The sequence below is a fragment of the Ruditapes philippinarum genome, unplaced genomic scaffold (genome assembly GCF_026571515.1).
Source record: "Ruditapes philippinarum isolate M1 unplaced genomic scaffold, ASM2657151v2 ctg1276_1_1_1_1, whole genome shotgun sequence".
Classification (NCBI taxonomy): domain Eukaryota; kingdom Metazoa; phylum Mollusca; class Bivalvia; order Venerida; family Veneridae; genus Ruditapes; species Ruditapes philippinarum.
The window spans coordinates 1-128,812 of NW_026858480.1; the positions used below are offsets into that span (position 1 = coordinate 1).

At 33.1% G+C, this 128,812-nt stretch overlaps 1 protein-coding gene across 1 annotated transcript; it reads left to right on the forward strand.

The window, feature by feature from the left end:
- Window positions 1–44,722: 44,722 nt before the first annotated feature.
- LOC132753289 (neuropilin and tolloid-like protein 2) lies at window positions 44,723–109,228 on the forward strand. Its single transcript, XM_060743743.1, has 9 exons — window positions 44,723–45,261; window positions 73,333–73,389; window positions 77,951–78,115; window positions 86,537–86,791; window positions 95,950–95,979; window positions 100,437–100,582; window positions 102,044–102,290; window positions 105,242–105,361; window positions 106,376–109,228. Exons 1-9 carry the CDS (start codon window positions 45,237–45,239, stop codon window positions 107,197–107,199), a joined length of 1,869 nt encoding a protein of 622 aa, XP_060599726.1. The 5' UTR covers window positions 44,723–45,236; the 3' UTR covers window positions 107,200–109,228.
- Window positions 109,229–128,812: the final 19,584 nt, after the last annotated feature.

Genomic DNA, 128,812 nt, shown 5'->3' on the forward strand with positions numbered 1-128,812 from the left:
GCTAAACATTAAAATTTTTGGCCGCCAGGCCGCCAGGCCGCTAGGCCGCTAGGCCGCCAACTTCACGCCGCTAGGCCGCCAGGCTGCTAGGCCGCCAACTTCACGCCGCCAGGCCGTTAGGCCGCCAGGCCGCCAACTTCACGCCGCCAGGCCGCCAGGCCGCCAGGCCGCCAACTTCACACATCTTTTATACCAAGTCATGATGGAAATTATTCGCCAAAAGAAATAAAAAAGTTATTACAAAAAATTGTTGTATTTTCTTCTTGTATAAGACTGATTTGCGATGTACAATGGCCTCTCGGGTTCGAACCAGCAACCTTCATACAGAACACTCTTTATTATGCATTCATTGGAAAATAATATCAAAGTTTAATCATTCAAGATTAAACTCTTTTATTTTACATGAATGACACATGTCTTAATCTATTGATCAGTTGTACTGCGTATCAATACACATGCTCAGTCTGAGACCTATATTTAGAACACTATATAAGGAGCTGCGCGAGCCTGCTGCATCCTTTTCGTTCTGGATCTCTATGAGAAAGGTAGCTGCTGATCATATTTTAAAATTTTTGTTAAAATCTTAATCTAGGTTTTTAATTTCCCGACCTCCGCAACCCTTTTTCTGCTGTGCTTTGTTTTACATTTCAGGAGTCAGCTATCACAACGCACCGTCATGACTGGGACATATGTTTTATGCTGGGCGACGGAGTACCTAAATAACAGTCAATTGCTAATCGAATAGACATTAGTCAATTGCTTGATGCAACCGTTGTCGGTGCTCTTGCAACACTATGATATGATTCAAAGGACATCAAAAATGTCTGTGTAATTATCGGACATACATAACACGTGTAACCGTTGTCGGTGCATTTTAATTGTGTTAATTTTGCAAAATTTCATATTTGACTACTCCTCTCAGCTGAAATTTAACATAACGTTTTTCTATTTGCGACCGTTGTCGGAGCAAATATGATTTGTATTTAAAGTTCCTAAATTGCTTTTATACCCAGTCATGATGGAAATTATTCGCCAAAAGAAATAAAAAAGTTATTACAAAAAATTGTTGTATTTTCTTCTTGTATAAGACTGATTTGCGATGTACAATGGCCTCTCGGGTTCGAACCAGCAACCTTCGTCCAGAACACTCTTTACTATGCATTCATTGGAAAATAATTTAGTTTAGGTTGAACATCACAAAATAGATTTATGCTAAAGAGGCACATTTATTGAACATTTATTGAAATCGTCGTCTTCGTTATATTCTGTCGACTTCAAAACGGTATGACGGTAGGGATCCGGAATCGTATTAGATACATAATAAAGAAAACTAATAAAATATCTTTTTGTTAATATTTTATCGAACTGAAAGGAAATTAAACGTTAACTATATCGTATGTAACGACAGGAATATTGATTTCAACTAAATAATTCATTTTTTCGATAGCGCATAATAATATTGTGTATGCAGATACCACTTTTAGACAAGACTGATTTTAAGAAAATATGAATGCTGGAGGCATTTTATAGTACAAGTAATATCTTGAGTGTTTTAACCTAATACTGGTATGCTGAAGACGATGAGGGTGGATACCAAGAAAATAAACTTGACCTTGACCTTCAATAGGTCAATTCAAAATGGCTGCTTAAAAATACTATAATATGTCATTTAAACTATGATACAATATGATGCAATTAATTATTCTTGTAAAAATCAAATGATTATTCAATATGATCGGATTTTAATGAGATTGGCCACCAAATATAGCGATTATAAGTCTAATGGCTCAATTAACAGTATATACAGTACTGTTTTACTAGCGCGTTATAGTATAAGACTAAGATTGAAAAAAAAATCACTTTTAATGTTTTGGTTACTTGACTTATATTTAACAATAAACTTAGTTTATAAATATTACCAAAGAATAAATATTTCGTAATAACAAATTAATATTTCGTAATTACGAAATAATATTTCGTAATAACGAATTAATATACGTAATTACGGAATAATATTTCGTAATAACGAATCAATATTTCGTAATTAAGATTTTATTTTTCGTTAAAACGAAATAATATTTCTAATTGGGAATTATTATCTCGTAAAAACGAATTCAATTCAGGAAGAAAATGTCACTTCAGGTGATCCGTAATTTTCAACATTATTTGTAGCTATGATTTTTTTAAGTTGTTCATTTTGTTTTCATATATTTTGCACTTATTATGGTATTTATGGTTTAAAATGAATATTTAAAAATTATTTTGAAATGTTAAAAAATGTCATTTCAATGCCATAAACACAACACAAACCGACACAAAGAATGTTTTAAAAAATAAACTTTTTCGTGAACTTTAAAAACAGTATTCTCACTCGTGGCCACGCCACTCGTGGGAATACTGTTTTTAAAGCCCACTCGATGAAATAAAATTTCATCTTACACACAAACAAACAAATGTCCTCTATATACTCCATATTCGAAGTGTAATCTTATATTTCAATTAGTGCTGTAATGTATTTATAATTGACAGGTCAATGAAATAAGACTAAACAAAATAAGCAATGAGGCTGTGAATACAAACACATGAACTATTGTTGTTCCAACATGCAAAAGCGGGATTAAGTATGCGCAAAACCATTACAAAATCTTTTTTCAAGGCGACATGTGACACATTATAAAATTTATCTATAAAATAAAAGATACCACCTTTGTTAAGCCTTTTCTCCAGAAACTATTAACTAAAGACATAATAATTAAATAATTGCAAGTATTTAAAAAAAATTAAGGCAGTCAAAATTTTAAGAATTTAAGCTTAAGTTTATCCTACTTAAAACTCCTTTTGTAACCCAAATATCTACGACATCTTGGCTCTATCTCAATCTATGAAAGTTGTTTTCTGTCAATTTTCTGTACCTCAGGTTTATATATAAAAATGTGATAATTGAGTGTTGAGCAAACTAGGTTTAAAAAATATTCAACCTACTTTTTAAATAACATTTCTGTCCCATTCTTTTATAAAATGTGTCACTTGCTGAAATGTTGAAATTAATAAAGAGCCGTTTTTCAGCACATTGTGAACATTACACATGTATGCTGCATGTAGGTTTTTTGTGTGTTGTTTTGTTTGTATTTGTTGTTTTCTGCCAAAAATAATATCTGCATAATTCTTTTTTAGATTCAATTATATCTGCATTCAGGTATACGATGGATAATCGTTAATATTAAAAAGACATCTTAAACTTTATCACATTCTTAACAAAAATACAGAAAACAACAAATGTTTACCATTTTGTTTACAAATAAGTGACTATTTAATTTGAAATTTAAAGTTAAAGTTAGAAACAACAACAACAATAACAACACCATATTTTCATCGAGTCATAAAATGTCTGAAACCGGGATATTGCTACGTGTGCTTGCTATGCCATGGCAGCTCTCGAAAATTTTGGAATTCAGTCACGGTTTTGAGAAAATTCTACAAGAAGATTATACATTAGAATTCCGGGTACCCTCCAATAAATTTCCAGGATATCTTAAAGTAACAGCAAAGTTATCTATAAAAATACTACTTGTTAAAAAATGGAGTAATATTTTCTTTGACCATATATAAAAGTCACGTGGGTTGGCTACATAATAGAGGTGTTAAAATATAATTGTAATACACCCTTTGTTAGCCATTGTAATAGTATTTAATGTATAAAGGATTTTCAAAAATAGTTATTATTCAGAGCGGGCGCTATGGTGCAGTGGTAACACTGTCTGCCTACAAATCAAGGGGTCGTGAGTTCGATCCCCCGCTGCTCCACTGAACGAATAAATGACTACAAGACTGACAAAACCAGGACATAGACACAGGATGACGGCAACGATAGAAACAAGAAAAAACCTTAACGGAACATGAAACAAGTACCGAAAGTACAAGACCGACGACCGATAACAGAAGGAAGAACGGAGACAAGAATTGACAACAAGGGACCGATAACAGAAGAACTGACAACAAGCGAACAGACACGTCAACCGATAACAGAAAAACAGAGACGGGGATCGATAACAGAGTTGACAACAAGAAAACGGAGACCAGGACTGATTATAGAAGAGACGATAACCGATGACAGAAGTACGGAGGAAAACGAGGACAGGGACCGATAACAGAAGAACTGACAACAAGACAACGGAGACCAGGATTGATAACAGAAAAATAGACGAAGACCGATAACAGAATAACATAGTCGATAACTGAATACAGACGGATGAAGACGGGGAGCGATAACAGAGACGGGAACCGATGACAGAATTGACAACTAGAAAACGGAGACCAGGACTGATTACATAAGAAAAAAGACGAGAACCGATGACAGAAGAAAGGAGAAAAACGAGGACAGGGACCGATAACAGAAGAACTGACAACAAGACAGCGGAGACGAGGATTGATAACAGAAAAATAGAAGAGGACCGATAACAGAACATCTAACAACAAAAGAACTGAGACCAGGACCGATTACAGAAAATACTGACAACAAGAGAACTGCGACGAGGACCAAAAACTGAAAAACAAAAGTCACGACCAATAAGAGGCGAAGACAGCAGAGAAATGCGACGAGAACCGATAGCAGAAGAACGAAGACGACGACCGATAACAGAAAAACGTACACCAAAACTATTTAGAGTACTCAGAGAAAGGTGCATTTAATTAATGTATATTTTTCATGCACACGTTTTAACCCCTCACACATACGCACGCTCTGCAAACATAAGTAGGCATCTGAGTAGCCACTCTATATGCTTGCATAGAGTGCCAGATAAAATATATGAAAGCTCTATATCTAGCAGATAGGGCAGGAAAGAGTGTGGTGTTCGCTGCGTAAATGCCTTAAAGTTTTCAGTACTATCTTTAATATTACTTCTATATTACTATTATATTGGCCTATAGAAAAATGTCTGCCATCTTGGATTTTTCGGCCATATTGGATTGTTTTGTGTTTTTTTAATTCTGTTTTGGTGTCTTATTTGTTTTTAGCTAAACATGCTTTGTGACAAATTTCAGGCTTTTCCTTTCCTTAAAAGTTTTATTTGATATATCATCCATTTATGATAAAGAAATTTGGCGGCCATTTTAGTGGCCATTTTAAATGGTCAACATCAAGTTTTTCAATTTGGTATCCACCTTTATCGGATTCAGCATACCTATAATAGGTAAAATACACCGAGATACCACTTGTACTACAAAATGCCTCTAGCATCTTATAGGGAGCCAAATTATCAAAATCAGTCCTGTCTATTTTACGGTAGAATTGCATTGTTTCATGCAATAATTAAAACATATATATTTGAAATACTCGATGACCGTTAATTATTTGGCGGTAATTATCGGATTCTGAAGTATACAATACGGATTTCGATGTCTGGTATAACGGTATATGTATAAGGTAGAATTACAAGTAGAATTACAAGAATATCACTCGCCTTACAAAATTAATCAAAATTATGAAATATAAAAAATGCTAGAAATGAAACACGATTTATCAACTTATGTTTCTTACAGTTAAAAGAAATAATAAAAAAATAGTTTTATGAAAACTGCAAAAGGGATTTTCAAAGATTCGAACATGGCCTACTAGGTCACAACTTCGTCATACTTACCACCGCTAGGCGTATTAATTTATTTAATATCGAGATCTTTACTATCAATAAAATCTTCAGTAAGTATCTTATCTTATCTTCAGTTATAAGTTACGTAAACTAACAAAACACCTCCCGAAAATTAATAAGTCTCATGTCAATATTGCCAGACAATACTTGCTTATTTAATAATCATAGCAGTTCCTTGACAATATTGCTAAGCAAGTTTGCTTCATATATGATGTTTTATTGTGAATAACCAGTTACTCAACATATTGTTCCTCTTTTCTTTATACTTGAACCATTAATTAAACTGATATTTTCTTATATTTATGATAATACAATCATTTTCTATCCGGCAACTTGATACTTTAGCATCAAAATCTCTACTTGGTTGTATATTTAGCTTTATTTATCAGACTGTCCTGGGTTCATTTAGTTTGTGTATGTATTGTCCATACATGACCTGTATGACTTAGATTAGCGATTCTGCATTATTATTAATCTGTTCATGTTTACTTTTAGGCCCAAAATTTTACTATTTTACTATTTCATTGTCCTTCTGGGCCATAGCAATCTTCCCGTATACTAAATCAGACCTGTCATACTTGATATTCCAATTGAACATGATAATTATTCTTGTTGTGTTTGTAGTATCTTACTCCAAGTGGCAAATCTTTTATAATCACACATTGAATTATACAAACTAATAAAAAGGGGAATAACATCGTTCAGATACTTGAAGTAAATGACGTCGTAAACATTTTTAGCGTGCCTGTAAAACAAAGTATATTACACCAAATGTTGATACTGAAGTTTACTCAATAAACTTAATGAAAGTGAAATAAGAAAAGTTTTTTTTAAAGAGAAACAGTAAAATTGTATAATTAATAAATTATCACAATAAAATAGGTTTTTTCTAGAACATGGTACTTATACATATGGCTAACAACAACTGAACGTAAAAACATAGATATAAACTGTATACAGCAACAACTACTTGAAACTACTTGATTGAAGCGTTTCAGCAAATTATAGCCATTAGCGATATATGGCGTCCGCATCTTGTGAACATATTTGAGAGTGAAGTAACGGCAGAATAAGTTTAAATGTTTGAAATTTTCAACTTTTTAAACTTCTGTATTCTTAAATATTTTTCATTATTTGCAATATAAAAATCAACTTAACTGGCAGCTAGAAAATATTTTGGAATATACATGAAATTCAATCATTGCCATTTTATAAAAAATATGAATGATGCAGGGTGCAAATTTTTTTTGGTTTGTTTTATTAATTTATTTAATATATTCAGGTTAATAACTTATATTATTAACCTTATTACACATTGCAAAGATCATTATACATGTACAAATATGGTATACATTAAGCGGAGGGATACATTTAGTACTTCTTTTCTTAGAAAGTGTAGCACCGATCGATATTTATTCTTTTCCCATCTGAAAGCCAGCGAAGAAGGTAATTGTACTGACGCTATGTTTAAAAACTTAAAGTTTAAATCTTTTTACATAATCAAAATGCTTTTAACCCACCCTCCCACCTCAGATTGTTTTCGCTGTCCTTCAGAAAGATACTAGCTAACCATCGTCATAGTGAGCATATAGGCAGACAGACCAGTCCACGTGTGTAATGATATACATGTATATTCAAATGGACTACGAGAACATACATTTCTTGAAATTCTTTAAAAGTGTGCAAAGATTCTACAGTAACTACTACAGTAGCCTGGACAAACAGCTCTTTAAGTCAACCGCGTTTGCAGGTTGTTGTTATCGGTGTAACTCGTTCCATTTAAAATGCATAAATTTCAGATTTTGGCTGCCGTGTAACACCGCAAAACGTCCGTACCGCAAAACGTTCGCGTGTGGACGTTTTGCGTCGCATATCGTACACATGTGGACGTTTTGCGGTGCATATCGTACTTGGTACGTTTTGCGGCGAGTGTGTGTATTTGCGCCGCATATCGTCCACAATTTCTGTAGTAAAATATATTCACGAATACTTCAAGGATATTTATTCATCTTGAATTATAATTCTACTAGAGGTAGTCTACTATGGTTAGTCGGAAAGTCCGTCTCTTTACTAAAACCGTATTATTTTATCGCCTAAAGAACAAAACATTTCGCCTATAAGTTACATAGATAATATGTAAAGAGTATATAATAACAAACATTCTTCCGCATAGGAAATGATGAAAAAGAAGTTCAATGTGTTCTATTGATAAAAAATAAAGCATATTTTAAAATATCGTAATGTAAGCGTTTTGTTTGAATGCCATAATGTAATTTTTTAATTGAACAATGTAATTTTATAATTGAACAAAGCAAAAAGGTCATGGTGGCCTTATATCGCCCACCTGCCTATGACAAGGGTAGATGGCATTGAATATTACAAATAAAAAGCAAGTACATTTCATGTACTCAGAATCTGGGTAACTGATATCAGTACTCAATTCTACGTCTGAAATGGTCATCAATATCCAAATATCTGGTAATTTAAACAAAATTCAATAGTGACCTTGAGGTCAAGGTCATTTCAAGGTCAATATTATAGTTGAACTATTCAAGATGTCCGTCCTGTCATAAATGTATGAATGACATCTGATCATTGATAATAAAGAAATGGCAGTTTTATCACAATTCAATAATTTGACTTTAAAATATGTCTTTATTTTTATTATTCAAAGGCAAATTATACTTGAGATATTCAGTCGTTTTAGCTCATAAATGAACTTGATCGAGACCTTATTGTTATACATATTCTGTATAAAATACTTTAAGAATGGAGAAGAAACGAAAGCACTAACAAGGTGATATATAGTGCGTTTTTTATTGTTGTTTTATGTTAGATTTTGCCTATATTCTAACTTTGTTGAGATTTTATGGTCATAGATATTCTGTTGTAAATTGTCAAGATTAAAGAAGAAATGAAAGCGTTGGAGTGGTAACAATGTGAAATATAACAGATACTGTAATTCAAGGACAGATAACTCTTGACGTATTGCTTAGGGTATGTGGATGCTAGAGTGGTAACAAGCTAAATTTGGACGGACAGACAGACAGACAGGCGCATACTCAGGTGAGCTGAAATTAACACACAAAAACACCTGGTAATAACTGGTCAAAATTAACGAAAATTATATAAACTTTAAAATATGGACGTTATGCGGCAGGACCATGCCTTCTTGCCGCAAAATGTACGTCAGAAAAATGTGGACGATATGCGCCGCAAAACGTCCATATACGTACGTTTTGCGGTACGGACGTTTTGCGGTGTTACATTGCCGTCATCAGAGCGAAAACGCAGAATATACTACCATAAAGATAAATATTTAATTAGCATTTCAAATTTTCGTCTTAGAAAATGATACTCAGCCATAGCAATGTTTTCGAAAATAAATTTAATAAAATTTAATCGGTGTTGAGTCTTTGTCGATGGCTAATAATTATTTATTTTTTATTAGATAGAAATTACTTACTTTTTGTGCAAATCGTTTCCGCAAAAACAAATCTGAAATATGAAATTTTAAATTCCGTGGAAGCTTTTAACTTGATAGAAAACATTACACTTTCAACTCAACTTGTGGGAGGAACACAAATATTTGATAAAATAATATTTTCTCAAATTTTTATATGCTATGGCATTAGTTAAAAAGAACAGTTTTAGCATTAGTTAAAAAGAATACTTATTAGTTTGAATACATGAATAATTGTTATAAAGAAAGAGCGCTAGAATCGTTTTCGTGTTATCATATGTATGCATTTGTGATAAGTAAAGATAATAACTTAAGATATGATAAATTAGCAAGTTGAGACAGGAGTCAGATTGAAAGAAGTCGATACAACAAATGATACAACAAATAATAATTGTGAAGACAAAACAAGACAACCTTTATTGTTGTTACTTTATGACATTTGAGCCGCGTCACTGCGAGGATGCGCAGGCTGGTCTGCATCCATGCTGGTCGCAAACCCATTATGTTGGTTTTGTCGTGACGCGGCTCAAATGTTGCCTACAAGTAATTATAACAGTGATGGCATTCATAAATGAAATAATACAATAGATCATTTTACAGGAGTTTAAAAAATACATTGAGACATAACAGCACAGTTATCATGTATGATTTGCACGTTCGGCCAACCTTCAAAGATCAAAGTCACGTACATTAATATTTATTTTTTGAACAAAAATGTGCATTTTTACAAGGTTCGTGAGGAAAAGTTGGGGGAAAAGTCTGTAAAATATAATAAGTTGATAACAATATAATAAAAAACCTTTGCACATTAGAAGTATCAGAATCGACTCCGTATTTGCTACATGCATTATTTTGTATGTATATTATTATGGACTGATAATATAATTTTGATCATTTACCAAATAAAAACGGTATCATCAGTGTAGCATGTTTTTTTTTTACACTTTATTATCCCCTGTTAATGAACCGTAGGTGGATTCGTAAAATGTTAAGAAGTCGTTTAATACACGATCTACCTCCACCGATCTCGTCCAGTACTTCAAAAAGTATCAAAGTTGATACACCAGTAATCTATGTTCTGTAAAAATATTGAGTGGTTGATAATCCCCTTACAGAGAAATTAGATTTGCATGTGTTAATGTTTGAGTGCTGAAAGTTTCTTCCTCCAGCCACTTCTCCACGTATAGAATTACGCGCCTCTTAATTAATGTGTGTTAAACACATTTGATGTCCTAATGCCATTTTTTTTGGTAGATTGTACATTTCAAATTTGGTTGTGTGTCCGGACCATGTTTGTACTAGATATATTTTCAAATAGATAGGAACTGTATGTAGATTTATAATATCAGCTGTCACTTCAATTTATTTTTTCCCCTTTATTAGGATAATACACAAACGTTTTCCGCCCAAATGCAAATATAGATCTTTGTCTGTATTTCTTCATCGAAAGATTGTCCCTAGAGTTTCAAACGATACTTTTTCACTTGGATATTTACGTTTTGAAAAAGAGTATGTCAGACCTGTGATTAAGAGAAAACTTCAATGAAAAAGGGGTGTTACCATTAAAGGTATTTTGTAAAACATTTTGCAGGCTACCCCTATAAAACAAGATCATTTTTATGTGCAATGCATTTCATTCTCGTAGAAAAATCAAATAGTGCACAAAGGGGTATTTGAGGTCTAATTCCACCAGGACAACTGGAATGTCGCATTTAAAGTGTCAGTGTGACAAACCAAATTACATTTGTAATTCTAAACGGGTCCTTTACATTACCATAAAAGGAAGAACTCAGATTCATCGATAACAAAGTTTCCAATTGTATTAAACACACAAATACACGTAGGTGCATGTCAACATTCAAAAGTCACAATTGAAACAATCTAAAGTCAATTTTGAAAATTTATAAGTCGCGAGTCAGAGCAGTTAGTGCTTTTAGTGTCTAACTATTTCAGTTTTCTTGGAAAACGGAACAAAACATTATTCTTAAGCATCCAGCCAAAAATTTCAGAATATTTCAAGGTCATATTTAAATTTTTAGAAAAAAATGTAACGTTGAATACAATACTACCCTGCAGTTGCTTACCACTGCAATCTTTTGAATACAAATATATCCAAGCTTATTATAGACGACACCGCGCCAGAATCGTAAATGTTTTTCTCGATGAACAAGGAATCGAGCGGATGTATTGGCCAGCACGGTCTCCGGAGCTTAATCATTTGGAAAATGCATGCATGGGATATCTTGAAGAGGCGGATTAAAGCACAAATTTCACAACCGTCAACAAGGATTTTAAAGTTAATGAACATGACATTTAAATGACCAAAGAAAACTCTATCTGACGAGAGGTACTGAACTTTCACCCACGGTTTATTATTATCTTTGCATCTCCCTTTATATGCTGATAACACTTACTGATATAATTTACCGTCTGTTAGGAGAAATGCTCTCCCGGTGAGCTGCAATCAAAGTGATCTTAATCTAGTTATAAAAATAATTTTATTAGATAGACACACGAGCAATAATATTTTATTTGACTTTGCCAAAACTATATTCATTTTCATTTATTACTTCTTCATGGTCATTTACATGCACTTTAGTTCAGCTGAATTTGTAACTAAATAAAAGTAACATGCTAATATTCCGTCAAATAAATACATGTATATCTATTAGAAATCGTCATTGATTGTTAGAAGTCTTCATCTGATTTATTTTTGAATTTCATATATTATTTATCGTACTTTGATAAAAGGTATGCATGATTCAGATTCGGTGCTACTTCCAAATGGACCAGTTCAGAAGAAGATCATATTCTAATCTTTTATCTCTCATATGAGGTGTAACTAACATTAAAATAATGACCATAATGAATATACCATTTCAAGTAAATCATTAACTCGTTGAATATAGCCTACAGATTATATAAGTTTTTAATGATCTTTGTAAACATTGTATAATCATTACCTATTACAATTATTATATAATATATAATAAAGTGCAAAAAACTGACGAACAACAACTTCTTACAATATAAGTAGTTAGTAATTTTTAGAACGCACATTATAATAAAGAAAGAAAATCTGAAAAATGGGGGTACATGTATGATCACTAGGTATAGCACTGACACAACAACATGAACAATGCGGTGTGAAAATTGCAGACTCAGTTTGATCAAGTTTGTTCATGAGAGATACTGTAAAATTGCAAAAGTGTTTTTTTAAATTTACAAAAAGTTTAAAAAATACATTAAGAACTTGTTTCATCACACATTGCTATATTCTAGGAATAGCTGTCCTAAATCTGGAGTTTACCATGCATATATCAAGACGAACGCTGCTGTAAAGTCACGCTCCATTATACAATGACGTAGACAGATGATGTCTGTCATACTTTAATTATGTGATTAAGAACGACTTCTTTTACTTTAGAATTGAGGTTTTCCAGCGAGTGCAACAAGTTAAATGTTGATGCTGCACATCAAAGACGCCGCCAAATGATTTAATGTACAAAATCAGCCTTGACGATTGTTCAAAAAGATGTGTGAAGTTAGCGGCATAGCGGTCTGACGGCGTGAAGTTTGCGGCCTAGCGGCCCAGCGACCTGGCGGCGTGAAGTTGGTGGCCTGGCGGCCCAGCGGCGTGAACTTGACGGTTGTATTGTAATAAAAACAATAAAACGGCAATTCTTCTATAATACAGTTGAATATCCGAAGCACTAATAAATGTTTCTTCATGTTCTTGGTATGTGCTCGTTGTTTAATATTTTCCTAATGCATAGATTCAAAAAGTAATGCCATGTCTGAAATTCTGAAATGTTTGTCTGTTGCGACAATGATTGAAACGTCTGGCCGAAGTAAAATAAATTTGTTAAGAAGTAAAAATGAAATGACTGGTATTCTTAAAATAAATTCAAGACAAAGACAGAGGTAAAGAAAAATATCGACGTTGCGAGAATATGTCCATATGTCCATTTAAATATTGGTGCAAATTGCATAATGCTCGAATGAATTTGAGGATGAACTGTTCTGTTTTTCTACAAATAGCAAAAATATGTCTGTAACATCAAATAATAGTTATGAATAAATTGTTAAGTATAATCATTTCTTAGTTACGTATTGTTTACTTATTTATTAAAGATAAAAATACTTGATAAAACGCAAGATGGCCTATTTGCCTGGTATAGAACCGCTAAATGTAATAAACAAATGTTGGCAAAAGAGAACAATCGTCACAGAATCCTTCAAAAAAACCTATTGCCAATTTTTGTACTTTGTATTTTAATACAAACTTACATTTTTCATTCATTCAATCTGTTTTATTACTTAAATGTTAATTATTTTCATGAATAATCGTACGTTTTGCATGCTTTGCAAAAAAGCTTCCGTTGCGCCTGAAGCCCCCCCCCCCCCCCAAAAAAAAAAAAAAAAAAAAAAAAAACTCCGTTGCTTATTTCAGTCATATCCCTTGTTCCCTGTCCGAATTTGGTTCCCGTCATTAGAATATAGACTTGCTCATTGACACGTTATTTATTAGGTAAATTAAATTAGATAATGATAAAAAGAATATCATATTCAAGCATGGCTTTATCACTTCAGATAAGCGTTTATTTTAATTCCTTAAAGATCGATGAAGGTTGTACATGAGAAAAGCTTTTTTATTAGAAATTTGAAAACAGTGTGATTTTGTTAAAACAACAACAACAAAAGTAAACAAACAAAAGCAAGACTAAAATTTGCCCATTTGCTAAGTAGACGAATTCATATCGGCGTCTAATAATTTAATGTCAGACCAGCAATCTGATTTCAACATCCACAAAATCTCAAGTCTTTTTTTGCTGTTTTGCAATTCTAAGATCAACACAAAACCATTTTTTTAAAGTTTGCAACAAATTTTCAAGCTGCATTTATAGAAACATTAACTATAACTGTCCATTGTATGTGGCTAATTTATTTTGATAGACGGCATTGTCCATAAAACCCCTGGCCCCGAATCATTGATTTCAACATGCTCAGACCAATGTCAGTCTGATTTTAATAATGTTCAACATCACCTTTCTTTTGTCCACTAAAACGTCCAAGTATTCGTAATAAACTTGACTTAATTTATTCAGAACTTCATGACTTTTATATACTGGCCTTCTCCGAAACTTGGCTTGGTCAGAATATACCTACCGAAGATCTCGCTCTCACATCATTTTTCAGTCCAAAACGTAAAGATCGTGTACAAAATACATATGGAGGAGGAGTTATAGTATATATCGAAAATAACTTACACCAGAAGACGTGATCTTGAACTTAACTTTCTTGAAAATATCTGGATTGAACTTATTCTCGAAAACAACATCCTTTTTGGAGTTTTTTATCGAGCACCCAACTCAGATAAAATTTACAACGGTCTTATTGAAGGCTCAATTGCTCTCGCTGTAGATACTAATATTACAGATATAATAATAACAGGAGATTTTAACTATAATGCCTTGAAAAATATATCAAATAGAAAAATTTCAGCACTTACACAACAATTTAGTTTGGTTCAACTAATCAAAGAACCCACACATTTTACTGAAAATAGACTTGATATTTGTAACCAACAAAGAAAACATAGTCCATTCAGGGGTTAGTGAACATTTCTTAGATCAAGATTCGCGATATCACGTTCCTATTTATTGTTTTTGGTTTTCTTTTGAAATTTAAAAAATGCAAACAAAAATCTTTCGAAAGGTATATTTGGGAATATAAGCGTGGTGATTATGAAAAGTTAATAAATGATATACAGGCTACTAACTGGAACAATTGCTTTGATACTGGCATAAATATATATACTAACAAAATGGCAGATAAATTAATAGATATTGCCAAAGATTGTATTCCTAATAAGATGATATATGTTCGCTCTTCCGATGTTCCGTGGATGACAAGCACTATCCGAAGTCATAAACGAATACATAAACTATTATATAAAAAAGCTAAAGTAAAACAAACAACAAGTCATTGGCAAAAATTCAGACAATTTCGAAATAAACTAAGTTACAGCTCAGGGAAACAAAATCCATTCATTAATTGTAATATGACAAATAAACTTAAAGAACAATCATTATCATCTAAGGATTTGTGGAAAACTCTAAAAACATTTATTTCATCTTCAACCAGTCAAACAATACCCCCGTTTAAGAGCAACACATACAAGTTACATTTTTCTGACGAAGAGAAAGAAAATCTCCTAAATAAATACTTTCTACAGCAAACACAAGTCGACAACTCAGTCAAAGCTGTCCCTTATCTTGGTCCTCCATTGAATGACAATATACTATCTGAATTGGTTCTTACTCCAAACGAAACACAACAAGTCCTTTAATCACTTAAAACCGACAAAGCATCTGGGCCTGATGGAATCAGTAATAACATTCTTAAAGAATCTTCTCAAGAACTTTCTGTTCCCTTATGTAACTCATTTAACTACTCTCTCCAAAGTTGCATCATACCTTCTTCTTGGAAAGAAGCTAATGTAACTGTAATTTTCAAAAAAGGTGATCCATACTTAACTAGTAACTATCGTCCTACTTCACTTCTAACACCATGAAGAAAGTATTTGAAAGACGTATATTCAAACATCTCTTTAACCATTTGCAGGAGAACAACTTCCTTACTCAAGTTCAATCAGGATTTATCAGAATATTTAACAGTCAATCAATTAGTGTCCATTTACGATACTCCTTTCAAAGCCCTTGATAACGGGCAAGAAGTACGAGTTATTTTCTTTGACATTAGTAAAGCTTCCGACAAAGTTTGGCATAAGGGTTTACTCACTAAATTGAAACATGCTGGAATATCTGGAAAGTTCTATACTTGGTTGCTCGATTATTTAAGAGATACACAACAACGTGTTGTCCTTTCTAACTATTAATCGTAGTTTGGTTATCTGTCAGCTGGTGTTCCCCAATGTTCAATTCTTGGTCCTCTTCTGTTTAATATTTATTAACGATATTGTTAAAGATATAAAATCTTGTATCAATTTATTCGCCGATGATACTAGTCTTTATCTTGTTGTTGAAAATCAACCACATTACAGTCGTATATAGACAGAATTTCATTATGGGCAGATACATGACTAGTTTCATTTAATCCTCTTTGTTAGTCTCCAGAAAGAGATATCCAAATCAACAACCAGAACTACAAATGAATAATCAGACTATTACTGAAGTTTCTGATCACAAACATCTTGGAGTTTTAATTTCAAATAACTGTTCATGGCACTCACATATAGATTATATAACAAATAAAGCATGGACTAGGGAAATTGTTATGAGAAAACTTAAATTTTGCCTAGAAAATCACTAGAGACAATTTGCACTTTTTTCATTCGTCCATTACTTGAATGTGATGATGTTATATTGGGAAATGCTACAAATTGTGTATTAGAAGAATTAAACAAAATTCAAAACGAATGCGCTCGTTTTACTTCCGGATGTACAAGAATGTTTCACTCGAAAATCTTTCAAATGAAATAAACTTGGAATCTCTCGACGAAAGATAGAATGATCTTACTTTTTAAAATTCAAAACGGACTAGCTCCAGATTATCTTTCATCAATTCTTCGAACAACAACTAATGACAGGTACAACCTAAGAAATATGGACAACATTTCAGGTATATAAACCAGAACAACTCTTTATTTTAACTCATTTTTCCGATTGCAATAAGGGCATGGAATAATTTTCCACACGATGTCCGCAACCTTCCAACTCTATCATCATTCAAACACAATTTTAAGAAAAACAAACGACACGCGCCTATCATTTTTCTGGTGAAAGAAAACTTAAAAATCTTCATACAAGACTTCGAACAAGCTACCATTTGTTTTCGAAGAACATAACTGCATCACCTTTATGTTTTTGCGGCCAAATAGAAAATAACTTTCATTTCTTCTTCGAGTGTACATAATTTGAAACAGCTCGACAAAAGTTACTTCTCAATTTGAATAATGTTGACATTGATTTAAATGTTCTACTTCTAGGCAACCCAGACCTTTCTGACTCAACTAATGACATAATTTTCTCACACGTACACACTTACATCCAAAAGGATGAAAAACGTTTCATTTAACACTCAAACACTTAATCATTTTATTTCTATACTTGAGACACCTCATTATTAATCTTTCCCTTCCTTCAATACCTTTTCATCATTTTGTGTTGTTCTCAAATACCATTTTGTATGTTTATATCAATATAACTGTTAATTCGAATCAATAATATAATTATTCCTTATGTATTCGATAGAACATTTACTATGTTTTTGAAGCATTTAAATACATATCTGATTCTGTGTTTTCTTATATAAACTCATGATTTTGTTCTTTATTATATTCGTCTCAGATTATTAAATATGTAATGATTTAAGCGCCTATAATATGTCAGTTACTCACTAAGGAGAAGAATTTCATAAGACATGTTGTCTTTCATTCTAATCCTGTTTTTTAAGAATATTTGAATTGCTCTCTGTATATTGTAAATTGTAACATGCATATATATTCTGAGAAATAAAATGTGTTTAAACTAAGCTACACAGTGCACACTATAAACATAAATGTGATGTAACTATGTTTAGATTTTTCTGAATTTCATATAATTTCTGTATTTCATCTAATTCATTATTATAATAGTCATCATAATTTACTCAGCATAACACAATGTGAGCTGATAGAAAGATAGAGTACACCTGATGTACCATAACCGAAGACAAAATCATGTTTTATTTTTGATAAAATTATGAAAATACGACCCAAAACAAATCAATCTTTGAACATTAGAAAAAATAAAATAAATGAAAAAAAACAACCTTTATTTCGGAATACGATATGGTATTCAAAAACAGATTCCATTTGTGTACATTAGAGTATATCCACAGATCATTTTTTCATACCCATAACATGTAAAACTGCTGTCATATATTTCAAGATTTGTCAGAATTCTTATGGAGTTAAAACATCTTGTACAACATGAAATGAAATACAAAACAAGACAAGAGTGACGAGGGTCGATAAAACATAAGATATTCATGAATTTTTCGCGATGGCAAAAGAGTGCCAAATTTTCATTGTAACACATTATTTGAATTACTCTTATCAATAACCAGTTATCAAATACAATTTTGAAACATATCTTTGATTCAAAAAAATATTCAAAAGATAGATCTTTGTATGTAGTCAGGGGATTTCTCTGTAAGTATAATATTCATTCAAGGTTCTATCCGATAAAGGATCTTTATGATGTGTTAAAGGTGTATTCAATTTATGCATTTAAAGATCATTTTTGTAATAAAGGTGACTACGCTTAAAATATTGTTTCATTAACGCGACACCACAAGAGCATAAGTAACATTACAAATATAATCCTTGGTCGCATACATGTCACTGAAGTGTAGTAGGTAACACTAAAGAGAATCGAGTCTTCGCACACTAAAAAAAATAATATCAACATATAGAAATATATATCATATATATAATATTTATACGTACAACATACACTATCATTATTCTTCACGTTTAATAATATTGAAAGAAATGGATGTACCTGACATCTTGTTGAATTGACAACGATGTGCTTTTTATGTGTGCTAATTGACATCCTTGCAAAAATTGAAACGATTTTACAAATGGTCGGCAACAATTCACGGATCTTGCGCCGGTGAATGGACTCTGCAAGCTGTATGGAAGCATCTTACGCTTAACTCGAAAATTCCATTGCAGGTGCCAATAGCCTACCGAAGCTGTGAGCAACCTGAAGGTAAATATCTTTTACTACTGTCCATGCGCATTTCTTTACAATTCACACTGTTTTATTTCATAAAAGTAATGTTTAGAACATTTTTGAAAATGTAAGTATTGTTATAAATAGAAATATCATTAACTGACTGTCTGGCCGTACAACCAAATCTCGGCACCTTGTCCTTGGTAATTAATACTATCCATTTAAAGTTTTAAATCTAAATTGTGTTTGTTTTTTTCGGCCGGAATGCCAAATAAAAATACTGAATATTTAATTCAATTACTACTTATTATTGACATAATGTTCCGCGTGCAAAATATAAGAATAGTACACAATCCTCTAACCCGTACCTAACCGAATGTCACGCTTAATGATTCAGTGATATGTTTAAAATATGTCTACATTATAATCCCTTATTTCGAGTCAATACACTGAACAATGTTCGAGAAATCAGAATTTAAAAAGTGTCGAGTTATTAATGGAACCATGTGAATATATTAACGACTGGCAGAGAATTATTAAATCGTTTTATAGACTCACACGATCTTTCCACATCTGTGGAATGTAAAATCAAAGCACAGAAGGCGCTGAATTTGTTTGGGTCTCAGAATGTAAGAAAGGTGCAGGTTGTGAGATTACATGTTTAGTGCCACCAATGCTTTCCAGCGTTTTAATTGTAGTAAATTGGCTATTAGACTAATTGCAACACTGATATTCAATCCAATGTTTATTTGACTTTAACAATTTAAAAAAATGAGTAACCTTTACTGGGATTTGAACTCCAGACCTCTCGCTTCCTAAGCGAGCCCGAAAACCCTTCAGCCACGGTGAATTTATATGTGAACGGCCTGAAGAAAACCATATTATTCTAAATTAGGGCTTGTAACGACTTTAACTGTTGTTTAACACAGATGTAAATAATCCTGGAGCTTACTATAAGCATGTATATTTATAAAGAATCAAACGGCTGCAAGTTCTGTGGTATTTTCTGATCTTTGCAATCGTACTGTATATCTGTATGCATTTTCCTGTATAAGTTTATTTTTATGTATTATAATTCCTTTTGTAAGGCACCAGAGTTTGATACATCCGTAATTCTGCATAACTAGAGTTGCATCAAAAAATCATTTATGTCCTTTTTTTACGACAGCCACACTTTATCTTTGTATATCATGGCTACTTCCTTAACAAAAACACTTAAAAAAAAGAATTTAACCAAAAAAAAAGTTTTCTCGACTTGGATACGAACTCGAAACCTCTCACTCACGAGGCGAGCGCGTTACCCTTGTACCACGGAAAAGTTATACACAGTGTGTCTGAATAATATCAAATCATTCTAAATTTGGAACTTCCATTGCAGTTCGGGTTTGTAATCCTTGTTAATTTCGAGGTATTTTGTTTAGGCTAAACCTGTTGTTAATAATTGAAGTAGATATTTTAGCAAAAATCCTCTCGCCCAAACGGTCCGGCATGTAGAATCTATATATTCCACTACTCGGTTTGTGTAGTATTCGGTAATCAACATGGCTAAAAATAGTATTTTCATTGATAAAATCATATTCATCCGCGTAATTTGTGATTGTGCATTTATTGACAATTCTATAAGCCAACGCTATTGTTTAACTTTAAATGCGTTGTAATTTGTTGGATACTTGTAACAAAATAAAATATTTCTTTCTTTTAAATCGCTAGTTTTTAGCTGTTTTGAGAACTACTTGTTGTTAGGTTTGTAGTAAACTTCTGTGTCAGAGATTGAATGTCCGCTTTGTATTTAGTTATTTTCGATCAGAAAATACAATAAAACAATATTAGAAATCTTTGACCATTCGGGAATTACTTTGCTTGAAAATTGATGCGCCTGTCTTTGACCATCTTTACGCAGTGATCTCCCCTGAATTTTTCGGCTTTAGTGTACATACAAAAGGGAAGTAACCGCTCCAAAAAATTGGACTACTTTCGGCATTTGCAATTAGCAACATTAGACTCTGAAATTTCGCTACCATTATTTGTTTGGTCTGACGACCCAAACAAATAAAAATCACAACCCTAAAATTGACGATTTCCTACTGATTGAAAAATGTTTGAACTGAATTTTATGTTCAGTTAATGTTATGTACCGACTCTGTATAAAGATATCAACGGCATGACAAGTCTTGGGTCTGCAATTGACAGCGAAAGCTACTTTTCGTGCTTTAATGAACGGACCAACAATCATTAAACATAGACCACATTTATGATATTATATAAATATCACATGGGATTTTGGATAACACTGAGGAAAAAACTGTTACCCGGAACGTTAGTCGAGAGTTACAGAATTTTTACGAGGGATGATATTTTTACTGTTACTCACAAACCCATGTGTTATTTATTTTATTACCCCGAACAAATACTGTGATGATCTGAGATTGTCTACTAAATCTAACTGTAACAAAATTAAACAACTAAGTGTACTGTACAGGACTACTTGAGAAGTTATTTCTCTTTTATTCTTTAAGCAAGTGATGATATCTACCAGTCATAAACATACAATAAGCTATGTTTTATTTAGAAAACAAAACACATATCCAATTATACGTGATCTGAGAAATCTGATCCTTCTGTATCCAGAGTATTCTTCGCATGGTTTAAAAAATTATTGGTTTTTGACAAAGTGCATTTACAAAGTAACGATATATCCTATGTCTGTCCACCATATAATTATGTGATGTTTCACTGATTAAAATTGTTAAATAATCCTTTGTCGCATGCTTTAATCGTCTTCATGTTCCAGTTTAACACATAATTATTCACATTGCATTTACTTCGGATAAAAACAGATGTTTACCTACAGTCCAGTCCATTGGATGTTTACGGACATGAGAAAATACTTTCTTTCCATTTGACAAAAATGAAAAATAAAAATGTTTTGCAACAATGCGAGAAATTTAAAATGTGCCCCAAAGTGTTAAAATTATGTACGAGACATTTTTTATTTACTTGTGTTTTTATTAGGAACTCGCAAAATAAATCGTGTAGTGCCGCAGTAAATCATGTGTGTTATATAAAATCATTCCCTGCGGTCTGGAGACCGAAGGGTATTGGTACGCGTTTAACTTTTGAGGCATGGAGGAGCACGTGACCTCTTTTCGGTACATGGAGGAGCATGTGATCTGTAAACCGTACATGATTGGTTAATTGAACTTTTCGAAAACCTAGCTAAATACCGTTTGCCGGTACGTTACGGATTTACCTGTAGGGAATTAGTAAGAACAAAAAACTGTTACGTGATATTTCTAATTTTCTATAATTATCTTACCGTTTAATGTGGAAAAAACTTGAATGATATGTTTGAAAATTATCAATGTTTCTTTAAAGATATAAGTTATGCTCAAATTTGATTTTTATAAATATTAATAATTGCTATACAGTCTCTTTGCATGCATAAAATCAACATGTTTTGACTTCATTTAAAGTAGATATGTTATTTTTTGAACTCTACACAGTATAGATGGTCACAATATGAATGTATTGTGTCATTAAAGAAAAGGCCAACTTTACTTGACCCATAATATGGAATGCAGCTTTCCACACATAGTTTATTCATTATTTTATTCAAATTAAACATATTCAGTAAGTATTTCACGGATTTCAATACCTTTCTAAGAAAATAATATTTTACCCAAAGATGAGCATAGTATATCTTTAATATCTATCTCAAATTTTACAAACAATAAATTGTTTATACTGAAAATCTACAAAATTAAAATATTCGTGGTGGCATCAGCCATTATAAATAGAGATAGTTTGTGGGTAAACTTGTGTGTTTACTTTATTTATTTTTTGCTCGGAATTATTCATAAAATGGTAGGCCTATTTAATCATTTTCTTAAAAATAAATAATTGTTTTATGTTCGACCTTCTCCGGTCTTCAACGGTCACCAGTTTCCAAAGACCTTCTTCAATAGTGATCGTTTATTCAACTATATCCCTGATACAAACGTTTATTTATCCCTCCCCCCAAATTATGTTGAAAAAAGTTAAATGAAATATCTTTATATCATTAAAATGTTCACCGCAGGAAACCATTTTACTTGTATAAGACTTGGATGCTTGGATGCCGAATAAAGGCACTGTGACGCCGCATAGAAGCCCTGCCGCATAAACGGGTTCAAAGTCATTGATGCGGTGATTTTCCTCGCATAATAGTGGTGAACACGTTTATGCGGCTAGGCGCAATGCATAAAGCGAAAATTGCTTTTATGCGGCGCAACAGTGCCTTTTTGCCACATAAAGAGGTTGAACCTGAGTTTATATATTTTCAAGCCAAACAAAGTAAAGTATTAATATTTCAACAACTTTCGATAATAATTTATCCCTTAAACAGGGATTCCATTGTAGACTACCGTAGAACGGTTCTAACACATTAAAGTAAAAGAATCTTATTTTATAATTTTCTTTCATTTACAAAATCGAGTTACTGGTATGCCTAGATATGCCTCTAAAACCTGCGCGCCTGTTCCGACAAATGCGGCGGCAAATTTTCACGATTTAGCGAAATCAATTTCACGACATAATAAAAATTTAGTACACAACCGAGCAAACTTGCGTGGCCTGTCATTAACAATTATCTCTTGAAAATGTTTAAAATGACGTTACGAATGATCATAAATGTCCGTCAGTCCAATAAATGGTAAAAAAATATGTCATACTCCGATTCAATTTTGATTGACACATAAACACGTTGCACATTTACATAACCTTAGCAGGAGATAAATGTTTTTTTTATATTTATTTTATTTTTTAACGTCAAAAAACACCCCGTCACTAATACAAAAAAGTCTTAAACATTTTAATTGTTTTTATGCGGTGACAGGGTACCTTTGTGCCGCATAAAAAGTATTTCTTTAATGCGGAGAAAATCACCGCATAAACGACTTTGAACCAGTTTATGCGGCAAGGCCGCAATGCGGCGACACAAAGCACCGCAAGAAATAAAATATACGTTACTGTTATACAGTTAATAATGTGGAAGGAACCATGATTACAAAGTCAAATAAAAAAAAATAAACTCAAGTTTGTGCAAATCATTTTAATCCATATTTTCCAATAAGAACAAGTATATTGAAACCAAATAATGCTAATTGATACTGTAATGATTAAGTGAACAATAATATTCATAAACGACTAGTGTAACGTAAAACTACATAAAACATGATATGGCACTAGAGTTTTAGTGCAGTTTGTGTGTTACCATTTTAAGAATAGTAAATTATAAACTTAATGTAAATGTTATGATAAAAATTATGTACAACTCTCCCATTTGTAATCAAAGAAATAAAACAAAACTTTTGGAAAGCAAACTTTCAAATATAAACGAAGTACAATGACGAAAACAAATTCTTAGTACTAATTGTGATATTTTAAAAAAACAAAATGAAATCCAATGTTATATCAGTTTCAGCTTTCACCTATCTCATATTTTTAAAAACATTATTATATGACCTACAAACGTTCATGGCCTTCTATACCATATATCTACAATTTCAAACCAACGTATGGCATCAACGCAAAGGCGAAGAGAAAGTTTGATCTTACACCTGTTCCGTGGTTGAGAACCAAGTGCGACATTAAGCGTCAAGGAGTTGCGACATTTAGCGGCAATCGATTTTTGTGCGACAAATAGCGGCAACGTTGCGACATTTAGCGGTAGGCGATTGCGACATATAGCGTTGATTGCGACATATAGCGTCAGCGTTGCGACATTTAGCGTTACACATATAGATTATAAATGATTGTAAACATGTATATCCGTTGCTATTAATAACCACGATCATAAAGTCATAAAGAAATAACAAGTAATCATGCCAATCAAAGTTCATAATGAACAATGTCTTTCGTCTGCTCATTCATAAGTGATATACAATTCTGGTAGTTTATAAGAATATCTTGTCATGATATGTCTACTAGTTCATCTTCACTTGTTGCATTTCTTGCTTAGACGCCCTTTGATGCTTTGCATCAATGCTTTTCTTGTCTTATATTATTCCCTGCGGTTTGGAGACCGCAGGGTATTGGTACGCGTTTAACTTTAGACCTGTTTTCGGATGTGATCTGTAAACCGTATATGATTGGTTAATTGACCTTTTCGAAAACCCAGCTAAATACCGTTTGCCGGTACGTTACGGATTTACCTGTAGGGAATTAGTCCGAATTACACATAATTGAGAACAAAAATCTATTACGTGATATTTCTAATTTTCTATAATTATTTTACCGTTTAAGGTGGTAAAACTTAAATGATGTGTTTGAAAATTATCAATGTGTCTTTAATATCTATCTCAAATTTTACAAACAATAAATAGTTTATACTGAAAATCTACAAAATTAAAATATTCTGCCACAATAAATAGAGATATTTTCTGCGTAAACTTGTGTGTTTACTTTATTTATTTTTGCTCGGAATTATTCATAAAAATGGTAGGCCTATTTAATCATTTTCTTAAAAAGAAATATTTGTTTTATGTTCGACCTTCTCCGGTCTTCAACGGTCACATGCAGTTTCCTAAGACCTTCTTCTATATTGTTCGATTATTGTATTGTCAACTATATTCCTGTTACAAACGTTTATTTATCCCCCCCTCCCAAATAATGTTGAAAATAGTTAAATGAAATATCATTATATCATTAAAATGTCCACCGCAGGAAACCATTTTTCTTGTTTAGAAAATAGACCACGCGACCGGATTTTATACTGTTTAAAAGTACTGTTACCCTGTAATAGCACAAATGTCTTAGTCACGTAGTATACTTGCATTAACAGTATAAATCAAAGTGCTGCAGCACTGAATGCGACGGACATGCAACCGGAGAGACATTAAGGCTTTTTTTAGAAAAAAAAACAACACAAAAGATATAACAGAGAAAAAATTTGTTCCATACAAGTTTGAGATTTGTAGAGCAATATATTTTATGTGTCCCAATCTGATATAATTCAGATTTTCTACTTTCAAGCAGAACAAGTCCAAATTTTTAAATACAGAATGACATTTATGCCTTAAAACTTTGGTCAAACTTGTAAATCAGTGTCCTTATCGATTTATTCCAATAAATGATATGTAAATAGAAACAAACTGTCAACGAAATATTTCTAAAATAAAACCATGCAAATAAACTTCAATCATAATACATAATACATGTGAGAATGTTAATTAGAATTGCTTCGTGTTATATCATGGTGGGCATATAGACAATAAAATATAAGTCACTTGTATTTTTATTTCTCTTGGATATGTCTCATTAAAAATATTTTTGGTTAAAATCATCAGCAATTAATGGTGTATTTTTTTAGATTTTTTTTTCATTTACGTCACTTAAGCACTACAGTGTTTAGTTGTCCCTTTCAATTTCACACTAAATTCCATTTTCATTTTTTTTGCTTCTTACAATTGTATAGAATTTCTTAAAGTATTGCATGTAAACAAAATAAGTATCCGCTGGTTTATTACATGTATAATGTGTACTCGTCCGAAAGTCAGCACAGATGATGCAGAATCTATTTTTAGAATAGTGTTATCTTCTGGTCGAAGGCTATTATAATCTCATTGCAGGTTAACTCATATCGTGACCTAGAAAACTATGTAAACAAAACACAAGAATCGGAAGTAGAACTGATATTATAACTTCCTTCAATAAAGATTACCATGAAAGACTACATGGTGGTAAAGTGTTGAAAAACTCCCTTGTTACATGCATTATTTATAATACTAACCATTGTACTGTAGTCTAATTTATTAATAACTGCTGGATATTCAGCTAAACCCGCGGTATGAGTCACGAAAAGAGCTCTTCTTTTATTAATGCGCAAGTTATTCTAAAGTCACGAAAAAATTATGATCTGTTAATAAAATTGTTTTGTTTAATGGGGAAATATTTATTTCCTGCTTATAATTTCTATGAATTATTGAGCTTACTCCTTAATTATAGCATAATTTGCTGTCCTACTTTTTCGACAGCGGTAAATCGTTTCAGCAGTTATTTGCATAATTGCGCAATAATACTACGGGGCTACAGCGTTTTTATCAATCAAATACGTTTATATTTTAACTTGGATAACTTAATTTGAAATTGAAAAGGCTAAATATGGAAGTTTTTAAGATATCCCGACGAAGTATGGGAGTTTCATAGGATCAAATTCATGTACTATTTCGTGGGCTGTTATTCGGTTGAGGACACATTGCGCGATTGTAGCCGACGAAATCCCATGTGTATATGACATAGCTCTGAACGCGCCTAAGGGCGCGTCCGTCGCAAAAACTCCCAGTGGCCTATGGGAAATTAACATAACACAAAAAGTGAGGGTAATAAACTGTCGATAAGGAGAAAAAGCTCCCCTAATAATAAGCTTTCTTCGAATATAAACCACATATACTAAAAAGTAGAACAGCACTATAACCATGAAGAACGTAATTATGTTCACTGTTCAAATATAACTTTAAGGAATATGTGCGTCTGCAAATACATCAAGATGAACGCTGCTGTAACGTCACGCATCATTACCCGCTGACATAGACAGACGATCTCTGTTATGGTTATATCGATTAATTTATACAATGATAGGATACTACGGCACCTGCTAAATGCTCCCCCTGGTTAAAGCCTGAAAACGGGATAAGTGTTTTTCTCTGAATGCTCCCACTCGGACTTTTCCCGAAACATGTAAGAAATAAGGTTGAAAACCTTCTTGAAAATTATTTTTTACGTACCGGAACGTAAACCGAGTCATGTTTACAATTTTTTCTAGATAGGTTTCAAATACTTCTATTCAAAAATCAGTTTTTCTTAATTATTTTTATAAAAATGGACAATGCTCCCACTCGGACTCGATTTCAGAGATTCTCCCACTCGGAATCAAATATATACAGATTTTTAAAGCACATTGATGTGTTAAGATATTATTATTTTTTTTAATATTTCTTTATATTCAAGTTCATATATTCATATAATCAGTAAACAAGTTTTTAAAATACGATACTAATATTTTAGTACAAAGTCTACCATAACAATCTCTACTACTAAGTTGTGGCCACGAGATAGCTAATTCGTGGCCACGAGTTAATATGTCGTGGCTACGAGTTACTAAGTCGTGGCCACGCGATAGCTAAGTCGTGGTAACGAGATACTATGTCGTGGCCACGAGTTACTATGTCGTGGCCACGAGATAGCTAAGTCGTGGCCACGAGATAAATAACCAATCAGATTACACCATGACTATATGAATTTCCATTATTAACTAGACATGTGCTATAGTACAAGGATGCCCTGTAAAAGTGCCATTTATACTACTTATTGACTGGTCAATAATTTTACATTTAGCGTCACTGTGACCCTGATTTTTGACCCAATGACCTCGAAATTATTAGATGTCACCTACTAATCAGGTGCAATGATCTTTCTGGGTTATCCCTTCTTAATTATTCATCAGACAAGGAATTTACCTTATAGGCTACCTACTGTCCATGGGCAATGTCCCTTCAAAATAAAATAAACCAGGACTTATTCCTTCTCATGTTATCGTATAAACAAGGTTAACAGGCCGTAGTACGTACAAACTGACCAATTCGGTCAACAGAGAGATATAGTCAAAATAAATGTTTGATGGGCCTTGGAAGGTGACTTTCTAATATGATCCTAAAGACAAGTTCAAAGTGAATATCTATAGTATTTTCAAAGATAAATGTTGCATGTAAAAGTAATTTGTTAAGTTTAAAAAATTCATAATATATAGTGTATTCTGATTGGATAATTATCTCGTGGCCACGATTTAGTTATCTCGTTCCCACGTCTTAGTAACTCGTGGCCACGACTTAGCTATCTCGTGGCCACGACTTAGTAACTCATGGCCACGACATAGTATCTCGTGGCCACGACTTAGCTATCTCGTGGCCACAACTTAGTAACTCATGACCACGACATAGTATCTCGTGGCCATGACTTAGCTATCTCGTGGCCTAGACTTAGTAACTCGTGGCCACGACATAGTATCTCGTGGCCATGACTTAGCTATCTCGTGGCCTAGACTTAGTAACTCGTGGCCACGACATAGTATCTCGTGGCCACGACTTAGCTATCTCGTGGCTACAACTTAGTAACTCGTGGCCACGACATAGTATCTCGTGGCCACGATTAAGCTATCTCGTGGCCACGACTTATTAACTCGTGGCCACGACATAGTATCTCGTGGCCACTAGATAAATAAAAACACACACATGTCACCTATGTGCCACCGTAGTTATCGGCCAAAAAAAAAATAGGTTCTGTTGAAGTCGGAGCATTCAGCAGGTGCGCGATGACGTAGTATCCTACCATTGTTATAACGCCTCGCAAAACTGTAAAAGTTACGGAAACGTTAAAGGGCCTCCATTTAGTGCGATCGTGAGGATGATTGTATTTTTGACCAGCTGAGCATTTCTGCAGAACATTCGTTTGCGCATTTATTTCAGACCACCCTGCTATGTTGCTCTGTTAACTGAGCAATCAAACAGCAGAACATTGATTGGGAATGCCCAGCTAATATGAAACGAGTTAGGTTAACCATATACTATAACACAAACTCACGAAAAAGATTAACAACAACAACAACAACTGTAAGTAAGAATTTGTTTCATATAATAGCTATAAAATATTATTTTAATGTGTGAGAAGTAATTGTTTATTTAGCTATCAATGTCTTGTAAACACCTTAATATGATTTTTATACATTTTCAGAAATACCACTAAGGAAAGAAATGTATCACTGTTAGTCACCATGTACTTTTCAAGAAATTACTTGACCTTAGTAAACAGTGTCCCATTTGCTGATTATAAAGATAGATTTGATTGGTTAAAGGGAATAAGTCCATTTTAATGACAGTAAAACCATCAATTATTATGTTGCCATACGTAACAATAAGCCACGAAATAGTTATTAAATTATACATCATAGATATAACATGTCTTTATAAAGCAAATAACAAATTGTTTCGGAACAAAATATTATTATTATTCATATAAATGCTTATAATAAATCAATGTGTATATTAACAATTTTTACAAGAAAATTTCATAAAAATATCAAAAGGATATCATTTCTGTTGTTTTAGCAACATTTGAGATTGTGTCCACTCCACTTTAAAAAGTATACTAAATGGTTTACACATAATGGAAATTGATAGCCTCTCCTTTCTTCTGTTGGGTATGTAAGCATTGGGTATGTCTCCTGTGTAAACAGGTAAATATTTATAAAATGGCGATACATGAGATCTTTATTATTTTTCTGTGAGAGAAGTATTTCAAACAGTGCATTTATAAAATATTTAACATTTAAGACGTAGTGTTGAAGACAGTCGTAAACGCCATTGGTTGATAAGATGCTAATTAATATGGTGGAGAAATACCTTAGTTTATGATTTAAACAAAATGATTGTACAAAATTGCTGTTAACAAGTGCATTATGTAGATTTGCGACATCTTATCCAAAAATTAATTACATGTAAGTAGCGGCAGGAAATTAAGTTGTTGGATGTTTGGTGCAATTTTCTTAGAGCTTTTTGCTTTAAGTTGAACACCTGGTCTTCTGTAAACATCGTGAAAGTTAAGAAATTATATAACCTTTTTGATATTCATTATCGACGTCATTTTGATTAGGTTATGTTAGTTTAATAATAATGATCAATTAAATAAATAAAAAAATTATGGTTTACATCTACATTTATTTCTATCACAAACAAAAAGCGTGGTTTTACGCACGCGTGAAATGGCTGCGAAGGACTGGTCAGCTGTGCACAGCACCAAAAAATTGCTACGTAGACGAATGCCTGTTTAGATCTGCGCAGTTGTTGAAATTAAAGGGGAAGCATCACGACAAGAAAATTTCATTACGTCGAACTAGTACTCGTTTTATGCTGTGACATGACGGGTACCCTTTAGTCAACAGGTATCTTATTTATATATAGACAGAGCTGACACTCTCGTAACGGTTTATCCTAATGCCTTGGACATTATTAATTTTATCCCAATTAACCGATATCTAAACTTTTAATAAGCAAACAATAAAACAATAAAAATCAAGTTTGAGCATAAACTTTGTATACAGGTATAAGCCATTAAAGGCGTCACACCCGTTACCTAACCTAACCAAAATAGAAATAAAAACCACACACGTGAGATATCTCTTTACTATAAAACAGATGGCTAATAAAGTTTTTGAAGCCGCACAGCACCATCCAAATCATTTCAAATTTTAAAAAACAAAACAAAAAACATTAAAATATATACATTTAAATATCTTCAAATCCTAGTTTCTAAACGTAAACAAACGGACAGTTTGAAATATTCAGATGTTTTATTGCAATCTAATGCAGTATCAATCCGTTTTGTTCCATGTGAAACAGTTAGCCTTTAGGTTTACCTTTGCTTTTCATAGATGAAAAGTGTTTACGCATGATTTAATTTTAGCCTGGTTCCTTGATATCAAATCTCGGTGAACTACAGACAGTTGCACAATCCATTATCGGTACCGGTAGAAACCGGCGACTATAGTAAATCTACATCCCCATTTACACAGTGCCGGTTTCGGGTCCCGCTTTGCCACGGTTAAGTCCACCGGGATAAACCGTGATAAACCGGCGTTGGGCCGTAACGTTTCCGTGAAGTGCCGGGACGAACCGTGGTGAACCGGGACAAATCGGGAGATCGCCACTGTTGTATCAAAATGTTTAATACAACCAGGGTTCACCGGCACTCATCGGGAAGGAAGCCCAGAGCCGTGTTCTATCGGCTTGGCACCGGGAATTGCCGGGGAACCACCGTATCTATACCGCATCCATACGATAAAGCGTAGTAAACCGGGATGCCTGTCAATTAATGTCCGCATGGCAAAGCCCGGTGATGACACGATGTCGCCACGGTAATGACGGAAAAAACAAGCAGAGCTACGGTACAGGCTACGGCCAGGGTACATTGCGGTTATTGGCGACAACGCCCAGGTTGGAACCGGTAATGTCCCGGATATTGCCGGCAAGTCCCGCTTATACGTGGCGTCACGACCTACTGTCGGTAATAGGCATAAAGGTAAAAGAACAGGTATATATACACTTGACGTGCTACTTTGGATCATTTGGTTTAGTGAAAGCATGGATTATTTATTTTAAGTGACAATATGCCCATCCAAGGGTATATAGTGAATGAACAGGTGAAAGTCGAAATAACTTCACATTTTGCCATAATTCATTTCAGTTTTTCAATTTATTTCGCATGAACAATAAATAACTCGTACACCTCAAGGAAATTTTCGGAATTTTCCTGTAACGCTCAATTTAATAAAAAGTCTTTTTATATTTTAGGCAGATATATATTTTATCCAAAACTTTTTCTAACTTTTCTAATATCAATTGTTGGTCAAACACCATTATGATAGTCAATCTTTTGAATTTATAGTCAATGAAGCTTTATATGACATTGAAAAAAATGAGCATAATGTCACTGAAAGTAGGAAAAATCTTTCGGGATGGACCGTGATGAAACCGTGTCTAGTCGGGATCCCCCGGGAATACACCGGGTTAGCATCGGCACTTACCGTTATTTCGGGTAATGATTCGGGAATATACCTGAGCTCTGTCGGGGATGTGTATTTTCAAAACAACACCACTGAACATCCCGGTTCACCGGCTTAAGACACCGTAGCGATACCGTGGCCATTACCGGGACAGTGTAAATGGGACTTATGGTAGAAGGCCTCAAAATCTGAAAATAGAAAATCAATAATTTAACAATTAAAAAAGACTACAATTACTTTTCTATTTATATTAAAAATTCAAACATATAATAGCGTTGCTCAATGACATGAAATAGAGAAATAATGAAATCTTAAAAAGAAATACAATTAAAAAAAAATTAATAATAATGTATCCCTATAAAAAAATAAGTCATTGAAACACTAGTATAAATACACAGAACGGATGCAGTATTTCGGTCTAACCTACGCTAAGAAACTAAACATGTAAACAAATAGTAATTTAATTCTGGGAGTTGTTGACAAGTTTATTTCCAATATACATTTGTATGTAGTAAAAGTCCACCTAAAATAAGTGAATTCATAGGTACAATTTATTATTATGGTTGTAAAAACCGAAAGTACGAAAAACCAACCTGTTGACAACCTGTTGACATAATCACATTTAGTCGGATTGGTTTAAAATTGAACATAAGTGGGCATATCTAAATTGCAAATTGTTTTCAGACATATTTTCAAGCATAAGGGTACCGGAACAGACATTAGATGTCAAATATATACATTCGTTTTACATTATCACATCTGAAACCACGTGGTAGAACTACTTTCAATCCGTATTGTTTCAAATGTTATTATAGATAATAGCCGAGGCAGTTCCGAATGTCATTGAAAGGGACAGTTTCCTTTTTCTTAGTGTCGAACGTGGCTATTTTATGATAAATAATTAATGAATAATATTTGAAATGACAGTGTTAAATGTTAAAAACTTAAATCATTTGGATGTTAATATCTTATGAGATCTATTTTATTTCATTATTTCTGTTTAATTATTTAAAATTTCTCCCTGTCTTTTTGTAAGAATCACGTGACTGTCATTAGGTGCATTGCATGGTGCTATGAAATCTATTGATAGTAACACATTGCTGATAAGACATACAGGTAACTTGCGAATGATTAACAAAATATATGGCGGCTGATAAAATGCAAATCATATTAATTTTGTATTAATAATTACAAAGTTATTTTTGATTAACATTTTAATATTTTATACACTGTATTGACAAGCCCGTCACGAGACTTGTAGGTAAACAAACACTGCTGTTGTAAAAACTACAATTTACTCTAGAGAGGAAAACGGAAAACACAACATCTTGACCAATGATAAGCTCAAGTATCAGACTATTTCCAGGTTGCATATCCATTAATATTTTTCATTGCGTTAATGAATATTGTAAATGCAATTTAGACTACTGATTCGTAGTAAAAAACAAAACACTTTTGTCTCTACTGTTAAAATGCGGATTGAAATGATAAAAGTTATAGAAAAAGAAAAGACTCATGATAAAGGCTTTCTCGGGTTACATTTAAATTGTTTCTAAGCAAAGTAATACAACACATTGGGGCCAAACGCATTTTGGGGTCAAATCGGTCAAAATCGAGAAATGAACCCAAAGTGCATTAATATGATACATATCAACGCACTTTGGGTTCCAAAGTTGTATTCTGCTGAATGACAGTACTAAATTATTTTCGATCTGCAACCTTGACATATTTAAGATGATGGCCGATACATCACTACGCAATCAAATAATCTTGTATTTAAATTCTTAAGTAGCAGTCATTCCGAATGCTCTTCGAATTCAGGTATTCGTTTACAACTTTTAATATCACAAAAATTGTTACCAGCTTTATTATTTGAATTGTAAATATTTTCTTGAAAATAGCAGATGTTTCGAAGAGCATGCTGTGGTGTCAGCCATTTACTTGATAAGTTTTGATGCTATATTGAACCCTAAATTGAATATAATAGGGATGTAATAAAGTGAAGTAAATCATCATTTGTCTGCATCTTATTTACAAACAATTCAAATTCTGTGTAAATGACTTGTAACAGTAACATTTATCATAGTAAAGTTGCGTGAGGGCTACAGCTGTTACTTCTTTTCAAGCTCGATATGACCACAATACATCGCTAATGAAAACGTAAAAAATATACTATGTCGAAAATCATGAAAAAAAGAAGAATATTTAGTTTGTAAAACAATTTACATCCTCACGGAATGACCATGATCTTTGATCAGTAAATGCTTTTAATAAATGTATTTTTAGCTGCCATCTCGTAAAAGAATCTTAAACCGGCTGTTGGTACCACGGGGGAGGAAGTGTTACACGAAGGATGGAGTTCTTATGATAACTTGTTCAGGAGTTCTTGTGATAACTGTCACGGAGTTCGTCGGAAAACATCTGTATATACTACAAATACACCCGTTAAAAGTGGTTATTTTCATCTTTCAAAAATGAGTTTTAGGTGCTAAATTAAACTTTAATGATTAAGCTTGTCTTACATCTTGTATTATGTGTCAATAACTAATTACAGGCCATTTTTCATCGCCTCTTGCTTCAAATCTGGTAGTTTTCAGTAAAATTTCTAAATTATTTGCCAATTCACAAGTATTGACCTGTTTATTTCTGGTCTTCACCCTTGCCATGCATAATAACCTAATTATAATGCAAAATTGCAAACATAAAGCACCGGCTAACAGATTAATACCCGAGTTTTCAAATGTCCCGGAGTTCTTGTGATAACTCTGAAGATGTCACAGAGTTTTTACGATAAATTTTGTTATTGCCAGTGTGTTTTTTGCGCTAAATCACCGCACGTTTTAGCGTTTTTTATTATTCAACGAGATTGTAAGTCATTATGAAATGTAGTACGCTCATCCTTTGCGCAAAAATAAGATATATAATGTTGGTTTTGAGTGAATTTTAGTTCAAGAGATATTATATTAATAACACATTGGTTTGCGGGAAACAGGAAAAATATCATCCCAAGGAAAATACTGTTACCCAAGGTGTTAGCCGAGGGTAACAGTATTTTTACAAGGAATGATATTTTTAATGTTACTCACAAACCCATGTGTTATTTATTTTATTACCCCGAACAAAAATACTGAGATGATCTGAAATTGTCAACTAAATCTAACAGTAACAAAAATAAACAAAGAGTAACAATAACTAAACTGTCCTTACCTTTTAAGTTTTCAGTGTACTTTACTGTAGGCCTACTTGAGAAGTTTTCTTTTTCTTTTATTCTTTAAGCAAGTGATGATATCTACAAATCATAAACATACAATAAGCTAGGTTTTATTTAGGAAACAAAACACTAACCCATTTACACGGTTATGATCTGTGAAATCTGATCCTTCTGTTTCCAGAATATTCTTAGCATGGTTTTTGACAAAATAACGATGATATCCCATGTCCACCATATCTGTAACGTTTCACTGATTAAATTTGTTAAATAATCCTTTGTTGCATGCTTAAATCGTCTGCATGTTCCAGTTTGACATAATTATTTACATTGCAATTACTTCCGTTGAAAACGGATGTTCACTTTTTGACTATTCAGCAAAAAGATATTTTATACGCGAAAAGCACACCAGGGTGCAAACAACTAAATTTTATGAGTGTCATAGGGACTCCAGAGGAGAAATTGATATCCTATCGGGGTTTAACGTTGAAAATAAGAATGAATCGAGAAAAAAATGGCGGCCATTTTATTTCATTTTATTTAGGAAATAGACCACGTGACCTCTTAAAAAAATAATGTTACCTATGTAACAGTACAAAATTCTTAGTCACGTGGTACACTTGCATTAACAGTAAAAATAACTCCCAGAGGCCTATGGGAAATTAGCATTACGAAAAAAGTGAGGGGTAATAATATTTCTTACCCCCGTTTCTTTTTCATAGTATTTTTTTCGTTTGACGCAGATTTCGTAGACTGGTAAAGGGATTTATGTACTGGTTTCCCAGCAGTTTCCGGCTCCTAGCAGTATTCTGGCCCTTTATCATTTTCGTTAAGCATCTATGTTACTGCATCAATCAGAGAAACATTTGTTTTCTATGTAAAACAGCAGTTATAATAGTACAGCGATGAATATGTTTCAAACGTTTTTCTGTTGTTTTAAGTTACATTAGAGAACTTGCGACACTTAGAAGCAACACCTGGGGAACTCTAGTTTGAATGCCCATGCACAATAACTGAAATCCCATTCTAGGTAAATCACTACTTTTAAACATATATTGCAACATACATTTAAATATATTTGCAGACGACAGGAAGTTATATCTATTTGAAAACCCCAGCTTAACATTGCTTATTAGTAATGAATTATATTCAAAATAAAAAAGGTCTGCTATGAACTGCTATGAAACCAGTAGGGCATTTATGTACGTGATAAAATACGCTTTGAAATACTCAAATATGGTATTTTCATGTATATTTTTCTGTCGATGTTTGATGAGTTTTTCCCCTATGTAATCTAAGTGGATGAAACTCTGCTACTTCTGCTGTAATTGATAACAAAAATATATAGTCGCCTGAACCTGGAAGGACAGTTCAAATTTGTTCGAGAGATCGGTAGTTAGAGCCAACCGCAGTTGAGTTTTTATCATGTATCGTACTTTTTTAAGACATAGGTGTGGAAATTATGCTGGTTATATACTTATTAATTATGGTATAAAATGATACAAATTACTTAGCCCTTTGGTAAAGGTAGCATGCCTATACATGTATATTGTCTGCTTAAGAAAGGTGGTTGCTTAAAACATGTAAAACTGAGAACAACGTGTACGTTTTGAGACATTTTTGTTTTGTGGTTTAAGCCATTATACTGCTGTGTAACACCGCACTTTGGGGTCAAACGCAAACGCACTTTGGGGTCCAATTTCGACCCCAAAGTGCGTTAAAGAGGTACATATGCATTTTTTAACATCAGGCAAACGACCGCACTTTGGGGTCAGAGAAAATTTATGTTCATTATGTTTTAAATAATATAGTGTAGTCAAAACCAATGGTAAACAAAAATCAAGGTATTAAATAGACACAAAACATGTGCCTGAATCAATAGGGATTTGAATGGTCTTGATTAGTAAGTGGAGAACTTTCACTAGATAAATCACCAAATAAAGAATTTCTATCAATTATTAAGCTTAAAATATGTTTTTCTCAAATTTTCCATTTATTTTAAAAGAATGTACACCTTTCATTAACTTCATTGTTTTTAGCTAAATGCATCATTTTCCCGTTTGTTATTTACACTTTTTACAGAAATATGATAGTCTTAGCATAGACAAAGGTATAAATTCTGGGTTATCTTAGTAAGACATTTCAGTAAAAAATTTGCCTGATAATATGTTAAAATAGCCATTTATTTAGCTAAATGTGACACATAAGAAACTTAACTAGGTGTAGATGCGGCTTTAAGTAGTAGTCCGTACAGGCAGTACTAAAATATCAACTATTTAAGTAGTCGCACATTAAGAGCGGAGCTTCAGAATATCGATCCCCCCAGGGTTAAAAATAACATTTTAAAGGCCCATTATGCTTTTTTTTGTTTTTCTTAAAAGCTTTTTTTATTTTGATGTTCTTTTATATTATCAAAAAATACACATTGGTCAATTACCTGAACCATCCTTTTCATCTGTTGCTTTTTGACAAAAAGTACAATTATAGTGAATAAGTATTTTATATGGAAATACTACATTGTTTTGACTACTTTTATTAAAAATAATTTCACATTTATCGCTACTTTATTAAGGTAACAAGCATCTTACATTTCTCTAATACCATTATTTTTACATTATAAAATTCATGTTTGCTCTTTCTAAAGAAGTATGTAAGATTCCCCATTAAAAAAGTATCTGGCGAACGGTTGTTACGGAGCTTACAAACACCCTTAAGTTTGTTGATAAGCTTAATAATGTATTTGTAAAAATCACTATTTATAGTCCGATCGAAAAACTTGATGTTTCACCAGGACATTGCAATAGAGTATATTTATAGTTCTTTGGGGAAAAAAATTAACTGCATTCAATTTCATTCCCAACATATTTGATTAGTAAGTGGAGAACTTTCACTAGATAATACTGTGATGATCTGAATTTGTCAACTAAATCTAACTGTTACAAAAATAAACCAAGAGAAGCAATAACTAAACTGTCCTTACCTTGCAAGTTTTAAGTGTCTTTTATTCTTTAGGCAAGTGATGATATCTACCAGTCATAAACATAAAATAAGCTGTGTTCTATTTAGAAAACATTTATAAGGTTATGATCTGTGAAATCTGATCCTTCTGCATCCAGAATATTCTTTGCATGGTTTTTGAGAAAGTGCATTTAGAAAATAACGATGTCTGTCCACCAACTCTATCTGTAACGTTTCACTGGTTAAAATTGTTAAATAATCCTTTGTTGCAAGCTTTAATCGTCTGCATGTTCCAGTTTGACACAAAATTATTCACATTACAATTACTTCCGTTGAAAACGGATGATTCCTTTTGACTATTCAACAAAAAGATATTTTATACGCGAAAGGAACTCTAGGGTGCAAAGAACTAATTTTTATGAGAGTAATAGTTACTTCGGCGATGCCCGATCATCGAAAATAAGAATGAATCGAGAAAAAATGGCGGTCACAGAGGCCTGTAACACCGCACTTTGGGGTCAAACGCACTTTGGGGTCCGACCCCAAAGTGCGTTACGTACTTTGGGGTCCGACCCCAGAGTGCGTTACGCACTTTGGGGTCCAATTTCGACCCCAAAGTGCGCTAAAAAGGTACATATGCATTTTTAACATCAGGCAAACGACCGCACTTTGGGGTCATAGAAAATAAATGTTCATTATGTTTCAAATAATATATTGTAGTCAAAGCCAATGGTAAACAAAAAATCAAGATATTAAATAGACACAAACATGTGCCCTGAATAATAGTAGAATCAATAGGGATTTAAATAGTCTTGATTAGTAAGTGAAGGACTTTCACTGAATAAATCACCAAATAAAGAATTTGTATCAATTATTAAGCTTAAAATTATTTTTTTCTCAAATTTTCCATTTATTTTAAAAGAGTGTACACCTTTCATTAAATCCATTGTTTTTAGCTAAATGTATTTTCCCGTTTTTATTTACACATTTTATAGAAATATGATAGTCTTAGCATAGACAAAGGTATAAATTCTGGGAAATCTTAGTAAGACATTTCAGTAAAAAATGTGCCTGATAATATGTTGAAAGAGTCATTAATTCAGCTAAATGTGACATATAAGAAACTTGACTAGGTGTAGATGCGGCTTTAAGTAGTAGTCCGTACAGGCAGTACTAAAAATATCAACTATTTAAGTAGTCGCACATTAAGAGCGGAGCTTCAGAATAATGTAAAATTCTCACTGGGGGTATAGAAGGGGTTGTGGGGTATCGTTAATAATAACGTTTTAAAGGCCCATTATGCTTTTATTTGATTTTCTTAAAAGCTTTTTTATTTTGATGTTCCTCTATATTATCCAAAAAATAAACATTGGCCAATTACCTGAACCATCTTTTTCATCTGTTGCTTTTTGGCAATGATGAGTACAGTTATAGTGAATTAGTATTTTATATGGAAGTTAAATACTACAGTGTTTTGACTTCCTTTATGACAAATAATTTCACACTTATCGCTACTTTATTCAGGTGACAAGCATCTTACATTTCTCAGATACCATTATTTTAACATTATAAAATTCATGTTTGCTCTTTCTAAAGAAGTATGTTAGATTTCCCATAAAAAAGCCTCTGGCGAACGGTTGTTACGGAGCTTACAAAAACCCTTAAGTTTGTTGATAAGCCTAATAATGTACTTGTAAAAATCACTATTTATAGTCCCATCGAAAAACTTGATGTTTCACCAGAACATTGCAATAGTTCTTTGGAAAAAAAATATTAACTGCATTTTATTTCATTCCCAACATATTTAACCCTTTACCTCATATATACGCGAAACAACGCACTTTCGACCCCCCCCCCCCTTTTTAGGCCTCAAACAGTATAAAAATGTCCTATTTGGGCCCCAAACACATGTTTTCGTTTGAGAAATGTTGCTAAAAAGGTGAGCAATTTTTCGGCGCCGCCCCCCATCCAAAAGATACATCAGGGGGTTGCCAGAAGGGGCAGAGTCCCCCTCATCGCCAAGAAAATTTTGGACTTGTGAGAGGCTATAAATGACCCCAGGTCGATCATAAGGTAACGTGTAACCAACCCTGAAAAGCCTTTGACTCTATCTCAATCCCTTGAGAAGTTGCAGCACTTTGAAATAAATTTTGATGGAAAAACTCGAGGCAAAATAGTTTTTTTTGGCAATTTTGAGATGTCCCCTCGTTGCCATGGTAACAGGAAATTTAAAACTGAGCACGGGCAATGGGCCAATCAACATTTGTGCCAAGTTTGATTAGTATTGAAGCATTTTTCATAGTTTCATAGCAGTTTGAACTTGTAACAGGAGGTTTCAGTGAAAACGGCCATTTTTCACAATAATTATGCTCATGAGGGAAAGGGTTAAAATGGGGCTCAATATGGCACCAAAAGTTATCAAGTATATGACCGACAGAAAGGGATATTTTTCGCAGCATCTTTTAATTCTAGGAATACACAATTTCTGTACTAGAGTATTTTGAACGGTGGCATAAAAGTGACATTTGTAATTTTTTTTGATACTTATTTTTGTTTTTCGTACATATTTTTTGTTTGTTTGTCGTACATATTTTTTTTTAGTTTTGAATACATACTTTTTTTAATTTTGCATACAAATTCTTTTTTAGTTTGCATACATATTTTATTTAAGTTTTTTTGTACATATTTTTTTTTCGTACATATTTTTACATGACGCCATTTACAAAGTAGAGGTTAGGATAATTACACCATTTGTAAAACACCATTTTCAAACACTTCGCCACCTGTAAATTACAGTACCCCATTTGCAAATACCAACATTTTCATTTTTGGAGGTATCAAAACATAACAACACTTTAGTATATATATATAGTCCGCGGTAACCCAAAGAAAGGTTCTGCATATGGCAAGGATGTGGTTAACATTTGTCACAAGATGCCTTAAAATCCTTCATGGGGTTTCGGAGGTAAGGAGCGGACATGAAATATGATAAACAAGATCAACAAGGAAAGGCGGCGTTCATTGAACGCAACCCCCATATGACCCAGCAACAAGAACCAATGGCAAGGAGCCCAGGAGGACCCCAAACAAAAACAGGACAGGGCAAAGACAGAGCACGGACAGGTTAAACATTAAATGATAAATAATTTATAACTGATTAGGAATTCAAAGAAAATAATAAAAGGCCCACAAAGGGGAAGGGGACAGGAGACCGGGGGAAGGGGGGGGGGGGGTTAATCAAAGAAATAAAAACTAGAGGCAATGGGGAAGATAGTTACCGTAGACGAGAAAACAACAAAGGACACAAGCAAAAGTGTCACCAAAACAGTATGAAACAACATAGACATACATCTGAGGAACAGAGTGGGGCGCCGCCTTGGAACGGTCAGCAGCATAATAATGACTGCTGGGGAGTTTAAACCGGTTAATGGTGCACCAATCCCGCTCTTAGCCCACCATGTTCCTATAAACGAGACAGTGTAAATAAAATGAATCCCCGCCAAGTGAAATTCTAACAGTTGTCATGGTTACAAAAGGTTAAATAAGTAAAACACTAAAATGATCATGTAGAATCATATAAAAGTAAACCCAATGACCATAACAAAAGTACTCAATGTCCTAAAGGAAGAAGTCTTTATCCTTTGGACTGAAGGTTTGACCCCGACCTTGAGCCGGCACACCTGGCATATAAATTCTGCACATTATCTAGATGTGCTAAAGAACTGACCTAAGTTTCATAATTCTCAATTCTCAGCGGGTGGGTTGAGTGGTGCATATTCATGGAATAATAACTGATCACCAATCAACAGCCCTTTCCAAATAGACACTTATATAATAGTATATAATAATAAAAAAACAATAATTATATAAAATCAAATAATTAAAAAAAATCGGCCGAAAAGTTTATACAGTTTGTTCCATTTGCTTGTTTTGATTTTGTGTCATTTGTTTGCTTTGCTGTGGATGCCCTAATAGGGTTTTGTATGCCCGGTATCCAAACCTTTTGGCTTTTATTAATGGAGTCGTGCCCACAAAATGCCAAGATTAACTAAGACATTACTCAGTGAGATAAATTACATATGCCACTATGTATGAGTATAAAATAAAATTAGGTAAAGTATGATATCGTTTTGTTGTTGTCCCAAATAACATGTTACTAAATAACAAAATATCACTACTAGCCGACATGATAAGACGGGACAATGGTTCAATAAGCTAAAAAAAAAACAATGGAGTTAATGAAAGGTGTACTTTCTTTTAAAATAAATGGAAAATGCGAGAGAAAAAAGTTCTTCACTAACTTATCAAGATCATTCATATATTGATTGAATTTTTATGACCTCAAAGTGCGGTCGTTTGTCTGATGTTAAAAATGCACATATACCGATGTAATGCACTTTGGGGTCAAAATTGAGACCCCAGAGTGCGTTGGACCCCTAAGTGCGGTGTTACAAAGCCAGATAAAGCTTCTGAAACTGTTTGACACATCATGCGATAGCCTTTTAACCTAAACCATCAAGTCTTCAGCTTATTTCATTCTATGACAACGCCACAATTTGATAATGACCTTATGCCATAAACCTTTACATTTGAAAAAAGCCATACAGACGACATCTTTCTTCAAAGCAAATCAGGTAGAAAGTGTACGTTCATGCAAAAAAAAAAAAAAAAAAAAAAAAAAAAACAACCACGAGTATTTGATTGAATTACATTTAAAACATACTATAACTTTTACTTTTACTTTTACTTCTTGTTCGGATTAAATAATGTTCTATATAACTAATGTACCTATTGTATTATATAATGGCAGGTGGGACCAAGCTTATGATTCAAGTTTTACTGCCGGCCTATAAGCAATTTTTAATAGGATACCGTATTCTGAGGATATTTTTGCACATTCTTTTTGATTTCGTTACGTTTCCTTTTTTATATATTCATGTACATCTACAGCACTCTTTCTATATAATGGTTTTGACTGAAATTTAATTTCAGACTTATATGAAATGTTATTATATTAGTCCGTATCTAACTATTTTATCCATCTTTTTGTTTTTCACGAAAGGAGAACAATGAAGGGATGTAAGGAATGTTAGACTTCTGTCGAAGCGCCTTTTTAAAAAGTACAAAGAACGTTTTATCATAGTACTGTTTTACGAAAACAATCATGGTAAATGTGAGTAAATAAACATATTGAACATTCATAATTTTCAGAATACATTTTAAAATTATCGTCTGCTGATCCAGGATTATCGCAAGAAATAATGGTAAAACATAAATGAAAATAGAAATAAAGAGACAAGTAAGAAAGATACCAATACGAAAAAGGCAAAACGTGACATCTCAGTGGGATTTCATCTCTCCATTATTTCTAGTAAGTTTTATATTGCTTTTGTTTACAAGTTCTTTCATTTTGTGTGACTCCTTTATAGCCATACAATCCATGTTGAGACAAGAGGGCGATTATATCAGGAATTAACAAGTGGCTGGAAAAAAATGCTATAATAAAACGACTTCTATATTAAGATAAGGAATAAAAACTCTGAAAGTCTGTGACCGGTATTTTAGATATCTCATGCTGTTTACTGACTTTTTGTCACGAAAATTTAAGCTTTACTGCTTTACTTTTAAAGTAAACAATGCACGGAAAAGGAAAACCAAGTAGATCGTAGCTTACTACATCTGTTTGCGGATTTTTACTTGCATTCTTATATGTTTATATGGCACGAATAGTGATTATATATATGTACTTAAGTTATTATACTAGAAGCGTCCCCTTGGAAAAAAAAAGTTTGATATCTTAAACGCGTTCAATGTGTATTTTAGTCTTATAAACTTGAATTATAGAATAAATGGATAAAATTATGCATCTATCTTATTCTTGTTTATTTGTTATTTCTATAGAGACCTTACAACTATACAATATAAAGGGCTTATCATAAGTTCAATAAATATTGTGAATTTATCTGAAACTAATAAGCACTCAAAGTAATCCTATAAAAACGCCATTCTTTTCTTTAATGTGATATAGATCAAACCTGATTAGCTGCAAGTACATATGTGCAAACATTAACCTGAACATATTCTGTATATACCGCCTTGCTGGAATATCCTGTATCACTCGATTTATACTAATCAAGCGTCGAGGATAATATTCCACTCTGCCAGTTGCGGCAGGCACATCTTGTTTTTTTTCTCTCTGTAATCCAGTAAGCTTTGTTTGAAAGGAGAACTTTATCTTTTTAATTAAGTATACAAAAAATATAAAAAATAAACAAGGAAAACGGAGTAGCTATCAAAGAATATCGATGTTTTTGCAGTGAAAATTTAAATATTAGAATAAAAAAGGAACTATTTGACAGGTTTTGATGAAGCTTTTTGTGAACTTACTTCCGAAAAAGAACTTTAAATTAAAATTTATATAAGGATTCCGGCATTTCAATTGTTTGTTTAAAACATTTATTGGTGAAACATATGTTCAGGTATGGAATACTGTGAATTCTATAGATGTGCTTATAAAGTTATTAGGAAATAACAAAAGTAAATGAAGAAAACTATAAAAATATAAAAGGACATTTTTTTAATTTCTCAGTGTTTAGTTTGAATATTCAACAAAGGATACAAAATGGATTTGTTTACAAGTAAAACAGGTTCGTACTTCATTATAATATTTCTTTAAGCTTAACACTTGACATCTGTTCCCACAAATAAATAATGTTTACTCTGTATTTGTTTTCTTCCTTAATCTGCGTGGTGATAGTTATGTTTTATACTGCTTTAAACATGATTAACTTGTACAAAAAGAAAATTGTAGAAGCTTATTGGACATAACAACTGGTTAATTTGTTTCCTTTACATAATGGAAAACATCAGGAAAAGGAGAATAAAATCAAGAAATTTAGAGAATATCCGAAAGTGTCAGTGAATATCATAAAGATAGTCAATTACCATAATAGCGTTATTCTATTTTACAACATAACTTGAAGGGTCACTCAATAAAATACAAGAATAAATTTGTCTTTCTTTCCAAATCAAGATACTAATACCAATCATACTTTATCATATATCCTCACAACGAAAGAAAAGTGAAAACATTGTAAATAATTAAAAAAACTTTTTTTTTTAATATTTAGAAAAGATTTTGCAATCTTATAAAATAATGTTTTTAATCTTATAAAATAATGAAGAATTTTATGTTAACTTTTTTTATTAACAATCGGATTACGGCATGGGATAACATTTACAAAAGGTTCCTTTACAGGAGAGAACAACACATAAACTTAGAGAATGTCTTCAAATGTAACAAGTCTACATTACAGCTGTCGTCGTTTTTTACGAATTAGTCTTGAAACAATTAAACTTAAATCTACGAATGCCTTTGTCATATCAGCGTGGAAAATCTTATATTTGATCTAAGGAAACTAATTTATACGCTAGATAATATCAAACGAGTTTACACCTTAAGAGCCATAATGATTAGTGATAAGATTACGTAATTTACCGATTAGTCACGTAATGAGCCGAACCAGACACCGTAGTTGAAGGAAATTTCCGTAATTGACAGGATATTATCTTACTGACCACATGGTGGACTAATTGTTGCCAGTTCTCGCGTGCTAATAATTAAGAACATCATTATGCATCACAATGTTTCTATTGTGTCTTTGTACTGTCGACCAGCTTATTTATTTTACATCATTAAGAACATTGCATTATGTTAACAGAAAAAATATTTTACTTCTACATTTTTCAACAAAAATGCCTTGCTTAAACGTGTTAAACAATTCAATAACTAAGGACAAGTGTTTCATACTTAAGGATTTTTATTTGAAAGACAAAATATATGTTATCTAAATTATGCATAGTTTATTTATTTATTTATTTAATTTATTCATTCATTCATTCATTCATTCATTCATTCATTCATTCATTCATGCATTCATGCATATATTTATTTATTTATTTGTTTGTTTGTTTGTTTGTTTATTTATTTATTTATTTATTTATTTATTTATTTATTTATTTATTTATTTATTTATTTCTTGAGTTGGTGATTGAAGAATTGAAAATATTTATCAATCACTTTAAAGTTAATAATGATAAGTATCATGTTTAAATCGTTTAAGATCAAATACAAGTAATGTTATCTTTATGTTTATATTTAGAAAGTATAATTTTAAACACATTTAAAAACTGCAAAAACAATACATGCTCTATTAAATTGTTATGATGTAAACTATCTTGCTGAATTCAAACGACGTTGTTTTACTGACGTTCATTGATTATCCATCTTTGTGTCATGCACATATCACCGTTATTTACTTGATTCATTGCCCAATGTAATGACTTGAAAAAGTAGAAAATGTAGACCGTTTTGTTTACTAAAGAAAAAAATTATGACAGGCACAATCGTAGACATGTAGTAGATATGAATTGATATGCCTTTCATAAATTCTGAAGTTCATTGAAAAAGATGACCTTTTCAGAGAAAAGCGTATCACATGCCAGTCTTTTGATCTGATAAAAGAAAAGTGCATATCTTTAAATGTTGAAGTGTATCAAAATAGACGTGTCTGTTTGAGTGAAATAAGATTTTAAAACTTTTCATGTGACTGGAACCTGTTTTATGCACACACCCTTAAGTGTATCAAACTCTAGAGCCTCTCGATAGTATTACAAGGACAGTCAAACAAGAAAATAATTACTTTAGGCTAAAAATTAAAGTTAAAAACTATTTTAATTATTATAATAATAATAATACTATAATAACAATTATTGATCCTATGTTTTCTTTCAAATTAACATGTATTCGGTATCTATATTGATTAAAAAAAAAACCTTTCATTACATGGCACACCTATAAATTTATATTATGAATTGAAAGAATACGGATCATAAATAATGAAAACTGCTAGTATACCCTAAAAACCCACTTGATATGTATCATTTTCAATGAAAAACTAAATAAATACAGAAAAACTAACAATACATAGTATTAACTAATATTCAACACACTATAAAAATAAGATGAAATATATTTAAATAAAGAAACAATAGAGACGAAACATAGTTTTGTAAATATGACGTTCAATGCCTTTAATAAATCAAAAGTTTGATAACCCTCCTTGTTATTCGGCATGTTACACCTTTTTGCATACCGTTGACCCCTTAACAGCTTTTGAAATAATCATATCTATCAATGATTCGCCCGTATGTACCCCAGGTAAGCTGATAAGCCCATTTCTGGTTGAATGACAAACGTCGGGCATGCACCTGTACAAAACACGCATGCTTATAAATAAATCAGGAAGTGCCAAGATAAGTTCTATTTCATCAATAAACTCAGATAAGAAGAAAGAAATAAACACAAGTTCTGCTAGATGTATAACTCTTTAGTGATATTACAATAATTACGTATCTTATTTGAGGTATTTTTTTAAGATTTTAACAATTTCAAAAGTTTTCCTACACTGCCTTTGTGTTGAAAAGTTAGAATTGTCCAGTGAAAGTTTATTAGATAAAATGATTATAATATTGAAATTATGCAGCCATTTTAACAACATCTGGACAGACTACATGGATGTCTATGTTGACTTGTTGGCAACATCTGGACAGGCTACGTGGATGTTCACGTCAACTTGTTGACAGCGTCTGGACAGGCTACATGGCCTTCTACGTTGACTTGTTGACAGCATCTGGACAGACTACATGGTTGTCCGGCTACGTGGATGTTCACGCCTACTTGTTGACATCGACAGGACAGACTACGTGGATGTTCACGTCGACTTGTTGACAGCAGCGTCTGGACAGACTACATGGATGTCCACGTCGACTTGTTGACAGCAGCGTCTGGACTGAGTGCACGGATGTTCACGTTGACTTGTTGACAGCAGCGTCTTAACAGACGACATGGATGTTCACGTGGGCTTGACAGCAGCGTATGGACAGACTACATGGACGTTCACGTCGCTTTGTTGACAGCAGTGTCTGAACAGACTACATGGATGTCCACGTCGACTTGTTGACAGCGACTGGACATACTAATTGACTTGTTGATAGCAGCGTCTGAACAGACTACATGGATGTCCACGTTGACTTGTTGACAGCGTCTGGACAGGCTACGTGGATGTCCACGTTGACTTGTTAACAGCGTCTGGATAGGCTACGCGGATGTCCACGTTGACTTGTTGACAGCGTCTGGACAGGCTACGTGGATGTACACGTTGACTTGTTGACAGCGTCTGGACAGGCTACGCGGATGTCAACGTTGACTTGTTGACAGCGTCTGGACAGACTACGTGGATGTCCACGTCGACTTGTTGACAGCGTCTGGACAGGCTACGTGGATGTCAACGTTGACTTGTTGACAGCGTCAGGACAGACTACGTGGATGTTCACGTTGACTTGGCATATACTTAAGTTTACCTAATATTATTATCTATTGTATTAGAGATGTTCACACACTTGATGCTATGCTGTTATATAACTTTAATAAGTTTTTGGGAAAATGTTATTAAAGTAATAAGTTCTGTTGTACAGTGTAGTGTATGTTTAATGTTCTTTTGTTTTAAAGACAAATAACGAACATAACTCAGACAAAATTTCTATACTGATCTTTCAATAGGGTGATTGTTTCTTCTGAGAAATCAAAAATAATACTACATTTGAAACAGATACTTGAAGTTTTATAATGTTGTACCTACTTATGAAAATTCACAGACATGTAGGTACTATAAATTAAAATCTTTTGAAAATTTGCAAAATGATTTCCACACAGTTTTTTTTCCTGAGAAGGCAGTTTGAAAACATGATTTGCAGAAAATCAAGTTTATATTGTGCCATAAGTATGATTTATGTGCCATATTTTTATTATCCTTGAGTTATTTTGCTCACGATTCACAAATCTTGATGAACTAACTTCCTTGCTTAATGACATACCTGACATGCCTTTGGCCTGGACAACGTCTTTAGTTGTGTACAATAAAACCCATTTCTCACCGCTTCAAATTGTACACAGCTGACAAATGCTCATTATTATTTTCGCTAGAAACATAAACTGTGTTTATTCCACTCACGTTTGCATTTCTAAGCACATAAAACAAATAGAGTATACCTAAACTCTTGAAAAATCATTCACCCATTCCGCAGTCATTAATCAATGTATTATCTCCTGTTAAACGTACGATTGATTGCACTGGGCATTTTTTTGATCCACACAGCTATCTTACCTGTCCATAAATAATATTTTTCCTCGGAATTGGCTTGACAGTTTACAGATAAAGATCAAAATTCTGGAAATGTGCACCTAATGATACCATATGTTTAGATTAAATCTTGAATATATATGTTTTTAATTGAATCTAAAACGTTTTATATCCTTACATTGGGTTTCTGTTAGTACATGGTCCGAAAATCTTTAAGAACGAGATTTTATGACCTCAAATTGAAAATATATTCGACTGAGTTAAGCCAAACATAAGAATCATTTCGAAATTTAAAAAAGCTATTATTTTAATTTCTTAACAAGTTCGTCTTATATGAAAGCAAAGAAAACAGGGATTTGTTGAACGACAGACACTATAAAACTCTGTGTGAATTACTTGTTTTATGCCATGCTGATTAAATAACGCCATTTACAATCTCTACATTGTATTTCTTATAATTAAACAAACCTGTTGGTTTACATGTTTTTTTTTCTGTTTTTTTTTTACGTTTTAACCAAGTAAGCTTAAAAATATACCAGTGATTGTAACGGTGTATTGGTCAAATCTAAGATTGAAGTGTAGGACAAAAGCCCTCCCGGACAAAAGCCGTCCCATCAAAAAGTGACAAGGCGGACAAAAGCCCTCCCGTGAAAATGACAAGGCGGACAAAAGCCCTCCCGTAAGAATGACTTGGCGGACAAAAGCCAATGCACTTAACATAATTATGATCATGAATATTTTTGTTTTCCATGGGCATAAGCATGTTTGTATGAGCTTGAGCACATTCCTGAGAGGCATCTGAATAATTAGTGCTAAAATCTGTAAGTGCATATTTATTTACGTAGATAGGGAAGGATAACTCCTATGTGAAGTTAAGATCTATAGAGTAATAAATGATGAAAAGAAGTTAAAATTATCTAAATTAAAGTTAATGACATTTATAATGTGCATTGTAATGAGTAAATTAAAACTTTCAAAAGTGACTTTGTTTTTAACGACATTCGTGTAAAAAGTTACCATGTTAAACATTTCAGGAAGGTATATTCAGAATAAAAGGTGGTTCTGGCTCATACACATACTTAGGCCAATTGAAAACAACAAGAAATATATGTAACACTTTTAATATTTTGAGTGCATTGAAAAAAAAAACACAGGTATTTAATATACATATATACATTTATTTTTGTTACGGGAGGGCTTTTGTCCGCCTTGTTAATTTCACGGGAGGGCTTTTGTCCGCCCAGTCATTTTCATGGGAGGGCTTTTGTCCGCCTTGTCATTTTCATGGGAGGGCTTTTGTCCGCCCTGTCATTTTCACGGAAGAGATTTTGTCCGCCTTGTCATTTTTTTGACCGGAGGGCTTTTGTCCGGGAAGGCTTTTGTCCGTTTCCCCTAAGATTGTTTTTTACGTAAAAACAACAGCAAACGATTCTTTTCTTTGTTTGTGTTTTTACCGTGGAGAGATATTTAAAGTATTCAGCAAATATACCACACACACTTTTTTCTCATGTGGAACCTGAACATGTATTGTTTCATTAGTCTCTATGTAACAGGCTGGAAAACATGAAGAGATAAATCTACAGAAAAAGATCAAGACCTTTGATTTCCTCTTCAGCCATTATACCACACATCATGGTGGGCATCAATCTCATTGAGTTGTATAAGTCGTTCTTAATGACCCGACATTTATTGAATTGAAAGTTAAGATTGTGTCAATATAGTAATCTATGGCTCCCGGCTAGAGTTTGATGACTGTGCACCTGGCGAATGTTGATACTGTTACTCCTTGCTAAATTGATGATTTACCACCATCAAGGAACGCTATCATCTGCCAATTTCATGGGCTCGGGCACTGACATCGGAAGCCTTTTTATATTCAATAATAAAATAAAATATCTTTTTTTCTTCAACTGTTTAGTAGATTCTCGTTTTTTATTCATATATTCATTTTTTATCGATTATCCGAAGATTTCGTGTACCCGCCTGTTTCTACCATTGTGACTAGTACACGGTTCTTTCTGACTAAATCATCTGAATATTTAATCTAACTGATAACCGTTCCATGGTGCATTTGTAGAATATATCAAAGTGCTTGAAAAACTTTGAGGAACGCCCTTAGGGATTTGAAAGAATTATTGCAATGTCAGATATGAACTTGTTACTTAGCATATTGTGCTAATTTAATCTCTGTAACAGGTCCATCGGTGGAGCACGTGCTAACTGGGTGAAAAAAATGTCCGTAATTTAAAACCTTGGTGCAAACACATAGGAGGTAGTTAAGAGATTATTTTTTTACTCGAAGAGACTTTGGGCACGTTTGACTTGTAATTGCGATAACACCTGCATATGTATTCACTAGTACAATTTTCAAAATTGAAAAAAAACCCACTAAATAGTTTAAAAAATATGTAGTTTACGGAAAAAAGTGGTATGGTATACAATTGCAGGACACGAAAAGGTGTAAATTTCAAATAGTTTACATGTTCGTGATGCATACGCACCTGGTATAAACATAACTATTTATTTTACAGCCAGCAGGAATTCGGAGATGTAAATGATATTTATATTAATTTGATAATCAATCTTCATCTCGAACTGTAATAGATATTACAGATTGTGTTCAGAACATTGATCGCATTAAATGTGATAATATAAGTTTGTAGAACATATTTGTGAAAAATATAAGAAGATGCTTTTGGTGAATATACCATGTACCTTTATAATACAAAATAGAGCTATCACTAAAGGTGATTCATACCCTCACCAGATCTGTAGCAAATTTGAACTCGACCAATAGTTTATGATGTTTAATCTGTGTTCCAATAATTATTACAAATTTTAGTAAGTGACAATGACCTTGTGCCAAGGGGGTCCAACAACAATTCAAAGCTTGGTCTCTTCATACAGCTTTCTTTATATCAAGTGTGATTACAATATCTCATTGTTAACTCTAGTTATCATCCAGAAATCATTTTTCTATTTTTAGTGGGCCAAAATCAATCCTAACTGGGGTCTTCATATAAGCTTGCTCTACACCAAGTTTGATTACAATCTCTCATTCCTAACTCCTTTTATTGCCCGGAAAGCATTTTTCTATTTTAGCAATGTTCAGTGATCTTTAGTTTGACCCCTGGGAGTCCAAAAGCAATCACAACCGGGGTCTTTAAATAAGCTGACTTCTTTTTGAAAGACCCGCTCCTATATACCCCTTAAACTTCGTTTGTGGGGTATAATAAGTTTATACGAGTTGCAAGAACTGTTATTAATTTCTTTATCGAAATGAAATAGTGCTGGGTATGATGTTTATTTGATTTAAATCCTGACAAAAATGAATCTTTTCCAATCAAAATAATAATTTCTGTATATTAATTAAATCCTTTGTTGTTGTTGTATGTATGTAATTACAATAATTGTTTAGTTGGAAATAAAAGTGCGCATTGTACGTATATACCGGCCATAAGTTCACATGTGTGATTTAACAAGAACAACAATCCTGAATGTTTTATTAGACTGCTCCTAATAATGGCCGACTCAAATGGGTCATGCACTAGTTGAAGAGATAAGAAGGTGAAACCAATTATTTGGTAATTTATTGGACACTGGTCAGTTTTGTGTGGCCAAGATTAGCTTTGATCTGCCGCACCTGTTCAAAGAGAGTTATGATATCACATTTATAACAGCTGTTATTTTGTAGATATAATTAATGAGGTCGCGAATTTACATGACATAACGGTTACCAGCAGGGGAGAATCATCACAGCGAAACCTTGAAAGTGTAATGAACTTTTATATACCTCAATTTACAAGTAATGAACATATATTTAAGGTTACTATTTTTCTTTCAGTAATCAGCCATTCAATGTAATGACTATTTTACAAATACATTTTGATATGTAAATGTGTTATGATTGTTAAATACACATTATTGCCACCACAAAGTTTGATATTATGGTTAATATGAAATGAGTACAAACATTTGTAAAAAAGTGATTACATCAAGAACGTTTTGAAGAAAACAATTATCATGAGTGTCATTGAATTGTGTTACTGATGGATACATAATTGCTGTGCTATTGCTGGTATAGTGAAGTTTTGGTTTGTCAATGTTATCTCTCTCTCTCACTCACGCACGCACGCACGCACGCACGCACGCACACGCACGCACGCACGCACACACACACACACACAGATTATTTCGTAAAGTGATCTATCATGTTGTTATGGACGTTTCGTATCTAAATATATACCAGTGTTTCAATATGCGCCTTTTAAAGCAAACTTTTATGATTTACAGGCGATCTGCTTCTCCTCAATATAAATACAAACTAGCATGTGAGTTTTGTTTTATATGTTATTTATTTTGCGGTGCACCACGGCAATATCCAGCTGCTGCAATACTCTTTGATATTCTCCAGTTGCTCACCAGTGATTGAAACATCGCCACATCTAGTCTTTATCCTGTTATTTTATGAGTACGAAGATTCAACAATTTCAGATGCAATCGTGTGCAGAAACTTCAAAGATTTCTTTAGAAAATAATGCCTCTAACTTTTAGCTTATGAACAAGGGATATAATATTCAAACATTTTATATGATAATATGATATGGTCACCCTGTCTTCATTTCAAATTAGCGTATTTTCTAAAGAGGCATTGGTTGCAAAGTCGTGATTTATAAAATCCCGGATTTAACCTTCATTCTATTTAATTTAAAATCGAACTCGTCTTTAACAAGATGTAAATGAATTATTGTATTGTATGATGGATTTTTAGGCTCCACCGTGCATTATTTTATCATACGATAAACATATTACAAAACAACAATCCAGGCGTCTTCTGTTTAGAACTATTTCTAAAACCTTGAAAATACTGCAGTAAACATCTAAAAAATAATGATGATTATTATGCCTATAAACTTGCTTGCAGTACCATGCATTTCTATATTTTGATAAATGGATATACATACGTGTTGTTATAATAATAAGTTAAATGTCTAAGACTATTGTTATTTGCAATCCATTTCCTTAGATAAATTTAATGTTGGCTTCAATAGCTACTTTGATGTTAATGGTTTCCAAAAACTCTATACAAGTCGTTTAATAGTGCATCTGTTTTGTTGATATCTATTCTACAAAATTATGATGTATTGCTAAAACATCATATCATTTGAATAGCATCAAAAAGTATGCTGAAACAATCCTCTATATGTCATTATACAAACTACACCTGTGAAAATGACTTCAAACAATGATTCATAGTTTATATAAGTGTTATCTTTGTTGATTTAGCATTATTTTGTTTTCTGAAAATATGGCAAAATTTGGCTTGTATGCATCTTTTTTTCGTGATATTATTTCTTTTTGCAAAGATTAAAAGATGAAATGAAACGCTGAAAATAAGTTACGATGTTCATGAAAAGAAACCTCGGATGTTTATGTTGGCAGACCTATAGAACAGTAACTGCAGGGTATGTTACAGAATAAATATTTCTCGTCTAATTTACTTATCACTCATCTATCGTAAATGAATAGCTAGAATGAAGAGTAGAATTGACAAAGTAACTAACGAAGAAACAAGGTGTTGTCAACAGGCCAAGTTTTGTTGTAATAATGAAAGACCTATCTAATTACCACAACAGAGGTTGATGACTGTATATCGTTTCCAAAATCATTTCAGTGGTTTTCGCGGGGTCTAAGTTACATTCTTGAAATGAATGTCTCATCTGTATTTGAATACGATTTTTGTAAGTATATTTATATACTACAAGTATATTTATAGACTACATTGATTTTTAGTGAGTGATATATGGTCGCCAGAAATTTTACCGCCAGTTTATACAATGTCGCGAGCAACTTTTAAATCCGCGATATTTTATCGAGTTTTTCTGTCTACAAAGAAGACTATTCCATTATTTAAGGAAGCCTATAGCGGCCATTATATAAGCCGCGATATTTTATTTTGCACATACCTTGTCAAAAGTAAAACGAGTTTGAGCATTAATCCTCACTTTTTATGCCGGGAAATGTCTATTTGACCATGCACGTTACCCGCCACTGGAGTCAAAATGTCCCTTACTGTTTCCAACAACTGTTATAAAATATCGAGGTTTATATGCTCCCCGCAACATTTTGTACGATTTTGATCAGAAAATCTCGCGGGTTTGTAAGTTTGAAATGGCCAAATTATGATCATATTGCGCAGATCTAAGTATGATTCAAATTGAACATTAATTCGGATAGGGAATCCTACGGAATACCGTAAGGGTCATCGTGGTTATACGTTAAAATACAGAGGGCGACAATGCGATAGTGCGACAGTGCGATGACGACAATGCGACAGTGCGATGACGAAAATGCGACAGTGCGATGACGAGAATGCGACAGTGCGATGGCGACAATGCAATAACGCGATAGTACGATGACGACAGAGCGATAGTGTAAACGCACTGTCGCCATCACACTGTCGCATTGTCGTCATCGCACTGTGGCATTGTCGTACTGTCGTCATCGCATTGTCGCACTGTCGCCATCGCACTGTCGCACTGTCGTCATCGCGTTATTGCATTGTCGACTCTCGCCCTTCTGGTGGACGGTTCTAAACTGCTGGCGAATAAGCTGACGGTATAGAATATTGGATAAATTTACTGTTGTCAATAAATTTTTTTCTTCCTGTTATTTCTTTTCCTTTTTTTGACGACAGTGCGACAATGCGATGGCGACAGTACGACAATGCGATGACGACAATGCGACAGTGCGATGGCGACAGTGCGATAACACTATCGCTCTGTCGTCATCGTACTATCGCGTTATCGCATTGTCGCCATCGCATTGTCGCATTCTCGTCATCGCACTTTCGCATTCTCGTCATCGCACTGTCGCATTCTCGTCATCGCACTTTCGCATTCTCGTCATCGCACTGTCGCATTCTCGTCATCGCACTGTCGCATTCTCGTCATCGCACTGTCGCACTATCGCATTGTCGCCCTCTGTATGTGGTGATAGCTGTCGGTGATAATTGTTGTCAGAGAGATAGAAAATGTATGTGCAGAGCTGAACACGTATTTTGATAGATTTCATCGGCCTGATGCAAACTACATAATTGAGCCACGCCATGACAAAACCAACATAATGGGTTTGCGATCAGCAAGGATCCAAACCAGCTTGCGCATCCGCGCAGTCTGATCAGGATCCATGTTGTTTGCTATCAGTTTCTCTACTAGGGTTTGTAAGCGAACAGCATGGATCCTGATCAGACTGCGCGGATGCGCAGTCTGGTCTGGATCCATATTGGTCGCAAACCCATTATGTTGGTTTTGTCATGGCGCGGCTCATATTATAATATACTCCGTATAGTTGACATTTTGATTTGGACATGAAGCCACGGACAATTTACCTCCCAACTGCATTTTTTTATCATTTTTCCCGACTCTAGTACTATTGTTTATAGCAGACCTTCATGAGTACTTATAAAAGGTTTAACTAATGAAGTAAATCATTTCATAAAACAAATGAGATAATGGTCAATATCATCCGTGACATAAAATTAGTATCACTGACAGAAAATCACTCAAATTGCGGGGCCTTTTTAGCATAGATTTACAAAAAAACTAAGTTTTGCCTTTTTCTCTTTGGGCAATATTTATTGCATCAAAAATCACTTCATCACTCAAATTGTTAATCGCTAAACCATTATGTGATGATTTCTATTTCACGCATCCTTTTTATTTGTGTTTGTTTCCGCGCTTCAATTTTAATCACTTGTGATATTTAAATCCTTTTAAAACTTATATAAAGGATCTTTTAGGCTAATATGTAATCGTTCCGTTAGAATATTCCTAAATCAATACGTGTATACATGTATATAAAATATCAGGAACAGTTTCTTTATGTACGGATTTTGTTTAAACATACAATTTCTTTTATTTTAGACAAAGTGATTTAGTAGTTGAAATAGATTTTTTGCAACCATATTTTTATACCAGTATAATAGTTCCGAGTAAAGATCACATCGGTCGTGTTGATGAAAACACAGAAAAGATAAAACATAAAAAGGTCCATGGAAACAGAATTTATAAAATTTTTGTTTTATTTTTACAGATTTTTAATTATAAATTTTAAACAACTTCTAACAAGTACATCCTGTAAGGGGAGATTACTGTGAGAGGGAGATTGGTTATCTTGCTGACATCAGCTGTCCTTTTTATTTGTTTGGGTCGTCAGACCAAACAATTAATGGTAGCAAAATTTCTGACTCAAATGCTGTTAATTGCAAATCGCCGAAAGTAGTCCGCTTTTTTGAAGCGGTTACTTCCCTTTATATGTACAATAACGCCAAAAAATTCAGGGGAGATCACCGCGTAAAAAGATGGTCAAATGGCAGGCGCATTAATTTTCAAGCAAAATAATTCCCGAATGGTCGAAGATTTCTAATATTGTTTTATTCTTTATAGATATACATGCTTATTGTAAGAGCCATGATTATTTACACAAGTGTTAAACAACAGTTAGCGTCGTTACAAACCCTAATTTAGAATAATATGGTTTTCTTTAGGCCGTTAACAATAAAAATTCACCGTAGCCGAGGGGTTTGCGCGCTCGCTTAGGAAACGAGAGGTCTGGAGTTCAAATCCCAGTTAAGGCAACTCATTTTTTTCAAATTGTTTAAGTCAAATAAAACATTGGATTGAATATCAGTGTTGCTATTAGTCTTAAAGCCAATTTACTACAATTAAAACGCTGGAAAGCATTGGCGGCACTATACAAAAACAAATTGGTTTAGAATCTCACAACCTTGCCCTTTCTGACATTCTGAGACTCAAACAAATTCAGCGCCTTCTGTGCTTTGATTATTGTTGTTGTTGTTTTGTTTTTTTATTGCGTAGATCTATTAAAGTATTTACAGTCAATAATAATGGCGATAAAATTTCTACATTTAAGTATTACTAGTATGATTCTAAATGTGACATCTCGTTTTGCTGCTGGAATTATTGTCCAAAAAGTTGTAAATGCATGAATAATTTTAACTTCCGCTTTGGACAGTTCAATGATTCGTCCCTCTGAAATATAAAGTGTTACTGTGTGTTTTATTATTTATCTACATTTCCATACACTGAGAAATCGTTTTTTAAGATGATGAAATATTGATTTGAGCTTTCGTTTTTAAAAATTATATTTAAATGACCTGCGTTTTATCCGAAAGTACAGTTACGATTCTCCGTTATTCAAATGTAGGAACAGAAAAAGCTGTTTTCATATATACATAACTGACAATAGCAGGTTTATACGCGCCTTTCTAATAAGTTTTAATTTTACGAGCTGTGGAAGAATTCCTATTTACAAGTAAGATAAGATTAATCTTTATTCACCAAGCCCCATTTAATACCTGTTAAACCGTCAACACATTGAACTATGTTCACTCATTTTTCATCCTAGTCTGATAATTTCTGAGATTTCTCGAGATGATAACGATACTTCTTTGCTAAGAGTGAGTATATTTTACCCTACCGGAACAAAGAAATATATTGTTATACGTGGCGAATGACTCCTAAGGCGCCGTATTACTGAAAGTTCCGTATTATTCATATATATAACAGAAAAGTTAACAATCAATTATACCGTCTGTCATTTAACATATCTGTTTAAAAATAGTTTAAACAAGAACATGACCAGAAAGATTCTGATGAGATGATATAAGCGTCTTAGACACTTGTTTTATCCTTTCTTATTTTTTCCCCCTCAAATAAGGTGCGCAATGTTGAGATAATTATCTTCCCAAATTGTTGAAAGTTTAGTAAGCGTGCAATAACAACTGCAACAAAGCAAACAATTACTCCACTGTGGCTTGTGTAATTTTAGTTAGAATTAGTATAAAAATGCTAGAAGAAAATATGACACCAGCAATTTAATTTGAGCCGCGTCACAACAAAACCAACATAGTGCGTTTGCGACCAGCATGGATCCAGACCAGCCTGCGCATCCGCGCAGTCTGATCAGGATCCATGCTGGTCGCAAACCCATTATGTTGGTTTTGTCATGGCGCGGCTCATTTCAGTTAGAGCATTGTATTTCTTCGAGCGGGATACTTACCGATACTCATATTCTTGTATTCAAGCTAACTAACATTTATTTCTGAAACAAACTAATAATGTATGAAATCACATTATGTTTCATGCAACGAAAGCAGCAAGGAAACAATTTTGTAGCGGAATACAAGCTTTCTGGCTCGTATAATGTATACATTTGTGTATTTTTCAAGTCGTGGTGAGTTCTGGAAATGGGAAATCTGTTTGATGCATTTTAAATGGAAGTGGATGAAAACTTATTGAGTGGTAATTATTTTGATGAAAAAAGTGCGAATATGAAAAACTCTTCATCAAAATAGTTTCTCCGTAAAACACATATATTATTTAATTACATATTTCTAGTATAGCTCTGTATGACTTCCGTTCACACCAGAACATATTAAACAACAACTACCACTACTCCATCATCATCATCATCATCATCATCATCAACAACAACTATAAGAACAACGACAACAATAACAGCAACATTAATAATAATAATAATAATAATAATAATAATAATAATAATAATAATAATAATAATAATAATAATAATAATAATGATAATGATGGTGATGATGATGATGATTTAAAGAGAGAACTCATGTGTACAACATATCAATCTTCCACGATGCCATTCAACAAAGAACAATATAAACACATTTAAAATATTCAAATAATTAAAATACATGTACATGAAATTTTAAAGACAAAGCTATCAATTTGTACTAATACTATAATGATAACACTGATGTGTGATAACATCTCAAGTTTATGGTTTGCATATGTGGCAGACTTATTATAATGAGGATGGCCGTTCCAAATATAATGCAAACTGAAGTTTTGTTTGAAAAAATCTGTTCATTCTCGAATGTAGTCCTGCTTTGAATTTGGAATATCTCAATAATGTCCGGTCACATATTCACGGATAACGCCACGGAAGATCTACGGTCTAATCGTTCACGGATTACTACGGAAATGTGAAATTCCGTAGTCAGCTACGGTTTCAGTACGGAAACACAACGGTATGAGTACGGAGTTAGACGGATATAAAAGCCCAATCTCCACACAGTGATCTCCCCTTAATTCTTCATATATCAGAATTTCTGATACACTATATTTTTTCAAAAATTGTTTTATCTACTGCTTTTATCTATCAGATAAGTTTTCTCTCATTTATTTAACAATGTTTATGAATAAATAAATAAATAGATCTTATATGAATATTTAGAAATAATTTTAAAGATTATGAGATTATTTTCTACCGAGACGATATTTTGATAGATATTTTTTAGCTTTTTAATTTATTTTTCGTTATTTTGTATACTTTCGATAATTTTTTGATAAACTATATCGAACGTAGGCACCAAAAGTTAAAAATAAAACAGAAAGAGAAAAATAACGTTAGATTTTCTTTGTAACGATCGATATTTACATTTAAATTTCGACGTTACGTCATGTGACTTTCATCATCATGTGACGTCTTTGAAGGCAGTGATTACAATTCTGCCAAGGGAGGTAATCACTGTGAGGAGTAAAGCCCCGGGAGAGTATGGTATAAGCACGGGTTAGTACGAATAAGTTCGGTCTAATACGGAGAAGAACATATTGCCACGGATCTATACGGACCTATTACTAGTATATCCGTCCACAACCTCTTGCATGCTCATTTTCAAAATATCTCACAAGAAAATATAACATCTAGAGAACGAATTGCAGAGTTCAATGATTCTGGCGGAGAGGATTCGGCGTCATCGCGTCCTACCCCCGAGACATTTCAGGTCCGATTCTAGTGAATTTCTTGTAGGACGCCGCATTCTCACCAACAAGTTCGGTCATGAGAGCCTCATACTGACCGTAAATGCCAATCTCTAGTCCACCATCTCACTGTCTGCTCCTACCTGATTTAATATATATAATCATAAATGTAAATTGTTGATCAATACTGCTTCTCTTTTTATTTTAAAATTGGCTGTTCATTTTACAACTATATTAATTATCGTGAATATTTATGTTTTAAAAAGCTTGTTAATTAATCTTATTATCACTCAAGGGCCAGCGTCTGAGGCTTATGAGACACTTCGTTTTATGTACATACTTACTCCAATTTCACGATCCAATCTTTTTGTAAAATATGTAACTTTAAATGTTATCCTATTGCTAATGCATTGTAGCACGATATTAATATATTTTATACCTATATGCATGTTATCAAGCAGCTCGACCATTGCCTCCGCATTTTTGGCCATATTAATATACAGTTGCAGCCAGTTTATGGCAAATATCTTTTATTGAATGACTATGTCTGTTTTTAACAAGAAGGTAGTATTAATTTTATACCCTTGAAAAAGTACATGATACTTAATTTATCCGTACTAAACAGTGGTGGACCGTACCATTCCGTACCGCTTCGTGTTGCAACGCACTAAACCGTATAAGACCGTGCTAATCCCTACCTCTCCGTAGTACAACGTATTACGATCGTGGCTTTCCGTGACAATGCCGTATTCATCCGTATAAAAACGGTAGCTTATACGTAGGGTAACCGTACAAATACATTGTTCTCCGTATCAAACCGTGGAAATCCTTGACAAGTTGGGGCCTACGAATCAGTACGGACTAGTACGATTTTCGTACGGACCAGTACGTATCAGTACGGTTTAATACGGACTAGTAGGGATACGCTACGGTTGATTTTTCCGTAGCAACTTTTTATGCATGTTCAAGGATCTCTACGGATATACAAGGAAAACTACGATTGATTACGGTTACAAAATACGAAGAACTACTGACTAGTAATGGTAGCTACGGACGATGCAGGAATTAATCCGTGGCTCTTCCGTGGTCATATTCCGTGAAAATGTGACCGGAGTATACGGGATTACAATATCAAAGTCAACATCATTATTGTTCGTTTTAAAACGTTTAATTTCATAGAGAAAGAAATATTGTGTTTTTGTGTTTTATTGTGTTTTTTACATTTTTGAGTTCCAGCTTAAAAACTTTATGTCCAAGTTTGTCCGAATGTGTCCAAATGTAAGATACATAGAAAAGTCGATAAAAGTATCGAAAATAAACAAATCTTATATTTAGATAATACTAGCACTAATACTTGTATGTAATAGTGCACATTACTTTGTAATGAATAAAATCCTTATTTATCAAGTTTGTTTTGATTTTTTTGAGTTTATATGTATAATTCAATTGTTCAATTTGTACAAAATAAGGATTGTTTATTGATGTAAAATTGTTTAATTTCTCTAAGCACGTATCGACGTACCTGTGCAGATTGTGAATGCATATTTATAATGGTTACATTTCAATAAACTTGTAGTCAAGTCTTCCATACATTAAATTGGTCTCACATTTCTTTTTTTTTTCTCCCTAACATTGCTAAGGATCTAATCAACTTGTCTAACATAATAATTAGCTCTAGTAATAGCATACAGAGGCTTGAAAGAGGCTTATCAGAGGGAAAAGCGGATGTTCGGGTAATATAAATATAATGGCGTACGGGATCTCCCTCTAGAGGGCCTCGACAGCTGTTTGTGATGTATATCAACGTTAATGCACTTAAATTTGCATTAAACTTTTAGAAATTCGTCAATTAAAGTGATAAGTAAAATTTGAATTATATTAGACACACTTGGCTTCCGTTAATATTTCAGAAATGTAAAAGTGCCAAAACAAATTGCAATCTGTATCTGACGAAAATAGAATATAAATCATATTTTCGTATCACATATTTTAAGTAGGCTTATATGAATAAGAAAAACAACAACAACATCAAAGAAGAAGAAAAAAACAATTAAACATGCTTAACAAAGATCATTTGTGATCAAAATAACAAAACAGACTAATACATTTTAAAAATGTAAAAAAAAACAACTACAAAAAAAACCACAACAAAAAAAAAACACAAAAAAACCCCACAAACTTTTATCCTCAATTATAAAAACAATGATAGGAACATTTGTTACGTTCCTAATTCATATAATTATTGTAAGTGGTACACACTGGTATATTATAGTGATTCTACGTTAGAAATATAACATCTAGCGAGATTTGAAGAGGCAAACATTCGAGATGCCCTTGAAAGGTCTCTCTTAATTAACCTGTGCTTATAGTCTCACACGATGATTAATTATATAATGGATTTTTGTTTCTATGTCTTGCTTTTTAATAGATTACAGATATATAAATAAAAAAATATATTTGTTTATTTCACGGTAAAAATAATAAGAATATAATTTCACTGTAATAATAGCATTATGAATCAATCTAATTTAGTCGTACATTTCAGATCAATGTTGCAAACATGAATGAATGAAAAATCATCTATAACTGCAAATCATTACCAGGTACCACAAAAAGAAATATTCCAAAGAGTAGTCTTTAAAGTTTATATTTCAAAATTGTTTACTTTATTTAACAAATCAAGTTTTTATTCATTATCGTTGTTTAACCCATTGCTTCATGAGCATTTTGTGAAAAATGGCTGTTTTCATTGAAAAGTCTCCCGTTACAAGTTCAAATTGCTATAATACTATAAAAACTGCTTCAACACTAATCAAACTTGGCACAAATGTTGACTGGACCATTGCCCTTGCAACAACATGCTCAGGCTTAAATTTTCTGTTACCATGGCAACGAGGGGACATCTCAAAATTGCCAAAAATCACTATTTTGCGTTGATTTTTTCCATCAAAATTGATTTCAAAGTGCTGCAACTTCTCAATGGATTGAGATAGAGTCAAATGCTTTTCAGCGTTGCTTACACGTTACCTTATGATCAATCTGGGGTCATTTACAGCCTCTCACAAGCCCAAAATTTTCTTGGCGATGAGGGGGACTCCGCCCCCCTTCAAACCCCCCAAACAGAAGGGGGCACATCCCCCTTCTGGCAACCCCCTGATGTATCTTTTGGTTGGGGGCCGCGCCGAAAAAGAGGTCACTTTTTTTAACAACATTTCTCAAACAAAACCAAGTGTTTGGGGCCTAAATAAGGCATTTTTTCATCATTTGAGACAACAAAAAGGGGGGGGGGGTGAAAAAGGCGTTAAAAGGCGTGTATATGAAGTAATGGGTTAACAGAAAATGATGAAAATACTTGAAATTACCCTAAATCGCGTTTTTTCATGTTTAAACATGGCCTGTCATATAAATTTGATGAAAAATTGTTGTTTTGTAGATTTTTTTATTTTTTTCATTAACCCATTGCTTCATGAGCATTTTGTGAAAAATGGCTGTTTTCATTGAAAAGTCTCCCGTTACAAGTTCAAATTGCTATAATACTATAAAAACTGCTTCAACACTAATCAAACTTGGCACAAATGTTGACTGGACCATTGCCCTTGCAACAACATGCTCAGGCTTAAATTTTCTGTTACCATGGCAACGAGGGGACATCTCAAAATTGCCAAAAATCACTATTTTGCGTTGATTTTTTCCATCAAAATTGATTTCAAAGTGCTGCAACTTCTCAATGGATTGAGATAGAGTCAAATGCTTTTCAGCGTTGCTTACACGTTACCTTATGATCAATCTGGGTCATTTACAGCCTCTCACAAGCCCAAAATTTTCTTGGCGATGAGGGGGACTCCGCCCCCCTTCAAACCCCCCAAACAGAAGGGGGCACATCCCCCTTCTGGCAACCCCCTGATGTATCTTTTGGTTGGGGGGCCGCGCCGAAAAAGAGGTCACTTTTTTTAACAACATTTCTCAAACAAAACCAAGTGTTTGGGGCCTAAATAAGGCATTTTTTTCATCATTTGAGACAACAAAAAGGGGGGGGGGGTGAAAAAGGCGTTAAAAGGCGTGTATATGAAGTAATGGGTTAACAGAAAATGAGAAAACTTGAAATTACCCTAATCGCGTTTTTCATGTTTAAAATGGCTGTCATATAAATTGATGAAAATTGTGTTTTGTAGATTTTTTTAATTTTTTCATTAAAGAAATGATGAAAACCTGAAATTACCCGCGTTTTTTCATGTTTAAACATGGCCTGTCATATAAATTTGATGAAAAATTGTTGTTTTGTAGATTTTTTTAATTTTTTCATTAACCCATTGCTTCATGAGCATTTTGTGAAAAATGGCTGTTTTCATTGAAAAGTCTCCCGTTACAAGTTCAAATTGCTATAATACTATAAAAACTGCTTCAACACTAATCAAACTTGGCACAAATGTTGACTGGACCATTGCCCTTGCAACAACATGCTCAGGCTTAAATTTTCTGTTACCATGGCAACGAGGGGACATCTCAAAATTGCCAAAAATCACTATTTTGCGTTGATTTTTTCCATCAAAATTGATTTCAAAGTGCTGCAACTTCTCAATGGATTGAGATAGAGTCAAATGCTTTTCAGCGTTGCTTACACGTTACCTTATGATCAATCTGGGGTCATTTACAGCCTCTCACAAGCCCAAAATTTTCTTGGCGATGAGGGGACTCCGCCCCCTTCAAACCCCCCAAACAGAAGGGGGCACATCCCCCTTCTGGCAACCCCCTGATGTATCTTTTGGTTGGGGGGCCGCGCCGAAAAAGAGGTCACTTTTTTTAACAACATTTCTCAAACAAAACCAAGTGTTTGGGGCCTAAATAAGGCATTTTTTCATCATTTGAGACAACAAAAAGGGGGGGGGGTGAAAAAGGCGTTAAAAGGCGTGTATATGAAGTAATGGGTTAACAGAAAATGATGAAAATACTTGAAATTACCCTAAATCGCGTTTTTTCATGTTAAACATGGCCTGTCATATAAATTGATGAAAAATTGTTGTTTTTAGATTACCCTAAATCGCGTTTTTTCATTATGGCCTGTCATATAAATTTGAAGAAAAATTGTTGTTTTGTAGATTTTTTGATTTTTTTCATTAACCCATTGCTTCATGAGCATTTTGTGAAAAATGGCTGTTTTCATTGAAAAGTCTCCCGTTACAAGTTCAAATTGCTATAATACTATAAAAACTGCTTCAACACTAATCAAACTTGGCACAAATGTTGACTGGACCATTGCCCTTGCAACAACATGCTCAGGCTTAAATTTTCTGTTACCATGGCAACGAGGGGACATCTCAAAATTGCCAAAAAATCACTATTTTGCGTTGATTTTTTCCATCAAAATTGATTTCAAAGTGCTGCAACTTCTCAATGGATTGAGATAGAGTCAAATGCTTTTCAGCGTTGCTTACACGTTACCTTATGATCAATCTGGGGTCATTTACAGCCTCTCACAAGCCCAAAATTTTCTTGGCGATGAGGGGGACTCCGCCCCCCTTCAAACCCCCCAAACAGAAGAGGGCACATCCCCCTTCTGGCAACCCCCTGATGTATCTTTTGGTTGGGGGGCCGCGCCGAAAAAGAGGTCACTTTTTTTAACAACATTTCTCAAACAAAACCAAGTGTTTGGGGCCTAAATAAGGCATTTTTTCATCATTTGAGACAACAAAAAGAGGGGGGGGTGAAAAAGGCGTTAAAAGGCGTGTATATGAAGTAATGGGTTAAGCTTGATTACATTACCATAATTTTGTAGCTGAAAGTTTCATGTTTCATTTGAAAGTCCTTCATGCATACAGCATAGGGTGACCTGAGTATTGTAAGAGGCCGACATATACCGCTTGCTCATTTCGCTAATATCTACGTGCAGCAATTTGGACAGACTGAAAATACCAAGAAACATTATTTCATTTCTTGTTTCTAGTTTTGTCAAAGATCGGTTATTTCTTTAATTTTAGTGTTACAACTGACTTACATGCATAACGTTCGTAGTTAGAATCCGGATCAGCCGAATATTTGTTTGTACATTTGATACTGACTTCTTGAGCAATATATGATACCTTAATAAGAATACTAGTTAATATTTGTCTGTGCAGTATACTAGTTAATATTTGTGTATGTACATTTGATACTTACCTCTTGAGTAATATATGATACCTTGATAAGTACATTAGTTAATATTTGTCTGTACAGAATACTAGTTAATATATGTCTGTACATCTGATACTTACCTCCTGAGCAATACATGATACCTTGATAAGTATACTAGTTAATATTTGTCTGCACATTTGATACTTACCATTTGAGATATATATGATACCTTGATAAGTATACTAATTAATATTTGTCTGTACATTTGATACTCACCTCTTGAGCAATATGATACCTTGATAAGTATACATTGTACTAGTTAATATTTGTCTGTACAGTATACTAGTTAATATTTGCCTGTACATTTGATACTTACCTCCTGAGCAATATATGATACCTTGATAAGTTATACTAGAAAAATTTTGTCTGTACTTTAAATACTTACCCCTTGAGCTTATAAAATACTTGATAATGTTTTTTAATTTAATATTCCCCTCTTGAGTATATACGATCCTTGAAAAAGTATCTTTTAAATTGCTAAGACAAAAAAACTCTGAAAAAATTGTAATTTAAAGATTTATTTTTTATATTTTTTTTCTAATTGTATATTTTTATTGGTTAATGTAAATTTTTTAAAAGATTTCTTCTTACTATATGAACGATGTTAAATTGGATATACTATTTTGTTAATATGTATTATACTTGTTTATGTATATGTCTATGTTCACCTCTGTAAATATGATATGCTCTTCAATATTGGAGGAAATAAAAGTATCTATGATGGTGACAATGTTTTTTTTGTGTATATCACTGTGTTGCTTCTTTTATGACAAATTATTACAAATCAAACGATGAATTATTCACGTGATAGGCACCTTACATGTTGTTAAATAACAAGACACAGGTTTGCCCTGTCTTCATATGACAATAACATTAATCTTTCAGCCTTTATGTGATTATATCACTCATCCGAATGGCATATTACGTATATATTTTTATTTACAAAATTTGTACTTTTTCTTTAAAACGCAAAAGTGTTCAGGAAAAAAGCGAAAGCTTCCCAAGTCGGGAGCTTTCCCAGCAATGAACAACGCCCCCGTAAAATGTTGTAAAATGTCAATTGTTCTTTAAAATATTTACCCCTGTTTTTTCATGTATTTAACCCGATTACTATGATGCTAAAAAATTAATGTTCTTTTAAATCTAATTAGTTAACCCTGAAAACAGGTTATAAAATAGATACACGGAAATCTTTCTATTTAATATATACGTCTGTGACAATATACACACACCAAATAACGAATAACAACTACTGTAATACATGGAAAAAAACAACCTTAGATAGGAAGCTATTCTTTATCAACATTTCTAAGGAATAATTGAATATAGAAAAATAAAAGCACTTACGCAAAATGGGTCACGTGTTCGTGCTTTCTTGTATGAAAATGAATCGTTTACTAGAATCAAAATTAACCCATTTCACCGAGAAACAGTTGTTGTAGAGAACAGGTCTGGGCTTTATAGACAAAACTAATTACTTCATTAAAATTGATGCTAACCATGTATTGTAATTACAGCGTATGTGCACGAACCGAATATCCTTATTACAGTAATGGGTACATAGCGGTGGTCCGAAATACGTGGCTGCAATGTTGTTAAACTAACATAAACTCATTTTGAAAATAAAGCATAAGTTCCCTCTTTTACGCCAGTTCAGTCACCATAATTAATTCCGATATCAAATTCTTTTATATTTAATTACAAATATACATGCAATACTGCTAAGCTGTAAAAGGTCATGGAATGTGCAGGTTCATCTAATGAAGTATCTTATATATTTATGAAAAATATAGTTTTGAAAGTTTATTTCAATTAGTCAAACAGCATGTAGCATGATATCGCTGATAAAATTCGTGCATATTTGCTTTTTGACAAGAACAAATTTCAACATGTTACAGTAATCTTGATGCTTTATTATTACATTTAGGATAATCCATTTGACGTTCAATATTTCAGATGAATAATTAGATCGTAGTATAAAAAGACTGCATTTTACCCCCTTACTTTTATCATTATTGAATGATTTCAGTTATTATGTAACCACATAATATAATAATAATAATTAAGAAAAATATATATATAATAATATGGAAAAAATCGGATATCACCAAAATACATTTACATAGAAAATCAAAATATTTTGGATTCGTGGAACCCACTACCGTTTCCCGTATGCTGCAAAGTAACATTTGATTAACGTGTAATTAGATTATGATTATATAATCAACTTGAAGCAAGCATTTAATATTATTAATGAACAAACGTTCAGTCATTAAGACGAAGCTCTTTAATACTATTTTATCTCGTCTGCTGCTGTTTTTCCTGCCACAAATTGAGTTATATAAAGTGTAGGGTTACATAAATAACAAAACAAGTTCGTAATCCCATCCAAAATGGAGCAAGTTGTTGTCAAAATAAAAGCCATGTGGTTTGACTTACCATATGTAAAAGTGGGTGAATGTGTACATGATATGTTACAAAATGCAATGTCTGTATCAACGTTTCATATGAGTGCTTTGCCACTATCATCGCTTATGCAACTGCTATAAACACCTTGAAGTAAATAAACATGATAATTACATTTTATAAAAAACACTTCATCTAGTTGGTCTATTATTTAGTATTAGTTTTTGTAACGGTTCTCTATGCGTTTAAGGTTTACAAATATTTAATACACAAAATTAAAACATTCAATAAGATAATATTATAGAAGTTTTATAATGTATGTATAATATCATAGAAATGTTATACACTGACCGACTTTGAAAACGCATCGGTTGGGTGTTTGCTTTTTTATAAGGAAGAGCATATTCGATTTTAAAAAAATGCATATTGAAGGACACATGTGACAGTTAAAAAATGTTACTGTCACTGCGTCTATTCGAAAACGCATGGTAACCCGCATTCACAAAAGTCACAACCGACCTATTAGACAACACTTCAGAAATGGTCAATATGACTTCCAACAGGATAATGCTCCGGCTTACAGAGCTGTCAGAACAGCTTCATTTCTTCAGAGAAGTCAAATTAATGTGCTGGACTGACCAGCGATGTCGCCCAACATGTCACCGATTTGACATGTATGGGATGATTTAGGCCGTAGAGTCTGTACAAGTTTACCCTCTCAACAAAATGTAACATAACTTCAACAAGTCTTAGAGCAATAATGGAATAATATTCCAAAACAGTAATTGCTGCAATAATTATGTCAATGAAACAAAGGTGTCTTGCTTGCATTCAGGCTAATGGGTCATACACGAGATACTGAATGCCTTAATATACTTAATTATAAAAAATATAAAAAATAAAACAAAAAACACAGTCCATGAGTTAACTTATTTAATAATTTGCCAACCGGTTTCTCTTATGATCATCACATTTGCCCTGATATATCATAGAAATGTTATATTATATGTATAGTTCTAATATCATAGATATGTTATATTATATGTATAGTTCTAATATCATAGATATGTTATATTATATGTATAGTTCTAATATCATAGATATGTTATATTATATGTATAGTTCTAATATCATAGATATGTTATATTATATGTATAGTTCTAATATCATAGATATGTTATATTATATGTATAGTTCTAATATCATAGATATGTTATATTATATGTATAGTTCTAATATCATAGATATGTTATATTATATGTATAATATTATTGAAACTGTTATATTATATGTATAATAGTATAAGGTAAAGGTAAAAGTTGAGTACAGGAGACCTAAACAGGATCACTACTTGCTTAGGTCACGCACAAATTCCTATGACACTTACCTGCGCATGATGTAATTTCAATTGACGCGTGCGTTAATATTTCACACCACTTAATCACATTTTCCTTTGGTTGAAAGACCCATATATGATATTCATTCGAACTGATAAACAGTCCTGCAAGTCTCTATAAAAATGCTTTAAATTAAAAACACGTATTTGTCGTAATATATATTGATCTGTAATGGAAAATAGTCAAAACTAACATTATTGTGTGATTCTTTTCCTTTGAATAGTGCATTTTAATTTTATGTGATGCAAAATATGATGAAAGCTGCACGTTTGTAGATTTTCCAAACCACAGTAACCATTGTTGGCAATTTGTGATCTTGTAAATATTCAGTGTTATTATGAGGAACGTACAAACATAGGCAAAAATGGAACGAAGTCTATTTAAACAATCATCTTACAGGACCCAATTTATGGAAATGTCTTGACTTTCTAATTAAAGTAATACAAATTATGTTTATACTGCGAATTAACGGTAGCCGTTTACGACAGTAAGGGAAGTGTTGTCAATTACCCGAGACTGCCAGCCATCGTTTGAATTTTTTCTTCCATATTTATATTATCATATCAATAAAGTTCGAATAGAATTCACAAAACCATGTAATTTTCGCATTATTTTCTTGGAAGCATTCATAATGGCGGAACTACGTCATCTTTATATATTTAAAAAGGAGGGAGACTAAAAAAAGGATTGGAGCACCACACTAAATACCGCATTCCAGTACATATCGGACAAGGCGCTTGAATGATAAAATGCTAAAATCTTGCCTTTTCACCCAACAGAATGAGCTTTAAAAGGTCTAATTCATCTTTTCACACCGATTTATGTACTACGATAGTGAATAAAAAATGTAATAATCGGCAAAAAACGATATTTGTCTATTTTGTGATCATGATTTCTGCAAGCGTCTAGAGGTACTGCTCCAATCCTGTATTGAAAGGCGATGGAATGACGTCATTTTAAATGTAGCGGATCTCCAATTATCAATAATGCATTAATATCCATGATCGAAATACATGTATATATGTTCATAAAACCCACTGTGTTGTGAAAACATAGCGGTATACTGGCCACCTTGATCCTGCCATATGTTTACAAACTGTTTACATATACAGCGCTGTTCTCTAGCTGGGATTGTTTGTAATTGAGCTTTAGCATTGTAGTCATAACTCCAATCATAGTACCTTATGTCGTTACCGATAATATTCTTCATTCAGACGGTTTTTACCAACCGACTGCTAACGTGTGGCTACGGAATTTATTAACCATCGCTCTCTTAGCATGTGACTCACTGTTAAGTATTACAGAAGCAAAATTTTCCCCGTCACTTTCATTTGTATTCTTGTTTTTTTTCTCCTCTGCATTTTTCTTCTAGTCTTTACGTCTAATTATCTAAGTGCTGGAAGAAGCTTAAATCAATGGGTGGGGTACAATGTAATTAAATTAAAGAACGAAAACATATGACTATGACTCTTGTCATAAATGAAAAAGAAAAATAGTTGTCATTGTTATATGCCAGTAAATTATTGCAGTAACATCTCATTTTCATATATTTACGTTAAGGAAGTTCTCTACTGTTACAAACATACACTTAGGCAAAATGAAATACAAAATTGAACTTTGCATGGTCTTAGAATATGGTACATATAATTAATTACTTAGTCATCATATGTTTACGCCTACATTATAAAATATTACAATTACATACATATTTTGTTTATTTTTTTCAGGATTCCAGTGTCTTCCAGTGTTAGCAGTAATTTTTCATCTAGCAACTACATCAGAATGTAAGCAGGTTTAACCAATTTTATTCTCTACTCTTTATTATCACAACATGCTTGTTGCATAACATCCTATAAACTTTATGTCTAACATCAAGTTAAAATTGGTAAAATGGTTCCAGTATTCTATAAACTTTAAAGTCAAGTTGTTTTAACCAGTCAAAGAACAAAATTATTAAGAAAAATAAAGCATGACGTTTTTTTTTGTTTGTTTTTTTATGCTGTCAGTATCAATAAATACATGTACACATACATATGAAAACACTTGAAAGGGTCCAGCAGTATCCCCAGTACACCTACAAACTCAATAATTGTAAAACTAATAACAGTTTCATCTGTGACACAAACCCTCTTAGCAACAACCATCTCTCTACAATAGCCAATTTTGTAAATTTCTTTAATATCTCATATACGATCACCAAAATCATTATCATTATATCTATACACTTGATATAACGTGAATCTTTATTACAGTGCTAGCTTTAGTCATAGATCATATCTCGGCAATATGCTTGAAAAGAAAATGATAAAGCTTGAACAAGATGATTTACATGTTAAATGACTTGACGTATCTGCAGCATTAGTTTTCCATGGTGTTTCTTTATTCGCATAATGCAACATTAGTTCTTGATCGTGTTGGATAACTTAGATAACACCACTACTGCTGTTTAACAGTCTAGATCACAATGTGTGATACTTCATGTTTTGAAAGATCATTCACTAGATTTTCGTGCTGATGAAAATGTTTGATAGAAGGATTTACATTTTCTCTTATGTATAATTTAGTTTCCGTTATCTTGTTTATAGATGCGGGTTATTACCGTAAGTTTTAGTGGTAATTTTCACTGGCTTATATGAAAAAATATCACATAAAGATAAAAGGAAAAGAAAAAAAAAACAAACAAACAAAAAAAAAAAAACAATACTTGGTAAGTCCGTTCTTTCGTTTGTCCACACTTTTCTTTGTCATTCATGATCTTTTTAAATGCATATTGAGCCGATGTTAAGTCCGCTAGATCCATATATGTAGCTCAAAGATCAAGGACACACTTTTCTTATAAATGTTTGTGTACGGTCAACAATTTTGCCATATACCTATACCTTATACTGTATGATATTTTCATAAAAATACATTGATGGTTTTATCCGATCATCAATTCTGTCATTCCTGGATGTTTGGCAAGTAGACAGAAGCAGTTAGCAGCAAAAAGAAACGCGAAGTAAGCAGTAGCAGTAGCAAAATTATATAACGTGAAATTGGCAGTAGCAGCAGCAAGATTATAAAAGTAGCAGTAGCAAAATTATTTAACGTGAAATTGGCAGTAGCAGTAGCAGCAGCAATATTATAAAAATAGCAGTAGCAAAATTATATCAAAGCACAGAAAGCGCTGAATTTGTTTGGGCCTCAGAATGTCAGAAAGGTGAAGGTTGTGAGATTTTAAACCAATTTGTTTGTATAGTGTCACCAATGCTGTTTCCAGTGTTGTAAATTATACTAAATATAGTAAATTGGCTATAAGACTAATTGCAACACTGCACTGATATTCAATTCAATGTTTATTTGGCTTAAAAAAAGTAGCCTGAACTGGAATTTGAACTCCAGACCTATCGCTTCCAAAGCGAGCGTGTAAACCCCTCGACCACGGGGGCTATAAGATAACAGTCTGACGAATACCATGTTATTCTAAATTAGAGTTCGAAACCGTTATTAATTTCGATATATTTTGTTCACAATAAACCTTTTGATTAACACTGAAGTAAATAATCATGGAGCTGAATGTAAGCATGTATATCTATAAGAATAACACAATATTAGAAATCTTCGACCAATTGGGAACTATTTTTTCGTTACGAAAATAAATGCGCCTGTCATTTGACAATCTTTACGCAGTGATCTCCCCTTAATTTTTCGGCGTTAATGTACATATGAAGGGAAGTAACCGCTTCGAGGAGTTTGGACTACTTTCGGCATTTGCAAATAAGAACATCAGGGTCTGAAATTTGGCTACCATTATTTGTTTGGTCTGACGACCTAAACAAATAAAAACTTCAAATTGGCAATAGAAGAGTAGCAGTAGTAGTAGCAGCAGAGCAGTAGCAGTAGTACAGCAGTAGCATTAGTACAGCAGTAGCAGTAGCGCAGCAGTAGCACAGGAGTAGCAGTAGCAAAATTATAAAACGTGACATTGGCAGTAGCAGAAGCAAAGCAGTAGCAATAGTACAGCAGTAGCAGTAGCACAGCAGTAGCAGTAGCAAAATTTTAAAACGTGAAGTTGGCAGTAGCACAGCAGTAACAGTAGCAAAATTATAAAACGTGAAGTTGGCAGTAGCAGTAGCACAGCAGTAGCAGAATTATAAAACGTGAAGTTGGTAGTAGCAGTAGCACAAGAGTAGCAGTAGCAAAATTATAAAACTTGAAGTTGGCAATAGCAGAAGCACAGCAATAGCAGTAGCAAAATTATAAAACATGAAATTGGCAGTAGCAGTAGATCATCAGTAGCAGTAGCACATCAGTAGCAGTAGCGCAGCATTTGTTCGTCAATCATCTTGGTCTTCATTTGTGTATAACTTTTGTATTTGAGTGTAGGTTTTGAATTAATTATGTATTAATATGCTGCTTATTAAGACACAACAAGTTTCGGTTCAGCAGTCAAAATGTCAAAGGTCGTACTTGAACGTCAAAAGTTATGAGTGCATTGATGATCATGGTAAATCTATAACCAGCCATTCATTGGCACAATTTATAATCACTTGGCTCGAATATGTGGAACTTTAAAACAATTTATGATAAGCAAGACCAAGTGTGTATGTTTGTTATATGAACTTGGTTAGAATAATTATTTTTTGTAAATCGTTATTTATAGAAATGCATATTTTGCCATACTTTAAAAAAAGACTCAACTTGAATTTTCCTTTTGTTTATTATCTATAACTCCAAACATTCTCTTCAATCCATCCGTAAAAATGAATATACACCCAGTTATAGGAACTATATTTTAAGAGGCGTATTAATTTGTCAGCAATTCTTTTACAATAATAATTGCAAAAGTTTAATTGGCGTTTGGGTTAATCTTTTACCAATCAAGTTTGGTATAAAGTTTTTATCCTGCCAATGAACACACATAAATCTTAATAGTGGGAGTTCGGTTGGCATTAAACATGCTTTCTTTACTATCAATTTATAGTATGTAACCGTTGAAACACGTGCTTGAAAACCCAAATTTTCGTGTTTAAAATTGACGATCAGCCAAAAGATATAGTTCGTTTAGCACGTGTTAATCTTATAATTTCTGTGTCTAGATCAGAAGAATTTCTGTAATTGCAGACGACAGGTGGTTTCGTATGATAAGTTTGCGAAACATAATAACAACAGTTATTAATCAGCCAAGTTTCATTCATAAATTTAGAAACGGTTAAAAGTAGTAAAAATGAACCTGTTACACACCTGGTAATTTTGATGAAATACATTTTTGTTACAGTTCAATAAATACACATCAAAATTGTCTTGTGATTCTAAAAAAAGAAATGTTCTTCTTAGTGACTTTCAAAGAAAATGATACAATGCATACTTTTTAAGTCCGTTTGTCAATTGTGGTCAGACCTTACAAATTGTATTAGCTATCTTTACATTCAAACAAACTGCCTCAACTTATCATGTATAGCCGTATGACTGAAGATGCAAAGCCGTATGACTCCGTATGACTGAAGATGTATAGCCGTATGACTGAAGATGCATTTCTGTCTTTGTAGCTTCCATAAAATGTATGTGACAATATATTTAAAATCCTTTTAAAAATGCACTAAAATTTTGAGGGAACATAAAGCCTTTAAATTTGGGATATGTAAAACAAATGCGTTATATGTAGATTTGTTGGCTATTTATCTAGGGTAGAGAAATACTTTATTAACCGCTCAAACAGAAACATTCTCTATATAAAATGTGTATCTTGTTTATAGAATGATAACGTTGATTATTTGGGCTACATTCAAGCTAATTTATGTGTCACAATTTCAAATATAAAATCTGAACATCAAGATGAAGATTCAGATACTAAAGTATTCTTCCTGACTGAGGCAATTACTTATATTTATAGATAGAATATGATAAAATGCCCGGCTTGTTTAACTTCCTGTTATCTCAACAGATTTAAAGTTGTTCCGAATATCATTGCTAATTATGATATGGAAAATATTTTGAAAACAAAAAATGTGCTGACTTGTTAGGGTCTTATCTTTTCGTAATAACGTTATCATTTCTTAAAACTTATTAAAAGCTTTTCTTTTATTTACGCACGCTTGTTCATTTAATAGGTTTGTCTTAAATTACGGTGACATTTGGCAAATATTTGGTTTAGATATTAGCAGGTGTTGTCTCAAAAATGTTTGCACCTTGTCTTCTTTTTAGATTAAAATACAACAATACTTACTGCATTAAGCATATTATTAGTAATGTCACAGTTCAGTTATATTGTGAAAGAAACTGGTCACGTTCTATACATTAAAATACATTTTCATGTTTTGCTTAATGGCGGAAAGATATCTGATATGTATAATTTCTACTTTTCAGTGGGTCCATCATTATTGACAGTGGATCCCCCTCCCATGGTAAACGACAATATTAATCCAGACTGCTACAATTTTACTCATGGAAACTATCACAATATGGAATTTTATAGCCCAGGATATCCTTCACAATACCCAAATAACATTGACTGTGTCATGTATCTTCAAGGTATGTCAACATTTTATTCCTGTCAAGTGTAGTGTAAAGAAAAATATTGACAACAATAAAACAGGTATTTCAAAATATAATTAGCAACTTCAGAAAAAACAAACATCAAACGGTTAGATTAGTCGGTCGATATTGCAATATATGTTTGTTATTGAAGATGAAAATCGTCAATATATTAGGCTTTATTACGCTGGCGGCGTCTTACGTTATTTTAAATCATTATTTTTATTGCATTTTAAGCTGATGTATTGCAACATAATTCTTAATAAATCAATAAAGACATGCATATCTGATTTTAAACACACTTAAAACACTTTAAGCCCACTTACATTACACTTCATACAGGTTAGTGATGTCTTACTTGTCTGGTAAATGTAATGATTGTGCAAGTTTTTATAAAGAATATAATTATGAGCCGCGTCACGACAAAACCAACGCAGTCTGATCAGGATTCATGCTGTTAGCTATCAGTTTCTCTACTTGTAATAGAGTTGGTAAACGAACAGCATGAATCCAGACCAGACTGCGCGGATGCGCAGGCTGGTCTAGATCCATGCTGGTCGCAAACGCACTGTGTTGGTTTTGTCATGACGCGGCTCATATTAAAAATAAATATTCATGACCTTACTTACAGGATACCGTAAGGTGTTTGAGACGTACTAAGTCTTGGACAACTATCTTCTGTAAAAAGAAAAAAATCTTTTTGATACATCATATGAGTAGTTTATCTTGTCTATCAAAGATAAATGACAGTTTCAATTATTTGTATCGCGAGAATTTGGTACGTGTATATATTCCTTGTACAATGATACAATCACTCCACCAGAGTTGAAAGCAAAATGATGACGTTAGTAAATACAAGACAAGGTATATCATAAAATCTCTCGTTGTATTTTAGAGAAATAGAGTAAAAGGAATGTTCTTGTAACGTTCTCGAAAGCACCACACACATTGTAACCTAGAACTTTGAATATTACTCTTCATTTCCACTTTTCAATAATTCTGCTAGTAGACTTTTAATAAATGAATACAATTATATTAATATTTCACCGTTTAATCAAAAGTCTGAATGAGTAATGAGGTGTTGCAAATTGTTAAAGATTTTGTATGATTGTATATTAAACACTTTCATTTTAAGCTCGACTTTTTGCAATATGTGGACGCCTGTCCTACTCATGCCGACGTTGGCGTCGGCATCTGCGTCGGCGTACATATTTCTAATTTAAAGTGTTTGTGTAGTAAAATATTTTTACTATAACTTCTTTATTTTGTAAGGTATCTTCTTCAAATTTCAAATAATATATTCCACTAATAAAAAACACATAGCATGTGACAAAAGCCATTACTCTAGAAGCAATGTTTCCAGAATTATCTCCCCTTGTACTTTTTTTTTCTTAAAAAAAATGTAACTTTTAATCGCGCTTCCTATTAATTTTATTGGTGATCTATTTCAAACTTCTAATGCATGTTCCTTATCATCAATCACATCGTCTGTTACTATGCTCATAACTCTAGGAAAAATTTTCCCCCGAACATTTTCCTAAATATGTTATCATTCCCACCATAACTGTATTTCTTAATAAACTTGTATATGCACCTTGTCATCACCCACATCATGTGTGACAAGATTCATCATCTTACCTCTACTATTTCCAAGATTATCTTCCCCTAGAGAATTTTTTTCTAAAATAACAACTCATATCAACTCCCACATCATAATTATGTAGTTTTATCGTCAATATTTCCAGAATGATCTCCCTTACCCCCCATTTGTCTTAGAATTGTCTTTATTTTTCTATAAAGTCTTTTATTTATTCAATTCTCTTATAATATACAGCAACATCTACATTATAATTATGTTATTAGATTTATAAGTCTATCACCTGTATTTCCAGAATTACAATATCTCTAATTTGAACTAATTTGCAAATTTCTTCTTCTTTTTTAATTTTGTTATTTATATTTAATATTTCCTTGTTTGTTATCTTACTTTTAAAAAGTTTTTGACAAGGTTCATAACTCTAACATATTTATTTCAAGGGTTATCACCTCTTTCAACTAAGAGTTAGAATTTTGCATAAGAAATATTACACAGCTTTTACTCTGATGAGTTCCTCATAGTCTTATCGTTTTTGTTATTAATGAAGGTATTAATGAAGGTATTTACCTCAGTTGACTGACAACATAGGAATTTCTATTTCACTTTACATGCATGCTTTTTGGTGCAAAATGTTGAACATTTTAGTGCTTTCTCGATACTTAAAGAGAAATATATTAATATCATTTATTATTTTTAATAAGTCAAGATTCTATTTCTCACGATGCTAAATTTGTATAATGGTGTAGTCCTGTTTAGTTTAAACAGATTAATTTCAAGTTTCAATTCGATTGTGTTGGAAGCTATAAGCTTATTGAAACACTTGGGACCAACCAGTACAAAGTTTCTTTCTCACGGAAATAACGGTTTGCCCTAACGGGGTTTGAACCTGCGCGGCTAACAAACCTACTTTTATACTAAAGTCCAATGCGTAAATCACTCGAGCATGCCGCCGCACATCGTTTTTAAATTTTCAACACAGGGTTTTTATTTGTTATTAAATATTTAGCAGCTAATATTATAGTCTGGTCCTATTGTAAAGCGGTGCAGATTGACTTTATTATACTTATATATGACAGTATACTGGCGGCATTTTAATGATTTTAAATAAATTTCAAAATATTTGAAGAATGATGTTTTCTATTATCATAGAAATCTTGATAAATAAAGCCCTGGATGGCACAGTTTTACCCATGCATTTACACTTCATCACATACACACTATTTACTGGTGCAAGTTCATCTATTGTTTGACATCACCTATCTTATTGCCATCGAGAGATTTCTTCACTTGTAAGAAGTGTAATTAATAACCGCCTATTACAAAGTGCGTTTTATTTCACTTTGATACAATAGTTTCCTAAAACATCAAACATGGAGTATGATAGAAGAAAGAAATTATTATGTTTCATACTAGTGACGTGTCTTAGAATTTTCTGCTTGTTAGTAGCACAAAAAGCGTTATAAACGTCATTATTCGTGTATGAAAGGAATAATCCAATTTCCTTTAATTTGGAGGCGGGTAACTTGTAGACTTAGTTATGAACTTGGGTCCTTTGATGTTAGTGCTCTGGTAAGCTTCAATCGTTACATGAAATTATGGTTTTACTGGCGAAGCAGTCTGGCTTTCGTTACCGTTTTATATCAGCCATTGATGAAATCTGGTTCTATCACAAGCTATTGAAGATGAACTTCAACGACAGAACGCCGCTTGAAAGCATTGTTTTGATTAAAAGTTATGTCTGACGCGAATAATCTGTTCTTATAGTCGTCCAAGAATCCCCTTGTTTTAAAGTTACGGCTCTCCATTTTTCTTGCTGAAACAATTATATTTGAAGTAAAATAATTTAGCTAGATTTACTTTTACTGCCTTTGTTCTGATTGAGTTTTTCTATGCCTAAGTTATCTAGGACACTCATTTACACCTAGGCTAGAAATGCCATGTTCTTTCTTATTTGCATCAAAAGAGAATAATAATTTTAAAAAAAGTGATGTGTAAATACATGAACTTTAATGAATGTACATGACATTAACCTTTGAAGTAAGGTTAGCGGAATGTGAAACTGTATTGATACGTCTAAATGTATTTAGGTTTCAAAAAACATAGCACGGGCATTATCTTTTATGTAAATTATCTGTTGTTTTATTTTATTAACCAGTTCCTACACGAAATATCATTTCTGTGATGATTGCCAATTTTGTTGCATTTTGTATTAATATTAAGATAATTGTCATACAACCAGATATAAATGTTGCCCTTTTATGTTCACAATAATTGTTAATCATTCAATGTATAGGATTGAAAGAAACTGGGACATATATTTCATTAGGCAAACGACACATGTAATATTAAGATTTATACATTTCTGTGATCTGTAAAGGCTTTAATCTCCTCATACCTTTATAATTGCAGTAAAAAGCATAATGTTCTTTTGAAGCATTAAACTATAAAATAAAAAGACACTTTTCAATTGTTTTATTGCATACAAATTTGCAACGAGTTTTGGATAATCGTCTTGGTGTCGAGACCTTCAGCCAGAATTTAATCTGTATACCCTGAATACAAATTGGCAGGGTTTTACTTTATCGGCATCCAACAGTAGCTATATCTACGATCATATGCGTAATTTTAGACTACGTCGCTTTCAACCTGGGTACACGTCCGCCCTTTCCAACATGATGTACTCCCATATTCAGATTTATTGATTACCCTACTTGCCAACATGATGTACTCCCAGTCAGATTTATTGATTACCCTACTTGCCAACATGATGTACTCCCAGTCAGATTTATTGATTACCCTACTTGCCAACATGATGTACTCCCAGTCAGATTTATTGATTACCCTACTTGCCAACATGATGTACTCCCAGTCAGATTTATTGATTACCCTACTTGCCAACATGATGTACTCCCAGTCATATTTATTGATTACCAACATGATGTACTCCCAGTCAGATTTATTGATTACCCTACTTACCAACATGATGTACTCCCAGTCAGATTTATTGATTACCCTACTTGCCAACATGATGTACTCCCAGTCAGATTTATTGATTACCCTACTTGCCAACATGATGTACTCCCAGTCAGATTTATTGATTACCCTACTTGCCAACATGATGTACTCCCAGTCATATTTATTGATTACCAACATGATGTACTCCCAGTCAGATTTATTGATTACCCTATTTGCCAACATGATGTACTTCCAGTCAGATTTATTGATTACCCTACTTGCCAACATGATGTACTCCCAGTTAGATTTATTGATTACCCTACTTGCCAACATGATGTACTCCCAGTCAGATTTATTGATTACCCTACTTGCCAACATGATGTACTCCCAGTCAGATTTATTGATTACCCTACTTGCCAACATGATGTACTTCCAGTCAGATTTATTGATTACCCTACTTGCCAACATGATGTACTCCCAGTCATATTTATTGATTACCAACATGATGTACTCCCAGTCAGATTTATTGATTACCCTACTTGCCAACATGATGTACTCCCAGTCAGATTTATTGATTACCCTACTTGCCAACATGATGTACTCCCAGTCAGATTTATTGATTACCCTACTTGCCAACATGATGTACTCCCAGTCAGATTTATTGATTACCCTACTTGCCAACATGATGTACTCCCAGTCATATTTATTGATTACCAACATGATGTACTCCCAGTCAGATTTATTGATTACCCTACTTGCCAACATGATGTACTCCCAGTCATATTTATTGATTACCAACATGATGTACTCCCAGTCAGATTTATTGATTACCCTACTTGCCAACATGATGTACTCCCAGTCAGATTTATTGATTACCCTACTTACCAACATGATGTACTCCCAGTCAGATTTATTGATTACCCTACTTGCCAACATGATGTACTCCCAGTTAGATTTATTGATTACCCTACTTGCCAACATGATGTACTCCCAGTCAGATTTATTGATTACCAACATGATGTACTCCCAGTCAGATTTATTGATTACCCTACTTGCCAACATGATGTACTCCCAGTCAGATTTATTGATTACCAACATGATGTACTCCCAGTCAGATTTATTGATTATCCTACTTGCCAACATGATGTACTCCCAGTCAGATTTATTGAGTACCCTACTTGCCAACATGATGTACTCCCAGTCAGATTTATTGATTACCCTACTTGCCAACATGATGTTCTCCCAGTCAGATTTGCCAACATGATGTTCTCCCAGTCATATTTATTGATTACCAACATGATGTACTCCCAGTCAGATTTATTGATTACCCTACTTGCCAACATGATGTACTCCCAGTCAGATTTATTGATTACCCTACTTGCCAACATGATGTACTTCCAGTCAGATTTATTGATTACCCTACTTGCCAACATGATGTACTCCCAGTCATATTTATTGATTACCAACATGATGTACTCCCAGTCAGATTTATTGATTACCCTACTTGCCAACATGATGTACTCCCAGTTAGATTTATTGATTACCCTACTTGCCAACATGATGTACTCCCAGTCAGATTTATTGATTACCAACATGATGTACTCCCAGTCAGATTTATTGATTACCCTACTTGCCAACATGATGTACTCCCAGTCAGATTTATTGATTACCAACATGATGTACTCCCAGTCAGATTTATTGATTATCCTACTTGCCAACATGATGTACTCCCAGTCAGATTTATTGAGTACCCTACTTGCCAACATGATGTACTCCCAGTCAGATTTATTGATTACCCTACTTGCCAACATGATGTTCTCCCAGTCAGATTTGCCAACATGATGTTCTCCCAGTCAGATTTATTGATTACCCTAGTGGCGAGCTTTCTCCTGTTTGCTTTATGAAGTGACGCAGTGACAAAGAATAAATAGTAAGAGCTCATACCTGTATATTTTCTTGTTATTGAAATATCTAACATTGAGTTAGGGCCTTCCAATACTTGAAGGTATTGCATGAGAATATGTTAACACCATATAATGTCAAATTTATAATACTGCCAACATGAAATATTCAACATACTGCGTTTTATTTATTATCATCAGTCAGACTTAAATAAGTCCTGTAAATGTCCCATATCTCAACTATCTACTAAGAATATGCACATGTCAAAATAAAGAATCGACATAAAAACTACTTTAAATTCCAGAAATAGTTCATACTAATTAACCAAGTTAAACAATGGTTCGCCTTTATTGTAAACTTCTGCCTTTGTACGAAATATGGAAATATACCAAACTTATTTTATTTAGACACGAACATTATTAATTGTTAATGCTTACCCTCTGTTGCAAAATGACCAACATGTCAAGAAGAAATAATTACTAGTATGTTAACGTGCGACCTCGTGCAGATGACATTATTTCAACAAGAAAAGCATTGATGCAGAGCATCAAAGGGCGTCCAAGCAAGAAATGCAGCAAGTGAATATGAACTAATAGACATCTGATGACCAGATAATCTTATAAACTTTTCAATGGTTAATTGGTTTTAACCAGTATTGTATGTCATTTATGAATGGGTGGACGAAAGACATTGTTCATAATGAACTTTGGTAGGCATGCTAGAGATTTGAGTATTAAATGTTTTTTTCCACAGGAACTTAAATTCTGTTAATGTTAACGATAATATCTAAAATATACGGGTCAATGATATCCAAAATATACCCCCTATATGGTATAAGTTTATTTATACTATATATGGGTGTTTATGGATATTGTCATTAATATTGGTTATTTTATAGAATTTCAAGTTCATGTGGTATTTTCTTTGGAACATACAACATAATAGTCAAAATGAACAAAGTATGTTAATTGATTTATTTGGGAGGTCAATCTACTATTTTAATGACCTAGTCTGACCCATCAGTGTGTTTACATGCCTATCAATAAACCCATAACAACTCATGTTAAAATTGCAGACGAAGAATGATAATACTATGATAAAACAATTCGTAAAAATTGCCTACTTAAAGATTGCAATTAATTGTTTTAATATGTTTGCATTTCATTTCCTGCAAAATTCTCCAGTTCGTTGCGACACGAATGACCGTTTCGGTAAACTAAAACTACTTCTATAAATAGATTTTCGGACTTTCACAATGTTCAGGTCATCATTCTATTTATAGGTAAAGCAATAACACACATAATAACCCATTGTGTACTACAAAATGATTAATACATATACAAAAGAGCGCGATTAATTGACGGATAAGATAATTTCATTTCAATATGTTTACATTGCGAAATTATCCAGTTCGCTATTCATTTTACATATCGCGACATTTCATTTTTGATAATCAAACACTCATACCAATCGGAATGTTCGGCTATTATGCCCGACGAAAAGGCTCGAGAAGTTGCAAATGCCCTTTCACAAAATCTGATTTCATTCCATAAGAGCGTCGCGCTTCGGCGCGGAGCCAATAACGCGATGACAGTATGTAAAAAAGCCACTAGTCAAGTTGTCAATATAAGTCATACGTTTAAAGGGCCCCAGAGCTTCCGACGCCTTTGAAAGTATACACTGTTTTTTTTTAATGAATTATCTTTTCTTTTTCACCGCCGAAAATAACGTATAGCTGAAAGTTAGTTTTAATCTTGCGTATTCCTGTGCATTGCATTGGCAAGGTAATTTCTGTCAGTAGTTAGTGCCTGTGGCGTTATTTTTACGGTTGAAAATTATTTGAACTTACCTTCAAATTTTACATCAAAATAAAAAAATCCAGAGATAATAGTTCTTTCTTTAATAGAAAACAAAACTATACAAGGCGCTTTTCATTAATTGCTTGTGTTTTGATTTTTTCCCAGCTCCACATGGATTTAACATCATGATGTATTTCATGGACAAGTTCTCCATCGAGGAATCCGACGCATGTAGGTTTGACTACATTGAACTCCGGGATGGACCATTTGGCTATTCTAAGTTAATTGCAACATTTTGTGGCGAGGGTTTCCCGGAAACAATTCATACGACGTCGAGATTTCTCTGGGCGAGATTTGCGTCTGATCAGCTTGTACAGTTTGATGGTTTTAGAGCCGTGTACGAGTACAAAATTGACGAAGGTATAAATTCTATTTTAATTTAAATATTTTTTTACAATCTCATTTCAAATAACAGCGTATTTGCCATGGTAAAATGTGTCCGCAGTCTGATCAGGATCCATTCTGTTTGCTTACCAACTCTATAACAAGTAGAGAAACTGACAGCGAACAGCATGGATACTGATCAGACTGCGCGGATGTTTTAATATTACTTTATCTTTATAGCGATAATAATATTTAAAGCGACAAAAAATCATAATATTCTTTTTTCTGATTAAAATTGTAAAAATTAGAAACATTTTGTGTTTCTACCATTTCTTTAAAAATAAGAGATTCGTCTACGTGGAAATGTGTCTACATACATCTTTGTAGATGATGGTATCGTTTTCATTTAAAATTGATAAGTGGTTAATAACACAAGTATGATATGAAACTGTTTAACAGCCTTTAAAAGTATTAAAAATCTGTAAAATATTCTCATATTACTGCAACTATTTTCTTTCCACCGTCAAAATGCCAATTAAAATAACTTTTTTATCACGGAGAAGATTTTGAAGTGATTTTGAAGTATGATTTCTACTAAACTCTCAAACTGATGATAACACATTTTTCCTTCTTGCAAACAAGTTTTTTTTCTGGCATGTGCAATTAAAATAGTTCACTTTATCACAAAAGAACATCTGATTTGGTAAAACATTGACTCAAGTTACCAGTTACCTGGGAAGCGAAAGAAAAAAAAATAAGAAAAAAGATATTAAAAGATAAAATGATATTTCACAAAAAGAACATGGGGTAGTATTGCGCGCTGCAACACAGATGTAGCAGTATCCGACCGAGCATATTACTTTTTATTCACTTACAAAGATCAAAGGTTGTGATTAAAAAAAACACACACAGAAGTTGTAAAGATGTCATAGTGATATTAGCACTGTACTGATTGCGCTCACATAGCCTTACAAAACTGACGCTTTTCAACAAGTGTTAATCTTAAATGACTTCTCTTTATATTAAGACTTATCAGTTACGCAATATAACACTTAATTTACTGCTTCCCCTAAAGATAGAAAACATTAAGAAGGCAGCTTTTTTATTACCGTCTTGTTGCCCGTTTTGTAGAAAATGATTCATTTTGCAATTTAAAATACATTTAAAAAGCAGCGTTTATTCCTGGAAATAATGTTCTTTTTATCTACATCGACGGTTAATGTCTTTACAAAAATCATACATTAGTTTTACGATAATACAACATTTTGCCACAACGCATTCATCTTATTCTCACAAAAAGTGAAAACTCTACTTTTACTTGGTATTCGCTAATAAGTTTCATTAGTTTTTCATTGTAGAGTATGTCACTTGCATCAGTAGCAATTTTTCTTTTAAGGGAAACATTAAAAGAAAAGAAACGAGCAGCTTACTGAATTAGAATACTGAATATTTTATCAGTTTTTTAATTGATTTATTTGTGTATATATATATATATATATGTCATATTACAAAACAAATTAAGACAATTTATCACAGATATATCTATCACATTGTTTTTAACACAGTAATTAATTGAAAAATAATAACTTTACATTCATAATTAAATCAAAGATCTTGTTGACTTCAAAACAATATATACAACACAGGATAACCCATGAAAGTTCAATATAAAATAGAGAACTTATTTCCAATGGGGTCCTTTGATGGTAAAGAATATATTTTCTTGAGAACTGGCATTCAGGTCCATACTTAGAGATGATATACTGGACTGATGTTAAATTTCTAAGATCAAATAATATTAATTTCTATTGCACATTATGTTAATTACATATACCACATATTTGCAGGAATAATACTATGAATATGACTAGTTATCACACCAATGAAAGATATCTAGTTATATATATCACAAAACCAATCACAAGATACATTTATATAAAACATACTATATTGATTAAAACAATTATCTCTAAAACTAATAAAAAATAAAATCAGCTTGTTCAAATTGTTTCATATTTTTGCTTAGTTCAGCTTTTACTTTCTTTTTAAAGTTAAAAAAGTTACTTTCCTTTTTAATATCAAGTGGGAGCATGTTCCAATCCCTAATACCCTGGTAAAAATGTTCTTTTTGTAAAACTATTAACATGGGGTATATGAAAGTTCCCTACACTGATTCTACTATTATAACAATGAACATCAGACTTGAAAGAAAAGTTATCATACATATAAGAAGGACACTTTTTATTAAATATTTTGTGTACATGATTGAGTCTTAACTGTATGACTCTATTTTCTATATTAAGCCACCTAATACTGCTAAAATCAATAACCTTAAATGATTTTCTAGAGGAATAACCATGAATATAACGAACAACTTTGTTTTGTGCTACTTGAAGTTTATGTTTAAGTTGTTTAGTAAGGCCACTATACCAAGATGAGCTTGCATAATCGAAGTGACACTGTATTAAAGAGTTACATAATAGTTTTCTTAGCTCCATATTCAAACTGTTGCCTTGTCTATACAAAAATTTTAATCGAGAGTTTACTTTTTGTACTATATTATCAACAATAGAAGTGGCTGAGAGATCATTATCCAAGATAGAACCGAGATACTTTACTGATGGCTGAGATTGTATGGTGTGATTATTACAGTGCATTTTAAACTGCTCTAGTTTTGACAATTTCCTCTTAGAACTAAAAACAATACATTCTGTTTTACCAAGATGTAATGATAGCTTATTATCAACAAGCCATTTACTACAATTTTCTAGTTCCTTACCCAAAACATTACAAATAACATCTGGATCTTTATGTGAATATAAAATTGCACTATCATCTGCATAAAGAATAAGCTTACATTTTTTGCTAATACTAATACTCATATCATTGACATAACATAGAAACAATAGAGGACCCAATATACTTCCCTGAGGAACACCACATGTAATATTCATAGCTTCAGACATAGTATTATTTACATTTACAATTTGACTACGACCAGTTAAATAAGATTGAAACCATTCTACTGACTCCACACCCATTTTTTTTGTAACTTTCTACACAAGATGTCATGGTCCACAGTGTCAAACGCCTTTTGCAAATCTAACATAATCATACCGGTGAGCAGTCGTTGGAAGTTTGACTTTTTACATGGTCAGTGAGATGGATTAGGCAGGAGTCAGTAGAATAATTACATCTAAAACCACTTTGTAATTCAGTCAGTTAAGGGAAAAGAAAGAAAACAACAACAACACAAAAATGCAGCCAAATAGCAATAATACAAATAAACTGGAACCATTTCATTCATCCTATGCAATATGTCTATATGAAAAAAATGTTGCTCACGTCTAACTTCCAGATGAACATGCTTCTACGCCTTCACACCAGTAGCTACTCACACCAATCATGTGATGATGGTCTTATCAAATGATTGTGTAAAAATGGCGTAAACGCCAATGAAATCGTTGAACTGTAATAAACAGCGACATTAAAACTTGAACTCTGGTCTCAAATATATCGATATAATTTTTAAAAAAAATCATTTTTGTAAAGCGTAGAGTCGAAATTAATAATTACTTGAATGATTTCTCTTTCGAGAGGGGTCATTGTTTTGGAAATAAACGGTGCGGTATTAAAATTTTTAAAAATTATTTTCATAATATTCATGTTTCCAAAATTATTTTTTATTTTATTTCACATCTAACACCTATCGGTCTTTAAACTTTAGCATTTTAAAATAAATATAAAAATTGAAAAAATTCAGATCTAATCTTGTAAGGGGAGATCACTGCGTAGGAGATTGGCTTTTGCTAAGTATATATGTACATTTATAATACTGCACGTTTGTAACGTCGCTTTTCATTGGATAATCGTGACGTTTATATAATTTTACAAGTCTTCTATCGATTCATGAAGAAATCTTACTTTTTTCTTTAAAAAATTGATGCTTGCTATATTATAAATTCGTTATAAAGATTGTTGACCGGTTATACGGTCCTATATAAACGGCTGTTTGCAATATATTTACAAATAGCCGTTTATACAAGACCATATAACATACAAGAAAAGCATTGATGCAAAGCATCAAAGGGCGACGCCAAAAGAATTTGATCAAGATTTGCACCTAAATACTTAACAAAAGATGTGTACTTTATAGCAGTACCATTACATGTGACCTGGAGGCTAGGGCCAGGTTAAGTTGAAACTTAAACCAAAAAAGAATAGACTCTGTCTTGCCAAGATGCAAAGACAATTTATAGTCAATTAAGCAATCTTATAAGACTCATGTTATAAGAAAGAATTTCTTCAGATTTAATTTATGAGACACAAGGATTCCTGAGTCATCAGCATATAATCACTGGCACGAGTATCGGACCTGGGAAAAAAAAATATGACCAGATTGATAAAAAAACTGTGTTTATAAAAACCAAAACAAAAAATGTAAATAATGATCCCCTTTAAAAATATACTATCAACTTGAAGTATATTTTTAAAGGGGGTTATTATTTACATTTTATTTTGGTTGTTGACACTTTTAAGATGAACACAGGTTTTTTTATCAATCTGGCCATATTTTTTCATCCAAGGTCTGATACTCGTGCCTGTGCATTATAATAAAAGCTTATTGCTTAGGGTTGAAGACATGTAATTGACATATATTAGACATAAAAGAGGACCTAAAATGAACATCAGGGGGACAGCATAGGTACTCAGAGCAGTAGTAGAATAAGTACCAGCCACATCAATCAGCTACTATCAGAGATAAAACTTAAACCATGTAAGAATGTCATTATATATGGCAGATGCTTGAAGTTTCATGAAGAAGAAGAAAAACAACTTCTTCATGTGCAGGATAGTGTGTTCAACTGTATCAAATGCCCTTTGTAGATCTAAAAGTATCATGCAATACTGCCTTTGTCCATTTCAAATAATGCAATCTGTTAAATGAATCAAACATGTGTCAATTGAAAAACCACTTCTAAACCCTGACTGAAACTGCCTGACCATGACTCAAACCCATGACTTTCAGAAGACCAACTGAGCTATCCGTCCTGCTACACATTTTCTCTTTAATAATGAAACAGTTCTAAACCACAACATATTTCCCCACTATATCGATTTGTGTTCATGAATTTCTTATGTTACAGAGCATAGGAAATTGAACTCATGCTTATATGCAGTCATAGGATGAGAAAAACTTTGAGCTTGACCAGAACTCATTAACCTGTGACCAACATAAGAAATTTTATGAAGGCTGATTTGTAATTTTGCATCAAGGGCACCGGGCAAAAACATGAAAATGCAACAAACAAACCACTTTGTGGTAGATTGTATTTTCATGTTTTCATCTGGCGCCCAGTTACTTTTTGTACTATGTTGGTTTTCATGTGGCACAAATCACCCACTGTAAATTTAGTGCACAAATTTATTCAAGGGCAAGTAACAATCTACTCTATGTACAGTCTGTTGTCGCGTTGACTCAGGAGACCTGGAGGTTGAGACCGGTGTCTCTTCATTACAAAAAGATAAGACAGAAGCTGTCCTTTTCAAACTATGCACATGTTAGAAAAAAAATAGAATAACTATTCAGAATATGATTTTTTGAGACTTTATTAATTATATTGCTTGATCCAAGTTTAAGGACATTTTCAATCAATACATGTTTTATCATTTATAACTTTAAATGAAAGTCTCATCCCTTTAATAATAATGACATAACTGTATCTCTTTAAATGCAGAAAAATTATAAGTCTCAACATATCAATATACTTACTGTCTAAGATATGCATGTACATGCACATAACATTAATAATTCCCAGTTTATATTAAATAAATATGAAATCCTAACATTAACATTAACATGCTTTTGATGACCTTACAACTGGTGAATTATATACAACAAAAATAGTATTATAAGTAATACCTAAGATAGACAGAAAAGAACAAATAATTTAGTAAACATAAGTTACTTCCCCTTAAAATAAAGAAAACCTGAAACCCAAAAGAACACGATAAACAGCAAAATTATGAAATGTTGCAGGTTCAATTTTATCAAGCCATGCAAATTAATGGTAAAGTATTCATAAAAAAATAGATGGCCATGTGTCAGCAGTAATTGCAGAAAATCGGATAGCTTTCAACATCCGGATACTGGTACACTTTGTAAAAAACAACCATTCTGCGCAACAGATAAATGTAATAAGGATAAAATCAATAGGATAATCGTTTACAACAGTTCCATTACCTATCCTTATACTCAATTGCAGGTGAACTTTCTTCTTGTAGGAAAATTTTGAAAATGTATAAATGATACGGCCTCAATCTAGACCACAACGATATTCGAAATCCGGGTTTTAGTATTGTCATTAAAACTAAGGGACAAGCTGTTAAACTTAACCCGCAATTTCGTGAAAATAATATCACAATGCACATGCTTTTTACATAAAGTTATTAAATACAAATATAACAACACATTTGTTTACTTGATTTTTACGAATCAAAATAAAACTAATTTACACAACATGAAATTAACTGCTAATAATAACAGCTCCTTCCATAGGCAAAAATAAAAAGCGTTCCATAATAGACGACGCCGCTCACCGGCGTCGCCAATAACCTGTCAATAATCTTTATAACTAATAGTATATGGTATTTATAATCTTTTCATGTTGAAAAATCTATACAAAACTAGCAGAGCAAATTGAGCAATCATAATTATGATGAAAAAAGCTGTAAAATTTCTTTAGAGAGAAAATATAAACGAGTACTACTTCAATCCGTTAATCTGATGGGCGTGGTCGTCACATCATTATATATAGTTTCTTTGATTTTGTTCCGTGTTAATAACTTTACTTAACGCGTTTTATTAACAACATTTGAGTTTGAATAGGAAAGCAAGTGTTGTGAATATTGTAAAACCTGGGGCAAATTTTTTTTTCTAAAAGGTTTTTCTAAATTCAAAGTAATGTTATGGAAAAATGTGTGATAAGCGAAATTTAACTGTTCGATTTTTCAAGAATCAAATATCATCTGTCACTCACAGGATTTCGTGTTCTCGTTTATAATTTTTATAGCATAGAGGTGTATTAGTCCAACTAATTGTACTGCGCGACGAGATATTGTGCTATTTTCGCGTCTGGGCAATATCTCGCCTCTACTTGTATTAACTTCTACCAAAGTTAAAGCGAGATTCTGCCCCAGAACGAAAATATCTCAGAATCAAGCTTTGGCACCGTCAATATATTTTGACTAAGAGGTGTATCATTGATAAGTAAATGCATTATTTACTACATTTAATATTGCTTCAAAATCATATTTTTATTTACAGCACTGCTTTCTAAGTACATTAAATGTGCGATACATATTTTTGCAATTCCACATAAAAAACAGCTCTGAGTTTAAGTAAACAACGTTAAAACAGGAGCTTGTTTTAATGAGTATGAAATGAAAACCAGAACATGATGGTGTATGATTGTAATTACGAAAAGTGGTGAGTGAAATGTACCATGGGGAGATAACCTCCAATCATGTTTATTGACAACGCTGATTTGATTATAACACGTGCTAGCTACAATATGCACTGGCTAATGGAATCTACCTGATGAGTCAGTTCTTATAATTTAAAAACAGGAAAAAGAGAAAAATGTTTATTAACTCAGTTGATTAAGAGGAGTGGTACAAAAATCTTTAAAAAAAATACTAAATGTAACCCAAAGAAAAACATAATTTTACGATGTTTTCGGAGCGTGGAGTGCCATTGTATATGGATTGAAGCCTTATGAAAATATATTTTACCGAATATAATCATAAAATATGTCTTTTTCGTAAGGGACTAACGAAGGAAACTTTACTCTAAATGATATTTTGTTTTGATGTATTCAAAAGAGAAATTTTCAGACTTGTTATAAACTTCATTCCTGTTTTTAATGTTGTTACGTAAAACCAGTTAGTAGCGGAATTTGTAACAAAACACTCGAAATTCCATACGGAAACTGCCAGCAGTGGTGAAAGTTTCAAGTACTCTTACAAATTTGGCACGCAGTCTGTTTTTCATTAATTCTTCTGAATTAATTTATGTACAAAGTAGCAGTAAATCCTACATGTATATCCGACATTTTTAGTTGTTTTCGTTTTGTTTTTTGTTCCATTTATTAAAAACCTTTACTTTATACCAGATGCTGATACAATTATAGGTTATCATGATTGTTAACCTATTCTGTCAACACATTTATAAAGTGTTTATTTCCACGTTCCTACCTTTATACTTTTAATATAAACACCATGGAGACACATCCATCAAGAGGCCCTCCGCGGCGATAATTGTTTCTGCGACAATTGGTCCGGAAATATTAATTTTCCTCCTGTTTTTATCTTTCGAGGTATCGTTATCTGCAAAAATTACAGAGCCGTCATGAAATGCATTTATAGTTTAAAAAGAAACAGTAACTTGTTGGACAGCAAAAAATAGGTTTAGAATTTAAGATTGACATACCTATTATTTTATTTTTCCCCCTAACTTTTTTTAACGGATTTAGCAACAGGAGAGTATCATTACTCACTCTTGTTATAATACAAGCATTTATTAAGGGTTGTTGATATTCAGAAGTTTTATTCTTCATATTTTTCTGTGTCTGAAACTAATGATGAATAGCCTGAGTTTTTAAAAGAAACACACACATTGTTTTTGTAACGGCGACAATTTATTTAAACAATAACCTATTACTTTTGGTGCAGTTGTAAATTGTCTTATACATGTACTGGTAATTAAGTTTCGTCATTTCATTGTATCAAAGTTATATGGGAAGCTATGCTGTCTTCTCCTGCTGATTGTCTGACAAAAAATATATCCTTTCACAAAACAAAAACAAACATTGTAGTAATCAGAGTTGGACTGATGTCTTTGCTGCAAGGCAGAAAACATAATACGACAGCTCAACAGCTCACGTAGGATAGTTACTCATTTGTTAGATATCCATACATATTTTTCGTACAATTAGATATGCTGGCTAAAGTAAGTCAGAGCCGATAGGGTCTTACTTACATACTTAGTTTTCGTATACAGTTTCGTTATGCTTTTCACGTGCGAATGCGATGTCAATGCAGTCGGATTGTTTTTAGCAAGATTACGTTTTAAGTATTTCTCCTTTGATAGTTTGTGTATGCACATCTTAAACATATTGCTTTAATTATTTCAGACTACACACCCATGTCGTCTGTGGAGAAAGGTATGTAAAAACTTTGTTATCTTATAGATGTAATGATATTTTTCATTGATAAAAATATATATGGTTCATTATTAAATTTTTTATAAGATATATATGCATGTATACATCGATCATTGACATGGGAAATTATTGAAATTGAAAATCTTAACACAACCTTGCTCAATTTCTTTTAATTATAAATTGTTGTTATCATATATCTAAATAAAAATTGATAGCCATTGCAGATTTATCTAGATAACCGTAGCAGTTATATATAGATATAGTTAGATAACCATTGCTGTTATATGTAGAGATAGCTACGTAACCATTGCTATTATATATATAAATATAGCTAGATAATCATTGCAGATTTAGCTAGATAACTGTAGCAGTTATATTTAAATATAGATAAATAACTATTGCTGTTATATCTAGATATAGCTAGATAACCATTGCTGTTATATCTAGATCTAGCTAGATAACCATTACTGTTATATCTAGAGATAGCTAGATAACCATTGCTGTTATATCTAGATATAGCTAGATAACCATTGCTGTTATATCTAGATTTAGCTAGATAACCATTACTGTTATATCTAGAGATAGCTAGATAACCATTGCTGTAATATCTAGATATAGCTAGATAACCATTGCTGTTATATCTAGATATAGCTAGATAATCATTACTGTTATATCTAGAGATAGCTAGATAACCATTGCTGTTATATCTAGATATAGCTAGATAATCATTGCTGTTATATCTAGATTTAGCTAGATAACCATTGCTGTTATATTTAGAGATAACTAGATAACCATTGCTGTTATATCTAGATTTAGCTAGATAACCATTACTGTTATATCTAGAGATAGCTAGATAACCATTTCTGTTATATCTATATAGACTTGATAACCATTGCTGTTATATCTAGATATAGCTAGATAGCCATTGCTGATTTAGCTAGCTAACGTAGCAATTATATATAGAAATAACTAGATGACCATTGCTGTTATATCTAGAAGTAGCTAGAGAACCATTACTGTTATGTCTAGAGATATCTAGATAACCATTGCTGTTATATCTAGATAAAGCTAGATAACCATTACTGTTAATTTAGAGATAACTAGATAACCATTGCTGTTATATCTAGATAAAGCTAGATAATCATTACTGTTAATCTAGAGATAACTAGATAACCATTGCTGTTATATCGAGATATAGCTAGATAACAATTACTGTTATATCTAGATATAGCTATATAACCATTACTGTTATATCTAGAGATAGCTAGATAACCATCGCTGTTATATTTAGATATAGCTAGATAACCATTGCAGATTTAGCTAGATAACCGTAGCAGTTATATATACATATAGTAAGATAACCATTGCTGTTATATCTAGATATAGCTAGATAACCATTGCTGATTTAGTTACATAACTGTAGCAGTTATATATAAAATAACTAGATAACTTTTGCTGTAATATCTAGATATACCTAGATAACCATTGCAGAGTTAGCTAGATAACTGTAGCAGTTATATATAGAAATAACTAGATGACCATTACTGTTATATCTAGATTAACTAGATAACCATTGCTGATTTAGTTAGATAACTGTAGCATTTATATATAGAAATAACTAGATAAGCATTTCTGTTATATTTAGAGATAACTAGATAACCATTGCTGTTATACAGTATCTAGATTTAGCGAGATAACCATTGCTGTTATATCTAGATATAGCTAGATAACCATTGCTGTTATATCTAGATATAGCTAGATAACTATTGCTGTTATATCTAGAGATAGCTAGATAACCATCGCTGTTATATCTAGAGATAGCTAGATAACCTTTGCAGATTTAGCTAGATAACCGTAACAGTTATATATAGATAAAGTAAGATATCTATTGCTGTTATATCTAGCATAGCTAGATAACCATTACTGTTATATCTAGATATAGCTAGATAACCATTGCTGTTATATCTAGCGATAGCTTGATAACCATTGCTGATTTAGTTAGATAACTGTTGCAGTTATATATAAAATAACTAGATAACCATTGCTGTTATATCTAGATATACCTAGATAACCATTGCAGATTTAGCTAGATAACTGTAGCAGCTATATATAGAAATAACTAGATGACCATAACTGTTATATCTAGAGATAGCTAGATAACCATTGCTGATTTAGTTAGATAACTGTAGCAGTTATATATAAAATAACTAGATAACCATTGCTGTTATATCTAGTTATACATAGATAACCATTGCAGATTTAGCTAGATAACTGTCGCAGTTATATATAGAAATAACTAGATGTCCATTACTGTTATATCTAGATTAACTAGATAACTATTGCTGATTTAGTTAGATAACTGTAGCAGTTATATATAGAAAAAACTAGATAACCATTTCTGTTATAACTAGAGATAACTAGATAACCATTGCTGTTATATCTAGATATAGCGAGATAACCATTGCTGTTATATCTAGAGATAGCTAGATAACCATTGCTGTTATATCTAGATATAGCTAGATAACCATTGATGTGATATCTAGATTAAGCTAGATAACCATTGCTGTTATATCTAGATTTAGCTAGATAACCATTGCTGATTTAGTTAGATAACTGTAGCAGTTATATATAGAAATAACTAGATGACCATTACTGTTATATCTAAAGATAACTAGATAACCATTGCTGTTATATCTAGATATAGCTAGATGACCATTGCTGTTATATCTAGATAAAGCTAGATAACCATTACTGTTATATCTAGAGATAGCTAGATAACCATTGATGTTATATCTAGATTTAGCTAGATAACCATTGCTGTTATATCTAGATTTAGCTAGATAACCATTGCTGATTTAGTTAGATAACTGTAGCAGTTATATATAGAAATAACTAGATGACCATTACTGTTATATCTAAAGATAACTAGATAACCATTGCTGTTATATCTAGATATAGCTAGATGACCATTGCTGTTATATCTAGATAAAGCTAGATAACCATTACTGTTATATCTAGAGATAGCTAGATAACCATCGCTGTTATATCTAGATATAGCTAGATAACCATTGCTGTTATATATAGATAAAGCTAGATAACCATTACTGTTATAGATAGAAATAATTAGATAATCATTGCTGTTATATGTAGATATAGCTAGATAACCATTGCAGATTTAGCTAGATAACCGTAGCGGTTATATTTATATAGTGATAGCTAGATAACCATTACTGTTATATCTAGATAACCATTCCGGATATAAAGATATATCTAGATAACTATAACAGGTATATAAATGCATCTAGGTAATCATTGCTGTTATATAGATTACTATTGCTGATATATCTAGATAACTACTGCTGATATTTGCAAAAATATTTTTGCACGAAATTAGGATATGGAAAAACTTAAAAAAGAAACGGATTTAAAAATTATGTCAAGAAATGTTTAATTGGTAGAAGTTAATACAAGTAGAAGAGTTTAGTTTCTTTCACAATGAATTACATAGTTTACGCTCAATCGCTCATAAAGATCTTGTACTGAAAAGTATACCTCATACAAATTATTTAAAGGATTCTTTTTCTTATTTCAGTATTGACGTTTGGAATAAATTACCTATTACTATCAAACAATGTTCGACTTTACAATCTTTCAAAAACAACTGTAAAATTTATTTTCTAAGTTTACAGTTAGATACATGATGAAAATTGATCACTTTATATTTTAATTGTTGTAAATGTTGATATCATCATTTTTTTCTCTTTTTTTTTTAATCATTACGAGTTTATCTATAATTACCATAATTAATATGAGTGTCAGTCGGATGAATGAATAAAAATTATCTAACCTTTACATTATTTTTTTAATTTTTTATATATACCAAAATATATTTGTTTTTTTTTTAAATCTACATTTTTTCTTTGTTATTGTTAAATTAGAAGGCCATACTGAGAATAAGTGTACTTGTTACTGTAAACTTTGTATGTTACCTTCTATAAATAAAGATTTTATTATTATTATTATTATTATTATTATTATTATTATTATTATTATTATTATTATTATTATTATTATTATTATTAAGAGGTGGGATTGATATCTAAATTATTCTTAATCTTTAATCACCGTGAACACATGGTTCGGGTTATCTGATAGGTGACGTTCATCATTTTAGATATTTTGAAAGTTACGAAGCGTTAATAAAAAGTTTGCAACTAGAGGGTATATATCTTAATCATGAGTGAACATCTGCAGCGTTCTCTTACGATATAAATACATTTGATCCAAGGTAGTTTATCAAATTCATTTAAACATATCGTCAGTCGTATTATAATGTTAACCGTGAACCGTGAAATGATTTTTTTTTTGCTCAAAGCATTGTAGATGTCTATTGTATAGCTACCCTTGGACATTGGAAAAGAATTTCGAACGTAAACACATTCCTGGAATCATTTCAGTTTGCCGGATATACATGGACAATATGGCCCAAGATGGGGAGCTCAATTCCAAAGTGTTCCCATTAGCAGATACGTCACGTAGAGATTATCCAATCGCAGACCCTGTCGATTGCACGTGGGAAATGCTTGCTGACCGTGGACACATGGTAATAAATATTGATAAGGCTTATATGTCAAATCTGACCATGTTAACACACTTGCTGACGGCATATTGCTGCAGGAATGGCAGCGATGTAAAAATTACTGATATCTACAGGTGGGTTCTGGTTGGTATACTGATTTTACGCAAATAAGGACAATTTCTTTGAGATTGACCGGAGATACTCCTGAGTAGTTTTGTGGTTCGATGTTATAAAGAAATTTACCTAGCTCATACCTGGTACCATATAAAAGAGATCTTGATTTTCTGTCAGAATTTCATGACCTTTCTGTCATCATAGGCATCATCGAGAATACATTTTGCCTGAAACGGCAGCATTTTATCTTCGACCGGGATGCTCTTGAGGCTTGTTACATGTCCGAGAGAAGACACACTGAGCAGACATATGGCTTGCATGACCATCTGTAGCCCAAAATGTGTGCAACACAAAATCCCTTCACATATTCATTTATTTTCAAACCATAGATATTTTAAACAGGTTACTTGTAATCGGCTCAAAATATTTTATTTTTTTGAAGAAACGAGTCGAAATGTCTAGAGCCAATTGACAGTAATATACCAACCAAATTAGTAAATTTTAGATCTCTGTCATCACTGCATCAATATGTCATCACTGGCGCAGGTAATACGGTGTGTACAGTATATATTTAAACACTTCATCGGAACGTGAGTTTGTTTTAGCCAGCCCGCATAGCTCAGTCGGTTAGAGCACGAGACTTGTAATCTTTTGACATTGCTGAGTCGATTCCCGGGCTGGCCAACTAAAATTACTAATCAGTCTTTCGGACGAGTCTTTCGGATGAGACACTTTAAATCGAGGTCCCCGGTGTGAGTGCTTAAACACTTGGCACCCTAAAGAACCAGGAGAAGCTTCTGGAATTGGATCATCTTTCTGTATGTTGCACTATCCTCTAAAACTCTTATTGAGGACTCGGCCATATGGGCAACCGGTGGAGAGTATAAATAAACTCAATTACACACACGTGAATATTTTTATTGCTAATGCGCGAGCCATTCACGGTATATTTGCGCACCTTTTCAATATCCGGTTTTTTTTTTTTTTTTTTTTTCGTTTTAGTTTCGTTTTTTGTTTGTTTTTTCGTTTTGAAATTTTTTACGCTGATATGTCGTTACAAGAAATAACATTTGCTTCCAAATTATAATATAAAATCATTTTATTTTGAAATATGTCATTTACATTTCTTAAAATTCATGCAGACTTCAAGTAATAGACAGTACTCGTATACTGTAAAACTGAAGTTCGCTTGTTTGTAATGGTTAGTGTCGTGTTTGAAACGTCTACCAAAATTCAAAAGTGTGTTTACAAAAGCCTTGTACCGAAAGGCATAAATTTATATTAATATTTACAATTTTCATATCACATCGAGACAAAATTTTAATATCTTTTTTGTCGTACATATTGTCTGATCAATGTTTTTATTTTTAGATTTTGCTTACCGAGATTAAATTACACATGCTCAGAGAAGGACAGTGCAGCCGCAACAGAATCGAAATTTACGACAGAACTACCACAGAAGATGATCGAACTGGTGTTTACTGTGCCGGGCCTGTTCCGGAATACTGGTCAGAGTCGAATCGTGTATACTTGAGAATATTAGGCAGTAGACTGTCCGAGAAACCAGTTTTGTTTGCAAGATATACTGTTTATAGACCTGCAAGGAAGGAACAACGTGGTAATTTATGTTTGCCAAGTGTATTATATGTTTATGCTGTACCGCTTGTTCCCATCTTGTATTTAGGCTTACATATCCTTATCAAAATCTGTACTAAAATCGCGCATCTTATTGAAATGTTCCATACATCCACATTTGGAAGATATACATATATCTTACACCAAAATGCAGGATCTGAAGTGAGGTGCAATATTGACAAAATGGCTACCGAGCTATGAATATTTTATAACGCCCGCAGGTAATTGGGATTGTATGTTATTTTAAATATGTCCTCTCATTGAGGCAACGTTCATGACACACTCGGTTACTGGTTTCAGCTTCCTAACTTCTGATTTGACGAAGTTATTGAAGATATAAACAGGTCATATACATATTTTGTGGTTTGACAAGTGACTTTTTTTCTACTCATCTATTTACATATGTAAGTTGTTGAAGTTCATCAAACGAGACACAATATGTTTATGTCAGTACTGTAAAAATGTTTTAATTTGCATGTAAAAATACACAGACACTTGGGGTGTGGAGCTTTCCAAATAAAATTTATATTTGTCAATCCAAGCATATGTACTTTATCAACAAACTTAATATAAACCGTTTTGAAAAAAATCCACACCCCTATCCTCAAAATCACCATGTGTTCTATTCCAATTTTAATGTTTTCACATAATCCTTTTGTCTATCAACACAGAAGATAATTATTATTCTCCACGACGATGGTCAATTTAAAACTTCAACAACAATATAAACAACGCAACAGGCGAAATCAAAACTATCGCCGTTTTACTCGCCGTTGACAAATTCAAAATTGGTAACCAGTTTTACCGTATTCAAATGCACCGGGCTTTGAATATGGGAACCAACATATAACCGAATGGCTCCGACTATTGCAAGACTGGCAGCGCATTAGAGTAGCCAATTTTGAGCCAAGTTATTTGGTAGCCAAAGATATGAATTTTGAGCCAAAAGTAGGTCACTGTACGTTGGTCAATGAGAACCCAATCTAATCAAAACCAGCTCTTAATAACGCTCCGCTTTTAGATCTAACCGTGGCCAAATACGTAGTCATTCCTGATGTCCTTTCACACAGCCAATAACCGGCGAGCTTTCATAATTTTAATTTTAACCCTGGGAAAACCAATACTGAGTAGGAAATTTTCATGATTTCAAAAACAAACATGGTGCTGTCCCATATAGCCGACAGATAAACTGGCAAAACAAACTTGCCCATAGAAATGACTATTATTTCAAGTAAATTTGTTAAAAATTGCTTCAAACATTTTTTTTCTAACAAAAATCAACAATTTGTTAAACTTCCACGGATAACAGTATTTTGATACCTCTAATGCCATCTGTAAAAACCGGTTATATTGCATGGCTAAAAATAGCTTTCTCGGGAAATCCGAATTATTAAGAAGGCGAAACATATATGGTCGTCCTCATCTGAACTTTAGTCAAATAAATGAGAACCTAAATGCACAGTAACCTGAGAAAATATAAGAAAAGGAGGTAGCCCTTAAAACGGCTGTTGGTCAACTGGTGATTAGAAGCACGAGATATCGAACCACGTTTTACCCGAGAGATTTCCAATAATTTACTGCTGAATTCTGAATATCGTACAGTTTAGTTACAACTAAGGTTTTTCTATTGTACGTAAAACAAATACTTCAACTATGATAAATATGCAATGTATTTATAAAAAGAAGTAAAATAATACAATTATATAGAATTGTCAATGAAATATCTGTGACTATATGATCTTTGTTAAATATGTTGCAGTTTTATTTTTAATTCAATAATTATATGAATAAGTCGGCTGCCAGAATTGCTTGAAGTACAAGTTTGCTAGTACAAGATATTTTTGTGTATTTGAACTTCAAAAACTTTAAAAAAAAAATAAGATGTGAATAAATGAGTAGAGTCACTTGTCATATCACAATATATGTACATGACCTGTTTAAATATTCAATAACTTCGTCAAATTAGAAGCTGTATTTAGTAGAAAATTTAAACCAATAACCGAGTGTGTCATAACATGGCCTTAATGAATTGGCATATTAAAAATAATCAAAATACAAACCCACTTACCTGGAGAAAATACGTGAGGGCGTAAAATATTCATAGCTCTGTAGCCATTTTGTCAAGTTTTCAACCATTTCATATTCATAGCTCTGTAGCCATTTTGTCAAGTTTTCAACCATTTCATATTCATAGCTCTTTAGCCATTTTGTCAAGCTTTCAACCATTTCATGTGCATAGCTCTTTAGCCATTTTGTCAAGCTTTCATCCATTTCGTATTCATAGCTCTTTAGCCATTTTGTCAAGCTTTCGACCATTTCATATTCATAGCTCTTTAGCCATTTTGTCAAGTTTTCGACCATTTCATATTCATAGCTCTGTAGCCATTTTGTCAAGTTTTTTAACCATTTCATATTCATAGCTCTTTAGCCATTTGTCAAGTTTTCAACCATTACATATTCATAGCTCTTTAGCCATTTTGTCAAGCTTTCAACTATTTCATATTCATAGCTCTTTAGCCATTTTGTCAAGTTTTCAACGATTTCATATGCATAGCTCTTTAGCCATTTTGTCAAGCTTTCAACCATTTCATATCCATAGCTCGGTAGCCATTTTGTCAAATTTTTTACCATTTCACTCGCTTGAACCAAGTATCCTGTTATGACCGTCCAATTTACTCTGACAGTCTTGCTTTTAAAGTAGTCTTAGTTGTTTCAGTCAATCTTAGCAACTTTTGTACATGCTTTCTGTATAGAATAATCTAGTACATTTACAATAATTTAGCCCATGTACTAGCATAAGTATTTGCTCAACTGTAACGCAACGAATGACTGCTCCTTTTTCTTGTTGAAATGTAGTTGCATTAATTTAAAGTTTAATAAGAAATTTAATGGTCTTCTTCAGATTACAATAACATGCAATTTTTGTTTTCGCAGAGCCGTGCGATTCCAGTGAGTTTCATTGCGACGGTATGTGTCTCAGTCAGGCCTTGGTATGTAATGGACATAAGAACTGTCCTAAAAGTGGTTTAGACGAAAAAGGATGTGGAGCTGATGGTATATACTGCAACTTATCACATTAGTACATTATTGAATTTTGTCCCGATTATTAGGAGAATATGGAGAGCTTTGGTACAACACGGTGTCTGTGTCACTGTAACACTTTGGTGCATGTTGGTATCTCCAATATTACTGAAGCCAAGGGTATATATTGAAACATGATTGGCACAGGTTTCTAACTCTGAGTTACCTTTTAAACAGTTATGCCCTTTTCTTACTGTCAAACACTGAGAATAGTCGAGCGCACTGTCTTACGGACAGTTCTTGTTTATCTATTGCCATCTGATTTACAGTGTAAATATTCTAATATTCAAACAAATCGTTTTGATCCTTCAAAAATAACTATTTAAGTACCAGAAACTTAGAAGATACCTTGTGTAAACAGCTAGTGGCGGCATAGCCGAGTGTAGTGGCGGCATGGCCGAGTGAAGTGGCGGCATGGCCGAGTGGTTAACGCGTCGGACTAGTAATCTTATGATATCTAGCCGCATGAGTTCAAACCCCGTCAGGAGCAAGTGGTTGTTTCCTTGAGCAAGAAACTTTACACTCATTGCTCAGTACTGGTTGGTTCCAGGAACGGATTCGAAAGTGTGTCTATAAGCTTATAGCTTCCTACATAATCGAACTAAATGAATTCTGTAGAAACCAATAATGTTCAAACGAAACGAAGTAAACCATTTCGACATTTTTAAGGAATCGGGGGAGAAATCGTTTCTGTTTTTGGAAAATATAGGGTTTACAGCATGATTTACTCAAGAAATAAACTATTTTATCCAACTCCTCGCATTTTCCTCGCTCATAAGCATGGATTATACTATATTTTGTTAAAATTTGAAACTGGTGAAAGGGAAATAACCAGTGAAAAACTTAAGATTGGATATAATTACCTTTTATTGTTCATATCACGTGCGGCAGAAACATATGATTATTTCACGTTTCTCATTTCATTCTATCATTGAAAGGTGACTAACTTTAAGTTTCCTTATTGTTTTAATATCGTACTTATTTCAGAGGCGTCAAATTCCGAGTCTCAAACGATTCCATTGATCGTTTTTATTCTTGCTGGCGTTGGTGGACTAATTCTCGTTATTGTAATTATTGGTATTTGTGTAACTTGTCGATACAAACGAGGTCAAAAGAAACGGAAGGGAGTTCAGAGACAAGACAGTCAGAAACGAAATGCTTTGGAAATGGCAGTTAGTGACAGCACTAACACAGCGCATCAACTAGCCAAACAGAATAATCAAGGTAGTTACTACTCCCTGCCTCGACCTTCAGGACATGCAACCATGATGCAGCACAGAGGTAGCTTCTCTAGCAAAGTTCCATCGGAAGGCGATTACGGAGATCACATGTCTGATTCGAGCGCCTATAAGAAGTTTCTACAGTTAGAGCAAAACATTGATGATGATTCAAGCCGCTGTCCATCACCTTACAGTCCAGGGTTTACAACAATTATTGAGCAACATCCTGTCCCACCAGGAATGACACCTGACCTCGGCTGGAACTACCAAGGTGATATTTCAGGTGTCCCCAGCCTGGCAGAGAACTTGTCCAAATTACAGCAATACACTAATTTTAGCAGTAGCTTGCCGAAAACGATTCCTGTCCAACAAGGAGGCGATCATCCGAATACAGGTATGACAATGGAGTTTAGATACGACCCATCACCAACCGTATATCCGGCGTCTAAATTTAGAATTAAGTCTCCTGAATTAAGCTACGGTTGGAATCCAGATAATAAAACTGGAAGTCCAGCAGCTAAATCTCTCACATTCAAAAACCAAGACGCTGATGTGGCGCCAGATCTCACGCGAGAGATTGAAACAACATGATGATATCATTTTTAAAAAAATAAACACTGTTAGTAAATTTGCAGCAATTGGGGTGTTCGAAAACAAAGGGATCAAATACTTAAATGTGACATGCGAAATGTCTGCGCTCAAGGATTCAAATTCACAACATCACTTGAGATATATGTGATAATTGTATCAATAATAAAAGTGAAGCATAACACCCATGTTATGTTAAAGTCAAAAGGAAAGACTGCTGAGAATAATGTGGGAAAAGATAAAATGATGGATGTTTCATGCACTTTGATGTGTGTTATGTTGCTTAAAACTGATGAAACTAGTGAGTGAACCTTTATGGTTATCAGTGTTGCAGAACGGATGATTTGTGACAAGATTTTGATTTCGTTTCTTTTCTAGATAGTTTGTACATATTTGTGTAATAATTACACAATATAACTTATCCTATGCTTTTGTTGCAGAATGCTTTTTGCGAAAATCGACCTGCTATTTACCAAGGTTGATAACATAGTTAAAATGAAGTAAAAATGACACAAACCCAAAATGACTCTTACAAACTTCGTGAAAACGAGATTTCGTAAAGACGACACTATGTATTACAGATCTTGTATATTTGCGTTTTAGCTCACTATCTACATGTAGTACCAAAATCAGTACGGTCACAATACGCTGCTGCACCCGCAATGTGCAACGTGTTAGAATCGAAATGATATGTTTTGTGAGATATTATAGCATTTATAAAAACCTGTCGTCGGTTATTTGTATCAATTTAAAGGGTGTTAAAAGTAAAGCTATATATGGTCAAAAATAACTAATTCAAAACTGTACACTCACGTTGTTCGCACATGCTCGAGTTGACACAGATGATTCATACATAAAACAGAAAAAAAATCCCATGCCAAATATGATTCAACTAGTATGTCACTAATTCTTTGTAATCATTCACTGAAGCCTTTCGCCCTCTTCGTGATAATGTTACTGCACATTTGAACTCGAATCGTGTATCATTCTACGGAAAGCACTATTTCCTCCGATGTACAGTTATTTACTATTTTTATACAGTTTGTATAAATTTAAAGTGAATTAGTCTATAATTAAAGGTCTGTAGTACAATTAATAATTACTTTGATAGTATTTAGTATAAGACATTACAACAAATCACGAAATAATTATATATGGATGTTCTTGGCAATTGTGAGATACATGTTCCGATATTACATATATTTATATAGCATATAATAAAGTGTTCTAGAACAAAATATTATTATTTATCATATAAATGTAAATCATTTAGAACTATAATATGTTATATCTTTCAAAGAATATTTCATAAGACTATACAAATGATACATTTCTATTGTTTATATCAGTATTTGAAATGTTAACGGAAAATGTGCCCATTATAGATCAAAAAACAAATGTTTGTGAATGGCTGGAAATTATTGTTTCACCAAATATAAAATATATATGCTGAAATTTCAATTTTGACCATTTTTTGTATCATACTGTATAACCAAATCTAATATATGCATCTATAGTGTGAACAGTGACTATGACTATCAAAACTTGCGGCACCAATTTCGTTGCAACAAATCTATTTTATATCAGGACGTGTTAAAGTCTTGATAAGAATATTTTAACATCATTATACTAATTTGAATTTATTGGTGCACTAAATGTGTGTATTAGCTTGTTTATATGTTGTTTATTTTTGTAAATTGAACATAGTAGATTATGTAGTAAATCAATATTATATATATTTTTAAAATGTGTTTGTATATTGTGTTATAAATTGGTATAAGATTAATAGTTCTTGCTTGTACTTTGCTATATAACTGTTATTATTAGACACCGCTAGACGCCGCGCGCATGCGACGTCTAGTAGATATGCATTTGTCCATATAGCAATGGGGAAAATTTTAGATTTGATTTTGTGTATTTTTGTTTTGTTTTAACAAATCACACTGTTTTCAAATTTTCTAATAAAAATAGCTTTTCTGATGTACAACATGTCACAGAGCTTTAAGGGGATTAGAATAAACGTTTAACTGAAGTGATAGTGCCATGTTTGAATATCATATTCTTTTTATCATTATCTAATTTTATCTACCTAATAAATAACGTGCCAATAAGCCAGTCTATAGTCGATTGTGAGAGAGGAAACGACTAAGGCAGTGCCACTCACTTCATTTGCTCCGCCTCTGTTGAAGTTCGGCTCCGCCTTAAATTGTCGCCAAATTTAATATGATGCTCCGTATGCTAGCATTTAGTCTTCGTTGACTAAGGGAACCAGGAATGACAACTTTGATCAATATCACTTGTCGATTCATTAAATTACAAGTTATAAAGCCTAAACCACGACCACTATCAGAGAGGGCAGGCGGTTATCCCTCAACCGTTAAGAAAGTACGCCATACTCTGCGCACCGTTACACTACGGCCAGTAAGGGGAGACCACCGCAGAACAGCTCGTCCTCAAAATCATTCGAACATCATGCAATTCGCACCAATATTTAAATGGACATATTCTCGGCACATATTGTCTTGAATTTATTTTAAGTATACCAATCATTTCAATTTTACTTGTTATCCAATGTATTTTGCTTTGACCAGACGTTTCAATATTTGTCGCAACAGACAGACATTTCAGACATGACATTACTATGTGAATTTATGCATTAGGTTCTACTTTTACACAAAAATATGCAAATTAATTATAAAACAACGAGCATATACCAAGAACATTGAGAAAAAATTGATTTGTGCTTCGGATATTCAACTGTAATAGAAAACGATTTTCAATGCTGATTGACTGTTCACATCATTTGTCGGTGTCTTTGATGTGCAGCATCAACATTTAACTTGGTGTTAAGAAATTCAAGTATCAAGGAAATCTAACAATAGCCACCGCCGAGCAAGGGCTACGCTCGACGTTTTCTTATTTCCAAAGTTAAACACATCAAAGGTAGAATTTTACAAGATGACCGAATATTTTCCACCACCACCTTAAGAATTTGGGGACGGACAATAATGTACATATATATTTATAGGATAAATATATATAAGACAGAAAAATAAAGGTAAAATGATCAGTAAAACGAGTAAATTATAATGCCTAGCTTTGTTTTTGCTTAAAAAATTATTCTTTATTGATACTGCAAATTCAACACAGGGCGAGGGGGTTGCGAATTTCGCTCTTCATATTTCTGGGGGGGGGGGGATTTTCGCCATTCCAAAACAGACAAAGGGGTGGGTGGTGCTTTTTAATAACAGCACTGAAGTGAGGTACCGGGCAACTTTTTACGGCTGCCACACAACACTTGACACCTGCTGTTGTGATGTATAACTAGAACTACGCGAGTCGTATGTGTTGCCTTGTGAACAAAATAGTTTAGGAGAATTTATGGCCAGGAAAAAAATGAAGAAAATAAAGAAGTGCAGAGTACCAATTTTTGTAACCTGCATTTTTCTTAATGAGATCTATCATCCTATGAAGTTTAAAGACCATACGGAAGCGTCCTGGTGCCAATTTAACATGTTCTATAAAAAAAAAAGATAACTCCTACGGAGGAGATAAAAAGAACCTAATTAGGAGTTTATAACTCCTACGTAGGACTTTTAAACTCCCACGTAGGACTTTATAAGTCCTATGTAGGAGATAAAAAAGCCTGATTAGGAGTTTAAAACTCTTACGTAGGACTTTTAAACTCCTACGTAGGACTTTTTAACTCCTACGTAGGACTTTATAACTCCTACGTAGGACTTTATAACTCCTACGTAGGACTTTTTAACTCCTACGTAGGACTTTGTAAGTCCTACGTAGGACTTTGTAACTCCTTCGTAGGAGATAAAAAAGCCTAATTAGGAGTTTATAACTCCTACGTAGGACTTTATAACTCCTACGTAGAAGAACACTTATGACTTTACAATTCTAGAATACGCCGATGTTGTTTACACTAATTGTACTCAATATGAAAAAGATGAACTCGATAAAATCCAGCATGAAGCTTCAAGAATTGTCTCTGGTGTTACCAAACTTGTGTCCATTCATCAGCCCCATCGAGAGGTCTCTTGGGAATCTTTAGACAGTAGAAGAAAGAAACATAAATTAATTCTTGTTTATATAATGAAAAATCTCCTGACTACCTATCAAGTCTTGTCCCTCCCTCTGTAGGTGACACCTCGCGTTATAATTTACGAAATTCGAACGATATACAAGGGATACATACAAGACCTTCTCTATACTATAATGCTTTTCTTCCCTCAGCTCTCAGAGAATGGAATGAACTTCCAGATGATATACAAAATGCCCCTTCGTTATCTTCTTTCAAGTGTCTATTGAATAGAAATATTAAAAAGTGTCCAAAATATTTCTATACAGGTATCAGAAAATGGCAAATATACCATGCACGTCTACGAACAGAGTGTAGTTCTCTTAACCACCATCTTTTCAGAAAAAATATTGTAAACACACCTTTATGCCAATGTGGACTTCCAGAAACTAACCATCATTTTTTCTTTGAATGCAAACAATACACTTCTATCAGAGACAGACTTTTTCAAACACTTTCAGATTACTGTAATGTAACTCTCAACACACTACTTAACGGCGACACAAACTTAAGTGACAACATCAACATCAATATATTTCAGGCAGTTCAAATATATATCCGAGATAGCAAACGATTTCCATAGTCTATGCTACATCTACTGCTCCTCCAGTTTACTTACCGAATAGATTTTCCTCTCTCTTTTTTCCACTTTTTATTACGTTATGCTTCTTTTCTATCTCAAGTCCCTGTTTCTACTCCTTTCAGGTATAAACACATATATATGTTTTTGTTTCGTAGGTCATTATCTTATCTGTTTTACTTCTTCATGTTTCTTTAATCTACTAGTATTAATAATTATTTTCTCTTCTTATTCAATATTTCAAACATTTTCAAACCCGTCTTATTTCTAGTAATTAATTGTATGTTAGGAAAAGGCCTATATAAGCATTTATGCTTTCGGATCTGATCCTTTTTCAGCATTGTATTTTGATATTCAATATTGTATGATAAATTTGTTTGTACAAAATGTTCGAAATAAAATATGTTTAAACCAAAACTCCTAATTAGGTTTTTAATCAACTACGTAGGAGTTATAAAGTCCTACGTAGGACTTTATAAGTGTTCTTCTACGTAGGAGTTATAAAGTCCTACGTAGGACTTATAAAGTCCTACGTAGGAGTTATAAACTCCTAATTAGGCTTTTTTAACTCCTACGTAGGAGTTTTAAAGTCCTACGTAGGAGTAACAAAGTCCTACGTAGGAGTTTTCTTTTTTTATAGAACATGTTAAATTGGCACCAGGACGCTTCCGTAGAAATGGCCTGGACAAAAATAAAGTATGAAAATTAACAACGGGCAAAAACTCAAAAACTAAGAAATGCAGAGTACCGGTTCTTGAGCATAGGACTTTTTCTTAATGAGATCTATCATCCTATGAAGTTTCATGTCCATAGCTGATATACTTTAGGAGAAGTTGCCTGGACAAAAATAAATTATGAATATAACCAAAGGGCAATAACTCAAAAACTAAGATATGCAGAGTATCGGTTCTTGCGCACTGCACTGCTTCATGAGATCTAGCATCCTATGAAGTTTAAAGACTATAGCTTTTATACTTTAGGAGAAATGGCCTGGAAAAAAATAAAGTATGAAAATTAATAAAGGGCAAGAACTCAACAACAAAAAAAGAAATGCAGAGTACCAGTTCTTGTGAACTGCTCTTCTTCTTAATGAGATCTATCATCCTATGAAGTTTCATGTCCATAGCTTTTATACTTTAGGAGAAATGGCCTGGACAAAAATAAAGTATGAAAATTAACAAAGGGCAATAACTCAAAAACTTAGAAATGCAGAGTATCGGTTCTTGTGCATAGGACTTCTTAATGAGATCTATCATCCTATGAAGTTTCATGTCCATAGCTTTTATACTTTAGGAGAAACGGCCTGGACAAAAATAAAGTATGAAAATTAACAAAGGGCAATAACTCAAAAATTAATAAATGCATAGAGCCAGTTCTTACGCACTGCACTTCTTCTTAATGAGAACTATCATCATATGAAGTTTAAAGACTATAGCTTTTGTACTTTAGGGGAAATGGCCCGGACAAAAATAAAGTATGAAAATTAACAAAGGGCAATAACTCAAAAATTAAGAAGTACAGAGTACATGCACCGGTTCTTGTGCACTGCACTTCGGGTCATTATAACAAGCATGCATACCAAGTTTGAAGTCAATCCGACTTATAATGACTGACTTATGCTCAGGACAAGCTTAAGGGGACGCGGACGACGCCGACACAGACGCCGACAACGACGCCGCCGACAAAAGTAACCCCTATATGTCGCCTTTTTTTAAGGCGACACAAAAACTGGTAAAAAGTGTTCCCTCGGAAGCATTAAAAACAGCAAAATAACATGAAAATTGCAGACTCGGATTGATTGAGTCTGTGCATAAGGGATAATGAAAAGATACAACATCCCTCAGACCCCCTAGCACCGGCTTGAGCGCAACACTTAAAAGTGCTTGAATTAATGATCTTGAAGCACTAGAAAAAATAACAACACTGAAGTGAAGTACGGGGCATGTTTTTACGGCTGGCACCTGCTGTTGTGATGTATAATATCTGGTAAAACAGTGATCACTCGGAAGCATTTTAAGTCTTGTTTGTATTGGAATTACTTTCCTCACCATGTATGCATTAGTTTATGTCGCCTTGAAAAAGGCGAACTATAGGAGTTACTTTTGTCGGCGGGCGTCGTTGTCGGCGGGCGTCGTTGTCGGCGTCCCCTAAAGCTTGTCCGGAGCATAACTCAGTCACTATAAGTCAGATTGACGCCAAACTTTTTTGTTCATGCTTCTTTCATTGACTCGAAGTGCAGTGCACAAGAATCGTTACTCTGCGCTTCCCAATTTTGAGTTATTGCCTTTTATTACATGCTTTTCGGTGGTTTATAGAAATATATCAGTGATATAAAACTGGTAATTTCACTGTTTGAAACAGTGAAATTACCACTTTGATAATTTCACTGTTTTGAATATAAGCCCCTTACCTTGTTTCAGTGAAATACAAGCGTGCACAGTACTGGGTACCAACTTAATGACGTGACGTCGTAAATGACGTCACGTTGTTTTATAATTTGGCGCGCTTTTCATTCAGTATTAGGTTTAATGTCTTTTTAAAACGTTTATTTGCATATAATAAAAAGAAAATTTGTTTAGTTTAGTGTAAGATCGAAATATATTTCACCTTGTGAACACCAAAAGTTCATATTTCACTCGTGGCTGCGCCACTCGTGAAATATACCTTTTGGTGCTCACTCGGTGAAATATATTCCGATCTTACACTGAACTAAACAAATATCCTCTATTTGTTTATTTTTGTCCAGGCCATTTCTCCTAAATTTTAAAAGCTATGGACTTGAAACTTCGTAGAATAATAGATCTCATTAAGGAGAGGTGCAGTGCACAATAACTCTGCACTTCTTATTTTTTGAGTTATTACCCGTTGTTAATTTTCATAATTTATTTTTGTCCGGGCCATTTCTCCTAAACTATTTAAGCTATGGACTTGAAACGTCATAGGATGATAGATCTCATTAAGAAGAAGTGCAGTACATACAAACTGGTACTCTGCACTTCTTATTTTTGAGTAATTGCCCTTTGTTAATTTTCATATTTCATTCTTGTCCGGGCCATTTCTTCTAAGCTATGCCCATGAAACTTCATAAGATGATAGATCTCATCGAGAAGAAGTGCAGTGCACAAAAACCGGGAACTAGTACTTCATGATTTTTAGTTAATGCCCTTTTGTTAATTATAATACTTTATTGTTGTCCTTGCCATTTCACCTAAACTATAAAAGCTATGGCCTTGATACTTTGTTAATTACTCGTATTATACTTTATTTTTGTCCGGGCAAATTCTCCTACACAATTAAAGCTATTCAAGCTACATCAATCCTGATGTAACTGTTACAAGCAGTTCATATGCCACTAAAATTTAATGTACATATACATTGTAAGAGTTGTGTTTATAAATAACTTACATTTCAGAAGAAAATGCCTAAGTGACAGCTATACTGTTCAAAGCAAGGCGACACATCCGACTCGCGGAGTTCTAGTTTATTTAACATCTGGCCAGTGCATACGTGTAGCAACGCTATATGTCGCAACGCCGCTATATGTCGCAACTAACGCTAAATGTCGCAACGCTGACGCTATATGTCGCAATCAACGCTATATGTCGTAATCGCCTAGCGCTAAATGTCGCAACGTTGCCGCTATATGTCGCACAAAAATCGATTGCCGCTAAATGTCGCAACCCCTTGACGCTAAATGTCGCACTTGGTAGGAAAGTAACAGATGGAACTGAAACAAAAAGTAAGTGTTAAAACATTTAAAGTTTATACCATTTACACATGAAAACATATCCTAGTAACCAAACAAAAGTTGTATTTCGCGGTCTATGGCAAAAACCTTATATGGCCATAGAAACTGTTTTTGATAAAAGGGATGGATTTGGTTCCCAACCACTGACCAGGTGTGAGATCAAACTTTCTCTTTGAGGTTGTCTTTTTCACAAAATGCATCAACAAAAACATTTGGATATACATGTTTATTTGTTAATATATTATTTAACATAACTGAGCAAACCGCTTGTTAATGCTAAGGGGGAACTATATCTTAATATATATTTTTTATACCTGTTCATAATCTGACTAGATAGGCTTTACTAACATGTAAGTATTAAATAATACCCAATTGATCTGTTGATCGATATTCGTAACTATGCGGTGTATTGATTTAGGTTTATGACAGAATTGATAACTTTTTATATTATCTCAATACTTCTTCGGGAACATTAATGAATCAATATACTATGGAATTGCCAAATGTTGACTGCCTACTGCTTACTGTCAACTGCTTACTGTCAACTGCTTACTGTCAACTGCTTACGGCTTACTACTTATTATTCACTGCTTATAGCATTAAAATAAAAATGGACGACCTATTACAACTGTATTGGTAAAAAAAATATTCAGTTGCCGAAATAGTTGCCGTTCTGGAGGTCATGCACAATATAGTGCAGTGTTATATAAGCCACTTCCAACAGCCTTGCTGTTGGGTAAACCCTTTAGCGATGTGGTTGAGGTGTCTGCCTACGGACCAAGAGGTTGTGTTGTTCAAAACCCGGTTGGACCCTTGGTATTTTTCTGCCTCCTAATTTACTTAAATGGTGTCAGAAGTGTTTGACGGACTCATGCGGTAAGCAGGGAGTGACATTCAGGAGAGTGGCTAGCTCTGAAAAGTAAAAAGGGGAGGAGTGTGGTGGTTGTAGGTATATAGGCCACTTCCATCAGCCTTGCTGTTAGATTAACCCTTTAACGACGTGGTTGAGGTGTCCGTCTACGGACCAAGAGGTCTGTGGTTCAAAACCCGGTTGGACCCTTGGTATTTTTCTGCATCCTAATTTACTTTAATAGTTTACAGGTACATATACAATGTGGCCATACCACGTGACTTTTCGGGTAACGGAACACGCCGATTTTTCACCCGATTCAGGTATGTTTTTTTTTTACTCATAACTTATTCATTACTCAACCGATTTTGATCAGATAAGGCGCAGAGTACCCGTAATTATATCAGCTATCCACGGTATATCAAAATTCTGAAAAACCCCTGAATGGTTATTGAGAACATTCGAGTACAATTTTCTTTTTCATAGCCTGGGCCGAGGGGAACGGTACACACTCATTTGTCACAACAAGCAATTTCTAGCAAGTCATATGTTTTTTGACACTATTTCATAGAAAAATACATGTTAAATCTGATATATTTACTATGTCCAATTTAAATTTATCGAGTGAATGCTGTTATGTTTTAGCATATTTTCATAAAGTTATGTTGAAATGGCACGGAACACACTTTTATTTCAAAAGATACGGTACACACACAATTTCTGTCTTTGTAATAATTCTAAAATAAAATATATTAAAATTTAATTTCATTTATAATGTGTGTGATTTTTTTCACAGTCATACATTTTATTAATTTAAACGAGAACCCAGGGACCTGTTTTGCAATGTATCATAATGCTTACTTTAAATGTTTATATGTATTTGTGCACTAATATTTTCAAGAGATCACGCTTAACATTTACAAACCTCCATGTAATTGTCCTATTTAAAAATCACCTAGGGTATGTTTATACACACACTTCGATCATCAAAGAATCAGGTAGTTGCGCTCTATAGAAAGAAAATTTTGTTATATAATGCAGTGTTTATTGTTCTTTATTGTTGTTTTTTTTTATATTCCTTTTAGCTAGTTTAAAGTGATATGTCTTTTTGCTTCATCCTGAAAAAATAAAACAAGGAAATGACCTAAATCGCTGGAAAGTATCATTACTTGATAACAATTTATATATATTTATATTTTGTTAATAATAAGCAAGTCATTAGGTACAATTTTGCAATATCATAGTCATGTTTGATTAAATCAAATCACAGAAGGCGCTGAATTTGTTTGTGTCTCAGAATGTCAGAAAGGTGAAGGCTGTGAGATTGTAAACCAATTTGTTTTTGTATAGTGCCACCAATGTTGTTTCTAGTGTCATAACTGTAGTAAATTGGCTATAAGGCTTATTGCAACACTGATATGTAATTCGTTGTTTATTTAGCTTAAACAATTAAATTAACGAAGCTTTAAAAATAACTTTTAATTCATGTAATTAGGTCATTTTTGGTTTGGTTTCACGGCTCATAAAACTGACATTATCATGTGGCGACTTTCGTGTTTTACAAGTGCCCCTTTGGGTTTAAATAAAGGAACGAACGGGCACCTGAGTAAACGACCGACATTCTGTACGGTAGTAAGAAAACTTTCTCACATAAAAAATCGAAACATCGAAGACACTTGTGGTATCGTACCTACTTCAACAGAACGCAGCCTCCAAAATCCATAGCATTTGATTGACAAAATGGGTATTATTAAAATATCATTTTATTTTTAACACAAACACGCAAGCACACATATCCATTAAATGCATCTTGAAATGAAAGTCCAAGATAGGCATAATTTTTACCAAAATTTCCTAACATGTATACCCCTACATTTTTAATTAATGGGAACAAGGTTAAAATTTGTAAAAAAACTAAGTTACGTTAAATAAAAGACCCGTTCCCATACGGGTTCTTCAAAAATTTTTAAAATTTTGGTTGCAAAGGGGAAAACTGGGGGAAATATATTTTTCCATATGGGAAAAAAATTTTAAATTTTGATAATAAGCCCGTTAGGGTTTTGGGGCCCCGGCAGATGATTCATAAAACCCAAAAATTAAAGTTTGGGCCCAAATAAAAATTTAAAACCCCCTGATTTAAAAAAAAAACCACTTAAAAAATCAAAAAAACAAGGGGTTTTTTTTCTCCGAAATTCGATTAAATTTTTCAACATTTTGCAAAGGGAAAAATAAAATTTCCAAAATTACTTCCCAAAATTTTTTGTTTTTTTTTATTTTCTTTTCTACGTTTAGGGGCAAGTCATTTATATATTCGAAACAAACAAATTAAATGAAATAACAATCGCACATAACAGATGTCCCTGAATTTCACAATTCGTTTTATAATCCAAGAGAATATACCTTTAATTGTTTCAAATGAAAAATCAAAACAAAACAAAAAATTTTTAAAATTTTGTTCTTTCCGTATCCCCCCCTAAATTTTAACCATTTTATAGCCAAAAATTAAATTTGCTCACATATTAAAATCGAAAATTTTCGGGGCAACGGTACCCCTCAAAAGGGTTATTTTATTTTTTAATACTCCTGTTAACATCAAAACTGTAGGCATAAATGATACTTTGCGAAACAGGTATCGGGTTCTCGTTTTAAATTAATAAAGTATAACTATGAAAAAAATCATTCACTTTATAATTGAAATTAAATTTTATATATATTTTTATTTTAGAAAATGTTTCAAAGACAGAAATTGTGTGTGGTACCCGTATCTTTTGAAAATAAACAGTGTGTTCCCCGTATCAATTTTCAACATAACTTTATGAAAAATGCTTAAACATCAACTGCATTTCTCGATAACATTGGACAATAGAAAATATATCAGATTTAACATGGATTTTTCTATGAAAATAATGTCAAAAAAACATATTGACTTGCTAAGAAATCGCATGTTATGCCAAATGAGTGTGTACCCGTTCCCCTCGCCCAGGCTATGAAAAGAAAAACTGTTAACTCGAATGGTTCTCAAAAACCAATTTCAGGGGTTTTTCAGAATTTTGATAATTACCTGTGGAATTACTTATATAATTACGGGTATTATCTGATCAAAATCAGTTGAAGTAATAAATATAGTTATGAATAAAAACATACCTGAATCGGGTGAAAAATCGGCGTGTTCCGTACCCGAAAAGTCAACGTGGTAATGGCCACATTGATAATTTTTCTTTAGAACAAAATTTAAAGGGGAAATTTACTGAAAAAATTAAAAAAATGCAAAGGGGTAAATTTTCATGGAAAATTTCCCAAAACCAAAAAAGCCAACTGTTGACAAAAACTTAATTTCTTTGGGGCTTTCTTCTTTTTTTTAATTTTAAGGCCTACTTTTAACTGGCCTACTGCTTACAAATTTAAAATGGGTTACTTCAATTGCCATTTTTTGGTTTTAATTGGCTTATCCCCCACTAGAAAAAACAAAACAAAAACCCAAAAAAAGATAAATAAATTTAAAACAAAATGAATAAAAATAAATTTAAAAAAAGGGATTCTTTTATCCTTTTTAAAATTTTGAGTTTTTAAGGGGGAAACCCATGAAAAAAAAAGGGGAAACCCAAAAAAAAAGCCAAAAAGGGAAAATTTTTTTACCAAAAATACCCGAGAAAAAATTGAGAAAAAAAATTTTATGAAATAAAAAAGCGTATTTTCAAAAATTTTTGTATTTTCACTGTAAAAAAGCTATTTTTTCATGTAGTGGGAAATATATTTTTCCGTATTTTTCAAATGCTGTCTTGCCGGATCTTTTTTTCTTTTAAATTCAAGAAAAAAAACACATAATTTTAAGGGGGAATTCTTTTTAAAAATTGTAATGTTCCCAAAAAAAAAAAGAGAAATCTATATGATAAACATACAATTAAGTTTTTTTCTATTAAAAAACAGGAATTTATTATCTCTGTGGTATGGGGAAAAAACAAAAAATTCTTCATTTGGCTACCGGGCCCCTCAAAAAAATAATATTTTTCCCCTTGCCCCCTAGGGTGAAATTTAAAACCCGTATTTAAAAGAAAACCCCTTGAAAAATCCTCCAAAGAAAATTAAAGCCATAATAATTTCCCAAAAATAAAAGACCCTAAAAATTTTGTATGTTTAGAATCTAGATGGAATATTAATAAAGAAAAATTCAATAAGTTGAAACCCAAAAATTTTTTTCAAATTTTTTCTTTTTTGTTGCAACAAATTAAGAAAAAAATTCAAAAATATTTGAATTTTTAATTAAAACATCCAATTGTCGTTAGATAAATCCACCCCCCAAAGGGGTGAATAATAAGACAAAAAACTTTTTAAAACATGTAAATGTTTAACATAAATTTTACCATTTTTAAAAACGGCAAAAAGTTTTCTGGGTGAAAAAACGTGGACTTTAAAACCCTGGTTTCGATTGAAAAGGAAGGGGGGTTTTCCCCCCCAAACTTTAGAGCTGAAAACCCCAGGGACAGTTTAAAAAAACGTCACAAACCCTAAAACCAAAGTCAGTTTTTAAAATGGGGGGGGCTAACCCCTATCCCCAAAAACCCCTCCCCCAAAAAAGTGAAACATGTTTCAAATTAAAAAATAAAAAACCCCGGCTACAAAAAAGGAAAAACCCCAAACGTAAAATATTTTAACATTTTTAAAATTTAAAATACGGGAAGAAAAGTTACAAATAAATATGTTTACAATAAACAAAACACAACAAGGGGAAAACTTTTACAAACGGCATGTTTCAATGAAAAGAGACTAACTGACAAAAAAGTAACAAATGTTTCTAGAAACTATTAGACTTTAAAAAAACGCGTAAAAAAACATAAAATTTTAACGGGTTTTAAAACGAAAAATTATTAAAAAAAAATTTTAAAACTAATTTCCCTTCCCATCGCTTTAGTAAAAGTTGGGTCAGAAAGTAGTCCCAAAACCCCCACTTTAAATACCGGTTTTTGTTTACAATTTTTGGAAAGAATAAATTTTTCCCAATTAAAAGTCGCCAGAAAAAAGGCCACTGGGCCCCCAAAAAACGGCAGAGGTCCAAAACAGGAATGTTTCCCCAAACCCCATATTTTAAAATTTTTTTATTAAAACACTTTTCAAATTTTTTTGTTTGGGATCTGCGTGATGACATCATCTGGGGATACTTTGGCATGACCCAAAAGTTTTCCCAAAATAAAAGATGGTAAAAATTTTTCCCCCATTTAAAACCCTGCTTCTATTTGTGGCCATTTTTATCTTTTTTTTTCTTTTTTATTTTTAAAATCCAAAAGTGTTTTTAAAAAATGTTTTCGTTTTTCAAAAATTCCTTGCAAAAATTTGGGAAAAATTGCAGATGGGGAATTATATGTGAGGAAGAAAACTCTGCCCCCGGAAAAAAATTTTTAAAAAATCAAAAAAGAAAAAAACCATGGGGTTTTTTTAAAATTTAAATGAGACCCACGAACCCCTTAAAGTTAACAAAATGTTCCCCGTGTTACGAGGAAAAAAGAGGATAAAACATATAAGGGAGAATATGAGACAATAATTTAATGTCATAAACGTGTTCGTGGTTCATGTAAATCAGGAAATAGAGTAACCCCATTCACAAACGTGTCCTTTGTTTCGATCAAAACGAGAATAATAACATGTAATAAGAAAATGTCACAAACGTAACCATATTGCAATACAAACGAGGCCACGTAAAGGAAACGTGACAAACGTAACTATGAAAAACGAGGCTTCAGTAAAGAAAACGTCACAAACCGAATCCATGTAATTAGTGAAAACGTGCTTTTACAGGGAGAAAACGTCATGCATAAAAACGTTACCAATGTTACGAAATGAGAACGAGGCTACAGAAGGTAAACGTCACAAACGTAACTCATAACAAGGCTACAGTAAAGAAACGTCACAAACGTAGCCATGTAACAATGAAAACGGGCTACAGTAAAGAAACGTCACAAATTGAAACCATGTAACAATGAAAACGAGGCTACAGTAAAGAAACGTCACAAACGTAACCATGTAAGAATGAAAACGAGGCGTACAAATAAAGAAACGTCACAAATGTAACCATGTAAACAATGGAAACGAGGCTACAAGTAGCTAACGTCACAAACGTAACCATGTAACAATCAAAAAGAGGCTACAACAAGGAAAACGTGTCACAAACGTATCCGCGTTACAGTGAAAACGAGGCAAACAGTAAGGAAACGTCACAAACGTATCCGCGTTACAGTGAAAACGAGGCTACAGTAAGGAACGTCAAAACGGTATCCGCGTTTTCAGTGGAAAAAGAAAAACCAAATTTAAAGAAACGTCACAAAACGTTTTCCGCGTTTTCCGTGAAAACGAGGTTTCGTTTAAAGGAAAAAGGTCACAAACGTTTTTGCTTTAAAACAATAAAAAAAAAAGGGGCAAAAAGTAAGGGGAAAAAGTCACAAAAGGAAAACCCGTTACCCCGTTAAAGCCGGGGGAAAAAAGAAATAAAAGTAAACCCCTATTATAAAGGAAAACCTGGCTAAAAATTTAAAGGAAATTTTTGAAAAACTGAAAAAACCAAAGGGTGCCCCCTAAGGAAAAAATTTTTCAAAAAATTTAAATTTTTTTTTATGTTTGGTTTTTAAAAAAAGGGAAATGTTTTCAAAATTTTTAAAAAAACAATGAAAAAAAATAAATTTTTTATTTAAAGAAAAACACCACAAACGGAAAAACCATGTTGAAGTGAAAAAGAAACGGGAATATCCAAACCCTTTTCAAAAAGTAATTTCCCTGTAACGGGGGGAAGAAAACGAAGGGTTTAAAACCCAAACCATTTTAACATGAGAAATTGGGAAAAGTAACTTCAGATATCAAAATATTGTTGTATCCCCTTTGTAAAAAGGAGAGGGAAAAACTGAAAATTTCCCCAAATTTTATTTCTCCAAATACAAAGTTTAATCTGTCTGGACAAAAATACCAAAATTCGGGGAAATTTCCTAGAAATTTGGGGTATTCGACCACTATTTAAAAATGCCCGCCCATATTTAAAAAAAAATGTTAAGAAAATAGTTCCCCCTTAGCAAATTTAAAAGCCCCGGGTTTTTCTCAGTTTTTTGGGGAAAAAAAAATTTTAAACAAAATCTAATGGAATTTTCCAAAATGATTTTTGTTGATGCTTTTTGTGAGAAAGATATCCTCAAAGAGAAAGTTTGATCTCACACTTGGTCCGTGGTTGAGAACCAAATCCATCCCTTTTATCAAAAAACCATTTTCTATGGCCATACAAGGTTTTTGCCGTAGACCGCGAAATACAACATTTTGTTTGCTAACTAGGATATGTTTTTCATTTGTAAATTGTATAAACTTTAAATGTTTTAACACTTACTTTGTGTTTCAGTTCCATCTGTTACTTTCCTACCAAGTGCGACATTTAGCGTCAAGGGGTTGCGACATTTAGCGGCAATCGATTTTTGTGCGACATATAGCGGCAACGTTGCGACATTTAGCGGTAGGCAATTGCGACATATAGCGTTGATTGCGACATATAGCGTCAGCGTTGCGACATTTAGCGTTAGTTGCGACATATAGCGGCGTTGCGACATATAGCGTTGCTACACATACGATAAGTATAATTATGCAAATTTAAATGATTTACAAAACATTCGGAATAATGTACAATAGTGATCTAAATAGAAAATTACCTGTGCGTAGGAATGATTTGGCAAGGTATCTGTAATGACAGAGCGCTTTTTTGCACGGAGCTTCTCAGTTGCTTCGAATTCATTGCAACAACATTTGTACTTTTATATTTTGCGCGTGGTAAATATTTATAAGACTTTATGCCCACATAAAATAATTTATGTCATTGGTCTGTCCCTATTCTCCATTACTGTACTGAATATTACCTGTTACGGGTCGCGGTTTTTACCTCCCAGTTTGGTTATTTCGATACAAATATGTACATGTCATGTTTGTTATTATGTAACATTTGTCATTTATGGCATTTAATAAATGCCCTATTTCATTCAACCTAAGTGTTGTGTTTTATCTCATACCAAACAAGTTCGTCTTGCCAGTTATATTTGCTTGACCTGGACAATACATAAATATATACGCACAAGAATACTGTTGTGTGGTCACCGCCAATGTCGATGAGAGGCAAAATGTGGAAACATTCCATCAATCTAGATAATAGAGTTCTCGCCCCTTAACACAATCGAGACATTGTTTGAATTGTTTATTAATATACAATGTAAGATAATCAAACATAATCAACAAAGCATCAGACACCATGCTTTATTTAGCATAAACACTAAATAATTGAAATAAGCGAAAACTCACAGAAATCACGCCATGAGAGCGATAAATCATTTAAGACACACTTTAACGAAATCCATCGTGTAATTTTCGGTGTACAAAAGGAAGTGGGAAATAAAAGTAGTCGATTTTGAATGACTTTAAATACAAAAAGATGAAAACTGTAAATAGTTGGTATAGAGGACGAAGAAAGGAAGATATTACATCAAGGTATATGACGTTAAAATTTTAATATTTCAAAACAGTACGATAAATGACTTATAAATGCAAGTTCAAAAGTCATCACTCATTGAAAGAATTAGCAACTACGCACGTTTGAATGAAATAATACAAAAGGAATCAAGCATAATGCAGGTTTAAATTTCATAAGGCAAGCATATTCAAGTTCCAGTGTCATCAAGCAAAATTGAATAAATGCATTAATTCTGTAGAACGAATCTTATTCAATAGAAATAAAATCCATGCTGATGTTAAATGACAATCTTTTATATTATTCTGTATTGGGCAATAATATTTTTCCACTACGCAGGTTCCGTATGCGCGAGAAAAGGGTGCATTATCTGATTTGGCATAGCAACAGAGCGTGTCGTAAAAAGATCTGTAGAGTTGAAAATAAGTTAAATTTTTCAAAAAGAATATCGAATGAAGTAAACAAAGTAACACAATATGAAATGATAGGTGCAAAATGAAGCACATAAGTATTTGCATACATAATGTATATTGATTTTTTTTCAGGCAAGTTAAATAATGATCGACTATTACGCAGGCAGAAGCTTGTTTCTTGGTTTGAATGGTCACAAAAGTATAACAAAGGTCGTCATTTATCAAAATGTTCAGTAGTAAATGTAGTATGTGATTATGCAAATAAAAAAATTCGTGCGAAATTCGTGCGGACTAAGACATCCAAGTTAAACAATAATATCAAATGCTTCCGAATAAAGATGTCGTATAACTGTAAAATAACACATATATTTATAGAAACAGAACACATGCCTTAAAAGTTAAAGGTTAAAGCAACATTTTTTTCGTGCAAAGAAAAATGTCTTTGGGTGTAAACACAGGTACTTGAAACAAACTATTTTAATGTTCTATAAAGGTTATATACTATAATAAGACAATTATAGTTTTAAGTTCTGCGCGTTACGTAGTATAGCCGCAGAACGTATGTCTCAACGTTATGTCGCACATAAACTAGTGCGCGGATCACTGATGCGTATATCACGTGATCAGTGATAAGTCATGTGGTTTTAGGCGGTAAAATGCTCGTGGAAATCAGTTCTATGCTCGGTTTCGATTGTGAAGGACAATTTTGAGCAGCCATGAATAGAGCGGAGATGTCGGGGTTTATTGAGGAGAAAGTTAAAGAGGTTGTAAAAGCAAACAACGAGGAGCTTCTGGGAAGCATAAGTAACATGCTTTGGAAGATAAGTGACAAACCTTCTTCTGCTATTTCAATTTTAAACGTGCCAAAATTTAAACGTAAAAGTAATGAAGAACAATTTAAACTTAATGCAAAGGTTATTGACAAATTAGCAGTCGCTCAAGCAGCCGTAGAAACACAGGATTTATCGTCTGCTAAAGATTCTATTATTCAAGGTAAATTGAAAATATTTTAATAACAAACGAAAAATGTCACGTGCATTCAGTGTTTCCCGTTATTTGTCGGGAGTCTACCGTTTAATTTTAATCGTTCATGTTTCGCCCGTGCTTTACTTTGGTAGGCAGGATTATTTTATTGTTAGTTTTTTGACACATGTGTGTAAATATTTCAGCGTGGGAGTTATTGAAAAGGCGGCAAAAACTGGTGTTGCTTGCCGACACTTCAGATTTAGGCTGGAAAACGGTGAACGAATACGAAACCAACCCTATCGCTAGTGACAGCGATGATGAGAGGCGGATTTTCAAGGCTGAGGCACGTGCTAGCAGGAAGCCTAAGACAGAAAAAACAAAAAAGGCGAGAAAAAGCAGCTGGCCGTATAGACGTCCGGAGACTCCAGGATCGTCATCACAGACTCAACAGGGCACAAGACAATGGGCATGATTGTGTTTCTTGTGTGGCAAAGCCGGTCACTGGAAAAACGAATGTGTGCAGAACAGTTCTTATCAGAAATAGAAAATTACCTGTGCGTAGGAATGATTTGGCAAGGTATCTGTAATGACAGAGCGCTTTTTTGCACGGAGCTTCTCAGTTGCTTCGAATTCATTGCAACAACATTTGTACTTTTATATTTTGCGCGTGGTAAATATTTATAAGACTTTATGCCCACATAAAATAATTTATGTCATTGGTCTGTCCCTATTCTCATTACTGTACTGAATATTACCTGTTACGGGTCGCGGTTTTTACCTCCCAGTTTGGTTATTTCGATACAAATATGTACATGTCATGTTTGTTATTATGTAACATTTGTCATTTATGGCATTTAATAAATGCCTTATTTCATTCAACCTAAGTGTTGTGTTTTATCTCATACCAAACAAGTTCGTCTTGCCAGTTATATTTGCTTGACCTGGACAATACATAAATATATACGCACAAGAATACTGGTGTGTGGTCACCGCCAATGCCGATGAGAGGCGAAATGTGGAAACATTCCATCAATCTAGATAATAGAGTTCTCGCCCCTTAACACAATCGAGACATTGTTTGAATTGTTTATTAATATACAATGTAAGATAATCAAACATAATCAACAAAGCATCAGACACCATGCTTTATTTAGCATAAACACTAAATAATTGAAATAAGCGAAAACTCACAGAAATCACGCCATGAGAGCGATAAATCATTTAAGACACACTTTAACGAAATCTATGGAACGCCGTGACTGTCTTATGCTATAAATATTTTTGCTATCTTCTGAAATGATGGTATTATTTTGTCATTTAAGCATATTAATATGTGCAATTTACATCATATGTTGTCTAAAGACAATGCTGACTTGTCCAAACAGCATGTTAACTTGTCAAATAATCATTATGACATGTGCAGGCAACATGTTAACTTGCAAAGGTATCATGATGACTTGTGCAAACGACATGTTAACTTGTCAAAATAACATGATGACTTGTGCAAACGACATGTTAACTTGTCAAAATGTCATGATGACATGTGCAAATAGCATGTTAACTTGTCGAATTATCGTGATGACATGCTCATAATACCTAAACAAGTTAACATGTGTTTTGCACAAGACATCACGATTCTTTGACAAGTTCACATGTTGTTTGTACAAGTCATCATGATAATTTGACAAGTTAACATGGCATTTGCACAAGTCATCACGATACCTTGACAAGTTAACATGCTGTTTGCACTTGTCATCATGAACTTTTGACAAGTTAACATGTCACTTTCACAAGTCAAAATCATGGTGACTTGTGCAAATGACATGTTATCTTGTATCATGCTGACATGTCAAAACGTACTGTTAACTTGTCAAAGTATTATGATAACTTGTGCAAATACCATGCTAACATGTCAAAATTACATGATGACATGTGTAAACAGCATGTTAACTTGTCAAATTATCGTTATGACATGTGCATACAGCATGTTAACTTGTCCAAGTGTAATGATGACTTGTGCAAATGCCATGTTAACTTGTCAAAATTTCATGATGATATGTGCAAACAGTATGTTAACTTGTCAAACCATCGTGATAACATGTGCAAACAACATGCTATCTTGTCCAAGTATCATGGTGTATGGAAACGTATATGGTACACCCTGATGATATGATTAAGTCTACTTTAGGTAAGTCGACTTGTTATGATAACAAAAGAAAATGAACTGTACCAGTTGTCTACGTAAGCTTATTTTTCTGACATAAGTTAATGCAACATTATTTTAAAATATGCCATGCCGACGTATGCTATGTCAAGCTTATCCACATAATTTGTACATCCTTCTTCCCTGACTTACCTAGTTCTTATAAGCATGTTGATAAAATCTTTTTATCTCATTCCTATATAAATATTTTTGTCAAAAAGAAATAAGTCGACTTAACGTCATTATAAAGACAAAAGTTAACATAATTTAATAAGTAGACATAGGAA

Excerpts from the sequence above, each read along its gene's own strand:
- LOC132753289 (XM_060743743.1), top strand. The coding sequence starts at position 45,237 with ATGGATTTGTTTACAAGTAAAACAG. Across the intron at positions 86,792-95,949 it reads CGAGTACAAAATTGACGAAG|ACTACACACCCATGTCGTCT; the intron begins GTATAAATTCTA and ends TAATTATTTCAG. Across the intron at positions 105,362-106,375 it reads AAAAGGATGTGGAGCTGATG|AGGCGTCAAATTCCGAGTCT; the intron begins GTATATACTGCA and ends TACTTATTTCAG.